The sequence below is a fragment of the Eschscholzia californica genome, unplaced genomic scaffold (genome assembly GCF_041429995.1).
Source record: "Eschscholzia californica isolate CP2 unplaced genomic scaffold, dmEscCali1.0.p SCAF_5, whole genome shotgun sequence".
Classification (NCBI taxonomy): Eukaryota; Viridiplantae; Streptophyta; class Magnoliopsida; order Ranunculales; family Papaveraceae; genus Eschscholzia; species Eschscholzia californica.
Window position 1 is genome coordinate 53,372,482 of NW_028238472.1, and position 119,912 is coordinate 53,492,393.

The 119,912-nt window shown below is 35.6% G+C and overlaps 7 protein-coding genes, 2 long non-coding RNA genes and 3 pseudogenes across 32 annotated transcripts; 3 read left to right on the top strand and 9 right to left on the bottom strand.

Moving 5' to 3' along the window:
• Nucleotides 1-28,588: 28,588 nt before the first annotated feature.
• On the bottom strand, nt 28,589-32,480 carry LOC147540641 (uncharacterized). The gene is made up of 2 exons (XM_086643480.1): nt 28,870-32,480; nt 28,589-28,781 (listed from the first exon to the last, which is right to left on the bottom strand). Exons 1-2 carry the CDS (start codon nt 29,699-29,701, stop codon nt 28,765-28,767), a joined length of 849 nt encoding a protein of 282 aa, XP_086499606.1. The 5' UTR covers nt 29,702-32,480; the 3' UTR covers nt 28,589-28,764.
• A 6,960-nt stretch (nt 32,481-39,440) lies between these two features.
• On the bottom strand, nt 39,441-40,996 carry LOC147540642 (uncharacterized). Its single transcript, XR_015225992.1, has 3 exons — nt 40,753-40,996; nt 40,559-40,676; nt 39,441-40,066 (listed from the first exon to the last, which is right to left on the bottom strand). It is a non-coding gene; the product is annotated as an uncharacterized LOC147540642 (long non-coding RNA).
• Nucleotides 40,997-44,992: 3,996 nt separating this feature from the next.
• LOC147540643 (K(+) efflux antiporter 4-like) lies at nt 44,993-52,966 on the top strand. 13 transcript variants are annotated; one of them, XR_015225994.1, is made up of 15 exons: nt 44,993-45,068; nt 45,595-45,638; nt 46,801-46,862; nt 47,533-47,576; nt 48,593-48,654; nt 48,820-48,898; nt 48,973-49,034; nt 49,130-49,211; nt 49,375-49,449; nt 50,288-50,359; nt 50,459-50,542; nt 51,189-51,257; nt 51,524-52,011; nt 52,106-52,496; nt 52,570-52,966. XR_015225994.1 is itself a non-coding variant. In XM_086643485.1 (12 exons), the coding sequence occupies exons 2-11, from the start codon at nt 46,841-46,843 to the stop codon at nt 51,210-51,212; spliced, it is 606 nt and encodes a 201-aa protein (XP_086499611.1). In that variant the 5' UTR covers nt 45,498-45,638; nt 46,801-46,840; the 3' UTR covers nt 51,213-51,257; nt 51,732-51,859. The 13 variants fall into 13 exon arrangements, 1 of the variants encoding a protein (XP_086499611.1); XR_015225995.1 differs by lacking the exon at nt 44,993-45,068 and adding an exon at nt 45,149-45,260; XR_015226000.1 differs by lacking the exon at nt 44,993-45,068 and adding an exon at nt 50,197-50,222 and having other exon boundaries at nt 45,498-45,638.
• A 422-nt stretch (nt 52,967-53,388) lies between these two features.
• On the bottom strand, nt 53,389-61,251 carry LOC147540644 (serine/threonine protein phosphatase 2A 55 kDa regulatory subunit B beta isoform-like). 2 transcript variants are annotated; one of them, XM_086643483.1, is made up of 14 exons: nt 60,831-61,251; nt 59,648-59,751; nt 59,441-59,536; nt 59,236-59,355; nt 57,674-57,880; nt 57,272-57,363; nt 56,751-56,869; nt 55,429-55,552; nt 55,198-55,321; nt 54,952-55,020; nt 54,745-54,836; nt 54,581-54,658; nt 54,407-54,465; nt 53,389-53,918 (listed from the first exon to the last, which is right to left on the bottom strand). In XM_086643483.1, the coding sequence occupies exons 1-14, from the start codon at nt 60,943-60,945 to the stop codon at nt 53,779-53,781; spliced, it is 1,539 nt and encodes a 512-aa protein (XP_086499609.1). In that variant the 5' UTR covers nt 60,946-61,251; the 3' UTR covers nt 53,389-53,778. The 2 variants fall into 2 exon arrangements, with proteins under 2 accessions (XP_086499609.1, XP_086499608.1); XM_086643482.1 differs by having other exon boundaries at nt 57,671-57,880.
• Nucleotides 61,252-63,018: 1,767 nt separating this feature from the next.
• On the bottom strand, nt 63,019-71,955 carry LOC147540645 (K(+) efflux antiporter 6-like). Its single transcript, XM_086643481.1, has 20 exons — nt 71,320-71,955; nt 70,611-70,654; nt 69,477-69,538; nt 69,231-69,309; nt 69,031-69,092; nt 68,863-68,938; nt 68,624-68,698; nt 67,962-68,033; nt 67,786-67,869; nt 67,212-67,280; nt 66,224-66,301; nt 65,954-66,042; nt 65,551-65,647; nt 65,344-65,397; nt 64,856-64,951; nt 64,538-64,726; nt 64,374-64,451; nt 64,127-64,171; nt 63,725-63,817; nt 63,019-63,477 (listed from the first exon to the last, which is right to left on the bottom strand). The coding sequence occupies exons 1-20, from the start codon at nt 71,582-71,584 to the stop codon at nt 63,394-63,396; spliced, it is 1,791 nt and encodes a 596-aa protein (XP_086499607.1). The 5' UTR covers nt 71,585-71,955; the 3' UTR covers nt 63,019-63,393.
• Nucleotides 71,956-79,392: 7,437 nt separating this feature from the next.
• LOC147540646 (uncharacterized) lies at nt 79,393-86,785 on the bottom strand (annotated as a pseudogene).
• Nucleotides 86,786-87,570: 785 nt separating this feature from the next.
• Nucleotides 87,571-91,052, top strand: LOC147540647 (putative F-box protein At1g32420). 3 transcript variants are annotated; one of them, XR_015226448.1, is made up of 2 exons: nt 87,571-87,746; nt 90,468-91,052. XR_015226448.1 is itself a non-coding variant. In XM_086644901.1 (2 exons), exons 1-2 carry the CDS (start codon nt 87,907-87,909, stop codon nt 89,714-89,716), a joined length of 1,302 nt encoding a protein of 433 aa, XP_086501027.1. In that variant the 5' UTR covers nt 87,585-87,906; the 3' UTR covers nt 89,717-89,770. The 3 variants fall into 3 exon arrangements, 2 of the variants coding, with proteins under 2 accessions (XP_086501027.1, XP_086501025.1); XM_086644901.1 differs by lacking the exon at nt 90,468-91,052 and adding an exon at nt 89,699-89,770 and having other exon boundaries at nt 87,585-89,190; XM_086644899.1 differs by lacking the exon at nt 90,468-91,052 and adding an exon at nt 88,129-90,062 and having other exon boundaries at nt 87,622-87,746.
• On the bottom strand, nt 87,585-91,118 carry LOC147540648 (uncharacterized). The gene is made up of 2 exons (XR_015226449.1): nt 90,283-91,118; nt 87,585-90,029 (listed from the first exon to the last, which is right to left on the bottom strand). It is a non-coding gene; the product is annotated as an uncharacterized LOC147540648 (long non-coding RNA).
• A 9-nt stretch (nt 91,119-91,127) lies between these two features.
• Nucleotides 91,128-98,174, bottom strand: LOC147540649 (uncharacterized; annotated as a pseudogene). Its single transcript, XR_015225910.1, has 14 exons — nt 98,137-98,174; nt 97,911-98,001; nt 97,632-97,817; nt 97,457-97,545; nt 95,696-95,840; nt 95,457-95,623; nt 95,171-95,375; nt 94,953-94,991; nt 94,781-94,831; nt 94,608-94,668; nt 94,190-94,278; nt 93,915-94,051; nt 91,714-91,920; nt 91,128-91,608 (listed from the first exon to the last, which is right to left on the bottom strand). The product of XR_015225910.1 is annotated as an uncharacterized LOC147540649 (transcript).
• A 153-nt stretch (nt 98,175-98,327) lies between these two features.
• On the bottom strand, nt 98,328-113,307 carry LOC147540650 (K(+) efflux antiporter 4-like). Of its 7 annotated transcripts, XM_086644904.1 has the most exons (11): nt 112,917-113,307; nt 112,393-112,436; nt 111,238-111,312; nt 110,547-110,614; nt 109,485-109,623; nt 109,271-109,359; nt 108,666-108,762; nt 108,324-108,377; nt 107,866-107,954; nt 106,924-106,976; nt 105,928-106,057 (listed from the first exon to the last, which is right to left on the bottom strand). In XM_086644904.1, exons 1-9 carry the CDS (start codon nt 113,185-113,187, stop codon nt 107,949-107,951), a joined length of 843 nt encoding a protein of 280 aa, XP_086501030.1. In that variant the 5' UTR covers nt 113,188-113,307; the 3' UTR covers nt 105,928-106,057; nt 106,924-106,976; nt 107,866-107,948. The 7 variants fall into 7 exon arrangements, with proteins under 7 accessions (XP_086501028.1, XP_086501030.1, XP_086501031.1 ...); XM_086644905.1 differs by lacking the exon at nt 106,924-106,976 and having other exon boundaries at nt 105,999-106,057; XM_086644903.1 differs by lacking the exons at nt 105,928-106,057; nt 106,924-106,976 and adding an exon at nt 107,372-107,738.
• LOC147540651 (F-box protein At1g30790-like) lies at nt 101,198-103,264 on the top strand. The gene has a single exon (XM_086644898.1). It carries the CDS (start codon nt 101,559-101,561, stop codon nt 103,140-103,142), a length of 1,584 nt encoding a protein of 527 aa, XP_086501024.1. The 5' UTR covers nt 101,198-101,558; the 3' UTR covers nt 103,143-103,264.
• LOC147540652 (lycopene epsilon cyclase, chloroplastic-like) lies at nt 103,893-105,986 on the bottom strand (annotated as a pseudogene). Its single transcript, XR_015225133.1, has 7 exons — nt 105,884-105,986; nt 105,428-105,571; nt 105,230-105,337; nt 105,032-105,141; nt 104,828-104,957; nt 104,585-104,717; nt 103,893-104,149 (listed from the first exon to the last, which is right to left on the bottom strand). The product of XR_015225133.1 is annotated as a lycopene epsilon cyclase, chloroplastic-like (transcript).
• Nucleotides 113,308-119,912: the final 6,605 nt, after the last annotated feature.

Below are 119,912 nucleotides of genomic sequence, written 5' to 3' on the forward strand. Positions count from 1 at the left end.
TGAGCGTTTTAGTTTATTAGAAGTGAGTGGACGTTTAGCTATGTTAGTTAGAACAAACAATTGTATGTTCAAGATGTATATATATGAAGATGATGACTACAAGTTGAAGAGGAGATCAATAGAACACCTACTGGTAGTAGTATTAGTTTTTAAGTAATAACGATGAAAGGTGGAGTTAGATGTGTAGTTTCACATTGCCTTTTAACTTACGCGGGATAATATTACCATAATCTGAAGAAGTACTGGATTGTGGTGTTAGGTTTTGTAGGTTTGTAGGATCAAATGATGAAATAATCTTAACATCATCCGAGGGGAAAAATGGTGGTAAAGAAGTGAGGAAGAAGAAATGTGTCTTTTTATTCTTACAATTGGAAGAAGTGTAGTTGGAGAGAGTTTGAAGTACGTGGAAACCCCTCATCCTTTCCACATTTATGCACAAAATCTTTTGTTGCCACTTTCCCGGAGAGCCTTCTGCCAGTTAACGACGACAAAGCTCTCTTCTAGCACATTGTAGCGGGTGGATCAAACTTCATTATGCCCTTATGAGAAAATATATGAGTAGTAGCGGATCTCATGGACTGATATTTTATTTTTGTCTCTTGTTTGTACTTTGTACTTCCTTTTCCTTTCCTCGAGTGGTGATGAAATTGAATGATAAAACTTTTGAAAGCTAGTCTGTTACCCATTCCGAAACAGCCGAGTGGTGTCCCATAGAAAAAGTAGTCCTGCTCGAAGCTCAAATGTTTATAGTCGGGTAATTTTTAGTGGGAGGACTTGTGACAAGATAAACACCAGCATACAACAGGTTACATTATACTTGTATAGATTATTCTTTTTCACTCTTGAGTGTACAAATCTGACTTATCTCTTATTCGAACCTAGTTCATTACATTTTGATAGTTCATGATAAAGTATCAATTTCGACATAGTCAACTGTTTAAGCTTTCAGGGTGTCAAAAATGGGCAAGAAACGGAGAAACCACCTTTACAGAGTTCCGCCACATTTCAAAATCCTTCCAATTGTTTATCTTCTTCTGAAGCTGGAGAACCTCATTGAGTAGAGCCATAGAGCCTCGGCTATTGGCAGCGACCAGGGACATATATGACGATGATGACTGGTACGATTCTGTCCCAACCAATAACTACATATTACGAGTAATGATAGTAGCCACCATCATTTGCACAGCTACCCATGGAGATGACCTATGGTGGCTCGGGCATTTGATTATAAAACCCTAAAATCAGTTCAAAATAGTGTCATAATGGTCTCTCTGAGTGATATTCTGTTGATATGCATGAAGAAAGAACCTAAATCTAGAAAAGGTTTATAACACTTAATTGAATGCTATGGTTTCCTGGTTAGTATTTATGTCGTATAGAACAATTTGTATCTCATACTAGGCATTCAGATAATCTTGCTTGATACTCAAATCATTTCAGTAGGTATAATGTTAGACTTTTTATATTCATATTGGCCACATAATTGTGTTTGATCATTTCAGTAGGTATAATATAAGTGTTTATATTCGTATGATCCATATATCCATCTATATTTCGTTATTACACTTTTCTACTCAATGTGGATACCTATAGTCATGGTGAAGCAAAGAGAAATGCAACAGTCGGGGCCGCTCCTTAGTTTTTTGTGGCCGAAGCGAATAAAAAGGATGCGACTCTTATATTTTATGCATATTATATGGTACGCGTGTATTTTACAGAAAAACTAAGGTACCTTACTGTTTTATTATTTACATATGTAAGAGAAACCTGCATTGGTAATTATAAAAAGTGGAATATTTTGCTTACTCTAAATGGGGCACTAGTCATACTGAAGACAGAGTATAATCATTCTAATAACTTTCAAATGACCAAGGAGGTGTTTGTTCTTTTCGATTTTCGAGAACAATATTGACCTAATTCAAAATATATTTGTTTATCTTGACTCTTGAGAATAGGTACTTGTTAATTTGACTTTGAAAAATTAGGTTATATTTTGTCTTAAAAGGGAACATAACTCTTTGAAAAATTTCTGAGAGATTTATTTTCTTTCAGTGGTTTTGAACGAATGCTAGTTACTAGGTAAATGTAGTTTTTATATTGACCTACAATTGAAGGACTTCAAAATTTTGGTCTCTGTCATAGTTTTAACCCCATGATTGAAGTATTTGTATATTGTAGTAAATAAAGTGGCAAATAAAATAAGAAACGTAAAACGCGCATTCTTAAACACCGATTATTAGTTTATATTGTACACTACCCTATCCATGATTAAATCCTGTATGGCCAATCACATACATATATGTTTGTATTTTCTACTTCTACAAGTCTCAAGATCTTATTCATGATACATAACTAAAGTTATCTAGAATCTATTCATGATACTACCCTATCCATGATTAAATCCTGTATGACCGACCAATCCTGAGACCCTGATCGGAAGAGGGGTCAGATTCAGACAATGAGAGAAACAAAATGAACACAACCATAGACATAAAATAATATGATTTCTGATCTGAATATAAATAACTGAAGATATAATATAATGTGATACCTTGTGAACTCCTTTGCCTCTATGAAATTCTCTGGCTTTGTTTTTTATAAATTGCCTGGATAGCTCCTGCCATTATTCTATTGTACCCATTCACTTCTACTAGGAAACAGGTGAGCTTCATCTGCTGGCGTAATTCAAATAGTTCACTCCAGTTCGGTATGTTGTTGTTTTTACTCCTCTCAATACAAAGATATATTGTAGATGTTCATCATTTGTCACACTTATATAATGAATTCATAATCTTCATGTTTTCGTATCTTCTGCTTTGGTTGTTGATTTCGTTTAGATTTGTTGTCGATGATGTTTGTATTTTATGCTACTTATTTCAGAACTGCGATAAAGTTATCTATACTAATAAAATCAAAACATTCTTTGCAGAACTGCACTAGGAATTCTTCAATGGGCGGAGGGTATTCACAGCAAGGTTATCGTCCTCCCCGGCCTCCAACAAATTGGGCCCCTCCTGGCCAGTCTAATATGCAGCAACCTGGGTACGGGTACATGCCACCTGGGTCTTATCCGGGGGCTCCTCCATATTCTCAATCACATTATTCCGGGTATCCACCTCAACAAGCCTCCGGATGGGACCAAAATTCTGGCCAACCGGGCCAGCAAGCCAGTCAAGGTGGAGGATACGACTATTACAATCAACCACCTCAACAATCATCTCATGGAGGTTCTTCAACTCCGGCAGATAACTCAGGTTATAACTATGGGCAGCCACAGGCTCTTACTTATGGTCAACAGCAGGTGTCTTAACTTATTATCATGCACATATAGGTCATATATTGGTAGAGCTCTTGGATAATAATCTATCAAGTCGACATAATCATTCAGAGAAGTTAACCTTTGGTTCGTAAAAAGAAAAAATGTGACTGAAATATGTTAGGAAGAGCCATTATCTCCAAAGGTTATCGTAATAATGTTGTCTTAACGGTAGACATGGTACAACTATGGTACAAGGGTGCGTTCATAGGCGCAACAACCACCATCCATAGTACTTAACAACACCATTTATATATACGACGGTCATTACAATCTTTTTCTATTTGGTGGTGAGGAAGAGGCGATACGCGAGATTGCCTTACATACCTAAACTTGATTGAAGTCCCCCTGTTAAAGTTCTTACACAGACGAATAACCATTTCGAATTTTCGATGATAAAGGCCAAGGAATCATATACGTCAAAACACCGCGTAGTTACTCTAGTGTTCTGATAATTCAATTAGGGATAATGTTTCAGGTAAGCTTTTACTCAACAATGATTTTCTTCAAAACACTATGGTACATTTTCTTTCGTTCAGATTGAGAATCGGCCTAAGCTGATCTCGACTGCCAACTGTTCAGATAGTGTCTGTTGTTTCTCCTTATTCAAATCCGTTTTGCTTGACTATAAATTGTCTGAACCAAATGGGTCTACAATCAACCCGAATCATCCATTTTGACGAGTCAGACAAAAAAAGAAGAAAACAATCTGAAGTCTGTCTTGAGTCAATTCAGACCTCAATACCTGAAGTTATGTTTATTTTTGTGGTTAGGTTGGGAATATTTTTTTTTTTGTTGAGAAGGTTAGGTTGGGAATATGATATTCAGTATTCTAGGGCAACCAATGTGTCTCCTTTACTACCATGACTTGATGAACCATAGAGCGAAAATCCACTAAACTACTAATCTACTGACAACAATTGAGAAAGTTTGGACAAGGTACAGTAATGGAGGTCAGGCTAAAACTTAGACATACTTGCTGTTCTCTTGAAGTTACGAATTTTTCATTGAAATCTTCATCATTTGTACTTCACTAAGGATTTCGCTATACTTCATGCTTAAATTTTGAATTGTTAAGAGTTGAATGTCGTTTTAACAGGTAAGATGGAAAATAAATGATGTATAATTTCTTTTTGTCAAAACAATGATGTGTAAATTAGTCGGAAAAAACGGTAATAACAATTAAAAAATGTTTGTGTCGAAATATTAAAAAATGCTTAAATTTCTCTCGTATCTTTTTCTATAAAAGTCATATATCATCTAATTTTTATTTTAAAACTGATGTCTTCATCTTTATGAACCAATAGGTCTGTTGAAACCATGAATGAACCGGTTTAATCATTAATAGATATGTTCATTTACAAAGCAGGTTTTGTTCATTTATAGATTGATTCTTTTCCAAAACATTTTTTTAAGTTTCGCTTGAACAATCTTTTGTAAAGGCCGCGGCTTTAAGGCATAAAAAATATTCTTCAGGACATAAGACATAAAGACTTAGTTAATCAAGATTGACTCACGTTTATTTTTTAGTCTAAAATTAGCATGATTTTTTCTTAGCCCTTTATCTTCACCTTACCCTCCACACCCAAATTCTCGCCACCACCATCCTCAGATCCTCTCCCTACTTTACTACTTGAATCCTTTCTCCTTTTTCTTCAATAAATTTCTAAACCAAAAATCTCACACACTAGATTCCTTCTCGTGAACTTGAAGTTCTTATGTAAGAACGGTAAGGTAGATGAAGGGGAAAGGATACGAAAGAAGGTTGACCCGAGAGGGTGGCTCGAAATTGTGGTGGTGGTGGTCGGAATTTGTAAATGAAGATGAAGACATCTGTACTCGCCCCAATTCCCCCCTTAATCAGTAGGGGTAAAAGAAGAATCTGAGTAGAAATAGGGGTAAAAAAGGAATGAAGTCAAAGATGAGTATGATTGAAATGTGATATAGCTCAGAAAGTCATCGAAGAGTTTAAATTTATGAGGATCTTATACGCAAATCTCAAGAGAGTTAACCCACAAACCAAAGATGTCGATTTTCGATTCTCTCCCAAGTCAGGCTTTGACTTTTGGTTGCCCTAACAATTTCACTTCAACAAATAGGTCGCTTTACAATTGTCACTAAATAGAGGAGCATTTTAAACTTTCGAAGCACGACAACAGTTGAGAGGCTCCCAAAATTGGTGCCCTAGAAAAAAGAGACTTTGCTCACTGTAGGTTATAGCCGAATCTGCTAACAGTTGGGTAAAAGGTTTTATGTTTGCTCTTCTGTCCCTAAAATAAAATAATTTATAACGAGTTGAAATTTCAGAGCCAAAGTAATATTATTTCTATCCTGAAAAAGTACAAAAAAAAAAATCATTCTTGTGATCTTGTCCTCGTTAAAAAAAAAGCTAGTTTAAAAAAAAGTAATAATTCAGAGGAATTTGTAAGACAAATCACATTTTTTTATTGAAAAGTAGATGGGCAACTAAAGGACCTTGGGTGAAAATTGGGGTCATTAGTAAATTTTGAAGGGGTGAAAGAGGAAGATAGTCATTAAATAGGGGGGCTAAAATGAATGATTCTAAAGATGAAAATGAATCTGAAGGAACCGTTGGGATTAGGGTAAAAAAGACACTCTCACTCTTGGACTCCTCATTTGCTCGATTACAAACCAGAAGGCGTCTCTCTCACTTTCTCTATCCTCATCTTCAACTTGGATCATTCGCATCCATTTTGAGGGAAAACTGAATTTATGTTAATAGTTTTATACTATAAAGTATGGTCAAAATCAATTTGCCAAAACTTTAGTGACTACTACTTTGTAAAGAACATTGCGTGATTCAATTTATCGACAATCAACCAAATGAGTTGATCTTATTCAGTATAAAATATTCAATATTTTAAAATGCAAGCTAAGTGGAGTAGTATTATTTTCGAAAAAAACTAATTTTGAAGTGAGAGCATATCTAGTACATCCATAATGGTTGTAAATAGGGGCTAACAACAATTATGCTTGGCGCTTTTAGCCGTTTCCATTTACTAGTCTCGTTTAGACTTCTTCCATTAATGTTTTTTAAATGAATTCGAACAATTATGCTTGGCGCTTTTAGCCGTTTCCATTTAGTAGTAGTACAAACCAGAAGGCCTCTCTCATTCCTCATTTCTTGAAAAGTTGTGGAAATTCCATCTTTTTTCTCCTCCTTCAAGTGATGATAATGATGTTGATTGGTTGATATTTGAGGTACTAACCAGACTCCCTGTCAAATCCCTTGTTCGTTTCAAGTGTGTTTGTAAAAAATGGTGTTCTTTAATTCAAAAAGATCAAAACTTCATCGATTCCCACCTTCTTCTTAATCGTTCTAAGACTAGTCTTCCTCGTCGTCTATTTATCGTCAATCCTGTACTAGAGTTTACGGGAAAAGAGTATTATGATGAACGTGATGAAATATTCTATATGAATTGTTGGCCTGTGAAAGAAATCTACATTGCAGCTGACCTAATCTTGTTTGGAGATGAGGACAAAGGAGGAGACACTAGTGTTGCTACAAATGTAGTAGTAGTAGTAGTGGTTGACACAGTTAGGGAGGTGGATTCGTCGAGTTACGATTACATTACAAGCCCTGTAAACGGTTTAGTATGTCAGATTGAGTCACATGACAAGTATGTTGTTCGTCTATGCAATATCAGTACCAGAGAATTGTCACCATGGTTTCAATCATCATTGTTATCTGAAGAAATAGATCGTAATGGCATCCCTTGCTATAGGATGAATAACTATCACAATGCAGAGCCCAACTATCAATTTGGTTTTGATCCTTCCACTAATGAACACAAATTGGTATGTGTGTGGAAAGTTTCTTCTAACGATCATAAACGCAATTGTTTGTTTTGTGAGGTATTGACAATAGGGCGTCAAGGTATGAATGGTGATAATAGGTAGAGGAGGATCGAAGAAGAGGTCCCATATATAGGCATCGCGAAGGAGTCCGTTCATGTGAATGGTGTTATTTATTGGAGCAGTCTTCACCTTCATAGGGGCTTCTGGGATAGTAGATATCGTCCTGTACGCATAGTGGCATTTGATGTAGGAAGGGAGAAGTTTAGGACAATCACAATCCCTGATTTCATCCTTGATCAACCTGGAGATGATTTAATCCTTGATCAGCTTGGAGATGATATCGAAAGAGAATTCAACCCCCCTCAACAGTGGTTCATATTTTACTGATTATAGTGAGCGTGTTAATTTATTAGAAGTGAATGAGCGTTTAGCTATCTTAGTTAGAATGACCGACTGTATGTTCAAGATGTATATTTATGAAGATGATAATTATAAGTTAGAAGAAGAGATCAACAAGACGTCTATTGGTAGCGGCGGTAGTTTTTCAAGTGATAACAATGGAAGATGGACTGAAGCGAGTAGTGTCACATTGCCTTTTAACTTAGGGGAGATTATATTACCATCATCTGAAGAAGAAGAAAAAGAGTATTGTGGTGTTAGGTTTTGTAAGTTTGTAGGATCAGATGATGAAATAGTCTTGACATCATCAGAGGGACAAAATTGTGGCAAAGAAGTGGGGAAGAAGGAATGTGTGTCTTTTTATTCCTACAATTGGAAGAAGGGTAGTTGGAGGGAGTTTGAAGTACGTGGAAACCCCTCGTCTTTTCCACATTTATGCACCAAATGTTTTGTTACTACTTTCTCGGAGAGCCTTCTGCCTGTTAACAATGACAAAGCTCGCTCCTAGCGCATCGTAGTGGATGGATCAAATTTCGTTCCGTTCTTATCAAAAGTACGTTGACTTCTTTTAATTAACATTCATATTACTTTGGGTTAAGTCTTCTCTTAAGATAAGGAGAAAATATTAGTAGGAGTGGATGCCATGAACCGATGTAGCTCTTAATCGTATTCCTACTGTCTTGTGTATATTTTAGAGAGATAAACAGGCGGCGAAGATGACATAGAGAGAGAGCCTCAACCTATAACATTCCTTGAGATTAACAGACAAAGCCATAGAGTTCTTCAACTAGAGAATTTATTTGTCATGAATAGGCTAAAAAGGACCAAATTTTGATGCTTCATTTATCTCTTCATCTAAATGGGCATGTATAGGAATTATAGCTTTTAATATTCATGGTGAATGTATTGCAGGCTCAACAAACTCGATCAAATATCGTTTAATAGACGAAGGAGAAGTCATGGCGGCTCACAAGGCTATATCTTTGGCACTTTTTGGTGGTGAGTCCATACACTCTTTGACATGTTGCAGGAGAAAGACACTACATTGCAGTGCACATCTTTTTGGATTCTAAATCAGATCAAGCGAATTCTCCAATCAACTTCTCTTGAAATATAATTTTGATGTAATGACTTCACTTGAAATATAATTTTTTTGGTTGGAAAAAAAAAAACTACAGAGTTCTAGTAATGGTAGTAGCCACCCTTTTTTGCTCAATGTTGATACCTGTAGTGAGGGCTGGGAAAACAGTATGCGAGCTCGACCGCCCAAACCACAATCTAAACCCTTGGTTTGTACGATTAAGATTGAAACACTTTGGATTATTAGCGTTTAATTCCTATTAATATGATGCTCTGTGCTTGTTTTTTCGTTTCAACCTTTTAAGTTAAAAGTTGTAACCTAGTCTTGGCATACGAAATTTTCCGTGTTGAAGGGTTCAACTATCAGGGCGGCCATTGCGAGTGATATTCACTTTCAAGAGTCATGAGCCTACGCCTATTTCAGTACTCTCGAAGAGCTCATCAGAGAGTTAAGGGTTAGTTATTAAACATATTCTTAGAGATGAAAGAGAAGGATACAATAAAATTGACATCTATAATAATACCAATAAGAAAACTAATGATTCAATTAAATGATAAATTTACCACTCTTTGTTGTAACGGTTTTACACCCCTCTTAAGCTCATGAGGTCTTGGGGGTCGAGTCTCGGTGGAAGCAGTAGCCATCAGGATTTATCCTATGTAATTCCCAAAAAAAACTTGATATGCTTTATAATCACAAGTTTCGAATAACCAGGCTGATCAATGTGGGCTATGGGCCATTCGACTTTGTTCATATTTTCAGGCTAGCCAGCCTAGGTTTCGATCCTAGCTCCGCCCTTGATACTGACTATACTATTATACTACAAATGATTTGAATTACATCGACCTATTCAATATCTTCTTTTATCCCCTCTATAGTAAAAAAAAAATACAACAACTTTCCATAGATCTCAGTATCCTCTGTCGATTAAGACAAAATGCAACTATGTTAAAAATCATCGATCAAATTTGGAAAATGGTAAAAACAACCAACACCTCGCCTACTGCTATAATAAGAAAGGGCCCCCCAAAATATGTTCGGTTAAGAAAGACGAAGGTCCCAAACAGAGGAGGGGAGACGTGAAAAGAGAAAAGTGAGGAGGAGATAGACAAAGGAGAACGACAAAGAGAGATAGAAATGGCCAGAGATAGTACCAAGTGTTGACAAACGATGATTTGGGGAGGTCGCGGTTAAAGAAAGAGAAGCCACAGACTACCCATAGTGGAGGTAAAAAGTCTAGTGTGTATTAAATTTTAGGGCAGAAAGAAACATTCTTGTACTACTTGTTAAGAAAAACAAGTACAAAGTAAGCGTAAAAATTTACATCCTATGTGGCTTGCTGTGATTCGTGTTTATGATTCTAATCTACTAAACAAGAATCACGGAAAACCACGTAGAATGTAACTACGTCTAGAGTCTGTCTAGGTTTTAAGACTGTGAAAATCCTTGTTCGTTTTAAGACTGTTTGCAAGAAATGGTGTTCCTTGATTCAGAAAGATCAAAATTTCATTGATTTACACCTTCTTAACCGTTCACAAAGGAGGAGGAGGAGACACTAGTGCTGCTACAAATGTTGTTGTGGTTGACACAGTAAGGGAGGTGGTTTCGACCTCTTACAATTACGTTTCGAGGTATTGACAGTAGGGCGTCAAGGTATTGACAGTAGGGCATCAAGGTATTAATGGAAATAATAGATGGAGGAGGATTGAAGAGGTCCCAGATCTCCCTTATGGCTTAGATGAGGATTCTGATTCCGTTCATGTGAATGGTGTTGTTTATTGGAGCAGTTTTCTCCTTCATAATGGTTTCTGGGATAGTACACATGGTCCTGTATGCATATTGGCATTTGATGTAGGAATCGAGAAGTTTAGAACAATCACAGTCTCTGATTTCATCCTTAATCAACCTAGAGATGATATCGAATATGAATACAACCCCCTCGACAGTCCATCATATTTTGCTGAGCTTGCAGAGCATGTTAATTTATTAGAACTGGGTGGACATTTAGTTATGTTAGTTAGAATTACCGATTGTATGTTCAAGATGTATATTTATGAAGATGATGATTACAAGTGGGAGGAGGAGCTCAATAGAACGTCTATTGGTAGCAGTGGTAGTAATCCTAGTAATAGCGTTGGAAGATGGAGCGAGGCGAGTAGTATCACATTGCCTTTTAATTTGGGAAAGGAATGTGGTGTTAGGTTTTGTAAGATTGTAGGATCAGATGACGAGATAATCTTAACATCATCTGAGGGACGGGATTGTGATAAAGAGGTGGGAAAGAAGAAATGTGTGTCTTTTTATTCTTACAATTGGATGAAGGGTAGTTGGAGTGAGTTTGAAGTATGTGGAAACCCTTTGTCGGTTACACATTTATGCACAAAATGTTTTGTTACGACTTTCTCTGAGGGCCTTCTGCCTGTTAACAATGACAAAGCTCTCTCCTAGCGCATTGTAGCGGATGGATCAGACTTCATTCCGTATTTCCGTCCTTATGAGAAGTGAGGTGGCTGTAATAGGATACGTTACATAAGGAGGATCGAAAATAGGAGATCCGGCGGTCAAGATAAGTTGCAGAAATAATATACGTGTGTAACACGTGTATGTACGTGACGGATCGAGAAGACGAGATCCGACGATCAAGAAGAATTCTTATTATCGTTATATTTTGATCATCCCAACTCCATCATCAAAGAAGCAATTCCTCTCCAACAAAGGTATGATTCTATATTTCTTTCCAATTTTTTCGGATTTTTTTTTCAATTTTTTTCGAATTTTTAGACCTAAAATAGGTCTGAAATTAAAAATAAAAGTTTCGGAACCAAAATCACGGATCTGGTTCACTTTAGACTAACCAGATTTTTCGTTCCGGAATAAAGAAAACCCGGGTTTTACTAACCCGCAACCAAACAGACCCTTATGGCCATGTTTGACTTCGCTGACTTAGTCAACAAACTTTGACCCGTGTTTTTTACACGTGCTGACGTCATCATTACGTCATCATTGATTCAGTCAATGTACTTTGACCCGAGTTATTTCATCATCTTCCCAAGAGAAACCCTAATAGCTTCCTCTTGCCGCCGGCAAAACCCTAGGGTTTTATTCATGCATTGTCCGGTGAGATTTCTATAACCAATCGATTGCTTCCATCGATTTGGATAATAACCAGCGATTTCCCTTTCGCTTGGGTCAAGAACCGATTGTTTTCTTCTCTGTTATAACCCACAACCGATCACTCTCTCTCTCTAAAATTTTCTGTCGGCTGCGGCGATTCAACCTTGATCGGCTTCACTCCTTTTTCAAAACACTTCTCGACGAACCCAAGACGGCTGGACCTATAGGTCTCTTACTCTCTTCGGCTACATCATCTATGATGATTTTCAAACCCGAAAATTCATAATTTTTTGGAGCTTTCTCTCTCTAAAGACTAAGCAATCTATTGAAGGTCGTTTTTGGCCGAATTGGATAGCTATGGTCTATATCAATCATCGATTGGGAGTTTCTTCCAATGATTTTATTGTGAACTTCTGATTTGGGAAATCTAAATTTTGAGAAATTTCTCAATTTTGATAAACCCTAATCTAAAAGTTCCTAAATTTCCCCAAATTACTTATTTGCGACAATTTCTCATACCCACTATTTTTGTGACAAACTCTTTTGCCACAGTTTCAACTGTCGGATTTTTTGTGACAGACATTTCTTTACTGTCACTTATATCCAACTATTCATAGTTGTGACACAATTTTTCACTGTCGCTTTTATTCATCTGTGACGCAATTCTTTTGTCACCTTTTTTGGTTCGATATGTGACACTAAAATAGATTAATTTCATCTATTTTGACTTTTCTTTCCGGATATATCCGTGACATTTCCAAAGTCATTTTTTATGACGATTTTATTTCTCTACCAAAAGTTTGGACTTTTCTTTCAACGGAGAAAGAATTCATATTTTAGATTTTAATTCCGGAATTCAACCGCGAACTTTTCATAATCATATATTTCTTATGATTATTTTCTTTATTTCCAATTCTTTTTTGGTCTTTTCTACCAAATAACATTTTGGAATATTTCTCCACCGAATAGAATATCTCTTCAATGAATAGAATATCTCTATTTTTTCGGAATTATATCGATCTTGCATATTTTTGGCAATGAATTTAATGTCGACCATCTTTTTGGTTGTTTCTTCTCCAATATTTTTTGGCAATTACGACAATGATTTCTTGTCGATTTTAAACAAAACAACATTATTTTGTTGTCACTACTAAAGTTCATACTTGACGTTTTTATACGACAAGAATTGATCATCACAACCTTTCAGTTGTTGACATTTCCTTCATACAATGACCAACTTTACGTACATGAGAAAAATACATGTAGTTTCGTTATCATTGATTTTCGCTCAATTTTTTGACCGCAACTACCAATCTTTTGGTTGTGACTTAATCATCATTCAATCATCTTCCAACGCATCCACAATCCAAGAGTTGCAAGAAGACGAATACGACGAATCAAGAAGTATTTCATTTTTCTCTCTCCAAGTCGGACACTTCAAAATTTACGTGCTCCAACTTGCGGGGGGGTAATAGGATACGTTACATAAGGAGGATCGAAAATAGGAGATCCGGCGGTCAAGATAAGTTGCAGAAATAATATACGTGTGTAACACGTGTATGTACGTGACGGATCGAGAAGACGAGATCCGACGATCAAGAAGAATTCAAAATATATTTGAAGATACGTGAAGATATTAGAAGATATGTAATATTAGTATAATATATTCAGAATATCTCTTGTAACTATCTAATGGTAATATTAGATAGATTTTGTATTATTTCCTAGTTTAGTAATTAGAAACTAGGAAACCCTAAACCCTAAGTCATCTATAAATAGGAGAGGGTTCTAGGATTCAAACTCATCGAGTTATGTCTGACCAATGTAACCGATCAAACCCACTTACAATTGTATGTGGTGAATTATAATAAAGAATTATTTCTCCGTGGATGTAGGTCTTGAGTATTCGACCGAACCACGTTAAATTATCGTGTCTTTTCATTCATGTTCATATCTCCGATTATTTATATAATCGTAAATTTAACAGTGGCCTGTTTTAAATGATATTTATATTACTTTGTGTCTTAGTTTTCTTATACAACAAGGATAAAATAGGAGTAGTAGTGGATGCCACTGACTGATACTTTATTTGTCACTCTTATTTGTACCTCCTGTTTCGTTCTTTGAGTGGCGATGAAATTGAATGATAAAACTAACATCACTTTCACCTTCTAATAAATGACTAAGTCCATTTCTGACTGTGTTGATATCTCAAAATTGATTTTGTAGGTACCATTGGTGATTTTTACTAACTACCGGCAAAATAAATTCAAAATACTATTGTACGTTCACAGTTCATCGAACCCTTTTCAAGAGTTTTCATATTCTATGTAATTGGGTTTGGCCTTCCACCCGAGTAACACGGGGGGTCGGGGTTGCTTGTGTCAACCCGAGATTGATCGTCCTAGTTGTTAGGTTTGAACTTCAAATAGTGACCATTTTTTACTTGGTTGAATTGAAACTTATGTGCATTGGAAAAAGGTGACCATTTTTTAAATGGGTAAATCAACACTTGAGTAAGTTGAAGAAGTTTGTGTCTTTTTATTCTTACAATTGGAAGAAGGGCAGTTGGAGAGAGTTTGAAGTACGTGGAAGCCCCTCGTCATTTCCACATTTATGCACCAATTAATTGTTTTGTTACTACTTTCTTTGAAAGCCTTCTGTCATATGACAAAGCTCTCTTCTAACACGTTGTAGCGGATGGATCAAAGTTCATTCTCTTCTTATTTGTAGTCACTGTTTATATTTATATTACTTTCCAATGCTAGTCTCTTGCCCATTCTGAAATGGCGAGTCCGATAGAAAAAATAATCCTCGCCGCAGCTGAGATGTTTATTGTCCGGTGTAACTTTTAGTGGGAGGACTTGGTGACAAGACAAACACCAGCATACCATAGGTGAAGTTATATACTTGTATAGAGTATTCTTTTTCGCTTTTGATTATACAAATCTGACTTGTCTCTTATTCCAACCCAGTTCATCACATTTTGCTAGTTCAAGATAAAATATCAATTTCGACAGAGTCAACTGTTTAAGCTTTCAGGGTTTCAAAATGGCAAGAAACGGAAAAACCACCTCGACCAGAGTTCCTCCACATTTCGAAGCCTTTCCTATGTTTATCTTGTTCTCAAGCTGGAGAACCCCATTGAATAGACTAAAGAGGCATAGAGCCTCGCCTGTTGGCAGCGACCCGGGAAAATATATGAGGACTGGTACGATTCTCTCCCAGCCAATAACTGCATAGTATGAGTAATGACAGTACCCCCATCGTTCAAAAATAGTGTCATAATGGTCTGTATGAGTGAAATTCTGTTGATATGAATTAAAAAAACCTAAATCTAGAAAAGGTGTTTAACAGTAGTTGTTGAATGCTTTGGCTGCCTGGTTAGTGTTTTTGTCGTATCGAACAATTTGTATCTCATATTAGGCATTCAGATAATCTTGCTCGATAATGGAATCATTTCAGTAGATAAAGTGAGCAAGTCAAATTTTGGGGTTAGGGTTCTCAATTTTTTGAGTCCCTGAACTTTGGGAGCCCCTGATTTTTTCAACTCTAACGTCGGGCTCTCCGATCCAAATTGTGAACGTGTGCGAATTTTTTATTTCAATTTTCGATTATAAATTATTAGTTCCAAATGCAGTATTGAAATTAGATATTATTCGAGAGATATAATTTCAAAAAGATAAACAAAAAAGAAAATGAATATAAGAAAAAGTAAAAAAAAAAAGTAATTCAAAACAATTAAACAAGATTAAATTTCTTTTTTAAATAAATAAATAAGTGTGGGTGTATCTCTTTTTTGTGGGATCCACCCATTTGTTACAGCTGGAGCCTGGAAGTTAGGATAATCCTACATTGGATGTAGAAGGGACATGGGGTGAACAATTGTGGGAAAATTTTTACATCTTGAGTTAGCTTTTGGGGTAAGAGAGGCTTGATACCACAATATGGAGCCCTTCAACCCGGACTCACAACCCCACCGAGAGCCCAATAATTAGCACCAGGACTCCCGAGTTAGAGCAATCCAAGGCTGGGCTAGGGCTCCTAGATCGACTAGAAAATTACAACAATTTGCTCATGGTAGATGAAAGTTGGGATTATTACTAAATGGGAACGACTAAAGGCGCTCAATATAATTGCCGTAGACTGTTCCGAAGAATTCTTTCATGAATGTTTTTTAGATGAATTTCGAACGGTTTGGGGTTAGAGTAAGTCCAAGGCTAACAGGTCTCGGGCTCTTAATTTCACTTTTTCATTCAAATGGGCGTCGGCTCAGACCCTCTCCCTCTTCAACTCCTCCACCTCCCCTGTTTATTTATTCATACTGTATATTACTACTAGTAGTAGTACAAACCAGAAGGCCTATCAATCTCTCTTTTGGCCGATTGATCTTTCTTCTAACTAGTGAAGGTAATATAAATGATTTCGACGCCAAGTGAAGATGCTCTTTCGAAGAAATTCAATCTTTTTCCTTCTCCTTCAAGTGATAATGATGAAAATTGGTCGATATATGAGGTACTAACCAGACTCCCTGTGAAAACCCTAATTCGTTTTAAGTCTGTTTCCAAGAAATGGTGCTCTTTAATTGAAAAAGATGAAAACTTTATTGATTCCCACCTTCTTCTTAATCGTTCTAAGACTAGTCTTCCTCGTCGTCTATTTATCGTAAACCCTGTGCCGCACATTACAGGAAATAATAATGAGTATGAGTCCCACATTACAGCTGACCTAATATTGTTTCAACAAGACGACGACAACAACAACAACAACAACAACAACAACAACAACAACAACAACAACAACAACAACAACAACAACAACAACAACAACAACAACAACAACAACAACAACAACAACAACAACAACAACAACAACAACAACAACAACAACAACAACAACAACAACAACAACAACAACAACAACAACAACAACAACAACAACAACAACAACAACAACAACAACAACAACAACAACAACAACAACAACAACAACAACAACAACAACAACAACAACAACAACAACAACAACAACAACAACAACAACAACAACAACAACAACAACAACAACAACAACAACAACAACAACAACAACAACAACAACAACAACAACAACAACAACAACAACAACAACAACAACAACAACAACAACAACAACAACAACAACAACAACAACAACAACAACAACAACAACAACAACAACAACAACAACAACAACAACAACAACAACAACAACAACAACAACAACAACAACAACAACAACAACAACAACAACAACAACAACAACAACAACAACAACAACAACAACAACAACAACAACAACAACAACAACAACAACAACAACAACAACAACAACAACAACAACAACAACAACAACAACAACAACAACAACAACAACAACAACAACAACAACAACAACAACAACAACAACAACAACAACAACAACAACAACAACAACAACAACAACAACAACAACAACAACAACAACAACAACAACAACAACAACAACAACAACAACAACAACAACAACAAAGGAGGATCAAGAGACACTACTACTACTACTTTTACAAATGTTGTTGTTGTAGTAGTTGACACAGTGAGAGAGGTGGATTCTACCTATTACAATATCATTTCGAACCCTGTAAACGGTTTGATATGTCTCATTCAGTTTGATTTAGAGTACGCTGTTAGTATATGCAATATCAGTACCAGACAAGTGTCACCATGGTTTAAATCATCATTGTTAAATAAAGAAAATGGATTTTTGGAGATTAAGGACTATCACACTAGCAGGGCCGGCCCAAGTTGTTTGGGGGCCTAAAGCGAAATAAAATTTGGGGCCCTTTCTACATTAACTATAATTTTTTTTTTACCAACAATCAAAATTAGTACGAAAAGAAGTATCTTTTAAGAACATCTTTGGATTTTCATCTCTTAAAACTCTAATAGGTCTGCTTTCGACTAAAAAGTCACATAATGGTTGATCAATTGTTTGCCAAATAGACGAACTACTAAAATCTTCATTGATAGTCGTTTTATTTATATCTTTCTCAATGTTCTCATTCACTAGTTCTTCACTAACATTTCTGTATCTATGTTCTTCAGTAATAGTTTTTTGTCATGTTCTTCGTTTATATATATATATATATATATATATATATATATATATCATGACACCCCACAGTCTTTATGAGCAATTTCTTCGACCGCACTAGATTCTTCCATCATATTTGTACGCAGGACCGGCCCAAGTAGTTGGGGGGCTTAAAGCGAAAAAAATTGGGGGCCTTTCTCACATTCTCTATAAAAAGTTAATTTTTTGTTGTATCGATAAGCTAATATGAAAAACATAACTAAAACCCATAAATGAACTATATAGTATATAAGATTATCCAATTTACATATATAAATGAAGTAAATATGTTCTGATAACATTTTTGTCTTTTGGGATGCAAAATTGTTAATTACGCGTTTATAGTTCAATCTTACGTCATATCTTGGTCAATTAGTAACATAGCTAAACTGTTAAATTCTCTCTTGTGACATGGTGGAGCGGAGTGGAGGTAAGACTCGATCAACTTGAGCAACTTCTCTCAGTAGAAGCTACTGTAACTGGTATAGTTAATAAAATCTTGTAAGAAATCCAAGTATTTGGAAATTTTAATTCTCTAGAACTAGAACTAATAAAATCGAGCACATCAATTGCTTTTCTTATACCACGGGATAGAATCACTTTAAAGAAAGAGAATCACTTTTAAAATTTTAAATTCTACAAACAGTTGAGCTCCATCAATATCAGATAGCATATCATGCTTCAAATAACCTTCGATTTTAAAGACAAAAATATTTTAGAATAATTCCTATAGGTTTGGATTTTAGACTATTTTACAACCCACCAGAGAGAATGAGAACAACAAAATGTATATAGAAAACAAATATGTAGTAAGCCCAATGTAGTATTTTCTTTCAAAAAAAAAAAGTGTAGTAATTTATATTTTATAGTGGAGTAATTTGGAAAGAGACAACGAATTCAGACCTTTAGAATTAATGTCAGACTTGGTTTCTAGGTTACACTAGGTTTTCATGGTTTTTGAATTTTTGTGGGCCCCACACTTAATTGGTTGTTCACTTGTGATTCGTGAATAAGCATGTTAGCTTGTAACAAAAAGAAAAGTACGGGAAGATGTTTGGGCTACGGTTAAACTGTGTTTGGGTTTTGAAATTTTATTTTTCTTCAATTTCTTGGAGGTGCTTCTAATGAACTCGTATTTTGGGGCCCTCCTATAAAATGAGGCCCAAAGCAGCCGCTTTGGCTGCTTTGGGCCTGGGCCGCCCCTGCACACTAGTGAAGAGCCCAACTACCAATTTGGTTTTGATCCTTCCACTAACCAACACAAATTGGTCTGTTTGTGGAAACTTTATTCTAAAGTTAAGCTAAAAAAATATATGATTAATTTGTGAGGTATTGACGATAGTGCGTCAAGGTGCAGAGAGTTTGAACTACGTGAAACCCCTTGTCATTTCCACATTTATGCACCGAATGTTTTGTTGCTACTTTCTCTGAGAGCCTTCTGCCAGTTAACAGTGACAAAACTCTCTTCTAGCACATTTACGTGGATGGACCAACGTCTTTATGAAAATTAAGGTGGCTTGTTTTAAGTTACATTTATATTACTTTGGGTTAACTTTTCTTATAAAATAACAAGAAAATATGTGAGTTCTGGATATGATGGACTAGTGATGAATTTGAAAGACAAAACTGACATAACTTTCACCTTCTAATAAGTCTATTTCTCACTGTATTGATATCGTAAAATTGATTGTGCAGGTACCATTAGTGATTCTTACTAACTACCTGCATAATAAATTTCAGAATGCTACGGTACGTTTTCTTTCCCGTGCAGTTGATCAAACCCTTTTCGAAAGTTTTCATATTCTATGTAATTCGGTTTGGCCTTACACCCGAGTAACTCGAGGCTCGGGGTTGCCTGTGTCAACCCCGAGATTGATCCTCCTAGTTGGTATGTTTGAACTTCAAATAGTTGGGCCTATAAATTGTAATCCTTCAACTCAGCCAGGTTACTCCACCCACAGATAGGCGGGAATCGGACTAAACTGATATCGTCCACCAACTGTTTAGATAGTGTCTGTTGCTTCTCATTATCTGTATCCGATTTGCTGGACTATAAATTGTCTGAATCAATGGGTCTAAAATCAACCCGAATTATCCATTCAGATGAAAATGTCGAGATCAACAGTTGGCCTTACAAGGAAATTTACATTACAGCTGACCTAATATTGTACGTCTTATTTGTTTTTCTGGTTTCTTTCCTTAGACTGGTGATTAAATTGAATGATAAATTTTTTTCATTGTTATGACTTCCCTACTGTCCTTGTGCATATTTCAGAGAGATTAACAGGAGACAATATGAATGTTGTTTTTTTTTTTTTTGCTTGGTTAGACATTTCTTAGGAGGTGCTAGACTGTGTAAGATTTGAGATCACGACGAAAGACTTCGATCGCCCATCGTCCTGCGATACTTAGACATCGGTTTTAGATTTGATAAAAAAACAGCACCATGAAATCAAAAGCCTGTTATAGTGACACACTTGACGGCTTCTAAACCCCATAAAACAAACATGACTGGATGCTAATGCTCGAGCCAATTCGAGGTAACTCGTAGTAGGAATGTACACTAGTTCCATCTTCTCCTGAAGCTGGAGAACCCATAGAGTAGAGCCTTGACTGTTGGGGGCAACCGCAGACATATATGTTGACTGGTACGAATTTGTCCCAACCAAGAACTACGGGGTACGAGTAATGACAGTAGCTACCATTTTTTGCATTTGATATAAACCCTGCGGGGATAACCTATCGTGCCTCGGGCTTTTGATATAAACCCTGAAATCAGCTCAAAATTGTGTCATAATAGTCTCTCTGAGTAAAATTTGGTTGATATGCATAAAAGAAAACGTAAATCTAGAAAAGTTTTTAACAGTTAAGTTGTTGAATGCTATGGTTTTCTGGTTAGTATTTATGTCGTGTTAGGAAGTAAAATAGCAGAATAGCTAGCATGAGTCTCCTTGTGAGTCTCTCACAATAGCACCAAAGCCACCTGATGATTCATCAAAGCAACAAGGATATCTTATTGTTAAGAAATTTAGCTCCTCCGGCAGCTGTCACTAGAGCACTAACAGCTTCTGGATCAAGGGTCCCTTGGGGAATATAGTTTTATTTTTAAACATAGTGTACCCGTTCCAATCATTAAGCGCCATCCTTTGCACTTGTTCAGAGGTGTCTCTTTTCCGAAAAAGAAACCCCTACCAGTGTGCATATTTTATACTAGTTTCAAATATAACAAGACTCATTATATTATTATACAACAAAGGATTTGAATTATGTCGACCTATTTAACATCTTCTTCCCTTTTGCCTTCTATAGACAACAATAGAACAATTTTTCATAAATCTCAATATCCTCTATATACTAAAACGAACTTTGGATCATATTCCCGAAAAACGGTAAAACAACAAACTTTTAATAGTCATGGTGGATGTATTGCAGGCTCAACAACCTCAATCAAATGCAGATCAATAGAAGAAGGAGGTGCCGCGGCGGCTCACTAGGTGATATCTTTGGCCATGGCAAATAAACTTTTTGAAGGCACTTTTTGTAGGAGACTCTGTACTCGTTGGTGGACATGTTGCAGGAGAAAAACGCTAAAATGCAGCGGACATCTTTTTGGATTGTAAATCAGATGTAATCAGATGTAAAAAACTCGTTATATTTGAAACTAAATGATATGCACACTGGTAGGGGTTGTTTAAAGAACGAAACTCGTTATTTCATTTTGTCTATGTAATCAGATGTAAAAACTCCATGGCTGACTCACTCTCTAGGTTGTCTAGGGTAACTACCCTTTTCTGCTCATGGTTGATACCTGTAGTTAAGGTCTGGGAAAACAGTCTGTGAGCTCTCGCCCGATCAACAAAACATTGGTATTGTCTTTGACCAAACTTGGTGTTGTCTTTGTACAAACTTGGTAAAGAAGAATTGTCCTAGTCAAGCTTCCAATAAAATCTGACTAGTTTTTTCTTTTTTTCCGGGAAGTAAATGTGAAACCAACGGTATTGGAGGGAAACTGGGCTATTTGTAGGAAAAAAAAAAAGCTGGCCAAAACTAGGTGGCAAAAAGGAATTAACCAAAAGATAAAATTGAGACGTTGGATGTGTGAAATTGGGAATTAGGGCAAAAGAAGACACCCTCCCTCTTCAAGTACTCACTCCCTCATACCAGTAGTTTTTCATCAACTATTGTTTCTTCCCAACACAAAATATAATATCATCGATCTTCTTTAATTAAGGGTTTAGTTTGTTTTGGTAAAATTTTCTCCATTTTTTCTTATCCGCTTTCATGGTTGATGATTTCTGTTTATTTCATGGTGGAGAATGATTTCTAGACAAATTGACGATGATGATTGGTTGGTATTTGAGATACTAACCAGAGTCCCTGTGAAAACCCTAATTCGTTTTAAGACTGTTTCTAAGAAATGGTCTTGTTTAATTCAAAAAGATCAACACTTTATTGATTCATACCGTCTTAACCGTTTGCGTGTTCGTGGTATATTTATCATCAACCCAGTAGCTAGGACGCCAGAGAGATGGAAGAAACTTAATGATTATTATGATGGAATGGACTATTGGGACAATGGGCATGATAATGAGTCCTACTTTACAGCTGACCTAATTTTGTATCAAGGCGATAAAGGGGACACTTCAAATGTTGTTGTGGTTGACACAGTAAGGGAGGTGGTTATGACCGACTACGATATCATTTTGGAACCCTGTAAACGGTTTGATATGTCTCATTGAGGAGCATCGCAAGTATGCTGTTTGTATATGCAATATTATTAGTACGAGAGAAGTATCGCCATGGATTGAATCATCATTGTTATCCGAAGAAAAAGAAGGTCGGAGGATGCAGGACTATGGGTATGTAGTGGCCATCTACCAACTTGGTTTTGATCCGTCCACTAATGAACACAAATTGGTCTGTGTGTGGGATGTTTATACTAAAGATAGGCGAGAAAGACATCTTGTAAGAGGCAGTTTCTAAAAATTGAAGAGGAGGTTTAAGAGGCAGCAATAGGCAGTTTCCAAATTGGGATGGTTTCCAATTTTTTGGCTCAATAGGCAGTTTCCAATTTTTTGGCTTATAATATATATAAATAGGGGTTGAGTGCTTTGTAATCAACACACCAACACAAGCAACAACAACTCTTCTTTAGAGAGCTAGAGAGAGAGCAAGAGTGAGAGAAATTTTTCATAGTTTTTTGAGCGGTGTTAAATTTCTCGGTCGTCGAAGATTTAGTATAGAAGGTTAATTCTATACGGTACCATCTTGGGACGAACTTGCGGGTTGTGTTAGTCGTCTTCATCTATCCTTCAATAAAGATTTCTTGTTCGCCCGAGGACGTAGGCTTTAAAGCCGAACCTCGTTAAATTTTGTTCGCATATTTGATTTTGACTTAGCTTTTCGATTAATCTTCATAATCGGATCAATTTCTAGGATAGGTTCGATAGCTTCCGCGACTTTTAGTTATAACAATTGGTACCAGAGCCTTGTTGAGATTGAACGAAGAGAAGATGGGATCGAGAAGTGGTACGGTCAAATCAGGGAAATATGAGATAGAGAAGTTCAATGGGAAAAACGATTTTTCTTATTGGCGGATGCAGATGAAGAATCTGTTAATCTCGCAGAAATTACACAAGACGTTGACGGGAAAGAAACCAGGAGATATGTCAGATGAGGATTGGGAGGAGTTAGATCTCGAAGCACGGGCTACCATTATGTTGTGTCTTGAGAGGGACGTGGCGTTCCTAGTAGACGGAGAAACAACGGCGGCGGGTGTGTGGTTAAAGCTAGAAAGCAGTTTCATGACGAAAACTTTAACGAATCGGGTCTACTTAAAATCTAAATTATTCACATGTAGAATGGAAGAGGGTTCTTCTATTCAGGAATATGTGAATAGGTTTGACAGGATTATCTCAGATTTGAAGGATATTGATGTTAAGATTGAGGATGAGGACCAAGCCCTCATATTGTTACTTTCATTGCCTAAATCCTATGAGAACCTTGTTCAAACTTTGATGCTTGTTGGTGATAGTCTAAGCATGGAAGAGACAAGAAATTCGCTATTAGCAGATGACCTTCGTAAGGTTGCTACTAGCAGTATGGCGTCGGGTGGAGTAGACAAAGAACAAGCACAAGGGTTGTTTGTAACGAGGGGGAGGAGTAATGAAAGGGGAAAGGGAAAGGGCGGGAAATCTAGATCCAAATCTAGAGGCTCTTTCAAGAAAACGTGCTTTAGTTGTGGTGAGCTTGGCCACTTTAAAGCGGCTTGTCCAAAGAGAAAGTTGAAGCAAAAGAACGAAGGCTACAAGGAGAAACAAGAGATGCAAGAGGCGGGATATGTGTCAGAAGAGGCGGACGAATGTTTCTCGGTGACAGAGGTGTCTGAGAAGATCTTCGATAAGTGGATGCTTGATTCAGGGGCGTCACACCATATGTGCCCAAATAGGGAGTTGTTTACTACCTATAGGAGTATAGATGGTGGTACAGTTATACTGGGTGATGATAGTGTATGTAAAACTGTGGGACTCGGAACAATACGGATCAAGATGCACGATGGAGTGGTGAGAACATTGACGGACGTAAGACACATACCCGATTTGCGGAAAAATCTAATTTCCCTTGGTGTGTTGGAGCGGAACGGCTGTAAGATAATTATAGAGAATGGCTCCATAAAAGTCGTTAAGGGTTCTTTGGTGGTAATGAGAGGTACTCGTTACGGTAATTTATACAAACTTTTGGGGACAACAATTACGGGAGATGTAGCAGTAGGAATCAGTGGAAGGGATCCAACGGCTAGTACGAGGCTTTGGCATATGCGCCTTGGGCATATGTCAGAAAAGGGTCTATCTCTGATGTGCGGGAAAGGCTTGTTGAAGGACATGAAGAAGCCTTGCATGGAGTTTTGTGAGCATTGTGTGTTCGGGAAGGCACACAGGGTGACGTTCTCTACAAGCAAGCACAGGAGCAAAGAGGTGTTAGACTACGTACACACCGATGTCTGGGGACCGGCAAAGTTACCTTCCAAGGGTGGTTCCAGGTATTTTGTTACATTCGTTGATGATCATTCGAGATTTGTCTGGCTTTATTTTCTGAAGCGGAAATATGACATCTAATGTCTACACTAGTATTCCCAGGATCACATGCAAAACTAGTAATTAATCTAATGGAGATAGTGGATTACCTTAATCGCTTTTCCCTCAAACTAGTTGAATTGATTGAAGAAGATCAAGAGCTTCAAGTGTAGCTCCTCTACTTGGGACACGAGCAATCAATTTGATCTCCCACCTTGTTGTATAGCTAGCACACCAATGGTGGTTGGATAATAAGAAGACCTTCTTCTTGCTTGACTAGATAGATAGTTAATGGGAATTAGCTCACTTTCTCCTCTCTACTTGATGTGGTAGAGTAAGAAAGCTTAGAGAGAAATTCCACACCTTATTCTCTGCCCTAAGAGTGTTTATATAGAACCCTAATAAGAATCCACCTCCTTTTAGGTTTCCCAAAACACCCTTTAGAATAAGATTTAGGGAAATAGTCGAAAATAGCAACTATTGGTATTTTCTCAATTCCCTAAGGAGATCACGTCCAAACCCAGCCAAAATTGGCAGATTTAATGTTCATAACATAAGGAAACGTCCCTCCAAAAATCAGCCCAATCCGAGCCCTAAAAGTGCCCGAATCGGCCTAGGCCCAAAAACCCTGCTTTTGGCCTTTTTGTACTATCTTTGCCTAATTCCTTTTTAGGCCTATGAGATATGTTTATGGGACACTCCCATGATTATATCTCACTCCCACTAGTCATATCCTAGATCAATTTGACACTCTTATGTGTAACCCGTTGTAGGATCCGATCGAAGTTAGCCGCGAATTACTTCGTAATTCGACGATCGTAGTTGGTCTCTAGCTACAACTCTACGATCCCTAAATCAATCGGACTTGATGATCTTCCACATCAATTATCCTATCCGACAAATTGTTCGCATTGTCACCTTGGTCGAAGGACATCTCCTTCAACTCCTTCAGACTCCCACTTGGACTTAGAACAAGTGCAATGCCTCGATTCCCGTGTCAATTTAGTATCCCATCTGATACGTCACGTCATTCAGACTTTCTTGATATCCGAGTACAACTGTAAAAGACAAACGATTAACTTTTAATCCGTTTGAGCGCGGCCACGCATTTTCAGTTGCTACTCATCAAGTGGCCTTGAGACACTTTGTACCTAATGTGATTAGGGTGACACAATCCATTCTTGCGCTCCCACTTAACTTCATGTCTATCCTGTCCTTCCCAGTGTCCGCCTTTATAACCTCCTTTTACGGCGCGGCGTTTAACGGAACCAAAGTCGGGCATTCCTTACATAAGATGAGTGGAGCACTCATGTTTTGAGGAATCTCTCCAATTGTCTTTATGAGAAGTATTGACGTTCATCACGAGTGATGTACTTCTCATTTGAGGGTTATCCAGTGTATAAACCTTTTACACACTCACGTAGTCGAATAGAATATACTATTCCTATAGCCCATGAAACTGCGCTATCCCATCGACTCCCGTGCTAGTCTTCGTGAGTCATTGTTGTCCATGCAATGACCTGGACCAGGGATTCGATAATAAATATTCCAAGTTCACTTAATAGGGTTTCATTCATCAGATCACGTATCTGACAAACCTATTCGGAATGTTTTATCATCAATGGACTGTCGTTTAAATACTAAACCAAATTTAGACGACTTGTGAAATAACTCTATTATTTCTGATAACGAGAGTTGTAAATCTGAGCCTCTTCCGTAAAACTCTTTTTACCCACTCAGTTTTACTCGTCGAGGTTTAAAATTATACCTCATGCCTTAGACTGTGTATGAATCTCATACTATGTCTTAGGTGACAGTTCAGTTTGACTACCGTGGTAGTCGGTTTTAAACTTTGCTAATTATCAATTAATTTGAAGACGGTTATCTTCAACCTTGATAATTTCTAATAACTTTTACTAGAGTTAAGGCTTTTAATTCTTTATGTAGTATTTGCAACAGTTCCCGGCTTAAACACTTTTAGCCTACTTTCCTTCCATGTCTGAAAGTTTGCTACGATGACATGTTCAATTTTGTACTACTTCATCCTTTAGCCTTCTAGGATGTACTAAGTAGTGTTTCGGTTTTCCAATCCGAATTCGGATGTTTAAATGCTAATCATGTCCAACATGATTGACTTTATGTTTTCGAACATAAATGTCTCTCTCATGCGTGCTAGCTCATCGGTGTCTTTTCAGACTCCGATTTTTGCAACGCCCTCTGTCATGAGTTTTTGGGTCGAAATTCTTTTAGACTTTCCGAGTCTTAGATTTTCTGTTTCGGATCTCAAGCATCTCAGCGTACTGAGTCTCTCTAATCCTATCATCCTTTTGATCTATGCTTATAGATCTTCAGATGCCCAAAATGGCATTTTATCCTTTTGTGTGTGGTCCTTTATTGAGTCAGTTCGTTACTGTTATACAACACCTTATGTCGTACTCAATCTTTTGTATGTACTCTGCATACGGACCCGGAAGGTTTGTTTACTCCCACTTACCTTCTTGAAATTTCGTGATTCAAGATTTTCTTCATTCCTCAGGAATCAAACTTCTTTGATTGCCTTTTGAATCGAAGATTCTAACTCTTGCGTGCTTTTAATCCGTCGATAGATTTCTTAAGCATGCTTGTGGACATAACTTGATTGGAAGAATCTTTATTCTTCTTGTCTCGTTTCGGGAAACATGAATGTTTCCATCCTTCTCAGTTTTCTATTTTGGAAAACCAATTTAGGTCTTCTGTTGACTTAAATTATCAAGCTTCATGTCTTGACGAGATATGGATTCCACGATGATTTTGGCTTCTAGCCAAAATCTAGAGTCAGTTTCCGTTTCTGCGCAGGTCTTTTATCTCTTCAGAAATAACCTTTATTTTCTGAGTCTTTAAGATTTTATTTTGACCTTTCAGGGCTTTTGAACAACAATTTGGAGTTATCTCAACTACTTTGAGATATTCTTTTAGAGACACTTTCACTCGCTTTGAGAGTTCTCCTGCGAATGACATTCGCTTTTGTGCGGTGGGTTTACAAGATCATATCTTTAACCTTTCCTTTTCCAAGGAGTCGCAGTTTGTTGCTCTTGGTCGAATTTAATCGTCTTGTACAAGTTTCATGATTGTTCTTCATGAAACTCCATGATTTTTCTCATGATCGAATTAAATCGACTTGTACTTTTCTCCCACTTATTCTTGTAATAATTAGTGTTTTTCTCCCAGATTACTAGGTGCGCTAATTATTAGAAGAATACTATCATGAGCAACAAACACTTTGTTCTCTTGATTGCTTGTGGAAAAAGCCCAAATTTCTTCTAAAGAAATTGCGTCAGACTTTAGCTAATTTTGTAATGCCTTTACAAGCTTAGACGGACTTTGGTAGTTTTGTGAGAAGCTATGTCTAGACTAATGGATTTTGGAGGATAGAGTTTGATTCGTGTTCTTCATCTTAATCCTTTTGGACACTCCAAATATGGATAGGTTAGAAGTACGTTTGAAGATCAATTTCTGTTTCTGACTCAAGACTTTCTTTCTTGTCAGTTTGATTCATGTTTTGGTTATAGTGGACCTGTTGTCCTCATCCCTTTCCGATGAACCTATCTTATAGGTTTTTGACCAAGTTTAGAATCTTTTGGTATAGTTTGTTAAATCTAGCACTTATTAACATCCCAATTTAGAAATAAAGTTCTTTATTGATTCTCCGTAATACTTAGTACAGAGATGATGTTAAAAAACTAGAAAAACTATTAATCTAGAATAGTGCCTAAAGTAGACTTCGATCCCTTTCAGCATCCTTAGCAGTCGAGGCTTCTGCTCCCTCTTGGATCTTGTCTTCTTTAGCCAAATACTCAGTTCCCAGCTGCGCCTGTACATTCACAATGATAGGGCAATTTTAGGTATCATATACCTAGGTTTGGGAATTTTACAGTATTTGATAAGTTAACTGTTTATACCTGAATTGGAAGCCACTGTTCCATTCCTTTTGTCCTCCAAGAACTTAGGGCAGTTTCTTTTCCAGTGGCCTTTGCCATCACAGTAGAAACATTTGGTGTCAGGAGGAGGACCTTTGTCTTTAGGTTTGGCAACTCGTTTGCCTTTTCCTTTTGACGCGGTTTTCTTCTTCTGTTTTCCACCTTTCTTGAACCCTTTGTCCTTTTGTACCATAAGAACGTCCTTCTTAGTCTCCACTATAGCGACGTCCTTTTCGGCTGTTAGAAGCATAGAATGAAGTTCCTCCAACGTTTTATCCCATCCATTCATGTTGTAGTTCATCTTAAACTGATTAAAACCACTATGGAGGGAGTGAAGGATAGTGTCGGTAGCCGTCTGTTGGCTATAAGGGAAACCTAGTTTAGCCAGCTTGCCCATGAGCCTGATCATTTGACGAACATGAGGCCCAACTGGTTTTCCCTTTTCAAGGCGCATGTCCATAATTGCTTTAGAGGTTTCAAACCTCTCCAATCTCGACTGTTTCTGGAACATTTCCCGAAGTTGTCGCATCATGGAGTAAGCATCCATGTCTATGAACTGCTCTTGCAGAGTCGGTTCCATGGTTGCTAGCATTAAGCAAGTTACAGGCTCTGCCTTTTTCCGCACACTCCTTTCTTCATCTATCTCTTCTTTAGTCGAATTATCATCCAATACAGGAATTGGAGTTTCTAGTACATGTTGCTTTCCTTCCATCCTGAGAACTATTCCCAGGTTCCTCTCCCAGTCAAGGAAGTTGTGCTCATTTAGCTTCTCCTTGTCGAGAAGTGAGCGGAAGTTGAAAATATCTTTTGTCATCTACATAAAAGAAATGGCAAAGTTTTAAACTCGTTATCATTTTTGAAAAACTTAGTTTTCCCACATTATTCAATAAAAATCGTCCCCGATTGAATAAGTGATTCCAAGACCCCAGTTCTTCGGAGTAAAGCGGACGAAGGCCCTACCCTTTGACTCCGTCGTTCCGGGTGAGTGAACTACTTCACTGATCATACCTTATGACTCTTGGTTGATAGATTTCATTAATGAATGACTAATCTATCCTTTTGCCTCGAGTATCCAAGACTCTCTTGCTGATCTCGTTGAGTAGAACCATTTAGACGTGTAGGCCTCTTCTATAGACCTACCCGCATTGTCCCAAGGTAGAGGAGGTACTCTGCGAAGGCCGACCCACCTTCCTCGAACAAGGGCGCAACGAGTGTCTTAATCTGGATAGGCGATTACTCAAGATTACTTTTGGGGACTTTTACGCTAGTCTGGCGTTTGTTATAGTGAACTATTTAGCCTAACTAACATCCACGACATAAAGCGTAAATAAGTAAGTAAATGCGCGCGAGAAAGTAAATCAAGCAGACATGGATCCTAGTATGGCCCCTAACCTAGAAGATCTAATCTCCTTTGGTTTTCTTCTTGTTTCGCCTTTTGGTTCGTCTAGATCTCCATCCTTGAACCTCCATTGATTTCTCCCACTCGCCTTTGGATTCCATCCTTGAGTTTTCTTCAATGGACTCATTGACCCTAAACTCTAATTACAAGACTCTAACGATTCGCAGATCGTATAAACTTGAAATTAAAATTAATTACAAAGCATGCACCCATCCGTGCTTAAAACAAGAATAAAGATATAAATCTATGGCCATACTAGTTTCCCGCATTCACATCACATGCAATCATATAATATATCAAGGCTAAGAATTATATATGCATGATTATCTTGGGAGATACTTTTGTTGACATCACATGTCACATTACGGACCTTAAGTCTAAATTCGAAGAATTCAACTAGTGGTGCGTTCCGGTTTTATCTTTTATGATTTCTAAAATCATCTTTAAGAAAAACTCCGTTTCGGGTTTTGAAAGCCCGGGTCAATTTCGGAAAAACATTGGTTCGATTCTTAATGATTTCATAAATCAATTTAAAGAGAAATCCGTTTTGGCCTTCTGGATGGCCCGGATTGATTTTGGAATTATTTGGTTGGAATCGGAAGAAATTTTGGCAAAAACTCCCACTCGAATGATGGTTCCTTTTTATGGTCCGAAAAGCCTCGAAAAAGCCCGGGACAAGTCCTAGACAAGTCCCGGCCCAAGCCCAGAAAAGGGCTCGGACAAGGTCCGGACATAGCACGGCCCATAGGCCGGCATGTCCTGGCCGAAGCCTATCAAGGCCTGGTCTCGTCCTGGCCGGAGCCAGGACGCTAGTCCATGTACCAGACGCGTCCTAGACGTGTCTGGTGCTGGACCGGACCAGCACTAGGTGTCTCGGACTAGTCCGAGACACCCAGAACCTCCCAGACGCGTCTCCAAGACGCGTCTGGTCGAGTGCTCTGGACGCGTCCTAGACGCGTCCAGGAAGCTCCCTCCGCAGCTGCTGGTCGCGTCTCCAAGACGCGTCCCAACAGCTGCTCTGGACGCGTCTTCAAGACGCGTCCAGAAGCTTCTGTCGCAGCTGCTGGTCGCGTCCTAGACGCGTCTCAGCAGCTGCTCTGGATGCGTCCAGAGGACGCATCCAGGAGCTCCCGGTCCGGCCAGGAAGCTTCCTGGCCGGACACTAGGGTTTTTCAAAACCCTAGTTTCCAAAAAATTTTTTTTTCTTTTGCAACTCTAAGTTGCTATTTTCCAAATTTAAAACTTTTCTTAAAATTTTGAAATCTTTTAGAACACTTCTAAAATTTTTACAAAACTTGTAGAAACTTTTAAAATTTCCAAATTTTGTTTTGAGAGTTTCCCAAAACTCAAAACACTTCTTTTTAGAACACTTCTAAAATTCCAAAAATCTTTGTTTTTCAAAAGTTTCCAAAACTTGAAAACAACTCTTAATCAAACCAATTTTGGATCAAAGTCTAGGTTTTTGAAAACTTTTTCAAAGAACAATTTTGAAATCTATTTGAAAAATTCTTGAATCCCATTCAAAATCAATCAATTTCTTATGTTTAAAACTCTTTTAAACATAACTATCAACTTAATCAAGCATGGATTAGTCCGAAATTCAATCTAATTGAGTTTTAAAACACTTTTAATCATCAATTTGATTCTTAATTTGAAATTCATTGAATCCCATTCAATATTATCAAATTGTGAGTTTAAATAGTTTTAAAACACTTTTAAAATATTTTTATAAACTCAATTTATCAAACTATCAATTATATCTAATATGAACTAGTTCGATTCTTAGCAAAAACTAGTTAATAGCAAGAGGCTCTGACGCCACTGTAGGGTTTTATACCCTTCTACTAGTGTTTATAGCGGAAATATGACATCTAATGTCTACACTAGTATTCCCAGGATCACATGCAAAACTAGTAATTAATCTAATGGAGATAGTGGATTACCTTAATCGCTTTTCCCTCAAACTAGTTGAATTGATTGAAGAAGATCAAGAGCTTCAAGTGTAGCTCCTCTACTTGGGACACGAGCAATCAATTTGATCTCCCACCTTGTTGTATAGCTAGCACACCAATGGTGGTTGGATAATAAGAAGACCTTCTTCTTGCTTGACTAGATAGATAGTTAATGGGAATTAGCTCACTTTCTCCTCTCTACTTGATGTGGTAGAGTAAGAAAGCTTAGAGAGAAATTCCACACCTTATTCTCTGCCCTAAGAGTGTTTATATAGAACCCTAATAAGAATCCACCTCCTTTTAGGTTTCCCAAAACACCCTTTAGAATAAGATTTAGGGAAATAGTCGAAAATAGCAACTATTGGTATTTTCTCAATTCCCTAAGGAGATCACGTCCAAACCCAGCCAAAATTGGCAGATTTAATGTTCATAACATAAGGAAACGTCCCTCCAAAAATCAGCCCAATCCGAGCCCTAAAAGTGCCCGAATCGGCCTAGGCCCAAAAACCCTGCTTTTGGCCTTTTTGTACTATCTTTGCCTAATTCCTTTTTAGGCCTATGAGATATGTTTATGGGACACTCCCATGATTATATCTCACTCCCACTAGTCATATCCTAGATCAATTTGACACTCTTATGTGTAACCCGTTGTAGGATCCGATCGAAGTTAGCCGCGAATTACTTCGTAATTCGACGATCGTAGTTGGTCTCTAGCTACAACTCTACGATCCCTAAATCAATCGGACTTGATGATCTTCCACATCAATTATCCTATCCGACAAATTGTTCGCATTGTCACCTTGGTCGAAGGACATCTCCTTCAACTCCTTCACGGGAAAGGCTTGTTGAAGGACATGAAGAAGCCTTGCATGGAGTTTTGTGAGCATTGTGTGTTCGGGAAGGCACACAGGGTGACGTTCTCTACAAGCAAGCACAGGAGCAAAGAGGTGTTAGACTACGTACACACCGATGTCTGGGGACCGGCAAAGTTACCTTCCAAGGGTGGTTCCAGGTATTTTGTTACATTCGTTGATGATCATTCGAGATTTGTCTGGCTTTATTTTCTGAAGCATAAGAATGAGGTATTCAACACATTCCTGGTGTGGAAAGCAATGGTTGAGAACAAAACTGGTCGAAAGCTGAAGACGTTAAGGTCGGATAATGGGACCGAGTACACGGATGGGGCATTCAAGGAGTTTTGTAATCAGGAAGGCATTGTGAGGCACTGGACAGTAGTAAACACACCTCAGCAGAATGGAGTCGCAGAGAGATTGAACCGTACACTACTTGAGAAGGCTAGATGTATGCGCTCCAATTCGGGATTAGGCGTAGAATGGTGGGCAGAATCTGTTGCTACAGCTTGTTATATTGTGAACAGGTCTCCACATTCTTCTTTAGATGGCGGCATACCTTACGAGGTGTGGTCAGGTGAACATGCAGATTACGGGAGACTTAGGATTTTCGGTTGTACGGCCTATTACCATGTTAAAGGTAACAAACTTGACAATAGAGCAAAGAAGGCAATTTTCTTAGGATATGCTACAGGAGTCAAGGGTTATCGGCTATGGTGTACGGAAGACAAGAAGTTTGTAATCAGCAGAGATGTGGTGTTTGATGAGTCATCTATGGTAGCTATGGGGAAAGCTACGGTGCCTAGTTGTGGTGATGTTGGGTCTACTAAAGCTCAAGTAGTGGAAGTAGAAGCCGAAGACCAACGGGTTTCTAGGAATCATGATCAGGTGGAGCATCAGGATAATACTCAGGATGAGGAAATTGATGAACCCGATCATGAGGAGGTTCAAGGGGAAGGTACACAAGTTTTACAACAACAACAGCAGGATGTTTCGGTACACACTAGGCCGAAACGGTTATATAAGCCGGTACAGAGGTTAGGGTCAGACAAACCTCTTAGGCATTACGGGCAGGCAAATCTGGTTGAATATGCACTCTCGGTGGGAGACGACGAGCCGGTCACCTTCAAACAAGCTATTACCGCGGCGGAAAGAGAGAGTTGGTTGGTTGCTATGCAAGAAGAGATGGAGTCTCTTCACAAGAACCAGACATGGGAGGTTGTCCCATTGCCTGAAGGTAAGTCTGTTATTGGTTGTAAATGGGTGTACAAGAAGAAAGAGGATTCTTCCGAGATCAAGGGTACAAGGTATAAGGCAAGACTAGTGGCCAAGGGTTATGCACAGAAAGAAGGGGTCGACTACAATGAGATTTTCTCACCAGTTGTGAAACATACTTCTATTCGGGTGCTATTGAGTATTGTTGCTCATAGTGATCTTGAGCTAGAACAACTCGATGTTAAAACCGCCTTCTTGCACGGAGATTTGGAAGAAGAAATTTATATGGCTCAACCTGAGGGATACAAGGTTGAGGGTAAAGAAAATCAAGTATGTCGTTTGAGGAAGTCTCTTTACGGATTGAAACAATCCCCTCGCCAATGGTACAAACGATTTGATTTTTTCATGCTAAAGCATGGTTTTCGCAGAAGTGACTATGATTGTTGTGTATACATCAAGAAGCTTCGCGAAGGTGACTTTATTTATCTCCTTTTGTATGTGGATGACATGCTTATTGCTTCTCGAAGCATGGTGGAGATAAATAAGTTGAAATCTCAACTCAGTCAAGAGTTTGAGATGAAAGACATGGGCGCTGCAAAGAAGATACTGGGAATGGAGATTAAGAGAGAGCGGTCAAGTAAGAAACTGTACTTGAATCAGAAAGGTTACATCGAACGAGTAGTTTCTCGGTTCGGGATGCAGAATGCGAAGGCGGTATCAACACCTTTTAATTGTAAGAGGCAGTTTCTAAAAATTGAAGAGGAGGTTTAAGAGGCAGCAATAGGCAGTTTCCAAATTGGGATGGTTTCCAATTTTTTGGCTCAATAGGCAGTTTCCAATTTTTTGGCTTATAATATATATAAATAGGGGTTGAGTGCTTTGTAATCAACACAACAACACAAGCAACAACAACTCTTCTTTAGAGAGCTAGAGAGAGAGCAAGAGTGAGAGAATTTTTTCATAGTTTTTTGAGCGGTGTTAAATTTCTCGGTCGTCGAAGATTTAGTATAGAAGGTTATTACTATACGGTACCATCTTGGGACGAACTTGCGGATTGTGTTAGTCGTCTTCATCTATCCTTCAATAAAGATTTCTTGTTCGCCCGAAGACGTAGGCTTTCAAGCCGAACCTCGTTAAATTCTGTTCGCATATTTGATTTTGACTTAGCTTTTCGATTAATCTTCATAATCGGATCAATTTCTAGGATAGGTTCGATAGCTTCCGCGATTTTTAGTTATAACAATTGGTATCAGAGCAAGGTTACATCGAACGAGTAGTTTCTCGGTTCGGGATGCAGAATGCGAAGGCGGTATCAACACCTTTGGCACCACACTTCAGGCTCTCGGGAAAACAATCTCCCACTACTACGGTGGAGAAGGATCATATGGATCGTGTACCGTATGCTAGTGCAGTTGGCAGTTTGATGTACGCTATGGTGTGCACTCGTCCAGATATTTCACATGCGGTCAGTGTGGTTAGTAGGTTTATGGCAAACCCGGGGAAGACACATTGGGAAGCTGTGAAGTGGGTCTTGAGGTACTTGAAGGGTACTGTTGATACGGGTTTGTGCTTTGGTGGAGACACATGTCAGGTAAGCGGTTATGTTGACTCGGATTATGCTGGCGATCTAGATAGAAGACGATCTACTACTGGTTATGTATTTAAGGTACATGGTGCTCCAGTTAGTTGGCGATCGATGTTACAATCTACAGTTGCGTTATCTACTACGGAGGCCGAGTATATGGCTATGGCCGAGGGTGTGAAGGAAGCATTGTGGTTGTGGGGTCTTCTGGATGATCTAGGGATTAAGCAAGAGTGCGTGGATGTATGGTGTGATAGTCAAAGTGCGATCCACTTGGCGAAGAATCAGGTTCATCATGCTCGCACTAAGCATATCGATGTCAGGTATCACTTTGTACGAGATGTCATAGAGGAAGGTGACGTTTCTCTCATGAAGGTACACACAGATGAGAATCCCGCAGACATGTTGACTAAAGTGGTGACATGTAGCAAGTTTCAGCATTGTCTGGAATTGCTACAAATCGGCTCGTGTTAAGTTGCCCGAAAGGGCGTAATGGCGACAAGGTAATCTTTATTTGAAGGGTTGGTAGAACTACGGTAGGCTTGATCCTGTAAAAGGGTACGTAGGCAGCCATGGTCATATGGCGCAGTCGGATGAAGTTACAAAAAGAAGATATATCTTACAAGGAGTATCCTGGTGTTCGTCCAAAATTTGAAGTATATCAAATTGTGTACGAGGTGGAGAATTGTAAGAGGCAGTTTCTAAAAATTGAAGAGGAGGTTTAAGAGGCAGCAATAGGCAGTTTCCAAATTGGGATGGTTTCCAATTTTTTGGCTCAATAGGCAGTTTCCAATTTTTTGGCTTATAATATATATAAATAGGGGTTGAGTGCTTTGTAATCAACACACCAACACAAGCAACAACAACTCTTCTTTAGAGAGCTAGAGAGAGAGCAAGAGTGAGAGAAATTTTTCATAGTTTTTTGAGCGGTGTTAAATTTCTCGGTCGTCGAAGATTTAGTATAGAAGGTTAATTCTATACGGTACCATCTTGGGACGAACTTGCGGGTTGTGTTAGTCGTCTTCATCTATCCTTCAATAAAGATTTCTTGTTCGCCCGAGGACGTAGGCTTTAAAGCCGAACCTCGTTAAATTTTGTTCGCATATTTGATTTTGACTTAGCTTTTCGATTAATCTTCATAATCGGATCAATTTCTAGGATAGGTTCGATAGCTTCCGCGACTTTTAGTTATAACACATCTAATTAGTGAGGTATTGACGATAGGGCGTCAAGGTATTAATGGTAACGATAGATGGAGGAGGATCGAAGAGGTCCCAGATGTCCCTTGTGGCGGTTCTGTTTATGCGAATGGTGTTATTTATTGGATGGGTACTTACAGTAATAATCGCTTTGGGGAGCCTGTATACATAATGGCATTTGACGTGAGAACGGAGAAGTTCAGGACAATCACTGTCCCTGATTTTTTCTTTGATAGCCACCACCGCGGAAATGATCTCGAAACAGAATGCAACCCCCTCGACGGTTCGTCATATTTCACTGATGATGCTGAGCATTTTAACTTATTAGAAGTTAGTGGACGTTTGGCTATGTTAGTTAGAGTAAACAATTGTCTGTTCAAGATTTATACATATGAACATGATGATTACAAGTTGGAAGAGATCAATAGCATACCTACTGGTACTGGTAGTAGTATTAGTTTTTCAAGTCATAACGGCGAAAGGTGGAGGGAGGTTAGTAGTTTCACATTGCTTTTTAATTTAGGGTTGATAAGATTACCATCATCTGAAGAAGTGTATTGTGGTGTTAGGTTTTGTAAGTTTGTAGGATCAGATGATGAAATAATCTTGACATCATCAGAGGGACAAAATTGTGGCAAAGAAGTGGGCAAGAAGGAATGCGTGTCTTTTTATTCTTACAATTGGAAGAAGGGTAGTTGGAGAGAGTTTGAAGTACGTGGAAACCCCTCGTCGATTCCACATTTATGCACCGAATGTTTTGTTGCTGCTTTCTCTGAGAGCCTTCTTCCAGTTAACAATGACAAAGCTCTCTTCTAGCACATTGTAGCGGGTTGATCAAACTTCATTCCGTTCTTATCAAAAGTAAGTTGACTTATTTTAATTCATATTTATATGATTTCGGGTTAAGTTTCCTTATATGATAAAGGAGAACACATGAGTGGTCGTGGATGCCATGAACCGATGTAATCGTATTCCTGTTGCTTTCAATGCTATAACTTCTCTACGGTCTTGTGTATACTTAAGAGAGATAAACAGGCGGCGAAAATGACATAGAGAGAGAACCTCAACCTATAACATTTCTTGAGATTAACAGACAAAGCCACCGAGTTCTTCCACGAGAAAATTTGTTTGTCAATGAAGCGGCTAAAAAGGCTGATTGCTCGTTCGGGTTACTACACTTTCTTTGATGCATCATTTATCTCTTCATCTCAATAGGCAGGTATATGAATTATAGCATTTAATAGTCATGGCGAATGTATTACAGGCTCAACAAACTCAATCAAAATGCAGATCAATAGATGAAGGAGAAGCCGTGGCGGCTCACAAGGTGATGTCTTTGGCCATGGCAAACTAATTTTCGATTGCAGGAGGAAAATACTCCATACTAGTTAGTGGGCATGTTGCAGGAAGAAAATACTACATTGCAGTGGACATCTTTTTGGATTGTAAATCAGATCAACCGATTGTCCATACAACGAAACTCTTTTCATTCATTTTGTCTATGTAAACAGGTCTGAAAACTCCATGTCTGACTCACTCTCTAAGATAGCTAGGGTAACAAACCTAAACTTCTCTGTGCCAGGGGGTTGTCCCCTTTCTTTAACCAACTCTTTTGATGTAATGACTTTGCTTGATATATAATTTTGTTGGTTGGAAAAAAAATACGGTGTCCGACTATTGATAGTGTACCCTCGATGTTGATATCTGTAGTTGGGGCTGCGAAAACAGTCCAGCGAGCTCACCACCCGAATGAGACCTACCGAACTATGAAAGTTTTGTGCTGGGAAAACAGTCCAGCGAGCTTGCCACCCGAATGAGACCGCCTGAACCATGAAAGATTTGTAGACACATTGTGCCCAAGCTTATTTACCTGGTCCGTAGGGTCAGGTTTTAATGGTCCGGACTTAGAGCATCTCCAATGCAACGAAGTGTGATTTTAGTTTTCCTTTCCTAGGTGTCACTATTGAGATACTCAATTTAAAAAGTTTTTGTGGAGGGGGATAATGACGTGCTTGTGGTTAGTGGCCTATTTAAAGAACGTCAGACATCCTTTGAGAAGATATTTCAGCTCCCTCAGAAATACAAAGACAAGACTGGTACCACCAGAGAGGTTTCGGGTGGCTAATTTCATCAAAAAAAAAATTAAACTAGTTTGCTAGTTAAAGGTACTGTTTATCAATAAATGATTGAGTAATATTTATAATGTCATACAACTTTTGTCGGTGACACCGTAATCCACCCTTATCTTGTATTGTGATTATAATATCACTTGGCAGATAATTAAGGTCATTAGCAACTAAACTGCGGCTAAAATGATTACCATATGCATTTAGTTAGAAAAAACATTTGAAAGTGCAGTAAAAGAAAGATCAAATATATGAAATGTAACAATTAACAACCGTATGGAAAATGATTTGGACTGAAAACTAAACCGACTGTCATAATGCCCACCAATTCCAAATTACCAAGCACAAACAGTACGGATCCAAATTTCAAAAGGACTAAAATAGAAATAACATGAACCAAATTACTGTATTAATGGATAACCTCAAGTCTAATGGCTTGGGCTTCTTTGAGCCGGATTAACTTCTTCTCAGCAGTAGCTTCCACACCAAATTACTCAGCAGCAGATGATGAGTTTGGTGACTGACAATGCATAAATTTTGGCTCATGAGATTTTGTTCATTCTTATTTCACTTCTGTATTGGTCGCGACAGGACTTCTCTAGTCTTATTTCACGTCTGTATTGGTCGAGACAAGACTTCTCTTGTCTGTCCTAGAGTTTCTTTCACACATTCTAGGTAAATCTGCTAAATATCTTATTTGTTCGTTAAGTGTAATTGTTTCTTTTTTCTAGTTTTAACAGAAGTGAAATCTACTTACAGTTATCAGTTCCTCCTTCACCTATCGGCTCTCTTTCTCTTGGACTTGGCATGCTTTCCCGAAGCAATTTCTCTTGCTAGTCTAGCATTGACCTCCTCCTGAATCATATTTTTTAACTAATAATATTTAAAAAACATTATTTTTAAAGTATTTTAAAAACATTATCTTTAAAGTATTTTAAAATATTATCTTTAAAGTATTTTAAAAATATTACTTTTAAAATATTTTAAAAATATTACTTTTAAAGTATCTATTAAAATACTTTAATAGATACTCAAGTCTAATGGCTTGGATGATGTTACAGAAATTTCATAATAGTCTTTGACATTATCAAGACTCCAGCTAGTCTGAATCAATGCAGCCGAGACAACTTAAAAACAAATAAATGACAAGTTAAATCTAAGCTAGTCTGAATTATTAAGACTCCAGCTAGTCTAAATCATTGCATCACCCTAGACTTGGATTAGATGAAGTTAATGGAGATAGTTAACCGTTAGTTTGCTCAACATATAGTTTTCATAGTTTTCAGTTCTAAAATCTCAGTCTAGAATTGGTATCTACTACGAACAATAAAAAGTTAAACTACTTACAATGATCAAATCTGTTGAGCGATAACCGCATCAACATTCCTCCTTGTTTTTGATATATCTTCATCAAACTCAATAGAAGTAGAAACCCGTCCATCGTCACCAATAGTCACACTCCAAACTACAAACACAAATCAGAAGTTAAGTGTCATTCACAATCACAAGCAAAATGAAAAAGCTCTAAAATAGACAACTACCTCGAATTTCGTTCTTCCTCAAACTTCCCCTGTTAGCTGCGAGTATAGATTTCCGGAGGTCGAATTTCGTTCTTCCTCAAGCTTCTTTGAGCCGGATTAACTTCTTCTTAGCAGTAGCTTCCTCACCAAATTGCTCAACAGTAGCTTCTTCCATGGAACCTAACAATTTAAGAAGAAAATAAAATATACAATAAGGATAAGGTCGATTAAAAATAAAAACAGACAGACTTCTCTTGTCTGTCCTAGAGTTTCTTTCAATTATAATAGATACTTTATAATTCAAAGTATCTTAATAGATATACCCTAGTCTATATAATAAAGGATGTTTGTCTAGAAACCCTAGTCTATATAATAAAGGATGTTTGTCTAGAAACATTATCTTCAAAGTATTTTAAAATATTATCTTTAAAGTATTTTAAAAATATTACTTTTAAAGTATTTTAAAAATATTACTTTTAAAGTATTTTAAAAATGTTACTTTTAAAGTATCTATTAAAATACTTTAATAGATACTCAAGTCTAATGGCTTGGGCTTCTTTGAGCCGGATTAACTTCTTCTTAGCAGTAGCTTCCACACCAAATTGCTCAGCAGTAGCTTCTTCCATGGAACCTAACAATTTAAGAAGAAAATAAAATATACAATAAGGATAAGGTCGATTAAAAATAAAAACAGACAGGACTTCTCTTGTCTGTCCTAGAGTTTCTTTCAATTATAATAGATACTTTATAATTGAAAGTATTTTAATAGATATACCCTAGTCTATATAATAAAGGATGTTTGTCTAGAAACCCTTTTCAAAATTTAAAATATAGTCTAGAAATATAGTTACCTATTTAAAAAAACAATAATTGTTTCCTTCTTAGAAATAAAATAACTAATTTAATAAAAAAAGAAAAAAAAATATATTTCAAGAGTTAAAAAAAGAAATTAAAATCTCGCTCTTTCAATAAAATAATAGTTTAAAAGAAAAGAAATAAAAAAATAATAACTAATAAAAATCTCTCTCTCAATAAAATATAACAATAAATTTCGTAACATTTAATTGATACAAGTGTCTGTTCCCTACGGGATATACCTAGTATATATATATATATATATATATATATATATATATATATATATATATATATATATAAAGCCAAGACTCCAATCAAAAGAAAGTGAACTAGTCTTGTTAAAAGTCGAAAGACCAGCAACAATAGAAGTTCAGTATTCTACTTGTATTCTCAATGCACTTTTTTGTCTTTAACCTTGTCGAAATATAAGGAAACAAAGTCGTGTATATGATGCCATATATTGAACAACAAAGGCATTTCTTCATCCTGTAAGTGCCTCCACTCTCTCTAGATTTAGATAGAGAGAAGAAAAAAAATTTTACCTTTTCTTTAGAGATAGGAGAGAGGAATTTTTTTTTTATGTTTGAAGGTCGCCGGCTGGTCCGGTGAAGACGATGAGGTGGCGAATACATGAGGTAGCAGAGAGAGGTGAGGTAGAGGGAGAGAGGTGAGGTGGAGGGAGAGTGAGGTGAGGTAGCACAGAGAGGTGAGGTAGAGAGAGAGAGGTGAGGTGGAGGGAGAGTGAGGTGAGGTGGAGGTTTTTTATTTCCCTATAACAACTTACAAAATAAAATTGTCAAACAAAATTGACCAATTTTTGACAAAGTTTTCATACCCCAAAAACTATTTTGCTTCCCCAAAATGCTGGACTTATTTTAACCCCCAGTAGTTATTACACTTAAACCTGTATGAAACTACCACCTCATTTTAACCCAAGCCTAGGGGTGGGAATCGGTCCGGACGGGCGGGAAACGGACACTAACTCAACCGGTCTGGGCGGAACGGACACGAGTCCTAAGTGTCCACTCGGACATCCGGACAAAACGGGCGGACATTTCGGTTTTTCTCCAACAAAGTGCCCGTCCGTGACCGTTTTGATCGTCGGGCAAATCGGGTATCGGTCGGGCGGACACCGGTCACTAATGAACAAATAAAGAAACTTTTATTCGAAATTTAAAATGTTTAGTCGCTAAATACAACTTTCTAAAACTCCCACTTTACAATTCTAAAAAGTAAATGAATCCAAAATCGCAAGATAAGCATTGAGATTTCTCATGGATTATGATCAGTTTCTATGCTTCTTCTCATGGATTACGACCGGTTTATTGTGAATTCTCGGGTTATTGATGAGATACTGAGATTTTGGAGGAGATAAAGACTAGAGAAGTAGAACGACGAAGACAAAATTAAGAAAAGTGATTTCTAGGGATATTTATTTTTACTCTTGAAATCTAATGGTTGTAGCTAACTCTACAAATCTAAAGGCTTAAAATCAATCATATAGGCGGGCGGGTATAACGGGTAGGATAAACAGACGGGTGTGGACGGGTTCGGTCGGGCGGACGATATAAGCGGGCGGACTCGGTCGGACCACCGGGTAAAGACCTATGCCCGCGTCCGTCCGCTTAAGATCTTTCGGTCGGGCGGGTACGGACCAATTCGGGCAACAGACGGTCACGGACTCTTCGGACTCGGACGGTCGTGGGCGGGTTCCGGGCCAAAATCCCACCCCTACCCAAGCCTACCTAATTAATTTTTTTTTTTTTTTTACTCCAGTAGTTACTACCACCTACTTATTCTTTTACTAGTAGTTACTACTTCATTTAACCCCCCCACTTTGAAAAAAGTAACTGTTAAGAAAAACCCACTAGTTAATCCTCTTTTAGTTGACATAAAAACCCCAACAAAAGTTGAAGGTAACTCACCCATATCTTTAAAAAAAATACATGTCAAAATCCTTTGACGGTTTACAGGGTCCAAGTTCTGATGATTATAATTTGATAAGTATCCATGTTATTTTAATGACTTTCTAAGTCACTTCCAAAAAAAAAAAGTGGCCGTTCCAGCATATATAGCCACCATTAATTCCTCCTCTCACTTCTCAAGGTTGTATTTCTGTTTTTCAAAGGATATCTTATGAATTCGTCTTCATAATAAAAATTTGAGTTACACAAATCTTATATTTCTAAATTTTACTCCCTAAAACCTCTCTCAATCCTTAAAATAACTCTATAATTCCCTCTATAAAACGATTACATCTCCCTCTCTAAAAAACCTCGCTGAAATCATAGGAAGCTTAGACTAATTTTTTTTTCCTGATTTCATTATGTTCCACCCGTTTACTTCATCGTTTTCCTTCATTTGCTTCATTTTTGTTTAATTACAGGACACGCTTCGACAGTTTGGGAGTTCAAGCTCATCGAAGGTGTCTTCAAATCTCTAGATTTCATATCTCAAGTTACTCTTGGGCTGCCTGGGCTCTTGGCGCCCCTTTGGTAGTCTAAAGGCACTTAGATTGGGCCTAATCCGTTTAGATTTGGACATCAGGGACTAAGCACAGTCTGAGGCCCACCCATTTATCTAGAGATGCGTCTTCAAATCTCTAATTTCAAAGCTCAAGTCACTCTTGGCCCGCCTTTGCTTTTGGCGTCCACCCAGATTGGACAGTCCGAGAGCACTCAGACAGGTCCTAATCCGTTTAGATTTGAACATCACAGACTAGGCACCATCCCTGCCCCATACGTTTTTCTAGAGATGTGTCTTTAAATCTCTAGATTTCAAAGCTCAAGTTACTCTTGGGCCCTCTTTGCTCTTGGCGTCCCCATAGATTGGGCAGCCCGAGGGCGCTCAGACAGGTCCTAATCCGTTTAGGTTTGAAAGCATCACAGACTAGGTACAATCCAAAGCCCATTCATTCTTTTAGACACGTGACTTCAAATCTCTATATTTCAAAGTTCAAGTTACTCTTGCCCAGACTCTACTCTTTGCACCTCTACGGATTGAGAGAATCCGAGAAAACACAGACTAGGCATAATACGTCCGGGTTTGAACATCACATACTTGGCACAGTCCAAGGACCACAGAGAGTGTCCCAAGAGGGGGGCCAAGACCAAAAGAGTTGGAGGCCTGTAGAGGCACCATTAACATATAACCATATATAGGTTTGTCTAGGGTTGGGAAAACCCCGAGACCCGGTCCTGACGATCCGATCCGCCAAAATTTGGAGTCTAGAAAAAACCCGAGGCGGGCTCACCTGACCCATTTAGATGGGCTCTAGCGGTCGGGACACGGGCAGAGCCCTTTGCCCGACGCCCGACTAGATAAGCCTGCCCGAGAGGCTGCGACTTTAGACCGCCCGAGAACCGTCAGATTTAGGGTATGATAATCCAACGGATGAGGCTCCTCGAAAGAGGATAGTTTCGCTGATATGATCGATCGTGCTTTAGCAAAGAAATTCACTGAAAATGAACAAATTGGAGGTTTCTACATCTGATTCGTTATTATTTTTATTTTAATTCAGTTTCATCTTCAGTTTCAGTTAGATTCTGTTCTTTTTATGTATAATTTCACTCTAGGTTAAATGAAGTAGAACTTATGTATAGAAATCAAAGCTTGAATTTATGAGCATTTTGTACTGTTTGATTGTTGATTTCTGGATCAATTTATATTTGGTACTACAAATTTCACGTCTATAGCTTTTGTAATAACTTTCTATCTTAGAATTTGATCTTAAAATGGTAAAAATGAGTTAGGATTTGATCTTAAAATGTTTAAATGAGTTAGGTTTTGATAAAATTTGCTCCAGAACGAAGTTAATTTTTCGAAATGGCAGTGTTTTGTAGTATTACTTGTCTGTTTTCTTGACATTATGGAATAAAAAGTATGAGAACTGCATCAATATACAGTTTGTTCAAGATAGTGCGTTCGAGAACAGCATGTAATTAGAAGAGGTAGAGGTGCTAATGATTCTCTGGTTCATTAAGTGGTCTCTCATTGTTCTTGCAGAAACTGATGCGGGAAGCTTCAACAACAGTGTTGCTGAACAACAGGTGAGTGAATATGCATTTTATCGTTATTCGTTTGTTTGTAGATCATTACTAGTTCTGTTTGTGTACATGGGTTAAGAATTAACATCGTTAGGTGACCTGAGTAGATGATTATTAGTTCTGTTTATGTACGCGGATTAAGAATTAACATCGTTAAATGAGTTATACTGCTAATCTAGATGTCAAATAGAGGAAAATATTGGACGTATACGACTTTTGGTCAAAATTGTTAGAGACTGTCATTTCCTTTTATATATCAATGATCCTGAGGTTATAGAGATTTTTTTGGTCTAGAGGTATATTAATACTAGCCATGATACATCTTATGTAAGCGATTTAGCAAGTCAGCGCAAGTGGCTCCGAATTTGGGCATATTGACGCTTTTTTAATAATTATTTACCTCATTGTTTGACATTGTCCAACTTATTTATGTTAACGATATGTATCCTGCGAGAGGTTTGCAGTTCTCGCAGAAAGAACATAATCCAACTATTTGGATTTGCCAATTAGTTCCGGGCATCCTACTCATTACAGTTCATTAGTAATAATATTAAGTAATCAATCACATTAAACAACAAGCAAAAGGTGATTTTATTGTCGCTGCAAGTGTATTGCTTTCTTCGTTTCTCTATATTCATAAATTTATGTAGTACGCATTTTACCTTCAAAATTCAAATTGATGTCACTGCTCTAGGTCCTACATTCATTTGTTAAGAAGTGAACTGATCTACTAACTGGCATTTATCGCTGTTACCTCTATAAATTTTGTCTAGCTGTCGTAGGTCAAACTTACCTTTTTAAGAAAAGTCATTCTAATATACTCCTACGGTAGTAAGGGTATTTTGATCCTAAAATCCCCTTACTACCGTAGGTGAATTTTTATCTGAGTTGGTTAACATCATTTCTCAAGATTTCTTCTTGAGTCGATCTAATAATTGAAGTCCCCGGGGTTCATATGTTTTATTCTTGCATTCGAATTTGTTAGTGACCCATAAATTGTAATTTTGTATGACAGTGCTCTGTAATATCTAAGAATTATAAAGTTGTATGTAGCAAAACCATATTCAATTGTGAACTTGGCGTTCTCTGCTTTATGCTTGTTTACTTTATTGACTTTTAACTTCCATTGATAAATGCATTTACTTTTATTTTCTTTGTTCACCAGGCAGTTTTGGAAACAGTAGCTAGAGTGAAGCCCAAGAAAAATGAGACCAAAGACAAGGAAAAGTATATGCTCTATCATGTGAACAATTACTTAATATAAATTTATTTTTGTGAAACTGATTACTCTTTCCTACATTAGTAAATAAGATTTTTTTACTAGAAAAAGAGAAGCGAGTAGAAAAGAAGACAGCTCGAAATTTGATACTTGAATTTTTCTCTTACTTTAGGGCGTTTCATATTCACGATGTTTTCAATTTGGATGACCAGAATCGAGCAGATGAAACTCCAACACTAATTGACTCAAAGGTTTGGTTCTCGTGGTGTTGAACACTTTAACCTGCCTATGTCTTTACTTTTGATTTGCTTGAGTGGTGGTACTGTATTTCATAAGGACTACCTTCAGTGATCAGATGTTATAGTGGAAATTGTATTTTCAGGACAATGTCTTCATTATTTTGGAAATTCTGTCTAAGTGATTCAATCCGAGCATTCTCAAAAGATTTGCTTTCAGTTTAAAATTGAGTTAGTATTTGATCTTTAAATGGTAAAATGAATTAGGTTTTGATAAAATTTGCTCGAGAACGAAATTACTTTTTCGAAATGGCAGTGTTTTGTTAGTATTACTTGACTGTTTTCTCGATATTATAGAATGAAAAGTATGAGAACTGCATCGTTAAGTGGTAGAGGTGCTAATGTTTTTCTGGTTCATTAAGTGGTCGCATTATTCTTGCAGAAACTGATGCGGGGAGCTTCAACAACAGTGTTGCTGAACAACAGGTAAGTGAATATGCAATTTATCTGTTATATATATATGTTTGCAGATCACTACATTAGCAGCACAAAGTGTTAGATAACCTGAGTAGATGATTACGATTTTTGTTATACTGCTAATCTAGATGTCTTGGAAAATATTGGATGTGTACGACTTTTGGTCAAAATTTTTAGAGACTGTTATTTCCTTTTATAAATCAACGATCCTGAGGTTATTAGAGATTCTTTTTGTATAGGGGTATATTGTTATTAGCCACGATACATCTTATGTAAGCGATTCAGCAAGTCAGCGCAAGTGGCGCCGAATTTGGGCATATTGACACCATTTTTAAAGTTATTTACCTCATTGTTTGCCATGTTCCAACTTATTTATGTTGATGATATGTAACATGCGGGAGTTCCCGCAGAAAGGACATGATCCAACTATTTGGATGTGCCAATTAGTTCCAGGCTTCCTATTCATTATCGTTTATCAGTAATAAATATTAAGTACTCAATCACATTAAACCACAAGCACAAGGTAACTTTATTGCCGCAGCAAGTGTATTACTTTGTTCGTTTCCCCATGTTAATAAATCTATGTAGTATGCATTTTACCTTCATATTAATGTCACTGCTTTAGGCCCCACTTTCATTTGTTAAGAAGTGAAAAGAAGTGTTAACTCTATTTCTTTCGTCTAACTGTCCTAGGTCAAGCTTACCTTTTAAGAAAAATCGTTCAAATATTCGAGTTTGTTAACATCATTCAAATATTCGAGTTTGTTAACATCATTCGTGAAGGAATTTGTTTTGAGTTGATCTAATAATTGAAGTCCCCAGGGTTCATATGTTTTATTCTTACATATTTGTTAGTGACCCATAAATTGTATATTTTATGACGCTGATCTGTAATAGCTATTAATTTCAAGTTGTATGTAGCAAAACCATATGCAATTATGAACATGTCTTCTTCTGCCTATATACTTCACTCACGTTTAACTGCCCTTGATAAATGAATTACTTCTATTTTCTTTGTTCACCAGGCAGTTTTGGAAACAGTAGCTAGAGTTAAGCCCAAGAAAAATGAGACCAAGGACAAGGAGAAGTATATGCTCTATCATGTGAACAATTACTTAATATAGATTTATTCTTTTGAAACTGATTATTCTTTCATGCATTAGTAAATAAGATATTTTTACTGAAAAAGAGAGAAGCGAGTAATAGAGAAGACAGCTTGAAATTTGATACTTGAATTTTTCTCATACTTTAGGTCGTTTCATATTCACGATGTTTTCAATTTGGATAACGAGAATCGAGCAGACGAAACTCCAGCACTAATAGACTCAAAGGTTTGGCTCTTGTGGTGTTGAACGCTTTCATAAAGACTACTCAGTGATCAGATGTTGATTTATTGTATTTTCAGGACAATGTCTTCATCTTATCTAGTACAAAATCAAAATATCCTGTACTGCAATTGGACTTGAGGTAAACTTACTGTGTGAAGTTGTAACTAAAGTTATAACTGGCTTTAACGTTTCTGTTTAAGTGATTTACCAACACTCTATTTACCCTCTTTTCAGATTGATATCAGATTTGGTGGTTGTCATTGTATCTGCAATCTGTGATGGCATTGCATTTGCTTGTGGTGGAGGTGGACAGCCGGTCTGAACACTACTTCTGTCTTAGCTTATTCATGATGCTTGCAACTAATGATCATTTGTTGTTTTGATAGCCAACAAACTCTGGGGATTTAACTTTACTCTTCAATGCCTTCAGACTGGGTATTATCGAGCCATCCCTTATGTTTTTGTATTATTTATTGCAGGTCTTCACTGGATATCTGCTAGCAGGATCACTTATTGGACCAGGCGGTTTTAGTTTTGTTAGTGAAATGGTGCAAGTATGTTTCTTCTTCATTATTTTGGAAATTTTCTGTCTAAGTTTCGAGCATTCTCGAAAGATTTGCTTTCAATTTTTTTTTATTGGGGCTCTATTTAACATAGGATCATGCATTCATGCTAAAATCTGTTGTAATGCCCTGACTGTATTAGAGATAAATCCCTTATAGGGATCACTTTGAATAGGAGGTAGTTCGAAATTTGTATCAATAGCGAGCCGGATGACTTAACTTGTAAATGGCCTGTTTAATTAACTGAATGTTGGCAAAAAACAACCTGACAAGCTGTTATATATATTATGTACAACAGTACATGATGAAATTGGCAATAATGTGTTTGGTTAGATTGCAGATATAAGGTAATCAACCTTAATACTGGGGACAACCTCTGTTAATATTTTACGATTGTGTACATTTTTATTGCTAGTACCCTTCTTGTTGTGATTGTTGATTGATAAAATTTAGTCTGAACAATATAATTAACACAGTAATTCCTCTGATTTATGCAATTTTCATACGGAGGACTTGGGTAATCGGCATTAAGTAGTCAAGGCTAACATTAACGGCATAGGATAAAACTTTCTGTCTATTACATAGAGTTCCAATTATATAAAATTTTGCATAGGTGATGGAACATAAGAATGTTTTTGTGATTTAGGAAGTAGGAGAAAAGAAAGATTATTTTATACTTTATGCTTCTAGTTCTATTGATGATGCATAGGAGTTGGTTTATTCCTATTATTATTGCAGCCCTTCAAAAGCTGTCTCCAATTCAGGTATTTCAACATGATTCACAAACAAGCATTAGTTTTAATTTTATTATTAACAGTGTGGCTTTTAGGGCGAAACAGTTGCTCAATTTGGTGTTATTTTTCTTCTTTTTGCACTGGGTCTGGAATTCTCTGCAGCAAAGGTTGGTTTATGTTCTCATCCATGTGCTTTCTTCCAATTTCAAATGTTTAATGTCTATTTGAATTTTGGAATAATAGATGTCATACCTTAACATTTGCAGCTTAGAGTCGTTCGAGCTGTTGCTGTGCTAGGAGGCTTACTCCAAATTTTCCTATTTATATGCTTATGTGGTTTTACAGCTTCGGTATGTCTGATAATCTTGTTTTCATTTTCAATTATGACAGTTTTCTGCCTCTTGTTAAGTTTTAATAAGTGCTCCATCTCTCTCCACTTTCCTTAGGTGAAGAAATTTTTTTTGTGGTTTTAGAATGTTATATCTTCTTATCATTCATATGTTCTAAACTTGGAAGTTCAAGTTGATAAATGGCCTTAAAATTGAGAAAGTGGTACTTTTAGCTCATGTTTATTAAGTACAAATATGAAGCAATTGAGAAAGTGGAACTTTTAGCTCATGTTTATTAAGTACAAATATGAAGGGATTGAGAAAGTGGTACTTTTAGCTCATTTTTATTAAGTACAAATATGAAGAGTTGAGAAAGTGGTACTTTTAGCTCATGTTTATTAAGTCTTTTTTTGGTGCATACAGCATACTGTTTATCCTGTGCGGTTGTGCCCCCATTCTGTTTGCCACCATTATCTAGATTAGGTTCTCTTGCTATGATTTGAATGTCAGTTTTACAAATTTTTTAGGTTTTTCTTGATTATCAAGACCATAGCTTTGAGACTCTATGCCCCTAAAGAAATTAATATAGAGATTTTTTTTAGACTTTCAGCCAAATATGTTATTTTATATCTTTCCCTTGTCTTTACCTTATCTTTTGTGTCTGCAGCTATGTGGTGATAAACCTTCATAAGGGATTTTTGTTGGTGTTCTATTATCAATGTCTTCAACAGCTGTGGTAAATATCTGATGCTTCTTTAGAGGAGTCAATTTATATGCTAATTGTCAAAGCCCAATAAGTGACCAGTGCATGATTGACAGATATTTCTCCCCCAAAATTAACGAAGAAATTTAGAGCCCGTTTAGGTAGCTATCCAAAACTTGTTTTGCAGGACTAATTTACTGCTAAAGTAATCAAACATCTTATGTCAGCCCCAAAAGTGATATCTTAGTTAATAGTATTCTACAATGATTGGTCGAAACATGACAATTTTTTGTTTTCAGATTTCGACGACTTGTTTTCCTTGATTACCTTCCGCGAGGAATCTACTCGAGCATGTCTATGAGGAGTTTATTGCATGATCGAAATCTACTTTATAGTTTTCGAGCGTGCTGCCTCTTGCCTTCTTTTCTCTCTTTTCTTTTGTTGATTTAAGTTATGTCAGTCCACATTGCAGTTTAAGTTGAGTCTCCTTGTCCATTGTGTTATCAGGTTCTACTAGACTACTTTGATCTAACATGGTTCTTTATAAGCCCCATCATCATCACACCATAAAGCGCAGATATTCTTTCATATTCCACTGAATCTTTGTACATTAGTTTTGTGGTTGTTCTAAAGGAGTCCTGTGAAATATCAGTTCCCAAATTTTCAACCTGACATGGAATATATCGACAAGATAAGAGTACTCTCTCAAGAACCTGATTATGTAGCTTGTATGATTTCCGGTGGTAAAGTTGCTTGTGAGCGAGCGGTGGATGCAGCTAAGGAGAAGGTAAGATTTTCATTTCATCATATATTTACTTTGTTGATTTAAAATAAATTAATATACTTGGAATAATTGATTTATAGTTTTTTTTTCTCTTAAGAATGCTAATCGGAGTACTCGGCTCTCTGTGCCGGAGTTTGTAGTGGCTATGTGTGATGAATGGAAACGTAAGGCTCCAAAAAAACCTTCAGACGGTGAAAAAGCAGCAGTTTCTACTGTTGTGGTTGCTGGATACGAAAACAATGCTCCCACGGTTTGGTACGCTGAGGTCACTCACGGTTCGAAACCGATTTATCGTTGTGTGACCGGAACAACTTTCTTTTCTGGAAGTGGTAAGACCATTTCGGCCAATGTATTTCGAGGTTATCATGAGAACATGGAATGGCCCCAGATCAGGAACTTGGTCAGGCTAGCCATGATCGAGTCGAGCGTACCCTACCCACCTAATCATCATAATGTCAAGCTAGTAAAATGTGGCGGTAATATACAAGGTAAGGCTCTTTTGTTATGTATAATTAAAATTATAATTCATTGTTTTATCACTAATTTTTGTTTGTTTTATAGTTCACTTAATCCACCCGAACAATACTCGTGAGGTCAAGTTAAACACGCCCCTAGACGGTCTCAAACGAGAAGCTTGAAGCAGAAGAGGCAGTGAACTAAAGAAAGAGGAGGAGGATAAGCTTGCTGGTTATGGATCAGTCGATGTTTAGTTTTCTGAGGGTGATTATTAGTTTATGTCTAGTTGTTAATCAATGCTTGCTAGTGTTTAGGTCTTCATCAATGTCCAATGGTGGTGTTTCTTAGTGTGATGATGATGACCAGTCAGTCGATCTTCATTTGTAGTTCAGATATTAGTTTTAAATATGAATTGTGTGATTTAGGGTTTCTATGTTTTGAAATTACTTTTTGACCTATTTCAGATCTTGATTAATCGCAATCACAGTAAATCAGTAAGAAACAGGTTGTTCTTTGTTTCTAAATCACAAGAAAACTAAAATCACACCATCTTAAACCTAATCCCACCAAAAAAATAAAAGAAAATAATAACTACTACATTTTTTATACTTAAAAGAAGAAAAAAAATAATAATTTGAAAATAATTTGTCCGCCTTGTCTGAGATCTGAACATAAGTTAACTTTGTCATTGTGGATTTCTCTGCGAGTGGCACTAGTTCATATTCGATATGAGAAACATGTTGTACTTGTTTGCAGCTCTGTTTTAGATCTTCACAAAGCTCTGTTTGCAGCTCTGTTTTAGGGTTTTGATGTTTTGAAATTACTTGTTTTTGACTTGTTATATGTGAGATCCTCATTGAAGGTCCATGGTGGTTTCTTATGGTGATTGATTTGGGAACTTATTGTGTCTCTAAATTAGACTCATTTGTAGACCCTCTGTTAATCTCGAATACAATAGACCATCAGTAAGAAACAATTTCTTTGTTCTAAATCACAAGAAAACTAAAATCACACCATCTCAAAACCTAATTTCACCACAAAAATAAAAGATATTAACTACATTTTTTATACTTATAAGAGGGAAAAAATAATAATTTTGAAAATAATTTGACAGCCCCTTGTCTGAGAACTGAACATAAGTTAACTTCGTCATCGTGGATTTCTCTGCAAGAGGCACTACTGGTTCATATCTGATATGAGAAACGTGTTGTAGTTGCAATGATCGGGCAGCAGAAAATTTGGGAGAACGTTTGACGTCAAAAAGAGCTAGCCCGGGAACAAGAATTTTCTTCGAAGATGAGAAGAACCTCTTTCTTACGCATAATACATGTACAAGCTGTTTGCTGCAGCACAAGCAAGTGAGTTTTCAGTTGGATGCCAAGCTAGGTGAAGCAACTTTGTTGTGAAATCGAAAGAATTCCCATTTGCATCAACACCTTGATTAGCGGCTCCTCCTGTTATAAATCGAAAGTAAAATTGTGAATTGGCAATAAGTTGCAGAGAGTAACTTGATATACCCCGGTTGCAGAAGCTTCAATGGAGGTTTACTTTAATTATAACATTTACATTTCTAATCACTACAATTTGTGATAGAACGGAGATTATGAACAACACAACTTCATGTACTTGCGACCTCACCCACATCCCTAGTCATAAGCCCGCATAGGTACATTTGGCTGGAGGAAGGAGGATCATATGTGGCCTTCTCTTTATTTGCCACGACAACTTCATGTAGTTATGCTCCTACCCACCCACATCACTGTCTGTAAGCCCATAAAGCTATAAGCCGGTAAGAAATTGCTAATTATGTAAGGACCTTTGGCGGGTGGGCGGTAACCATGGGCTTAAACGTGGCCTTATCTTAATTTGCGCCAAAACCACTAGTAAACGAAAAATCTGCAACTTATAGGTTCATTTGGTTTTTAAAGTAGAAAACACTAACCTCGTCGGACGACACGAGTAAGACTACCCAAGGATCTTGAAGGAGTCTGAACTTGTCTCCTGAAGTAAATTGACAAGGCAGAGAGACACAGATGTATTAGAGTAGATAGGTAAGCACTGAACTTAAATGATCGATGTAATACTTGCTATTATTATTTGGTTGATGGATATGTACCTCATTGGGTCCTTACTGGCTTCAAGAGTTGTTGCTTCAGTGCTACCAGCAGCATAACCAAACACACGAAACAATTTGCTGGGAGTTCACATATTTGTTAGTATCATATTTGTATACGTTGTTATGTGGGGATTGAGTAAATTACAACATTTAGAAATGCATACCTGTAAGAACCAGTTGCAACTCGTGAGCCATCTCCGCTCAGACAACATTCAAATTTGTCAAAAATCGAATCATTTTCATATAAATCACAAAGCTGCACGAGGTTAAAGTTATAATTGTGATCAAGGAATTGGACAATGATAAAGCTCATAATACACCTTGTAAATTCTGATTGCTTGAAGTAAGAGGTTTTAAAGGAGAAAAGTCACCTTCGGCCTCAAGTGTTCATGAACCTGGAAGGTTGCAACTGGACCCGAATCCATATTGATGTCCCAGAGCTGAACTTAATATCGTGTAAACTTGAATTAGTGAAAAATGAAATATTTTAGAAATAAATGTTACCCACAGCAAAACAAGATAGAGAATACTTTCCATTTGTTTTATAATACGCAACTGTGATGTGGTTGCTAAAAGGTTATCAATTATATATACAGAAGAGGATATCAGATTCGAACCTTAAGAGTCATATAATCACGACTAAGTATATGCCTTCCATCTCTGCCAAACTTAATATCAGAAATTGATGCAATAATCTCCGTGAAGAAAGATCTTGAGCCAGGTGCCTCCTGCTCTTCGAATCTGAACGAAAAATAATGATTTTACTGACTAATGGGGGAGTTTTTTAGCAACGAACAGGAAACTATTAAACAACTAACTACTGTATCTTAAGAAAAGATAACACTAACACTTTGCTGTGAGTATCACATAAAGCAGATTGCCGCAAATCAATAAGCCGAATTGAACCCTTCGAGCTACTATATGCTAATGTATTACAATGAGTAGGGTGAAATTCAGCTGCTGTTATAACCTCTGAAAGGGGAAAAGTATACAAGTTAAGCTTCCAATAGCAACATTCAACCTAGTAAGCTCATGCCGGGATAACATATATTCATCCCATGAATAGAACGAGATAATTGTACAAGATGAGAGTGAAAGAAAGTACTAACGTAAAAGAATAAGATAATTCTTTCTACCTTCTCTTCATCAAAAAAAAAGATAATTCTTTCTACCAGTGTACTATAAAAGATAATAGATGGTCTCAGTATCTACCAACAATTAACTGAACACCATGTAAACAACATATTGCACAGTCCGTTTTGAAGAATAGAAGAAAAAAAAAGCTGACTTGATTTTACCCGTAGATTCTAGATTTGTATTTAAAAGGCTACAACGAGAATTCCATTTTCATATATAAACAATGGTAAGAAATTGAAAATGACTAGTTATGATAGTGATTAGTGACTGATTAAAATCCCTAACGGATCTAAAATTGTTGAGTCATGAGTGACGGACATCTCTTTCATCAAAAGTTCTAAAGATTCGTTCAGTGGCTTCAATCATCCTAGCAGTAGATATAGTAAAAAAGAAAAAGTAAATAAAAAACTTATATTTCAATCAGAGTGTATTATGCATATATCACACCACACTTAACTTCGTATTTCCCAACATTTTTAACATCACTACAGTTGGATATTTGATTCAGGATTCCAATATAAGTGGGTATATTATGGGTATCGTGATACAGGCCAAGTTCCTATTTCCTGAAAACTTTAAGCATCATTGTCACTTGGTAAGCCAACAAGTTATTACACCCCGGTAAGAGGAATCTATAGAAAATTAGAAATTTTAACATGAAGGCATAAACTTTTGAGCCAAAGTTTATAGAATTTATTAACATTTAGTGGTACTTCTTGGATTTCTAATGCTCAAACATGATTTTCTTCCTGACATTTACTCCCAAAAAGCATAGTTAACAAACAAATCTGTCAAAACTACTATTATTATGCACTAAATCTACAATTTTATATTAATTTTGTTCTATGTTATAATGGTGGAATAAAGAATTATTTGCAGTTGTTAGGCTATGAAATGCCAAAAATATGAGACTAAGAACATGAACTTTGAAGCAAACCAGCAAATGATAGATCGATGCGTACTTATTATAATAAAACCTTATTCTGAATAGAAATATAATGCGTGTTACATTTGCATATTTGACAATGCATACCCGTTAGATCCTCCATATTTGCAGGCTTCACATCGACGATGTTGAAACTTTGGTTACTTATTTCCAAATTCCAAAGATTAATGCGCAGATCGTCAGCAGATATAAAAGTCTCGCCATCACTGTCAACAGAACAGTAGAAATATAAATACTTCATGAAACATAATCACTAGAACACTAAAGAGAACATACCATAGCTGCAATAATCAATTTGTGTATATATATATATATATATATATATATATATATATATATAGGTGAAAAGTTACCCAAAGAGTTCCAAAGTATAGTGTATCAACAAATTGTTTAGGTCTAGAACATGAGTTGTGAGGCAAAATCCTCAGTGGGAGAACAATCCAGATGAAAATTACAGTATAATAAGCACTCGACAGATCAACCAAGCATCAAAACTAGAGTCTGCATAATATGCTAAACTTAAAATAAACCATTATAAACTTGAAAAAAAATGCTACCAACTAACTGATGTTAATTATAAATGTGTCGACAAAATATAAAGTTATAACCTGTTATTTGAAATTGAATTGATGTGGTAGTCATGAGCATGAGCATATACTCTACGACACCTCGTCACAAAGCTTGTCTCTTGGCTAGCAACCTACATAAATGTTACATGAGCTCTGAAGTCAGTAATGCAAACAGGAAGACATAAAAGCTACAGATAGCTCAGAGAAGTTCAGTCCAGTTTCACATAGTCAAGTAAGTCATTACTTCATTACCCTCTGAAGATATTCTAATAGCCTCGAAGTGTAGATTAGAAGTATCGAGATACAACTACTTGTAATGCATTCCGGTGTACTAACTCAGTTTAAATTGTATAACTAATAAGACTATTTCAACTCGGAGCAATTGATAATTACAAATATTTCACTTATTTCAAAAACCAGGGTTAGGTTAGGTACAACTACCACGGGCAAATGAAGCGACGGAATGCCTCCTGGGGGAAATGAGATGTCGTTGCTCAAATTACTGTATGTCTTCTCTGAACATCCACCGTTCGCAAAATATGGCTTTGAGCTAGTAGGTATACTTGGACCAGTTGTACTACCGTTACCCATGGTCTTTGAGGGATCAACATTCATCTCACTGATTTTCTTCACCTTCTTTTCTTGAACCTGTACAAGGATGGATGTACAAACAGATCAAGTAAACTCGGAAAGTATATCAACGAAAAAACAATCACATTATTATATATAGAGATTCACTCGGGAAGCCTGCTATGCCACGAAGTGATACCACGTAGTAGTACATATGGTGATTTATAAGCCCGCCTATAACCCATTAGTGGCCCGTTTGTAAGCCATGAATCCTGCATTGGATAAGCACGCGTATTCGGGATTTCAATTACGATGTGCACATGTTACCTTACCATATAATATATGATCAGAAGTTTACAGAAAGGTGACATCTAGAGTATGTGACGTATGACATATGCGACTTAACATCTCCAAATATAAGCACCTACAGTTAAATGACCGGACAGCCATGTCTGGATCATAAGCCACTCCCCGCTTATTCATAATCCGCACAAATACCCTTACATTTATAAACTATATCATAATACTTACCAGATGATTAATTCGGCTGGCGTTATCACTTATACAAATTAGATGATTCATTATCATCTATCATATTTCGTTCAATTTCAAATACTTCTTGAGGTCTGATGTACCAGCTAGTCAAAAACTCTAAATGAAATATTTGTATTAAGTTGTTAACAAACATGTTACATACTTTCATCTTGTTTTGAGCACTGATCTATTGTCATGTATTTCTGTTCAATAGAATTTTTCATGTGTCATGGTCTGTCTAGTTCGTAGAGATCCTTGGGATTGCCAAATACCTTTTCGAGGTTTGACGCAACAACTCCTCATAATGATTTCTTTCTTTGTTGAATTGTTTGCAGATGTGTTGCTTACTTCACCTTGTTGAGCACTGACATGCAGTCTCATATCTTGGTTCCATAACTTTTTCATGTCTCTGATCCTCCAAATGCCTTTTCGAGGTTTATTTAGGAACTCCTCGTACTGATTGTTTTTCTTGTTAAATTGATTCTGAATGTGCTGCATATTCATCTTGTGTTGACTGTTCAACACTGACATTTAGTCCCATGTCTTGGTTAGATAAATTCATGTACTTTATAGTCAGTATAACGGCAAAATAAATGCATAGGCACACTCGGTGAAAAACAAAAGATGTGACCATATGAAACATTTATTCATTCTTATTTTAAATTCACGAGTTTTGACAATTCAGTTTATTAACTTAGCGCAAAAAAATGAAAAAGACCACATAGTTGCTAAGTACCGCATAACCAAATTCACTATCTACTTATCAAGTACACATAATTTAGAGAGGCAGTTCACAATATGATAATGAAACATCTACACATGTAATCTCAGAGTTGTTAATCTGTAATAGATAAAAGTCAGACGGATTAAGCGAATGTAACGATAAAAAAAATGACTACCTTCCAATACTTAATAGTTTTGTCATTGGTTGAGAGAATAAATAATGCGGCGTTAGCTGTCTGGCACCATCTTATCTTGTTGATTTTCTCTTCTATTTCCAAACTCTTGAGGTAGTCAAACTGAATTGCACAAGAGAAGTAGTTTGTCAGAAAAATGGTTTCATTAACAAAGTCAAAGCAAGGTAAAAATAGAAAATGTACTTACCTCAGGTTCATGACTTTGAAACTCTGTCTTATAGCGAAACTCAGGATGTCTACTGATTTGGTAATCCATGCTTTCTAGATCTCTTCGACTTCCATGCTACATGTTACATAATAAATCGTAAGGAAGATAGCACAAAACAAAAGCTATGGTGTACTGAGAATGGAAACCAACAACGCTAACTAAGAAACAAGTGCTCAACATACATACATCTCTTGTATCCGTCCTTTCAAATAGGACAACCCGGCCCCCTCTATCACCAGTAGCAAGATGATCCCCAGTTTTATCAAACTCAATAGCTGAGATAATATCCACTGCAAAAGTATAAAGAAAATTCAGCATAAAAATTAAGCTAGTTCAAAAATCCCACCACAGTAGTTGAGCATGGATCAGGATCATTGTGAAGCAACAGAACTACATTAAGGAGATAGAGGATAATATCCAACAATGGCGAGCTTAGCATCTACATCTCCGTCAACATGCCAAGCTCTCTGATAGAATTACATATATATCCTAACATAAACACATACATATATAAGAAACTCCACATATTCCTGACTAACAACAGTTTTTAGCGCACAAGGCCTCTACCTATATTACTCATGAAACATCTAAACACAGAGTCCCCACCAAAGACAAACCTGAACTACATTACCCAAAAAGTTTAGACGCACGTCCAACCCCAACTCTTCATAAACCGCCATTCGGAACCTATGCAAACCGGCTAACCGCTTCACTGCTCACTAAGCCTAAATTATCTACTCATTCATATCTAGCAAACCCCCCGTGACTTCTCCCTCCCTCTTTAATCTTCGACTAGCAAACATCTTTTCATTTTCAATTTCCGAATACTTCTCCCAATCAATTTCAGATACTCACATCATTAACTTTCGGAAATGAACGTAAAAAAAAATTCAATTATCAAATTTAATTACTAGTAAGCAAGGAACAAAACCAATAATTGGTATAATAACTCTTTGGAGAAGACAACAATAATTTTTCGGAAATGGTATATAGCTTTAATTCTAGTAAAGCTAAATACCATTTCGATTTGGATTCGTCGATCTACTATTAATAAATAAACCAATATGATTGTGAACTTTAAACCCTAAAACTTCTAAATTTTCATTGAGTTCACCTCAAAACTACAGAATTCTTCTACTAAAACAACAAAATCAGTTCTAATTACTATCTCCAACACTCTATTTCAAGTTTTCAACTAGTTTACGAATTAAGATGAAGTTTTCATATTTGATTATTTTCCCCCAAATCCAAATTATACACAAATTAACAGATCTAAAACCTAATTAGGTCAAGTTGGAAACAAAACTAAGCCAAATTTCAATCAACAAAAACAAAATCAAGTACTAGTTTGGATCGAAAAGTCTCATACCTTCCTGAACTTCTTCACCAGAAGTTCGTTCACCAAATACTTGAGAAAATTTCCAATCAAGTGGTTCTGGAGGTGGTGGAGTAACTTGATCGGAAACTTCATCGTTTCCGTTCATTATCTCCGGTTGATATGACCACCGGAAAACGATAGGAGGAAGAATCTGGGAGTTTTAAATGATGATATATAATCGTTAAAAGGAGATTAGTAATGATTAGAGGGAGATCGTTGATTATATGAATTTGTATAGAGGAAGGATTTCATGAAAATGCTGGTTTTGTGGTCCGATCTCTTCTTCTTCATTGACATGGAAATAATAATATTATTATTATTATTATTATTATGATGATGATGATGATGACCCTCTCATCTCTCTCTCGCTAATTTTTATTTTCTTTCCTCTTTCTCTATTTTTCTTTTAATTATTTTTTATTACTGTTTTCTTAATTTGTTTTTATGTAAAAACATTACTCCATATAATACGGTATGTTGTAGGATGATGCGGATTAGTCTACTGAGCTGCTAATTACGTGGACCAGTCTACTGAGCACCAAATTTCGTCTCTCACCATCGCGCATATGTTTGTCAACCGACTCCAAAGTGCTAGTTGTAGCGCGCTAGTGCCCCTATAGAGTAAGGCTCTTTTGTAGAGTTACACTCCACGAGTCTTGTCTTCCCTTCAACGACTAGCTCTCGTATTTTGTTCTGGTTCGACAACGAGGATAATGTCCTACGCCTTCTCTTGTGTTGTGGTGTAGTCCAACCCATGGCACGGAGTCACCCTCAGATCCCACGCCTCAATGCTCCCAGCTACTTTGCTTGGCTCTTTACTTGTCCTTGGTACGAGATTGTATTTTACAGTCTTATAAATTAGATATATCGTAAATACGAATAGCCTAATAAAGTACTTAATTGATTTAAACCTATAAATTAGGTGAAATAATTCTACGGTTGGCGTATTATAATTTTGTTTGTCTTTGCCCAAATCCTATAATGACTGAACCATTTTTGAACTGAGTTAATTAGGTAAATGAGTAAAGAACTTAGGTAAATGAGTGAAGAACTCGTGACCCCTCCCTTGGTTTCTCTCCCCACATATTGGGAAAGGAAAAAGATTCCCACCAACAAGATTTTCCTTTGCTAGATAAATGGACATATGAATGAACCTCCCCAGTTAGAGCTTTATTTTTGTTTTTGGCGTGGAGATCCCTAGCGGAGAGAGAGAAGAAGATGAAGATAAAGAAAGAAAGTGCTTTCAACCAAAAAACTGCTATTTCATATATAAGTTAAACAATTATGTTTCACTCGTCCAAATTGCATTCATTTTCATTTTCTTATATCATGTTTCAATGTTTTAAATCTATGGTTCACAAGATGACACCCTAAATTCTCGCTTAATAAGTCTAGAGAGAGAGAGAGAGGAAGGAATTGACGAAGGAAGAGAGATAAGAAAATGATCGGGAACAAAGTTAACGGAGAAAATGAACTTTCTTTGACAAAAACGATTATCTCACATAGCGAAAATAAGTTTTTGACAATTGGAAAAGCTAAAATGGTAATTTGGAAACATTTAGGGATCTATTTAGGAATAACCAAAACTCATTCTTAACTAGAGATGAGGATAATATATCCCAATAACATTTAAACCACTTGTCATATAACCAAGGCCAAAAGTTACTATAGCAAAATTTTCTCTATTTCTTTCCAAAAATCGTCATCAAATACAACCTTTGAGAAAGAAAATGGGGATATATATATATAATCATTGAATCCAGAAGTTTTTCTTGAACCAACAAGAAAGAAAGACATTGACAAAGTAGGGGAGGGCTCGGCCCATGGGCACCTCTAGTCCGGGCTATAGCGTTTCGAGTAGCTTACATCAATGACCAACTGATTTAACATGCAGGTTGGGACCGGCTAAAACTAAAAAAAATTTGTACAAAGCCCGTCATGGGTATTATGGGATTTGGGTGGGCTGGGTCTTGTGCCATTCATAAAAAATGTGAAAAATAAAATCAAAATCAAAATATAGAGATACGACCACAAGATAGTTGTATGATTGTATCAGTTTAAAGACTTATTATACAACCACGAGAAAGTTGTAAACCATATGAACATTTTCGCCATAAGATCACATTCGGTAAGTCAGAGTTTTTCAAAATGAAAAACTAAATGAATTAAAATAAGAAGATAAAAAAGAAGATTGAATTACATTACAATGAAGAAACTATTTTACACAAAATTTGACATACATCAAGGTGTAAGAAAAAAAAATAATGAGTTGAATTCAAACCTCCTATTCTATCGAAAAGTTTTTCTCTCTTGTGTTATAAGCTAAACCAGTCCTCCGCCTATTTTCCTTTTCTCTTTTCGCAGGTTTAAAGCTTCTTCTGTTAGTTGTTTCCACTTTCATGGAGGAATATGCAACAGAGATATATGAAAGAGTAATTACCTCAAGTTGCAAAAAAAAGTTAGGAACTCCGATGTAAATCCTCGTCGCACTATTGGGCTTTCGTGAGTACTTAAAGAAGTCCATTATATACCGAGGTTGGTTTGTGCTTTATATTCATGAGTCGTGAACATCATGAACCATTAGAGCAATTCGTTTGCCACTGTCGTTTCGAAGCACATCGCCTTTATTATATACAATCTGGATGGCAAAAGAGAAAGGAGAATTTCAAGAATCGTATAATGTGGTCAAATTAGGGGTAGGAGTCAGTCCAGGCAGGGTACCAGCAGGTACTTCTCTTGGACGGAAGTACGGAACACATGTCCAGTCGTGAAAATTTTCCGGCTTGGGTACTTAACGGACTTATGGGCTTTCTCCAAGCCCTATATCAAACGGGATAGGTAAATGATAACATGCAGTTTGATTTGAAAAATAATGAAAGATTTACCTCATTTTGATTGGTGTCGGGAGAGAACCATCGCAATAGAACTCCAAGATGTATAACAGCAGGAATCAATTTGAATAGCAATGGAGTAGTTACCTGCAAAATGGTTCTACTTCTTTCAATTGATCTATATGTTTCAAATAAAAAGGCGAAAAAGAAAAGTTTATCACTATATTATGTAGTCACTTGTTATAAGCTTAAACTTGCAAACGTGAAAATCAGTTGTTCTAATGTGTTTTGGTGAAATAAGTAACATGTTTGCAGATTAATGGAGAACATGAACAACTAAAATAAAAATGGTAAAATGGTGAATTTTAACATTCGCTAATAATATTGATCGGATATCTTGAACTGTTGAAACCTTGGTATGAGAATGGCATATTTTTTGTATGAAAGGTCACTTACCAGACTAAGAGCTGTTGTGCCCAAAAGCAGAAGGTATAGTTTACCCTGGAAAAATAACAGATTCTGAGTTAAGTTAGAAGTTAGAACCGTATACATTAGCAGACAAGGAAACCAGGATCTCTCTCGTCTGTTTTAACAGTAAAAGTTATACATGCTTGCTCTGAAGAAACCGTCTTTCCACAGAAACTCGGCAGTTCTACCCGAGTACTTTTTAGTGTCCAGGTGATGGGAAATATTGGGTACAAACCTCAACAAGATGGAGATTTGAAGCACGGCTGAGGAGAACAAAAGCAAATTCCCCAATTTGTGCTAGAGACATACCCACCTACAAACATTAGGGTGTTTCAGTAAATAGTAGGACAGGAAGCTCATGAACTCAAAAAATGAGAAGGAATGGAGGAATTAGCTTACAAGGAGTGATGTCTTGTTGTTATAACCAAATCCTTTGACAACAAGAGTAGTTACAACAGTTTTTATAAGGATCACTAATATAACTGATGCCAGTAAAATATCGACATGATTCCATAGGAAATGGACATTGATAAGCATTCCTATGCTTGCAAGGAAAAGAGCAGCAAAAAAGTTGCGAATTGGTTCAACCTACAGTATAATAACTCATCATTAAGTATATTTTTTCGACGAAAGTGAACATGAGTAGGGCATAAACAAATCATTGTAGTATAGAACAACTCAAAAATTTCAGAGTGAAACTAAACAAAATAATGATACCTGTACAAGTGTATGTTGTGCAAGATCAGTTGTTGATATCATAACTCCGGCAGCGAACGAACCCAGTTCAAGACTTAGCCCTAACTTATCGCTACACTGAAATCACCAGAGAACTACAGATTAGATATCTAACAGTTATATCACACAAACTAATGACCAGGACCTGAACTAAAATATAACCCAGACAGCTACATGTTCAATTCTATTCAGATTCAAAACGGTTTTCCAGAATCCGTAGGGGAAGAGAGCTTAACCTTTCTTAATTGAATTCTCTGATAACACTATAACGACATAAAAGATCTTTCCTTCATTAAAATGGAACATCCGTTCTATATAATATATGGAAACAAAAACCAACTCTTACGTTGATTGATAATCGTTCAACTAAGTGATATTATTGACTTAGAATGTCGAAAGTCCATTGGATGTATGTTTTACTGAATGTAGGCAAGGAAATAAGTAAATAGAAGCTAAATAGAGAAACCAACCCAAGCAACAAGCAAACAAAATGCAACTGCTGCCAGTTGATAAAGCTCGTTTGTCTGCACAAATGGATTGATGTTAAAGGAGCATCCAACAATATAACATCCAACTTTTAATGAGTAAGAGTAAGCATAACCTCTAATAGAAGAGAATATTGCATCTAAAAATCCCAACTTTTAATTTTTATAATTCAAACATAGAAAGATGTATACCTGTACCGATAGGCTTATCATCAGCTTAAGAAACCAAGGTACACATGTGCGAGATAATATTGACAAAACGGCCAGAAATGCAAGCAAAAGAACCAACCTGGATCAAGAAGAAAAATCATTAAGCACTGAGAATTTATTTACTTAGTTTAATGCCAAAACTAAAATTGTCCCAGTGAGCTAGTTCTTCTACGCCTAAGAGCAGCGGCAAGGCATTTCAGCATTTGGAAGTAATAGCCCAACTCCCAACCCCCACAATAAGTAGGGGTTGCTTTCCACAAGTACAAATATGACCTGGATTAAGGGCTCCCCATCGTCCACTTTCTATGACAACAAATTTTTTATATCCACAGTTCTTTTACGTAATTAAATTAGATAAGGGAAATGGTAGAAGGGTTTTACTTACGATTTAGTCATGGATATTACTCCTTGAAGGATCCCCGAAGTACCACCCAGAATTGGAAGCAATGCAAACAGCAAACCTACTGCACAATCCTGCAAGATAATGAAAGTTCGGCAACGGAAATGTGAAAAAGTGGTTATATTCCTAAAGTACCTTGTTAGTCTTATTAAGAAAATAGTTTGGTGAAATTGTAATGCTATCAAAAAGTTATTAGGTACATCCTTCTCATAATTGAGTTCATCATGGAGAAATATGTTAGAAGGATTTCAATACCTGGAGAATAAGGGTTCCAACTGTAACTTGACCATGTAGGGCACTAATATTGTTTCTTTCCATCAGAAACTTCAAAACCTATGGACGAAGCAAGATGAGTCAAATGCGCCTCCACAGCAAACTTTAAAAAACTGAATGAAAATCACTGGGTCAACTAACAAGGTGAACTTATGTTACTCGGCAAAAATATGGCGAGACAGCACAAGTTGTCAAGACAAAAAAAGTGGTTCAATAAAGAGAGAAACACTAGTTATCGTCATGTTTTGCTTGTACCTTCTAATTCTCAGCTCACACCACAGATAATTCTGTGATGAACATTTTATTATTGGAAATAAGTGCTACGGTATCCTAAAGCAGGTCCAAAATTTGGGAGCTGACATTTCACAGGACTGCTTTAGAACAACCACAAAACTAATGTATAAAGATTCAGTGGCAAATGAAAGAATATCTGCGCTTTACGGTAATGATGATGGGGCTTATAAAGTATTATGTTAGATCAAAGTAGTCTAGTAGAACCTGATAACACAATGCACAAGGAGAGTCAACTTAAACTGCAATGTTGACTGACATAACTTAAATCAACAAAAGAAAAGAGAGAAAAGAAGGCAAGAGGCAGCACGCTCGAAAACTATAAAGTAGATTTAGATCGTGCAATAAACTCCTCATAGACATGCTCGAGTAGATTCCTTGCGGAAGGTAATCAAGGAAAACAAGTCGTCGCAATCTGAAAACAAAAATTTTTCATGTTTCGACCAATCATTGTAGAATACTATTAACTAAGATATCACTTTTGGGGCTGACATAAGATGTTTGATTACTTTAGCAGTAAATTAGTTCTGTAAACAAGTTTTGGATAGCTACCTAAACGGGCTCTAAATTTCTTCGTTAATTTTGGGGGAGAAATATCTGTCAATCAAGCACTGGTCACTTATTGGGCTAGATAATTAGCAAATAAATTGACTTCTCTAAAGAAGCATCAGATATTTACCACAGCTGTTGAAGACATTGATAACAGAACACCAACAAAAATCCCTTCGGAAGGTTTACCACCACATAGCTGCAGACACAAAAGTTAAGGTAAAGACAAGGGAAAGATATAAAATAACATATTTGGCTGAAGTCTCAAAAAATTCTTAAGCTCAAAGTATGGTGCGTTAATTTCTTTAAGGGCATAGATTCTTAAAGCTATGGTCCTGATAATCAAGAAAAACCTAACAAATTTGTAAAACTGACATTCAAATCATAGCAAGAGAACAGGATCTAGATAATGGTGGCAAACAGAGTGGGGGTACAGGACAAACAGTATGCACCAAAAAAGACTTAATAAACATGAGCTAAAAGTACCACTATCTCAATTTTAAGGTCATTTATCAACTTGAACTTCCAAGTTTAAATTAATCAACCCACATATGAATGATAAGAGGATATAATATTCTAAAACCAAAAAAAAAAGTTTTCTTCACCTAAAGAGGAAAGCAGAGAGAGATGGAGCACTTCTTAAAACTTGACAAGAGGCAGAAAACTGTCATAATTGAAAATGAACACAAGATTATCAGACATACCGAAGCAGTAAAACCACATAAGCATATAAATAGAAAAATTTGGAGTAAGCCTCCTAGCACAGCAACAGCTCGAACGACTCTAAGCTGCAAATGTTAAGATATGACATCTATTATTCCAAATAGACATTAAACATTTGAAGTTGGAAGAAAGCACATGGACGAGAACATAAACCAACCTTTGCTGCAGAGAATTCCAGACCCAGTGCGAAAAGAAGGAAAATAACACCAAATTGAGCAACTGTTTCGACCTAAAAGCCAAAATGATAATAAGAATATTAACACTAATGCTTGTTTGTGAATCATGTTGAAATACCTGAATTGGAGACAGTTTTTGAAGGACTGCAATTATAATAGGAATAAACCAACTCCTATGAATCATTAATAGAAGCATAAAGTATAAAATAATCTTTCTTTTCTCCTACTTCTAAATCACAAAAACATTCTTATGTTCCATCACCTATGCTAAGTTTTATATCTGCAATCCAACCAAAGTTACCAAACACATTATCGTCAATTTCATCACGTACTGTAGTACATCATATATATAAAACAGCTATCTTGTAGCTTTTTGCCAACATTCAGATAATTAACAGGCCACTGACAAGTTGTGTCAGCCGGCTTGCCATTGACACAAAATTTCAAGCAACTAACTCTTCTTCAAATTGACCCTGATAAGGGATTTATCACAAATGAAGTCAGGACATTAACCACAGATTTTAGCATGATCCTCTGTTAAATAGAGCCTCATTAAGAAGAAAAACTGAAAGAAAATCTTTTGAGAATGCTCGGGTTGAATCACTTAGACAGAAAGTTTCCAAATAATGAAGAAGAAACATACTTGCACCATTTCACTAACAAAACTAAAACCGCCTGGTCCGATAAGTGATCCTGCTAGCAGATATCCAGTGAAGACCTGCAATAAATAATACAAAAAATATAAGGGATGGCACGATAATACCTAGTCTGAAGGCATTGAAGAGTTAGGTTAAATCCTCAGAATTTGTTGGCTATCAAAACAACAAATTATCATTAGTTGCAAGCATCATGAATAAGCTAAGACAGAAGTAGTGTTCAGACCGGCTGTCCAGCACAAGCAAATGCAATGCCACCACAAGTTGCAGATACAATGACAACCACCAAATCTGATATCAATCTGAATAGAGAGTAAGAAGAGTGTTAGTAAAGCACTTGAACAGAAATGCCAAAGCCGATAACTTTAGTTACAATTTCACACAGTAAGTTTACCTCAAGTCCAATTGTAGTACAGGATATTTTGATTTTGTACTAGATATAATGAAGACATTGTCCTGAAAATACAATTTCCGGGTATCTAAATCAACATCTGATCACTGAATCTAGTTCTTATAAAATACAGTAGAACCACCCAAACAAATCAAAAGTAAAGACATAGGCAGGTCAAAGTGTCCAACACCGCAAGAACCAACCTTTGAGTCAATTAATGTTGGAGTTTCATCTGCTCGATTCTCGTTATCCAAATTGAAAACATCATGAATGTGAAACGACCTAAAGTATGAGAAAAAAAACAAGTATTAAATTTTAAGCTAAGTCTTCTTTTCAACTCGCTTCTCTCTTTTCTAGTAAAAAATCTCATTCACTAATGTATGAAAGAACAATGAGTTTCAGAAGAATAAATTTATATTAAGTAATTGTTCACATGATAGAGCATATACTTCTCCTTGTCCTTAGTCTCATTTTTCTTGGGCTTAACTCTTGCTACTGTTTCCAAAACTGCCTGGTGAACAAAAAAAAAAAAAAGTAAATGCATTTATCAAAGGAAGCTATGTCAGTGAAGTATACAAGCAGAAAGCAGAGAAAGACATGTTCATAATTGCATATGGTTTAGCGACATACAATTTGAAATTCATAGCTATTATCATAAAAGTACAATTTATGGGCCACTTAGAAATTCCAGTGCACGAATAAAACATATAAACCCTGGGGACTTCAATTATTAGATCAACTCAAAAAAAATTCCTTCAGAAATGATGTTATCAAAACTCAGATATTTGAGAGGCTTTTCTTAAAAAGTAAGTTCGAACTAGAACAGTTAGACGAAATGAATAGAGTTAACAGTGATAAATGCCAGTCAGTAGATCGGTTCACTTCTTGACGAATGAGAGTGGGACCTAAACCAGTGACATCAATATGAAGGTAAAATGCATACTTCATAGATTTATGAACACGGAGAATCGAAGAAAGTAATACACTTTTGCAGCGACAATAAAAATTACCTTGTCTTTGTGGTTTGATGTGATTGATTACTTAATATTTATTACTAATGAACTATAATGAATAGGAAGCCTGGAACTTATTGGCACATGCACATCCATATAGTTGGATCATATTCCTTATGCGAGAAATGCAAACCTCTTGCAGAATTCGTATCATTTAACATAAAGAAGTTGGAAAATGTCAAACAATTAGGTAAATAACTTCAAAAAAAGTGTCAATGTGGCCAAATTCAGAGCCACTTGCGCTGCCTTGCTGAACCGCTTACATAAGATGTATCATGCCCAGTATTAATGTACCCCTATACCAAAAAAAATCTCTAATAACCTCGGGATCATTGATTACGACAATCTCTAACAATTTATAACCAAAAGTTATATCCATGCAATATTTTCCTCTAATGGACATCTAGATTTCATTTTAGCAGTATAACTCAAATCTCTGAGTTTGGTAATTCTCAATCCATGTACGTAAACAAAAATCGTAATCATCTACTCAGGTTACCTAACACTATTTGCTGCTAATGTAATGATCCGCAAACATATATATAACGGATAAAATGCATATTCACTTACCTGTTGTTCAGCAACACTGTTGTTGAAGCTCCCCACATCAGTTTCTGCAAGAACAATGCAACCACTTAATGAACCAGAAAACCATTAGCACCTCTACCACTTCAAATTACATTATATTCTCTAAAGTAATATAACGATGCAGTTCTCATACTTTTCATTCTATAATGTCAAGAAAACAGTCAATTAATACTACCAAAACACTGCCATTTCAAAAAATTATCGAGCAAATTTTATCAAAACCTAACTCATTTTACCATTTTAAGGTCACATTCTAACTCAATTTTACCATTTTAAGATCAAATCCTAACTCAATTTTACCATTTTAAGATCAAATCCTAACTCAATTTGACCATTTTAAGATCAAATCCTAACTTATTTGACCATTTTAAGATCAAATCCTAACTCAATTTTACCATTTTAAGGTCACATCCTAATATAGAAAGTTATTAACAAGCTATAGACGTGAAATTTGTAGTACCAAATATAAATTGATCCAAAAATCAACAATCAAACAGTACAAAATGCTCATAAATTCAAGCTTTGATTTCTATATATATATATATATATATATATGTTCTACTTTAATTATAGACTGAAATTATACACAAAAATCAACCAGAAATGCACAAAAAGAACAAAATCTAACTAAAACAGAAAGATGAAACTGAATCAAAATCACAATAAAAAATAAAGAATGAGATCTAGAAACCTCCAATTTGTTCATTTTCGGTGAATTCCTTTTCTAAAGCACGATCGATCATATCAGCGAAACTATCTTCTTTCGATCTCAAAACTGAAGATGAAGAATTAACAAACTCACTAACATTATTACTCTTGTTATCTTCTAAATGATCTAACAACTCAGTTTCTTCCGGTAGAGAGAGTGAGATACAAGTAAAGCATAAGCATAGAAGAGAGATTAATAACAACAACAACAATAACAATGGATGAGATTTTGAGGAAGAATCTCTCATCGCTGATGATTCTGAGAAGGTAAGGGAGAGAGAGTGCGTACGATACGCAGGAGTTGGTGTAGGTTAAGAAGAAGAGTGTTAATGAATTCTAGAGAGAGAAACGGTTTGTTTTGTATGTGAACTGCTTTTAGAGAGCTAGAGAGGGGTGTAAAAAGGGTGTAATCATGGGAGATGTAATAATACTTGAGGCTAGTGGTCGGAAAAAGATCCGTAAGACCGCTACCCGATTCGTTCGACCGAGAGAAAAAGTGTCTATGGGCACTCGATGGTCATAACGGTCAATGTCCGACCGGCTCGAAAGAATTGGCAGATGGTCACAGTCAAAATTCTATGTCAGCTAATTTTGAGATGTTGAGAAAGAATGTCTCATTGCTGATGATTCTGAGAAGATAATAGATAAAGAGAGTGCGTACGATTTTAGAGAGAGAGGCAGATAGGGTGTAAAAAAGGTGTAATCATGGGAGAAGCAATAATACTTGAGCCACAGATGAAATTGTAAGGGCAATGTGGTGGTCAGTGAGTCTACTTCAACACGGAGGGTTCTAGGTTCAATCCCGTGAAAACACAAATCCAAGAATACGTATAAACAAAGTAGTTTCGTAGGCTTTAGACCAAAATTTTCAACTTTTTTGATATGTTGTTTCCAAATCTGAGAGACATTTTTATACATGACATCAATTTTTGAAACAACAACACATTTATGAAAAAAATATTTGTGTCTCCATAAGAAAGTATAATTCTTATATTCATCTTCATCTCTTCTTACATGGTTTTTTTTTATGAAGGTTCTTACATGGTTGCTTCTTGTTCAAAGTATAATTCCTTCTCCAAAACTATGTCTTTTTAACTTTCTTATATTATCTTCATGTGTATTGAAATAGTTATGTCTCTAATTTGGTTTTCAGATTAATGCATCCAGAGAAAGAAGAACACTTGCATTGGCGTTAACATATACAGAAACTACAGTTAGAAATTATACAGTGAATTTTGTTGTTGGGATCATTATTCTTGTTGGTATCAAATCATAGTTTAACCGTTTAAGTTTGTAACTTATGTATGTTGAAAAACGGTCATGGACGGGCTTTCTCTCCAAGTTAATTTTGTTTGATCCGACAGTTTAATCTGATGGTCCGAGCTATCATTGATGGCATGTGTCTGTTCCGCCCGGACCGGGAGGGTGGTTGTCCACGGACTGTCCGTCCGACCCGATTCCCACACCCCAGGCCCACGAGATTCAGTTTCCCCCGCGATTTCAAGGTCTATATAAGTTCAAGTTCGTTTGTATTTCTTTTCTATTTCCTTTTCTCTCGCTCTCTCTCTCGCTCTCTCTCTCTTGAACTTACTTCGAAATCGTTAATGGCGGGGTTTAGCGGTGTTAATGTCTGAGTTGTTCATACCAGTGACAAAATCTTGATAATCCACGATGGATTACTAAGTAATAGTGATCGGACCAGAACGTGCCCACCAGAAGTCGCAAGAGGAATAATTCACAGAGGAATTTTAGTTGTTAACTCAGGAGGATCGATGTTCCAAAGCCGAGCTCGAGATCGTGTCGAAAAAAAAGTAAGCTTTATTTTCTTCGCTAATTTCGATCTGTTATGTTGATTCGTCAGTTTAATTTTACCTACTTAGATCTTCTTCACTGATTTCGACTTGTAAGCATTATGTTTTCAATTGATCTTATCTGATTCGAACTATGTCTCTCTTATTCTTAGGTTATTGTTAGCATTAGGTTTTATATCTAGTGATATGTTTTTAAATTCACTGTTAGGTTCTCAAACATCGCTATTTGAGTTCTTATGTGTAATTTCTTATCTGATTAGTGGTATATTCGATTTGTAACCATTAGGTTTTCAATTGATTTTATCTCATTCGAACTATATCTTTTTAGGGGGGGGGGGAGATTAAACTTTTTATTGAAAATATATGATATCTATTAAACTTTTTATTAAAATTATGAGATTAAACTTTTTATTAAGAACATATAGATAATAATATTAATTTATGATAATAGTATAAGATTAAAATTTTATTTTTAATAAAAGTTAATTTAAAAGTTTTTAATTGAAAGTTTAATTAAAAATCTTATAGATTTAACAAAGAAATAGTGATCGGACAAGAACGTGCCCACCTGAAGTCGCAAAACAAATAATTCACAGAGGAATTTTAATTGTTAACTCAGGAGGATCGATGTTTCAGTTAAGCCGAGCTTGAGATCGAGTCGAAAAAAAGTAAGCTTATTTTCTTCGCTGATTTCGATCTTTATGTTGATGCGTCAGTTTAATTTTACCTGCTTAGGTTTTCTTCACTGATTTCGATTTGTAAACATTAGGTTTTCAATTGATCTTATCTGATTCGAACTATATCTCTCTAATTCTTAGGTTATTGTTAACATAAGTTTTATATCTAGTGATATGTTTTTAAATTCATTGTTAGGTTCTTAAACATTGCTATTTGAGTTCTTATGTGTAATTTCTTATCTTATTAATTAAGTTTTAAATTTACTATTTACATTTATAATTCAGTTTATTCTTTTATTTGATAGGTTGAGCGACAAGAACATTTGAATGAAATATATGATATCTATTAAACTTTTTATTGAAAATATATAACATCTATTAAACTTTTTATTAAAAATATAAGATTAAACTTTTTATTTTTAACATATAGATAATAATATTAATTTATGATAATAGTATAAGATTAAAGTTATATTTTTGATAAAAGTTAATTTAAAAGTTTTTAATTGAAAGTTTAATTAAAAGTCTTATATATTTAACAAGAAAAAATTTATTTAAAAGTTTTAATTATAAATAAAAGTTGTTTTTGGTTGATAATATTCTTATTATTTAGGTATGCTTACTAAGCACGCGAATTTTGTTCACCTCCGACCAGCCGGCCGGAAATCATGGCCGAAACATAGTAGGGCTGCTTACTAAGCACGCGAATTTTGTTCACCTCCGACCAGCCTCCTACATCGTCGCCTGCAAGACCATCTGCACCTAAATAGATACCACGATGATTTTTCAAAACTATTAAAGTTGTACCAGTCGACCCCCAATCTTCATCCGACATACTCTCACAAGAAGAAAAGAGACTTGAAAAAACTAAGTGTGATCTAGTAGTGTTTACAAGACTTGAAGAAATATGTGCGATCTAGTAGTGTCTTAAATAGAACTTTGATTCGAAAATCAGGAACCAAAAATGGCTACATTTCAAATTTCAAAGTGGTTATGTAACAGATCCTAAACAGGTAATTTTTTTCAAATTTCAAATTAATGAAGTTGCAGGAAGAAATAATGATGGAACTCTGCAAGTTTATGGATTGAACAGAAAAAACCAGAAGAAAAAAACAACTTTACCTCAAATTCGACTTGTAAAGAATAAATCTCCTTTCATGTTGAGCAAAGCTATACTTGCAGCTAACAGGGGTAAAACTTATCGAAGAACCGAATTAGAGGTTGTATATATTTGAGTTTTATTATTTTCCCTTATGATTTGGGTGGTAACGGGGAAGTGAGGCAGTAATTAATATCTATTAAACTTTTAATTAAAATTATAAATTTAAATTTTTATCAATTACATATAGATAATAATCTTAATTTATGATAATAGTATAAGATTAAAATTATATTTCTAATAAAAGTTAATTTAAAAGTTTTTAATTGAAAGTTTAACTAAAAATCTTATATATTTAACAAAAAAAAAATTTATTTAAAAGTTTTTATTATAAAATAAAAGTTGTTTTAGTTGATAATATTCTTATTATTTAGGTATGACTTTCTTTACATTTTTAATATTTAAGATAAAATTGTATTAGATTTCGATTACATTTTTATTATCTAGATATAATTTTGTTTTAGTTAATTACACTATTGGAGGAATGCTTAAAAGGAAGTTGCCGAGAATTCACAACTAGAATGAGGCAGTAAGTAATATCTATTAAACTTTTAATTAAAATTATAAGATTAATATTTTCATTAGTAACATATAATATTAGAAATTTATGATAATAGTAGTATAAGATTACATTATATTTTTAATAAAAGTTAATTTAAAAGTTTTTAATTGAAAGTTTTAAAAATCTATATATTTAACAAAGAGTTTTTTTATTTAAAAGTTTTTATTATAAAATAAAATTTCTTTTAGTTGATAATATTCTTATTATTTAGGTATGACTTTGTTTACATTTTAAGTATTTAAGATAAAATTTTATTAGACTTGGATTACATTTTTATTATTTAGGTATTAGTTTTATTTTAGTTAATTATACTTTTTTTTTCTGTATCTCTCTGAATTTCTCTTTAATGGCGAATTATTTCACAGGGGGTGAGTTTGTGATTTCCATTCCCAAGAATGATTTGATTTAATCTTTCTGGACAAAATAATCTTTTATAAATATTAAAATGACTAATGTTAAAATCGCCATTCTCATGATATTTTAATTAAAAAAATTATAAACCTAGGGTTTCAACCACCACCATAGCAACACACACTCTCTCTCTCACTCAAACATAACTCTCCCTCTCTCTCTCCATATCTCTAGGTTTTTCCATCTCTCTCGTTCTTTGTTCATTTAAAATCGATTTCATAATGTTTAAAAATATATAACAAAGTTGACCTATAATTTATTTAGTTTAAGTAAAATGATATAACATGACTTTTTTAAAAGTTTACATTTATATTCGTATACAAACCAAACACCAAATTAGGGATCTATTAGGAATGAAATTCCTATTAGGAATCTATTAGGAATGAAATTACTATTGCATTTCTATTCCCTCGTCGAAACGTAAAATTTGGGGCCTAACAGAATTTACCGATTAATAATTAATGCATAAAATGAAATTAGTTAAAAAGAGTCAAAAAATCAAAACCCACAAATTATTACTTTAACAGTTTAACAATAAATTAAAACATAAGCAAACCAAGAAGCCGATCTAATTCATATCCGGTTCACTTAGCTATTCAATTGTTATAGATAGAACAATCTGAATGGTAAAATTGACCCGAGATCGATTTTTATCGAAATTAAGACAAAAACAAACATCCTGATATCCAATCAGAAACAATTCTGATGTCATGACATACAAAAACAAACCCTACCTTTAAGTGACATTTTCATATGAATTTGTTGGAGACCTATTAGAGGGAAGTTGTTCTAAATCTTCACCTTGGCCTTCGCCTTCGCCTTCTCCTTCTTTAAGAATAGATCTTCATTTTTTCTCAATCCAGCATGAACCAGAACCAGAACCATTCCAATCGAAATCGAAACAAGAATATTAACTGTCACATGAGTTAACAATAGGGATAAAGTCGTAAAAACAAATAACATAATTAAAATTATTCGATCGTCAATTTTGTAATTGAAGCTTAATAAAGGATCATTTTCGTGATCTCGTAAGAAATAGAAGAAAACCCATAACAACATCATCAAAATGAAAATGATTAGTGAAATTGGATGATAAAGTAAACTAAGAAAAACAATTAGTAAGATTACGATCGAGTAATTTGTACGAAAGTAAGCGAGATTAAGTTTAATTCTTAAAATTGATTCGTCCAAGTTTGTAATATTGAAGGCATGAAAATTGATCATTTCTCTCCATGAACTTTGAGTTTTAAGCTCATATCCTAGCCGTTCTTTTGATTCTTGTGATGACGATGAAATTGGGATTGATCCGTAGGTAAGCCATGGATACTCTGAAACTCAAAACTCTAGAAGAGGAGAAGTGAGCTGTTTTTAGGGGTATTTAGTGTATAGACCCCAGTTATTTACCTATATTAGGGATCCACCCCCAAAACGATAATGCTTTAGAGGTTAATCCCCATTCTTTATTTTTCCGTCAAAAGCCCGTTAAGTTGCGAGCGTGTCAGTCACGTGAGTTTCCTTTGACAAATTTGCCCTCTCCATCAGCTTTATTGTTGGGGGTCCTTCCCTAAATAGTTGTTTCACAGTGGGGGTCCTTCACCATTTTAATATTACTTCCTATCTTTTCATAAGAAAGTTGTGATTTTAGTGAAAACAAAGTTCAACTCTCTTCCAAGTGAGTAACTAGGTCGAGGTTTAACTTGGGTTTTGGAGCTCAGCTATAATGGAGTTTTAGAAAAGAAGGTTTCAGATAAATACGAGCTAAAATTGGAGAAAATTATTAGGTTTGAGCCTTTATGCTCAATTTTAATATTTTCTCCGTAAATTTGTGTTCTTCAATGTAGTACTTGATCTTGAATTTGAAGCAATTAAGCAAAAGTTTTTTGCTTTTGAAATAAATTCAAAAGTTTTTCAATCTTTTTCTCAAGATCAGACTGTTATTCATGTAATGTAATTGGTATTTCTATCTTTTTTCTCTTGATCTTGATCTTGAACAGATTTAAATACCAACTACATTCCATGAATAACAGTCTGATCTTGAGAAAAAAAGAAAAAGATTGAAAAACTTTTGAATTTTGGCTGGCATTTATCCGAAACTTTCTTTTCTAGAACTCCATTATAGCTGAACTCCAAAACTCAGGTTAAACCTCGACCTAGTTACTCACTTGGAAGAGAGTTGAACTTTGTTTTCACTAAAATCACAACTTTCTTATGAAAAAATAGGAAGTAGTAATAAAATGGTTAAGGACCCCACTGTAAAACAACTATTTAGGGAAGGACCCCCAACAGTAAAGCTGATGGAGAGGACAAATTTGTCAAAGGAAACTCACGTGACTGACACGCTCGCAACTTAACGGACTTTTGACGGAAAAATAAAGAATGGGGGTAAACCCCTAAAGCATTATCGTTTTGGGGGTGGATCCCTAATATAGGTAAATAATTGGGGTCTATACACTAAATAACCCCTGTTTTTGTAGTTAGGAAGAATAGTGTGATATGGTGTATCAGTGTTGTTAGTTAATGTAGTACCCTTGAAACTGTTAGAAGACATCTGGCAGTCAGATTTTGATAGAGGTTATTGACGGTGTTATCGCATGCCACCCTAGAGTCCTAGACCCGTATATGAGTATCTTATTGGTGCCTTCGGACTGCTCTATTTCGTGGGGTGCTATGAGTTAAGGTGGGCCAAGAGTAAAAGGTAAAGGCGCCTATAAACGTTCCATTTAGCTCTGAAGTCCAGAGATTTGGAAACACGTCTCTAGAAAAATGGATGGTGAGAAGGTAAAATATATGATCCCAAATCAGAGTACATTATATACACCCAAATAGTAAGTGGCTAAACTATATATAGTCCATATGTTTGGTGAAATCTTTTAGGGTAAAACTTTGTAGCAAGATTGCAAGTATCATCCCATCTAAATGATATAAAATCATCAGTACGATCGAACGAGCAAATTAAGAGGTGTTTCATTGCTTGCAAGAGGAATTCACATCTATTGCATAATTAAACAAGTCACTATTGAAGTGACCCATTAATGTAATATGGTCATATTGTTGACAAGATCGACTTGTACCCACTCTTAACGAGCACCACAACATAATACATAGTTTGAGGCTCTGAATGAATATATCCGAACCATCTTCTCTTACTTGTATCGAAAAAATTGTAGGTGTTACTAGATTGAGGATCATACGGTTATACCATTGGGAGGTGTGAAATAGGTAATATGTAAAGAAAATGGGACCCTGCAAGGACTCAATCCAGGCTGAATCTCGATCGAACTATGTGGCCTAACAGAATTTAGATAGAGACAATCTCGCTTCAATCTCGACCTGGGTATGTGGCCAGACAGACTCACTTGGTATATGAGTGTCTAAAGAGAAAGAAAGATTCTCTGAATGTACAAGGTTTCCCACTAGAGTTCAAGATTTACAACAATTGTGAACTACCAAAAACATGATGTGAGTTCTTTTACATACAGGAGAGAGAAACAATCTTTAGTTCCAGATATTGATGGTTTAAGCTGTTGATACTTTTCTAGAATAAACAATGTACATCGGATCTGATCGCCCTGGATTTGGAGATATATCGATAGCCTGCATACAAATTCATGGGCCAAATGCATTAGTTTTGGGCCTTGATTCAACTCATTTGCTATATCAAAAGAGAGTCCAACGACAAGTAACGGGGAAAAAATCTCAGCCAGTGTAAAAAGTAGTAGTATAATAGTCGATGGTTGTTATTGTTATAACAGAAACGATATCGGTTGTTATATTATTTTCCACTGAAACATGATAAGAAAGTTAGCAAAATGGAAAAATGACATTATACTCGTTTCCTTTTTCACAATAAAACAGTATTTGGCTAAAAAATGGTCACTATAACAGTCGGTATGTTTAAAAAAAAAAAAACAGTCAGTACGGCAAAAAACATTACGAAAATATAAATAGTAAAAGAAGAACGTTATACCGGTTTCTCTCATGATGATACACATTTGATATCTAAAAATGAACCACAATACAAAATTCTATAGCGGGAAAAAATATATTGGAGTACCTGAGGAGGTTCAAAACCGCCGGCATAATGAAAATAAGACGCAACAATGAGAGCATGATCAGCATCACCAGTTGATGTCCATATACATATCGCTTTTGTGAAAAAACAACGATTCGAGAAGCTGATTTCCCAATCATATCAAATAAAACTAAGCATATATTTTACGAAACAATAAAAGGATTTTGGCTGATGAAATTCACAAATATAACTTTCAGGAAGTAAGCTATGTGATTTAAAATCATTTGAACCATAGCAACCGTAAAATTCGAAGTGGAACTTTCAAAAAGTAAACAGTTAGTATTACCTCATTATAGCTAAACCTCCTGGCTTAAGAACTCCGGACATATCTTTGAAGACGTCGATAGGTTTTGTTAAGTAATCAACACTTACCCGTTTGATATAGTAAGAGGCAGGATAAGCCCAAAAGTAGTAGTAAACTAAGGAACAAGATCGAGGAGAAAGAGATTGGTAACTAGTAATCCAAGACGAGAGGTTTTGAGGAAAAAAAAAATCAAGTTAAAGGTAAAAACTAGTATCTACTTGTAGAACTGTAATGTGAAACCAATTTCGAGAAAAAAAATATATATGGAAACTAGAATAGGAGAAAGAGGTCGAAATTAAGGAAAAACTTACCACATTAGTTATGACATCAAAAGAGTTATCCTCGAATGGAAGTTTAGGGTTTAAATTCAAATCTTGTACAATATATTCTGTCAGTACCTGAAACATAAATGATTTGATTTACTGATATAGTGAGTATATTATAACGGTTAATTTTCCTTCAACTTAACACCTCAAGGCTTCGAGTTTGCAACTAGAGATTCGTAATAGGGTGTGCCTGCTTCGAAATGGCAAGGCCTGGCACAGCCTGTCTACGATGCCAGCCTGCCACGGTCTCGAGGGCGGTGGCATTAGGGGACATCATATCGTCAAGCTCTGCCATGGTAAGGCCAAAAGTAGACACGACCAACCACATAACCCGGCACCTCATGTGACCGCCCATGAGATGCAACCTGTTTAAACTTTAGAGTAGCTGAGCAAGTACAAGGATTCTGCCATGGAGTTCGGGCGCCAGACCTTGCCCACCACGAATAGACCCGTTGCAGATATGTTGATGCCCTTTGGAATGAGTATTGTGAATATTTTCGACAAACAGTGAATCTCTACGTGGAACTATCACTGAAAGCTCAACATTGTTCTTAGAACTTCCAAAACTTCTAAACATCTTATGCACCATTAAACATACCGGGTTTCGCTTCAGCTCTTCTTCGTTCATACCCATGCCTACTACTCTATCTTGCTTGTATATGCTGGAAAATGGCTCACCTTCATTCACATAAAATATTTTCACTAATAAGATCGAAGCAACAAACAATATATAGCAAGTTCAGTTTGAAAGAAGTGAAGACGAAGATAACATAAATTTCTTACCCAACTGCTGCATAAATCTCGTAAGCTTATTCCAGGAGTGTTACTAGGAGGGAAAACCTCTGAGTAGTACTTGGTAAGTGCAGCAATGGCAGGATCATTAATATGTGTCACAAAGCGTGGAGACTCGTAGAATACAGAATCCGATGACCTAAACAAGCCATCTGTTCTATTTTAGAAACCTACATATGTTTATCGAGAAAATGGGAGATCCCCAAGGTGGTAACATGAGTGTGTCCCAACTGGTAGACCATGGTTCGGAACTTATTGTTTCAAAAAAGGACATCTCCCTAAATTCAGAGTAGGAGAATTTAAAGCTCATCTCCTATTTTTTGTGAAACAGCACAGTGGTTTAATAGCGAGGAACCAAGGACCATAAACCTTCACGACCAAGAATCAAACTCTGCTCTCGGCAATGGAGAAACATACATGTCACCACCCATGTCCTAGCAATTGTCTTGTAAATTTTGCTTTGAGGGAGGCGCTAATAACAGTTTCGAGGAGCGCTTTTAAAGTTACTCAATTTGTGTACACTTTCAACCTCGTATTTTTTGTTTTCTTTTGAGAAATCGACTAGATTAACGTTAGTTGTTACAAGGCATTGATACATCGTGTGGATGTGATAAGCACGATAACCGCCTAAGTTAAACTAATAATAAAAGAGCCCTAAAACACAATAACATGAAAAGGTCTAAAGTCCGACAAACTTTTTTTTTGAATAAAAAGTCCGACAAATTTATTACATTATTTATACTTTTAATAACTCAAGTTCAATAAACCATGGATTCCACTTCCTCCAAGAATCGAACTTGGAATCTCCAGGGTTTGGAGTTTATGTCAACACTTTCAACCATCTGGACAACCAAGTGTTGCCACTTTGAACCTCGTATTTGTACGACATTTCAAGTTTCCCTAAGACCATATTTTCGTAATTAAATTTCTTCTTTTTTTTACCCTTATTTAAAAGTATTTTCATTTACTCGCCGAAAGAGACACTATAAAATAAGTAATTATCTTTTCTTTTTAATATGGACTACGATCTCCGATAGTCATTAAATGACATTGATACATCATCAAGATGTGATACACAATAACTGCCTAAGTTAAACTAGGAATGAAAGAGGCCTAAAACCCAACACTAGGAAATAAGTAATTATCTTTGATATTAGAAACAAAATTAGAGACTAGAAAAAATATAGTTTTCTTACCCGATTCGAACTCTTTCTAATCCACGACAAATTAGTGACGAATGGCAATCAAACTAAATAATGCAGACCTAAAATCTGCGGTAGAAGAATTGTCGAAAGAGTTTTTGCTGTAAATTACGAACCGGTGTTTGCATTCCTTTCAACTTATGTTCGCATTTTGCTCTTAGTATAACTTAGTACTTAATTTGCCTTTTTTTTACTTGCATCCTTTTCCACGTAACTTAGTACTTAATTTACCCCACAAATTATTATTTTAACAATAAACTAACAGATAAGCAAACCGAGAAGGCCATCCAATTCATATCCGGTTCACTTGGCTATTCAAGAACAATGTGAATGGTAAAATTGACGGGTATCAAAATTAAGACAAAAACAAATATCCTCGCATTCAATCAGAAACAATTCATGTTGTGACATTGGAAAACAAAACCCTACTTTAAGTGACATTTTCAGATGCATTTGTTGGAGATTGGTCAGAAGAAAACCCATAACAACATCATCAAAATGAAAATGATTAGTGAAATTGGATGATAAAGTAAACTAAATAAAACAATTAGTAAGGTTACAATCCAATAATTTATACGAAAGTAAGTGAGATGAAGTTTAATTCTTGAAATTTATTTGTCTAAGTTTATAATGTTGAAGGTATGAAAATTAATCATTTCTCTCAATGATCTTTGAGTTTTAAGCTCATATCCTAGCCGTTTTTTTGTTGAAAGGCCCTTGGCACTTTAGGTTGACTGTAATTACGTTTTTTTTTTAACCATGACGTCATCACTGGTGTCAGTCATATATGGTTTTAAATCACAGACGTTAAAACAGCAGAGTTTAGATTCCGAAAGTATAAACTTTTTTTTTTTTTTGATGAAAAAGGAAAGTATAAACTTGGTTCTTATAAAAAAAAAAAGGTATAAACTTGGCTGATAAAAACCCCATAAATCAAACCAGTTCAGAAAACCTAGTAAGAAAAAACAGCATACGGAAAAGGAGAGAGACGGAATTAACGAGGATCAACATCAATCGATCAATCAGCTTCTTCCTTCTTCCATGTCGGTGGTGTAAAAACCTCTTTCTCTCTCTCTCTCTCCGGCGGTTGGTTCTCTCTCTCCGGTTGGTTGGTTCCATTATTTCAGTGACTGAATGATGATGGTATTTTATTGTGTTCAATAAATCAAGGGTATATTATATTGATTTCTAGAAGACTAGTAGTATTAGGTATTATGAATAAGATGATGAAAGCTGGAGGTGCTTTTAATTTCCCAATCTTCAAAAGAAAGAAGAATAAGAACAAGGTTAGTAGTATTAGCCCAAATAATATTACAACTTCCGAAGGTAATAATAACATAGGTGGTGGAGGAAAAGGTATAGGTATTACTACTACTACTAGTGATAGTAATAGTAATAATTATTATAGTAAGGATGATGATTGGTTTGTATTTGAGGTACTGACTAGACTTCCAGTTAAGTCACTCTTCCGTTTCAAATCTGTTTCCAAGAGTTGATCTTCCTTGATTCAAAAAGATCAACTACTTATGGATCTACACTTCACCCGTTCTAAAACGCGTCTTCCTCCTCGTATATTTATTCTAATTCCTCTACCACCCACAGACGAAGAAGAAGGACATCTAAGGACATTATGTGGTCCCTTTTCCTACTCTCGGAATAAGAAATTGCACATTACAGCTGATCTCGTGTTTGAAGAAGAAAAAGAAGAACATGTAGTATACAACAACAATGGTGGTGGTGGTGATCTCCCCTCCAGTGTCCCCTCCGCCACAAAACTGAAACTAGTGGTGTGAGGGAGATAAACAAACCTTCTTATCATACAATTTTAAAACCTGTAAACGGTTTAGTCTGTCTCATTAATAACTATACAAAACCTGTTGCTCGTATATGTAATATCTGCACTGGAGAACTATCACCTCGGTTTCCATTGAAATATGATGTACACACGTCCTACTATGTATTTGGTTTTGATCCTTCCACTCACGAATACAAGCTGGTATGTGTGTGCTGCAGTGATATAATTTGTGAGGTTTTGACCATTGGGCGCCTAGGTATTAATAACACATGGAGAAAGATCAAAGAGGAACCAGATTATTTACCAACAAATCATTATGTCTATGTTAATGGTGTTATCTATTGGTATCCTCCTAATTGGTTTGTGGAAGGTGATTCCGGTCCTGTAATCATTCTGGCATTTGATCTAAGAAGTGAGAAATTTAGAACAATTACAATCTCTCATTTCATTCTTCGTCACGTTTGGAATCCTAACGACTATTTCAAAGACGATAATATCGGTAAATTATTTGAAGTGAATGGGAGTTTAGCTATGGTAGTTCGACAGAACAATCAAACGTTCAAGATGTATTTATATAGAGATGATGGTAACAAGTACAAAGAGGAGGAAAATATCAATAAGATGTCTACTAATAGTTCTTCTCGTAGGAAGAATGGAAGATGGGGAGAGAAGAAGAGAAGATGGATAGAAATCAACGGAAGATGGAGTGAAGTAAGTACAATCACATTGCCTTTCCAAATGGGAAAAAATCATCTTGTTAAATTTCATACTTTTGTAGGGTCTGACCACAAGATTTTCATAACATCATCTATATTACGTACGGAGGAGAAGAAATGTGTTTCTATTTATTGTTACAATTGGAAGAAGTTTAGTTTGACAAAAATGGATGTAAGTGGAATCCCGCCGTCGATTCCACAATTGTGCCCTCAAAGTTCTTTTACTACTTTCTCTGAAAGTCTTTTGTCCATAGACTTACAATGCTCTCCGGCACGGCCGTAACACAGAGATCAACTTCACTTAATCTAGAAACTTATTTGTCTTTTTTTTTAACTTATGTTTGCATTATTTCTGCTTCACGTAGCTGTTTTGGTAGTTTTAAGAGAAGAAATTGGGTATGTTTTTTTTGGTAAGTAGTTATTCGTTATCAATTTCGTTACTCAATAAAATTGTTATCCAAAGCGTCTGTGAGACCACCATCTGTAATTCCATGTAATACTAGTTCCAGCCTCATGGAAATATCTTGTATAATAGATGCTAAAACTAACTCAAACTAAGATCAAACAATGAGAATATAGATAAATAGATGGAAGGACATACAAATTTGGGTTTGAGCATTCACTTAAAATAAGAAATTTAACTGTGACATCAAACTCCAAAAGTTTTTCAAAACGTTTTATACATCTCTCAAATAAAGAATGTGTTTCGAACGGCTCAGTCGACACATCAAAAACCACAGCCAAACACCATTGTTATTGCTTATTCAACCAAGTATACCAACTCAAGAGTGCTCGTTCACAGAAGAATTCAACGATATAGTAAGGGCCTATAAAAAACTATATCGAGATCTCATTACAAGGCAACTTCCGACATATATAGACTATTAATTTCTATGAGACATTTGATTAAACACTTTGTCATCTGATTTATGATAATTTATGAACTATATATAGTCCATGTTTGGTAAAATCTTTTAGGGCAAAAACTTTGTATCATCACTTCTAAATGATATAAAATCATCACTATGATCGACCAAGCTAAGTAAGAGGTTTTTCATTGCTCGCAAATAAGTTATATAACTCCATCAACTTCACACCAATATTCTTTCATCAAAAAAAAAGAAAACTTCACACCAATATTGAAGTGACCCACAACTAATATGGTCATATTGTTGACAAGATCGACTTGTATCCACCGATAACGACCATCGACTTGAATCTGCAGCACAGGCAAGTGAATTTTCAGTTGGATGCCAAGCTTGGTGATGCAACTTTGTTGTGAAATCGAAAGAATTCCCATTTGCATCAACACCCTGACTATCCGCTCCTCCTAGTACAAATCTAAAGTAAAATTGTGAATAGGGCGAATAAGTTGCAGAGAGAAACTTGATATAACATTTACAATTATAATCACTACAACTTGTGATAGAACGGTGATTATGACCACAACTACTTCATGTACTTGCGATCTCAACTACATCAACTTCACATAGTTGTGCTCCCACCCACATCACTGTCTGTAAGCCCATAAAGCTATAAGCCCGTAAGGAATTGCTAATTATATAGGGACTTTCGGCGAGGGGACTGTAGCCACAATTAGCAATGACTACAGTAGTTCTCATTCTTTTTTTTTGAAACTTTGAATGAATATATTGAGAAACTATAAAAAAAAAACTATTTACAATGGTCTGGATAGGTATTGTAATATCTCACGATATCCAAGCCTCCCAGTTCACTACTACATCTAGGAAGGTTTTACATCTTTATACTTATCTATCTTCCTAACCCATGAGAATAGCGTTCCTTTAACATCTTCAATGTCAACATTGGTTGATAGGTTATTTTTCTTTGAATATTTGTTGTTCCCATCTCCCCATATGTTCCATAATATAGCCGCTGGCACCAGTGGCCACACTTCTTTTCTCTTGGTCCTTTTATGAAGACCATCCGACTGAGTTATCATCTTGTTTGCTGTGTTGGGGCAACACCATTGGGTTGAGATGGATCTAGTGAAGAAGCTCCAAATACTTGAAGCCACTTTACAATGTGTGTAGGAACAAGTGGTTTGCAGTTTCCTCCACTTTATAAAAACTGTTGGGACTTTCCTAAGTAACATAGACCATACGAACAATCCAACTCTTGAGGGGAGAGCCTTTGGTCAAAATATTTTTATTGTTCTTCCCCCCAACCCCCCACACCCCACACCAAAAAAAAAAAGAAAGATAAAAATTGTGTAAACTCTGAAATTTAGTAATTTCCTGAAGAGGATGTTTTTTCTCTTTATAATGACGTCATCCCTGATGTCAGTCGTATCTAGTTTTAAATCATAGCCGTTAAAAAAAAAACAGAGTATATTAGATTCGAAAGTAGGCTGTAATAAAACCCCCAAATCAAACAGTTTTTTTTTTTTTTTTTGTTGAAAAAATCAAACAGAGTTCAGAAAACCTAGTAAGTAGCACAGGGGAAAAGGAGAGAGAGGCGGAATCAACATCAATCGATTAATCTCATACTCCGGCGGTTGGTTCTCTTACTCCGGTGGGTTAATTCTCATACTCCGGTTGGTTGGTTGGTTCTATTACTCCGGTGAGTGAATGATGATGGTATTTTGTTTTATGAGTTCTCTCCTAATTAATTAAATCAAGGGTTTTATTGTGTTTAGTAAATCTATCTTCTCCTAATTATAATTATATCAGGCTGTTTTAGTGGTTTGATAATATTGACTTCTAGAAGACTAGTATTAGGTATGAATAAGAACAAGGTTAGTAGTATTAACCCAAAGAAGATTACTACTACTACTACTAGTACTACTACTATGTCATCATCATCACATTCTTTTGGTATTGTAACATGTACTACTACTAGTACTAGTAGTAATAATTATAGTAGTGATGATGATTGGTTTGTATTTGAGATACTGACTAGACTTCCTGTTAAGTCACTTTTTCGTTTCATATCGGTTTCCCAGAATTGGTGTTCATTGATTCAAAAAGATCGACTATTTATGGATTTACACTTCACCCGTTCTAAAACGCGCCTTCCTCCTCGTATTTTTATTGTCCTTCCTCTACCACCCACGAAGGAAGAAGAAGAAAGAAATCCAAGGAATTTCTATGGTCGTCTCTTATACTCGCGGAATAAGAAGAAATTGCACATTACAGCTGATCTTGTGGTTGAACAAGAAAAACAAGAACATTTAGTAGTATACAACAACCACAATGGTTGTGGTGATCTCCCCTCCACTGTCCCCGCCGCCAATAAACTAAAACTAGTGGTTGACACCGTAAGGGAGATAAACAAGCCTTCTTATCATACCATTTCAAAACCTATAAACGGTTTAATCTGTCTCATTAATAGGTATGAAAAACCTGTTGCTCGTATATATAATATCTGCACCGGAGAACTATCACCTTCGTTTCGATTATTGAACTATGATGTGGATGAAACATTCTATGGATTTGGTTTTGATCCTTCCACTGGTGAATACAAATTGGTATGTGTGTGTTGGGACAACGAGGTCCCCGGCTACGATGGCATATTTTGTGAGGTTTTGACCATTGGGCGCTTAGGTATTAAGAATAATAACACATGGAGAAGGATCAAGGAAGGCCCAAGATTTCTACCAATAGATGATTATGTTTATGTTAATGGTGTTATTTATTGGTATCCTCCTGCTTGGGAAATGCAAGGTGGTTTTCGTCCCGTAACCTTTGGGGCATTTGATCTAGGAAGTGAGAAGTTCAAAACAATTGCAATCCCTCATTTCGTTCTTCGTGAGGTTCAGATTCCTAACGACAATTTCGAATGCGATAATATCGGTAAATTATTTGAAGTGAATGGGAGTTTAGCTATGGTAGTTTGCCTGAACAATCAGACGCTCAAGATGTATTTATACAGAGATGATGGTAACACGTACAAAGAGGAGGAAAAGATCAATAAAATGTCTACTGCTAGTTCTTCTCGTACGAAGAGTGGAATAAGGAGAGAGAAGAAGAGAAGATCCAGAGAGAACAACAAAAGATGGAGTGAAGTAAGTACAATCACATTGCCTTTCCAAATGGGAAACGATCATCGTGTTAAATTTCATACTTTCGTAGGATCAAATGACAAGATTTTCATAACATCATCTATTTTGGGTGCGGAGAAGAAGAAATGTGTGTCTATTTATTGTTACAATTGGAGGAAGTTTAGTTTGACAGAAGTGGATGTAAGTGGAATCCCGCCTTCGATTCCACAATTGTGCCCTCAAATTCTTTTTACTACTTTCTCTGAAAGTGTTTTGTCCATTGACTCACAATGCTCTCCGCAACGGCCGTAGCAGAGAGATCAATAATCTACAAACTTCATTTGCCATTTTTTTCACTTATGTTTGCATTATTTCTTCTTCAAGTAGCTCTTTTGGTAGTTTAAAGAGAAGAAATTGGATCTGTTTTTCTAGTTAGTAGTTATTCGTTATCGATTTCATTACTCAATAAAATGGTTATCCTTAATTCAATGTAATACCAGTTCCAGCGTCATGGAAATTTGTTGTATAATAGATGAAAAACTCGTTGTGATCAACCATGAACTACAGAGTACGAGTAATGATAGTAGACGCCATCGTTTGCGTAGCTACCCATGGAGATGACATATGGTGGGCCGGGCATTTGATTATAAACCCGAAAATCAGTTCAAAATAATGGCATAATGGTATCTCTGAGTGAAATTTTGTTGATATGCACAAAAAGGGAAGGTAAATCTAGAGAAGGTTTACAACACTTGAGTGATTGCTATGTGGCTTCTTGGTTAGTATCTTTTTCGTATGGAACAATTTGTATCTCATACTATTCATTTGGATAGTCTTGCTTGATAATCGAATCATTTCAGTATCTATAATGTGAGACTTTATATTCGTATTGGCCACATAATGGTGTTGGATCATTTCAGTAGGTATAATGTGAGTGTTATTTTCGTATTGTTCACATAAACATGTTTAGGAATCATAAAATAGCACAATTGCTACATTTCTTATGAGATATATATATATGTATGTATTTCATTGCTACTGGTCTTTTCCTTAGTTTTTTATGTTGTCAAAACGAATAAAAAGAATGTAAGATACCTTCTCAAATAAAATTTAAACATAAATCCCCCCCTCCCCGTTGCTGCTTTCAACAACCCCCTTTAGGAGTAGGGCCAAAACCCCCTTTCTTCAACTCCATTCTTTTCATTATATACAAACTAGAAAGCCTCTTTCTCTCTCAAACTTGAAATTGTTCAATTTTCTTTATGTTTTGTTCCAACCAGGGAATTTTGTTTATTGGACAGGGAAGGTTCTAAACCATGAAGGTTTCATGGAGACAAATTAAAGATGTTCGTTTGAAGATTATTAGTCTTGTTGGTAATGAATTGTTCTCTTTTGGTGTTGAGCCTACACCTCTTGGTCCAGGCTGTTTTGTCAATCAAAAGACAGTAAGGAAGCTATAGCATCAAAAGCTGTAGAAGTAAATCAATGAAATTTTGATCTTTTTGAATTAGTGTATGATGTTCTATGAAAATTTGAGACTAAACTCGTCATCGTCAATATTCCACCTAGATCATCATCTTCTACCATCAAAAACCTGCACCTTGCGAAGAAAACTTGTAGATACCGTGGTGGATTATATCAACCCGAAATTGTTTGCAATCCAAAAACAAAAGACAACAATAACAAGCCTGGAAGGAGTCTACATACTGGAAGCACAATGGGGTTTCAAAAACAATTCAAGAAGCAGGTTGATGTTAAGTTTTGTTTCTTTTGAGTGGTGATGAATTTGAATGATGAAACTTTTTCAATGTTATAGCTTCCTTACTGTGTTGTATTTTAGTTTCTACTTGTCTCAATGAATGACAAATTTTGTTACTAGTTGACAATTGTATATGTACTTTAGTTCGATTCATATTTCAGGCGAGAAAGGGCCCAAGAATGTAAATCAGTAAGTAAGAAACTTAGCACTCCAAAGAGAATCGGTAAATTTAGTGAGACAAAACGATACATTTGTAGTATAACCCGCTTGAATTATCTCGATAGAGAAACTATGTCCAAAAGAACCTATAAACTAGATTTTGCAAAACAGCCTGGACCAAGAGGTTTAGTTCAATATCTTAGCAGAGCTTGTAAAAAGAAAAAGTTGCTTGAACGATTGCATCTGGAGCTGTTTTTACTGCCTTTCGAGGAGCTTCAACTGCCTTGCTAGGCAGCTCTATGCGCGGACACAAATACTTCACACTGCATCGACCTAGAAACCTTTTTGAACGAGATAAAGCTGTTGTCGACAATACTCGTAATCGTTCAATAAGAACAGTTAAGCTTCAAGCCAACAACAATTTCAGCGGATAACTGATCCATATGATATTGCACCCCTCTTATCCTATTGTCCATGAAGTAAGCCATACCGTAACATGTCCACGCCAGCATGTTAAAAGTCAACTGAAAAATCTAAGGTCAAATTTTACAAAAAGAGTCAAAAAAATCTGAGCTGACGTTCAGCCGATATCCAAGATTGAAGGTCTGATAGATACAGTCAGATTTTACCTGTATTTATGATTATTAAATCTAACGGTCCATCTTAGATTTCAGATAACATCCAAATCTTCTATCATTGTTGGCAAACATATTAGGAGCATGCACTGGATCAACTTTTGGTCTGACCTCAAGTATGATACCTCGGAACCCGGCCCACCCGAAGCCCGTGACGCTGATCATGAGCTTATATCCATCACGGGCCCTGTGCAAGAGAATCTTATTTGAGGTAATTTCTAAAAAGGTCAAAATAATATTGAAAATGAGTAGAAAAGCACAAAACATTTGAAAATTATTATTCAGGTCAAAAAGTGTGCAAATACTAAAATACCCCTTTTGTCATTTTGTGTAACTAATTTCTTTTATTTTTCATTAAACTTTAAATCGATATAACTTTTGTTTGAGATGTCGGATTTCTATAAAAATTATATATTTAGAAATGATTTTTCATTAGCTTTCTAACAAGATCCACTTTCAATATTTTTTTTCAAAAAAAAAAACCCCAGAAAAAACGGCGTTTTTTTCCTTTACGTTTTTCTGCAAACGTGTTTGCAACAATCTGTTATGCAAACGTGTTTGCAACAATCTGTTAAGCAAACGTGTTTGCAACAATCTGTTATGCAAACGTGTTTGCAACAATCTGTTATGCAAACGTGTTTGCAACAATCTGTTTTGCAAACAAGTTATGCAAACACTTGTTTGCAACTATCTGTTCTGCAAACATGTGATTGCATAATGTAAACTGTAAATACGTGTTTGCATAATATGGATTGAAATTGAAAAATCACATAATTTAAAGAGAAAATAACTATTTAAAGTGTAGAATACTATCAAATGAAACAAAGATGGTAATATAAACCCTAATACAACACAAAAACTACTACCCACCAATGACAAGAAATCAACAAAATTAGATACTAATAAAGCTACCAAACTCACACACAGAACCCTAATCCATCTCAACCACAAATAGTATCTTCCATCACAAAACATTCTTTCACAAACTTCATAAACTGGGTTTTTTATAATCACATAGTCATCATGGAAGGCAAAGCCTCTTAATAGCCACAAGAGTATTGAACACCCATGCTTGCTTACTGTAATCATAGACTTTCAACAAGTTTTTGTCTTGGTGATTGAGATAAGATTGGAACAAGCTCTAAGTAGCTGAAATTATCGGCTTTAGATATTCCTACAGGCCTCTGCTCGAAGTATAGATCAGAAAAAGGGGTATGAATTTCTCTTAGTAATTTCATCAAACATCTCATATGTAGCGTGACTAAGTAGTTGAAATTATCGGCTTTAGATATTCCTACAGGCCTTTGCTCGAAGTATAGATCAGAAAAAGGGGTATGAATCTCTCTTAGTAATTTCATCAAACATCTCATATGTAGCTCTTCTGATTAATCACCTCAGTTACCAAGAACATCTCTTATCCGACAAACACATAATCATGTTGTCTGAATTCCTTAATAACAAATAATCCCTTTTCATTTTTAGTATTCTTCAATCTTTAAACAAAGCTAATTCTAGCAATAAAGATTCAGACTGATATTATAATTGAGAGTGACAATTCAAAGTACCTGTACTCTTTGTTACCAACTCCATAAGGGGCAACTTCCATCTGCAACATAGATTGGTTGTTACTTCCAGAACAAAGAACTTGATGATTACCCATTAATGGGTTCTGAAAGTTCTCATTTCCTCCACCTCCTCCTCCACCACCACTACCACCACCAACAGTGACTGCAGCAAACCATGACTGTGAAATTCTTTACTCCTCCGTCAGACAGAGAGCACGAGAGATGAAATAAGAATAAATCTTACTGTTGCTTTGATCGGGAAGATGTTGGTGGAGAAGAAACCATGGCAGCTTGGTCGTATGTGGATGAATTTCGTGATCCGAGGTATCATCAATCGAGATTGGAGTTTAGTTGAAGATGAATCGTGAAGAAGATGAATCGGGAAGAAGATGAAGAATGAAAAAAAACCTAAAATCTTATGAGAGTTTTTAGAGAGAATATGAGTTTAGTTGTTGGTAAGGGTATTTCAGGAAGATTTTAAAAAAAAAATAACCTGATTGATAATTTTGTATATTATTTTCAACCTTTTACATCATTATCCAAAATATTTTGGTAATCTTTAGTTAATAAGAAAAGTTACATGCTTTTTTGGTTATTACTAATAATATTCTGACCTAAATAATCATTTACTAATCTTATTTTTGCCCTGACCTAGCCCGCCCACCAAATCCATTGGTATTTATAAGGTGACTATTCCGAATGCCCGGACCCGGATTAGAGGTACCTACCCATGGGAGCCTGACCCCGACCTGTTTCCCACCCCTACTCTGAACTTAAATACAAAAATCTATGGCTGTTAACTCGCTTAAAACGAAATACAAGAGAGAAGAAACTGTAATTCTCCAAATCGATGATCAAATACGGGGAAGTAGGTTCATGTCGAATACGAGGGAGTAGATTCATACCGGGGGATTCGCCAAATCGATCAACCCTTTTCTTGAAAGGTTAGTTATAGAATCTGCTATAACTCTAGCACTTGATTTCATATAATCACCTGAAACATCAATATTTTTAGGTAAGTATCTTGGATTAGTATATGAGATAAGCAAAGAAGGCACTAAAGGAAGAAGTGATGGCAGAAAAGGAAACAAAAATATCAGCCGGAAGTGTCGCCTTTTAGGAAGAAGTCAGTTTACATTCCAGGCGAGGCATTGTGGAAGACTTATCAAAGTAGTCGAGAGGTAGAATCCACGCCATCGATCTTTCGTCATGATCGGTTACTAGCCATTATAAGTAGTACTATAGGGAATCTTAGACCGCATTAACAGACATCATTGGCACACAATCTAGCATAAATAGGTGTTGGACAGTGGACTAACTCACAATGAGATCACCATCGAGGATATCACACAACCAATTCAGGGTCAAATCTACTTCCAGCAACCTATAACTCACAATGAGAAGGTGGATGAGTCACCAAGAGTATAAGTCAAGTAATAGAAGTTAGGAACACCGTATGGTGTTGAAGATGATAGAGAAACTGAAAATATTCATACCTTGAGTTCTTTATCTAATTGTTCCAAATAGGCTTCTGTTGTGATACCGCTCTGTGAAAATCAAAGAGAAGAAAATATTATGTCGATAAATGGAGCAATAAAATCACATGTTATCACTACTGCAATGGGAAGAAATCCATTATAAGAGCGATAAATAGTTGATTAATGGTACTTCAACCTTTTGATCAATAAACTTTCTTGCCTCAAAATCCTGAAAATGTTTTATATATTAAGCCATTGAAGAATAAATGAATATAATTGCGAACGTAATCGAGACAAAATGATAAACCAGTTAGGAAATGCATATCACGGAAGGAAACTTAGCAGCCGAAAATATTAGTATATTTTGCCACGGAAATCGGAAATGATTCTGTTAGATGAATATCTTACAAAGGGATATATCTCGGGATTGTAGTACATGTCCAGAATATAAGGGAACTCTTCCTGTGGGTATCACGGTATCGGTACCATTAGACAATTCATAAAGAGGGCAAATTACTGCCGTAAAAGGAAGCTAAGAGAAATCGTACTATCATTAGAAAAGTCCATTTCATGCCCATTCCCCTGATGTGCATCGAGATCAATAATTGTCACCCTGCACATAATTACATAATGAATAGGAATCACTACAGAACGACTTCTACCCACAGATTATATGCCGAATTTGAGTATCTACCTTGAGATATTCAACCGAATAAATGTGAAGGTGATACAGAGAGAAATGTCTGCATATACACAGAATTCCCCTCCTTTATGTGCACAACAGTGATGAAATCCTCCACCGACGTTAATGGCCCATCCCCGCTCTCTTGCAAGCTTTGCGGCGAGAATGGTCCCTCCAACCTACCATTAGCATAGAATGAAAATCTTTGGACAGAGAAAACTGTAAGTAGCTGCTAGAAGAAAAAAGTCCACCTGCTTGCGAAATGGATGGAGGACTTTCATCTGCACAAGAGGATTGGGTAGTAATGCGACAGGCGGTACCCTACGGCTGGGGGGCTCCCTGCCCCCACATATGACCGTTGGGCTGTCCCAACGGCCACATTTGGGATCCACCCCACTTCATTTTATTTTATTTTTAATTTTTATTTAAACTGATTTTTTTAAAACTTTTTTATTATTTTAAATACTTCTATTTTAAATACTTTTCTCTAATTTTTGTTTATCATTTTAAAATTCTTTCTAAACGGGATAAGATCAAATTTTATATTTGGATTTGGGAGCCCGACGTTGGAATTGAGAAAAGTCTCGGGGCTCCCAAAATAGTTCTCTAATTTTTGTTTATCATTTCTAAACGGAATAGTTCAAAATTGAAATTAAAATCTCACTCACAAACACCATACATTTACAAAATTCGGATTTGGAAGCCCGACGTTGGAATTGAGAAAAGCCTCGGGGCTCCCAAAATTCAGGGGCCCCCAAAATTGGGAGCCCGTGCCCCACGTTGGTTTTGCTCTTATAAATATGTCAACAAACTGGAAGAAAGATTTTGCGAGCTTCTCAAACAAGAAACTTATATGATCAGGAGAGTTCAATAATTCCTCCGTTTGTTGAAATTTTCCACACCTCAATGGGTATTTAAATTTTCACACTTCCAATACAGCGGCATTCGTCATTCAATTTCATCTAAAAACAGTTTTTAGGGCACAAGGTCTAGCAACCCCCCATGACTTCTCCCTCCCTCTTCAAATCTTCAACTAGCAAACATCTTTTCATTTTCAAATTCCTAATACTTCTCCCAATCAATTTCAGATACTCACATCATTAACTTTCGGAAATGAACATAAAAAAGTTCAAGATCACAAATGAAAAGTTCGGTCTGGTTTTCAATCACTCTAAAGGTTCTATAAAACCCAACTCATAAGAATTGAAAACCATACCTGAATCTAAACTTAGTCTTCTTCTTTGTTAGTTTTCTTCTTGAAATTTTCTTCTAATTTCTTCAACAAAATTCTTCATCTTTCTTCACTGAATTGAAACTTAGTCTTCTTCAAGAAATTTGTTGCCTAATTTTTAGAGAAAATTAGGGAGTGATTAGAACTAATAGGGAGTGATTTTATTTTAATGTTGAGCAGGTACATCAAGATTTCTGTGTTTATTTTTGTAAGTTTTCATTATTGCATATTAGCCCCCTAAATTTACAGTCGGGTTTGATTTTAGCCCCTGAACTAACTGACTATATTGCATATTACCCCTCTCGTTGACATTTTATTGCAGTTAAACTCTAATTGACATTTCTCTTTTAATCAACTATTGGTCGAGTAAAGATTACATCTTTTTATGCTTAATTATGGTTAAAGAGACTTGTTATGCACAATCGCATTATATTTCTATCATTTCCGCAAAATTGTAAACTTTCCACACAGACCGAAACGTTTCCAAGAAACGTTTCCACTTTTGGGCTGACTAAAATTTCTACCGAAACCGAAATTTCATTCTTTGCTTTTAACTGTAAAAGTTTTACATGCTTGCTCTGAAGTAACAGTCTTTGCACAGAAACTCGGCAATTCTATCCGAGTACTTTTTAGTGTCCAAGTAATGCGAAATATTGGTATCGATTTTGCCGAACACACAAACTATGAGAATAGTATCATGAATATAAATGGAAATATCATGACGAAGAATTTAATATCTAGGGGTCGGTGACGATTGACTGTGACTTGGATGCCTGCAAACTTTATACAAACCTCGACAAGATGGAGATTTGAAGCACGACTGAGGAGAACAAAAGCAAATTCCCCAATTTGTGCTATAGACATACCGACCTACAAACATAAGGGCATTTCAATAAATGGTAAGGCAGCAAGCTCATGAACTCAAACAATGAGAAGGAATGGAGGAATTAGCTTACAAGTGATGTCTTGTTGTTATAACCAAATCCTCTGACAACAAGGGTAGTCACAATAGTTTTTATAAGGATCACCAACATAACTGATGCCAGTAAAATATCGACATGATTCCATAGGAAATGGACATTGATAAGCATTCCTATGCTTGCAAGGAACAGAGCGGCAAAAAAGTTGCGAATTGGTTCAACCTACAATATAATTACTCATTAAGTATAAACATATCATTGTAGTTATGGAACAACTCACAAATTTCAGAGTGAAAATAAACAAAATAAATGTACCTGTATAAGTTTATGTTGTGCAAGATCAGTTGTTGATAGCATAAGTCCGCCAGCGAATGAATCCAGTTCAAGACTTAGTCCTAACTTATCACTACACCGAAACCAACAGAGAACTTCAGATTAGTAATCTAGCAGTTTTAAGTTGTATCACTCGAGTTAATGACCAGGACCTGAACTAACATCTAACCGAGAAAGCTACATGTTTAATTCTATTCAGATTGAAAACGGTTTTCCAGAACCCGTAAGGGAAGAGAGCTTAACCATTCTTAACTGAATTCTCTGGTAACACTATAACCACATAAAAGATCTTTCATTCATTAAAATGGAACATTCCTTCTATGTAATATATGGAAACAAAAACCAGCTCATAAGTTGATTGATAACCGAAAGTCCATTGGATATAGGATTGACTGAAGGTAGGCAAGGAAAGAAGTAAATGGAGCTAAAGAGAGAAACAAACCCAAGCAACAAGCAAACAAAATGCAACTGCTGCCAGTTGATAAAGCTCGTTTGTCTGCACAAATGGACTGATGTTAAGGAGCATTCAACAATGTAATATCCAACTTCTAATGAGTGAGGCATTACCTCTAATACCAGAGAACATTGCATCTGAAAACCCTAATTTTAAATTCTATAATTCAAACTTATAAAGATGTATACCTGTACTGATAAGCTTATCATCAGCTTAAGAAAGCAATGTACACATGTACGAGATAATATTGACAAAATGGCCAGAAATGTGAGCAAAAGAACCAACCTGGGTCAAGAAGAAAAATCATTAATCACTGAGGATTTATTTAGTTAGTCTAGAAATGAAGCCATATTCTCTGATAAAAAAACTTCGAGCGAGCATATCTTTTCCTCTTCTAAATGTCTCAGTTATCATTGGAGCAGAAAATATCTTGAGCTCGACATATGTCATTCACTATGTAGTGGATAATTAGGACTCTTATATTTTTCTTGTAATCTCTGTTTTTCTTTCTTTTTGGCTCCTAGGTGGTTTCTAACTTCTAATCTTTTCTTTTCAATCCAATTATTCAAAAGAAAATTTCTCAGTGAACTAGTTCTTCTACGCCTAAGAGCAGCAGCAATGCATTTGGAAGTAATAGCCCAACCACCCACAATGAGTAGGGGGTTGCTTTTGACAGGAAAAAATGTGACCTGGACCAAGGGCTCCCCCATCGTCCACTTTCAATGATAACAAATTTTTATATCTGCAGTTCTTTTACATAATTAAATTAGAGAAACGGTAGAAGGATTTTACTTACGATTTAGTCGTGGATATTACTCCTTGAAGAACCCCAGAAGTACCACCCAGAATTGGAAGCAATGCAAACAGCAAACCTACTACACAATCCTGCAGGAGAAAGAAACTTCGGCAACGGAAATGTGAAAAAATTGATTGGTGAAATTGTAATGCTTCAGCTCTAAACTGCTTCGTAAGTATGTCCGCGAGTTGATCGGAAGTTGATGTGTATTGAGGGAGAATAAAATTTGATTTGATTTTCTCACGAACTAAGTGGCAGTCAATCTCGATATGCTTGGTAAGTTCGTGAAATACCGAATTATCGGCAATATGTAAAGCTACCTTATTGTCACAATGCACAGGCATTGGATCAGGATGTGAAATCCGCAAATCATGGAGAAGAGACTTGAGCCATTGAAACTCACAAGTCAAAGTGGCCAAAGCCCTATACTCAGACCTCAGCGGAAAAGCGAGCCATATGTTGCTTCTTGGATAAGGGGCTAGATGCCTAGATCCTAAGAGCATCCCCAACGGCCCTCCATAACGCCATTATTTGGCGTTATGGAGGGAGTTGGGTACCCAACGGTCCTGGAAAACACATTGTTTTCCAGGGTTGTGAACAGTGACCAACCAAATATCTATTTAATTTCATATTTGGTCATCTAATTTTCAAATCGTTTTCAAATTTAGTCCTTATATTAATTAGAGAAATATTAATATTTTATTAATACACATATAAACCAATCAAATCATTTAAATTAGATTAATTTTTGTTTTATGTAATTTTATATTTTATTTCAAAATAAGAAATGAAAATGATAAAAATAAATTTTGGTCGGATAAATAGTGATTTGGTGAGAGTTTTAGAATTTATCTTTAGGTTCAAACATTTGAAAACACCAAGTAATTTGATGAATATTCCTTTTTGGTGATTTTTTTAGTGTCAACCATTGGGATGCTATAACTAGTTCAAATGTTCAATACATGAAGTTAAGAGGATGTTTTTTTTTTTTTTTTTTTTTATCATGACGTCATCACTGGTGTTTGTAATATCTAGTTTTAAATCACAGCCGTTAAAAGAGAGAGTTTAGATTCGGAAAGTACAAACTTGGCTAATAAAAACCCAACGCGTCTAGACAGCCCGCATGTGTAGACCGTCTGTTGGACCGTCTTGTCCAGGCGGACAAGACGCCAACAGACTTTCCATCTGGGCTATCATCTTTTTGAAAGCAACAAGTGAGTGGAGAGAGAAAGGGGCTGTGGTGGAAATTAGCTCAGCATTTATGAGTGACGGGACAAGATAACCTAGTTTAATTAATAATTAAACATAATCTAAAATTTATCTTTCAACTCTTTTTCTGAAACCTTTACATATGAACATGAAACTACATTCATGGCTGAACAATATCTTGGAAAGATGAGTCACTTAGAAAAATTTGTAACATGGTTGAACAAATTTAAACTCTCCAAATTCATGACATCTTCAACTTGATTGGCTTTTGGAAGCATTCAAAGGATGAAAATTGGGGCAAAATCTTAACCTATCCAAAATTAGGGTATTTTCCTCTTTCACAACATGTGTCTAAAATTAGGTTTTCTTTTCAGTCTCTAAAATCAAACCATGTGCAGTCATAACTTGACCAATTTTTGTTCAAAACTAGGGGTTTTTTCCTAATATGTAGATCAATCATCTATTAATAAGTGGATTTGTAAGATCCAACAAGAAAAAGATATTTCAAAAGATAACTTATGTAAAAACATGTCTTTGAAATTTTTTAACATCTCTGTTTGGGATCTTTAGGTTGAAGAAGGTGGATTGTCTTCATCTAAAACCCTAGTGTGAGAGACTAGGTAGAGAGAGAAAGGAGCTAGCAGCTTTCTCAGTCCCTCTTTCAAATTGGTTTCAAAAGAGTGACCCACCTACGTGGAATGTCTGTTGGCGTCTTGTCCCACGTGGACAGGACGGTCCAACAGACGGTTCTCAAAAAACGGGCTGTCTAGACGCGTTGTAATAAAAACCCCAAAAATCAATCAATCAGTCCAGTTCAGAAAACTTAGTAAGAAATAGCATACGGGAAAACCTAGTAAGAAACAGCATAGGGGAAAGGAGAGAGGCGGAATTAACAAGGATAAACATCGATCAAACAATCAGCTTCTCTCTCTCTCTCTCTCTCTCTCTCTATATATATATATATATATATATATATCTCTGATGGGCTGGTTCTCTTACTCCGGTGGGTTGGTTGACTTGGTTATCTTACTCCGGTTAGTGAATGATGATACTAGTATTTTGTTTTATGTGTTCTCTCTCCTAATTAATTAAATCAAGGGTATTTTATTGTGTTTAATAAATTAAGGGCTTTATTGTGTTTGTGATTTTTTGAAGACTAGTAGTATTAGGTATGAATAAGATGATGAAAGCTGGAGTTGCTTTTAATTCCCCCATCTTCAAAAGAAAGAAGAAGAAGAATAAGGTTAGTAGTATTAGAAAGAAGATTTATACTTCCAAAGGTAATAATATAGGTGGTGGAGGAACAGGTATTATTACTACTGCTACTATGTCATCATTATCACATTATAGTTCTTTTGGTATTGGTAGATGCACTACTACTATTAGTAATAATTATTATAGTACCAATGATGATGATTGGTTTGTATTTGAGATACTGACTAGACTTCCTGTTAAGTCGCTCTTTCGTTTCAAATCTGTTTCCAAGAATTGGTCTTCCTTGATTCAAAAAGATCAACTACTCATGGATTTACACTTCACCCGTTCTAAAACGCGCCTTCCTCCTCGCATACTTATTGTCCTTCCTCTACCACCCACAACCACAGAGGAAGAAGACATGCTAAGGACATTTGATCACTTTTTATACTCGCCCGAAAAGAAATTGCACATTACAGCTGACCTCGTGTCTGAAGAAGAAGAAGAAGAAGAAGAACAAGTATACAACAACAACAATAGTGGTGGTCGCCCCACTGGCCGTGCCACAAAGCTGAAACTAGTGGTTGACAGTGTAAGGGAGATAAACAAGCCTTCTTATCATACTATTTCAAAACCTATAAACGGTTTAATCTGTCTCATTAATAACTATAAAAAACCTGTTGCTCGTATTTGCAATATCAGCACCGGAGAACTATCACCTTCGTTTCCATTGAACTATGATGTGGATAAATCCTTCTATGGATTAGGTTTTGATCCTTCCACTCATGAATACAAATTGGTATGTGTGTGTTGGGACGACAAGATCCCCGACTACGATGATAAATTTTGTGAGGTTTTGACCATTGGACGCTTAGGTACTAAGAATAATAACACATGGAGAAGGATCAAAGAAAGCCCGAAAATTTACCCAACAGATGATTATGTTTATGTTAATGGTGTTATTTATTGGTATCCTCCTGATTGGGAAGGGCAAGGTGGTTATCGTCCGGTAATCTTTGAGGCATTTGATGTAGGAAGTGAGAAGTTTAGAATGGTCAGAATCCCTCATTTCATTATTCGTCACGTTCAGATTCCTAACGACAATTTCAAAGACGACGATATCGGTAAATTATTTGAAATTAATGGGAATTTAGCTATTGTAGTTCGACAGAACAATCAGACGTTCAAGATGTATATATATATAGATTATGGTAGCGAGTACAAAATGGAGAAGAAGGGAAGATGGATGGAGAAGAAGGGAAGATGGAGTGAAGTAAGTACAATCACATTGCCTTTCCAAATGGGAAAAAACCATCGTGTTAAATTTCATACTTGCGTAGGGTCCGATGACAAGATTTTCATAACATCATCTATATTACGTACGGAGGAGAAGAAATGTGTTTCTGTTTATTGTTTCAACTGGAAGAAGTTTAGTTTGACAGAAGTTGAAGTAAGTGGAATCCCGCCTTCGATTTCCCAATTGTGCCCTAAAAGTTTTTTTACTACTTTCTCTGAAAGTCTTTTGTCCATTGACTCACAATGTTCTCCGGCACGGCCGTAACGGAGATACCAACTTCACTTAATCTAGAAACTTTATTTGCCTTCTCTTTTTAACTTATGTATGCATTATTTCTGCTCCATGTTTTGCTATTTCGTTAATTTTAAGAAAAGAGAATTGCAGTATAGACATATTTTCCTATTATCGTAACGCTTAATTAAGCTGCCTCTTAATTTTCGTTACCACATAGATAGAACATCTCCAATATGATACTTAATCTCTAACAGTTCAGTAAGTACTACTTTCAGAGCTGTAGGGAGATCAAATGAGGAATGTAGATAGGGGGGTTGGAACAAGAAAATATTTTGAGCCCATTATTCTTGGGGTTCCATATGTTACAGCCCACGGGTAAGAGGAATCCAGGGCACTTTGACTACCCAACCCATGGGACGGTCTACGGCCATTTATAAAATACATGAAAATCAAAACCAAAATATAGATATACAACGGCAAGAAAGTTGTAAACCATATAGACGTTTTGCCCTAAGAATTTGTTTACCTAAACCACAGATCAGATTCAGTGGGTCTGAATTTTGAAAAATGAAAAACAAAACGAACGAAAACAAGAAGATGAAAAAGATCGGATTACATTACAATGAGGAAACTAATTTACACAAAGTTGCATACATAGATACAATTCAAATTCAATGCCCAACCTCTAATCATATTACCAAGTCAAAATGGGAGGAAACCTTCCCATAATCTAGTTACTTTTTTTAAAAGATGTATTGGCCAGAATTCCACCTGGTGGCCGTGGAGACCTGTACTCGAAACCTAGCAGCCAAACATGTTTCACAAAGAGTAAGAAGAGAGGGAATATGAAAATGTGAAAAGTGTGAATGAACTACTAAGTAAGATATGTTCTTACCATATCACCTCTGGTAGGATCGGAAAGAAGATGTTTTACAAGGCCCATACGGAGACTGTTTGGTGCTAATACAAACATGTAAACAGCAAAAAGAAGGAGATCCGTCGATGATAGTTGTGATCCAAGAAATCCCTTCCACATCCTGCAATAAAAAAGAAAAAGTACTCGTCAAACTTATCCTTGTCTTAGTCTCCAAAATACAAATCGTAAAGAAACAAAGAAATATATAATGTGGGTGTTGTCCTTGTGTTTCGAATATATCCTTGTCTCAGTCAGCACAGTTAGATCAAAACCCTGTTTTCTGCAAAAACTCATACTATTGCCGAAATATATCAGTTATACTTTTTCGGCTTTTCTAGTTTATATTTGATATTTCTAAACTGCAGTCATTCGCTTTTGTCTTGCTATTTCTTGGCTCTCAGGAAGAAAAGCTATATCCATGTTTCCGACATAAACCCCACATACATACATCTTCGACTAAATGAACTAAATTTTTTTTTTAAGATCACAGAGAACAGTTTAAAAGTGTAAATGAAGTATGTTGGAAGATTCAGTGGAAATGGAAGATCAATCTCACCAATCAGGTAAGCTGAAAAGGTCTGGAAGAATGTTCTTATGTCTTTGATATCTAGTTGCAAAATCAGCTCTAGTCTAAAGAGAAAGAATTGCTCTTTGCCGTTTTCTCTCTTATGGCCAAAGGGTGTTCCATGCTGTTACACAAAGTAACATACGAAAAGTTTGTAAACATCCCTTCAAATATGCCTAGTATAATACCGACCATAGAGAGGAAATTGTGACAATATGCCCTGGATATGCGTACCTTGGATTCCGATATTAATGGTACTACTTTGATGAGTAACCAAGGGTTTCGAATGAATATCTTGCTTCAAAATGTTTGCAAGAAGAGAAGCATATTTTGGAGCCTCAGATAAAGAGCTCACAACAGAATCCTATTTCAGAAAGAAGGAAAAGAAAAGGATATATTTTTAGACGAACAAAATGAAAGAAGTAAGGCAGGACTCACTGGTTTCTCACCAGTAGCAGGATGTACCATGCTGGCTGCTGCACCAAGATCAAGGTTTTTTTGCTTAGTGTTTGGTAACGTGACCTACCAAGAGGTATATAAGACCATTCCTGTAAAGAATGTGGCTAACAATATTAAAACCAGCTACACATGTTTAATTCAATCTCCATCTTAACAAAAGTTAATTAAAAAAGATACCTCTTCATAAACTTTTGTAACACGGATGCCCATCGTCTTCAATCTTGGCATTAGTTTCTTCTTCAATAGATTAAACGAGATGGCATTTCTTGAAGCCAAACAAGTTTCCTGCAACCATAATGTCAATGTATTGAGACCGGAATCCGAAGAAGAATATGCATATGAAGTTTTTCAAAGGTTAAAGGAGATATATTAAACCTCAAAGAGAACTCTTGTTGGCGACATGGGCATTGCGTGGAGAAATGATGGGTATTCTTCTTCCATGCATTGAACTTTTTGTTCCACGTAGTCTCTGTAGTCCATGAAGACCATTAGACCAGGGTCATACGGATTGTTTTCCACCTGAAACAATTATTTGAACAGAATGGGTTTTAGGTCTGAACTATCATTAGTCTTCTTTAAGATAGAATTTTAAATAGGACAATAGTTTGAAGGATGAAAAGAACAGAGTTGAATGTCAAGGTATGTGTGTAAGTTGAGGTTTCAGAAGAAAGACTTAAATTGATATACATAGTTAAGTAGCATGGTCTAGCCTGTGCACACAAAGCACTAGTCTGTTACTGTATCAAAGTGTAAGCGTCACTAATGAAGGCAAAAGATGCAAAAGAAGTATCACGCTCAATAGAAACTAATAGTATTTTCGTTGCAACTTACCTCAACCTCCAAATCATAAGCAGTCTGTAGAGAAACGAGAACCTCCCTTTTCATACTGTAAGAGTTTCCCTGAAGCTTCCCCAGATGCAACAGTAGCAAGCCTTTAACAACAATGGAGATGTCAGAACCAAGGACCTTTCACTCCAGGGTGAAATTCAGCTGTTGTTATAACCTCTGCAAGGAGAAAAATATTATAATTTAAGCTTCCAATAGAAACAATCAAGCTCGTAAGCTCATGTCGGGAGAATATTATAATGTAAGCTTCTAATATAAGTGGGTTTATTATGAGTATCGTGACACACACCAAGTTCCTATTTCCTGAAAACTTTAAGCATCGTTATCAGTTGGTAACTCAAAAACTTATTACACTCTGGTGGCAGGAATCTATACAAAATTAGAAATGGTTAACATGAAGGCCCAAACTTCTGAGCCTAAGTTCATAAAATTTAGTAACATTTAGTGGTACTTCCTGGATTTGTAATGCTTAATACGCTGAACTTAAAATAAACCGTTAGAAAATTGAAAAATAAATGCTAGCAACTAACTGGTTGTTAATTATAGATATGTCAACAAACTGGGGGAAAGATTTTGCGAGCTTCTCAAATAAGAAACTTATATGATCAGGAGAATTCAATAATTCCTCTGTTTGTTGAAACAGCTGAAATTTTCCACACCTGAATGGTATTTAAATTTTCACACTTCCAATACAGTGGCACTCGTCATTCAATTTCATCTAAAAACAGTTTTTAGCGCACAACGCCTCTACCTATATTACTTATGGAAACCAGCTAATGGCTTTCACTGCTCAAATCTAGCAATCCCCCATGACTTCTCCCTCCCTCTTCAAATCTTCAACTAGCAAACATCTTTTCAGTTTCAATTTCCTAATACTTCTCCCAATCAATTTCAGATACTCACATCATTAACTTTCGGAAATGAACATAAAAAAATTCAAGATCACAAATGAAAAAAATTTGGTATGGATTTCAATCATTCTAAAGATTCTATAAAACCCAACTCATAAGAATTGAAAATCATACCTGAATCGAAACTTAGTCTTCTTCTTCGTTAGGTTTCTTCTTGAAATTTTCTTCTAATTTGTAGAGAAAATTAGGGAGTGATTAGAACTAATAGGGAGTGATTTTATTTTAATGTTGAGCACGTACATCAAGATTTCTGTGTTTATTTTTGTAAGTTTTCATTATTGCATATTAGCCCCCTGACTTTACAGTCTGGTTTGATTTTATCCCCTGAACTAACTGACTTTATTGCATATTAACCCTCTAGTTGACATTTTATTGTAGTTAAACTCTCTAATTCACATTTCTCTTTTAATCAACTATTGTTCGAGTAAAGACTACATCTTTTTATGCTTAATTATGGCTAAAGAGACTTGTTATGCACAATTGCATTATATTTCTATCATTTCCGCAAAATGGTAAAACTTCCACACAGACCGAAACGTTTCCACTTTTGGACCGACCAAAATTTCCACCGAAACCAAAATTTCATTCTTTGCTTTCAACAGTAAAAGTTTTACATGCTTGCAAATTCCCCAATTTGTGCTATGGTCATACCGACTTACAATTTACAAACAATAGGGCATTTCAATAAATGGTAGGGCAGCAAGCTCATGAACTCAAACAATAAGGACTGGAGGAATTAGCTTACAAGTGATGTCTTGTTGTTATAACCAAATCCTCTGACAACAAGGGTAGTCACAATAGTTTTATAAGGATCACCAATATAACTGATGCCAGTAAAATATCGACATGATTCCATAGGAAATGAACATTGATAAGCATTCCTATGCTTGCAAGGAAAAGAGCGGCAAAAAGTTACGAATTGGTTCGACCTACAATATAAGTATTCATTAAGTATAGTTTTTCTACGAAAATGAGCATGGGTAGGGCATAAACAAATCATTGTAGTTATAGAACAACTCAAAATTTTCAGAGTGAAAATAAACAGAATAAATGTACCTGTATAAGTGTATGTTGTGCAAGATCAGTTGTTGATATCATAACTCCGCCAGCGAATGAACCCAGTTCAAGACAGTCCTAATTTATCGCTACACCGAAACCAACAGAGAACTTCAGATTAGTAATCTAGCAGTTGTAAGTTGTATCACTCGAGTTAATGACCAGGACCTGAACTAACATCTAACCGAGAAAGCTACATGTTTAATTCTATTCAGATTGCAAACGGTTTTCCAGAACCCGTAAGGGAAGAGAGCTTAACCATTCTTAACTGAATTCTCTGGTAACACTATAACCACATAAAAGATCTTTCATTCATTAAAATGGAACATTCCTTCTATGTAATATATAGAAACAAAAACCAGCTCTTAAGTTGATTGATAACCGAAAGTCCATTGGATATAGGATTGCCTGAATGTAGGCAAGGAAAGAAGTAAATGAAGCTAAAGAGAGAAACAAACCCAAGCAACAAGCAAACAAAATGCAACTGCTGCCAGTTGATAAAGCTCGTTTGTCTGCACAAATGGACTGATGTTAAGGAGCATTCAACAATGTAATATCCAACTTCTAATGAGTGAGGCATTACTTCTAATACCAGAGAATATTGCATCTGAAACCCCTAATGAGTAAGCATCACACAGCAGCCTAACCTAAGAAATGGCAGGCAGTTCTTTCACTTCCTATTGCAGAGGAAGGAGAAAGGGCAAGCGAAGCGGCATACTCTACCTACTTTGTGGCTCGCCCTTCCGGTTTTAAGTAAAGGCGATTTTAAATTCTATAATTCAACTTATAAAGATGTATACCTGTACTGATAAGCTTATCATCAGCTTAAGAAAGCAATGTACACATGTACGAAATAATATTGACAAAATGGCCAGAAATGTGAGCAAAAGAACCAACCTGGGTCAAGAAGAAAATCATTAATCACTGAGGGTTTATTTAGTTAGTCTAGAAATGAAGCCATATTCTCTGATAAAAAAGCTTCGAGCGAGAATATCTTCTCCTCTTCTAAATGTCTCAGTTATCATTGGAGCAGAAAATATCTTGAGCTCGACATATGTCATTCACTACGTAGTGGATAATTGGGACTCTTATATTTTTCTTGTAATCTCTGTTTTTCTTTCTTTTTGGCTCCTAGGTGGTTTCTAACTTCTAATCTTTTCCTTTCAATCCAATTATTCAAAAGAAAATTTCTCAGTTAACTAGTTCTTCTACGCCTAAGAGCAGCAGCAATGCATTTGGAAGTAATAGCCCAACCGCCCACAATGAGTAGGGGTTGCTTTTGACAGGAAAAATGTGACCTGGACCAAGGGCTCCCACATCGTCCACTTTCAATGATAACAAAAAAATTTATCTGCAGTTCTTTTACGTAATTAAATTAGAGAAACGGTAGAAGGATTTTACTTACAATTTAGTCGTGGATATTACTCCTTGAAGAACCCCAGAAGTACCACCCAGAATTGGAAGCAATGCAAACAGCAAACCTACTACACAATCCTGCAGGAGAAAGAAACTTCGGCAACGGAAATGTGAAAAAATTGATTGGTGAAATTGTAATGCTAACATCAGAAAGTCATTAATAGATGAGTTCATGGAGAAATATCTTAGAAGGATTTCAATACCTGGAGAATAAGGGTTCCAACTGTAACTTGACCATGTAGGGCACTGATATTGACATATTCTTTCTTTCCATCAAAAACTTCAAAACCTGTGAACGAAGCTAGATGACTCAAATGCGCCTCCACAACATACTTTAAAAAACTGAAAGAAAATCACTGGGTCAACTAACAAGGTGAACTTAGGTTATTCGGCAAAAATATGGCGAGAGAGCACAAATTATTGAGACAAAAAAGGTGCTTCAATAGATAGACAGAAACACTAGTTATCTTCATGTTTTGCTTGTTCATTCTAATTCTCAGCTCACACCAAGGATATTTCTATGACGAACATTTTATTATTTGAAACAAGTGCTACGGTATCCTAAAGCAGGTCGTCAATTTGAGAGCTGACATTTCACAGGAATCCTTTAGAACACCCACAAAACTAATGTATAAAGATTCAGTGGCAAATAAAAGGAGTATCTGCGCTTTATGGTGGTGATGGTGGGGCTTATAAAGTATCATATGTTAGATCGAAGTAGTCTAGTAGAACCTGCTAGCACAACGCACAAGCAGAGTCAAGTTAAATTGCCATGTTTACTGACAGTCTGACATAACTTAAATAAACAAAAGAAAAGAGAGAAAAGAAGACAAGAGGCAGCACGGAATGACAACAAAGTAGACTGAGCTCTTCTGTTTTCTGGTCTAAAAACTCTCAAAACCTAAAAAGTAGATTTAGATCATGCAATAAACTCCTCAAATACATGCTCAAGTAGATTCCTTTCAGAAGGAAATCAAGGAAAACAAGTCGTCGAAATCCGGAAACAAATCATTTTCAGGTTTTGACCAATCATGGTAGAATTCTATTAACTAAGATAACAGTTTTGGGGGTGACAGAAGATGATGATCACTTTAGCAGTAAATTAGTTCTGTAACCAAGTTTTGAATATCTACCCTACCTAAACGAGCTCAAAATTTCTTCATTAATTTTGGGGGAGAAATATCTGTCAATCAAGCACTGGTCACTTACTGGGCTTGATAATTAGCATATAAATTCACTCCTCTAAAGAAGCATTAGATATTTACCACAGCTGTTGAAGACTTGATAATAGAACACCAACAAAAATCCCTTCTGAAGGTTTACCACCACATAGCTGCAGAGACACGAAAGAAAGTAAAGACAAGGGAGAGATATTTGGTTGAATAACATATTTGGTTTAAGTGTCCAAAATTCTTAAGCTCAAGGTATGGACCGTATGGTGCATTAATTTTTTTAAGGGCATAGATTCTTACAGCTATGGTCTTCATAAGCAGGAAAAACCTAACAAATTTGTAAAACTGACATTCAAATAATCTTTCTTTTCTCCTACTTCCTAGATCACAAAAACATTCTTACGTTCCATCACCTATGCTAAATTTTATATCTGCAATCCAACCAAACACATTATCGTCAATTTCATCATGTACTGTAGTACATCATATATATAAAACAACTATTGTCTAGCTATTTGCCAACATTCAGATAATTAACAGGCCACTGACAAGTTGTGTCAGCCGGCTTGCCATTGACACAGTTTCAAGCAACTAACTCTTCTTCAAACTGACCCGGATAAGGGATTTATCACAAATGAAGTCAAGACATTAACAACAGATTTTAGCATGATCCTCTGTTAAATAGAGCCTCATTAAGAACAAAAACTGAAAGAAAATCTTTTGAGAATGCTCAGATTGAATCACTTAGACAGAAAATTTCCAAAATAATGAAGAACGAACATACTTGCACCATTTCACTAACAAAACTAAAATCGCCTGGTCCGATAAGTGATCCTGCTAGCAGATATCCAGTGAAGACCTGCAATAAATAATACAAAAAATATAAGGGATGGCACGATAATACCCAGTCTGAAGGCATTGAAGAGTTAAGTTAAATCCTCAGAATTTGTTGGCTATCAGAACAACAAATTATCATTAGTCGCAAGCATCATGAAAGTACAATTTATGGGCCACTAAGAAATTCCAGTGCAAGAATAAAACATATGAAATTTTCAAAAAAATAAATAAAACATATGAACCCTGGGGACTTCAATTATTAGATCAACTCAAAACAAATTCCTTCACGAATGATGGGAACAAACTCGAATATTTGAATGATTTTTCTTAAAAGGTAAATTTGACCTAGGACAGTTAGACGAAATAAATAGAGTTACAGTGATAAATGCCAGTCAGTAGATCTTTTCACTTCTTAACAAATGACAGTGGGAGCTAAAGCAGTGACATCAATATGAAGGTAAAATGCATACCACTTAGATTTATTAACATGGGGAAACGAAGAAAGTAATACACTTGCAGCAGGAATGAAGTTACCCTGTGTTTGTGGTTTAATGTGGTTGGTTTCTTAATGTTTATTACTAATAAACTATAATGAATAGGAAGCCTGGAACTAATTGCCACATCCAAATTGTTGGATTATGTTCTTTCTGCGAGAACTGCAAACCTCCCGCAGATTACATTTCACCAACATAAATAAGTTGGAACATGTCAAACAATGAGGTAAATAACTTTAAAAATGGTGTCAATATGCCCAAATTCGGCGCCACTTGCGCTGACTTGCTGAATCGCTTAAATAAGATGTATCGTGGCTAATAACAATATACCCCTATACAAAAAGAATCTCTAATAACCTCAGGATCGTTGATTTATAAAAGGAAATGACAGTCTCTAACAATTTTGACCAAAAGTCGTACACATCCAATATTTTCCTCTACTTGACATCTAGATTAGCCGTATAACTCATTTAACTATGTTAATTCTCAATCCATGTACATAAACAGAAACCGTAATCATCGACTCAGGTTACCTAACGCTATGTGCTGCTAATGTAATGATCCGCAAACATATATATATATAACGGATAAGATGCATATTCACTCACCTGTTGTTCAGCAACACTGTTGTTGAAGCTCCCTGCATCAGTTTCTGCAAGAACAATGCCACCACTTGATGAACCACAAAAACATTAGCAACTCTACCACTTAACGATGCAGTTCCCATACTTTTCATTCTATAATATCGAGGAAACAGTCAAGTAATACTAACAAAACACTGCCATTTCCAAAAAGTAGCTTCGTTCTCGAGCAAATTTTATCAAAACCTAATTCATTTTACCATTTTAAGATCAAATACTAACTCAATTTTACCATTTTAAGATCAAAATCTAACTCATTTTACCATTTTAAGATCAAATCCTAACTCAATTTTACAACTTTAAGATCAAATCCTAACTCAAGCAGTGATTTCTATATAGTATAAGTTTTACTTCAATTTATAGAGTGAAATTATACATAAAATCGGTCACAAAATGCACAAAAAGAATAGAAAAGCTAACTGAAACAGAAAGATGAAACTGAATCAAAATCAAAATCAAAATAATAATAGAGCATCAGATCTACTAGAAACCTCCTCCAATTTGTTCATTTTCGGTGAATTCCTTTTCTAAAGCACGATCGATCATATCAGCGAAACTATCTTCTTTCGATCTCAAAACTGAAGATGAAGAATTAACAAACTCACTAACATTATTATTATTAGTCTTGTTATCTTCTAACAACTCAGTTCCTTCTTCCGGTAGAGAGAGTGAGATACAAGAAGTAAAGCATAAGCAGCATAGAAGAGAGATTGTTAACAACAACAACAACAATGGATGAGATTTTGATGAAGAATCCCTCATCGCTGATGATTCTGAGAAGGTGCGTACGATACGCAGGAGTTGGTGTAGGTTAAGAAGAAAGAGTGTTAATTAATTCTAGAGAGAGAAACGGTTTGTTTTGTATGTGAACTACTTTTAGAGAGCTAGAGAAGGGTGTAAAAAAGGTGTAATCATGGGAGATGTAATAATACTTGAAGCTAGTGGTGGGAAAAAGATCGGTAAGATTGATATCCGATTCGTTCGACAGAGAGAAAAAATGTCTATGGCCACTCGATGGTCAAAACGGTCAGTGTCCGACCGACCCGAAAAAATTAGCAGATGGTCACAATGATTTTGAGATGTTGAGGAAGAATATCTCATTGCTGGTAATTTTGAGAAAATAACAATTTATTAATTATTTAAAATAAAACCTCTATTTTAGAGATAGGTCCTTCCTCTCCATCTAAAATGCTGAAAAAAAAAAATATCAAACCGACCGAAAATATTGAAAAAATAAATATCAGATCGACCGAAAATATTGAAAAATTAAACATCAGATCGACCGAAAATGTTGAAAAATTAAACATCAAATTGACCGAAAATGTTGAAAAATTAAACATCAAAATGGTCGAAACGTTAAGAAAAAAATTAAACATCAAAAATCAAGTTTCTTCACACAAAATTTCGTCACCGAAATTATTTGGTAAAAACGTCACCGAAATTTGTTGGTAAAAACGTCACCGAAAATGTTCATCGTTCTAAGCATTATTCACCGAAAATTTGGGCCATTCACTTACAATGTTGACCTAGAAATCTGAGTTCTTTTTTAGAATAATCACCACAAATTAGCTTATCTTACCTCTAAAGTTATGTCTTCACTTAAAATGTTGTTATATAAGTGCAATGAAGAGTTATAGTTGATTTCTTCAATATCAAACTTTTTTATTAATGAAGCCTCTTGACCACCAAACTCCTCCATTAATGTACCTTCCTCATTGTTAGGTTTTTCCATTACTAATGTTTCTAGTAGGTGATTATGAGTTGATTGTTAATAGTTGTGGTGGTGGAAGGTGTTGGTGGTGGGGGGTAGGAATGAAGGAAATAAAATATCTTATACTCTATAACCAATATTCTTTTTTTCAATTTGATCCTTATCAAAATTTGATTTTAGTCCCTATGTGCTCTGTAAATAGCAAAACCTTATTTACAGAGAAAGTGAAAAGATTCCAACTTTTGGGCTTTGTAAATATCCAAAGTAGCTCTGTAAATAGTTTTGCCCTATCTCATTGCTGGTGATTTTGAGAAGATAATAGAGAGAGAGAGTGCGTACGATTTTACAGAGGGAAGGTGAAAAAAGTAGTCATGGGAAAAGCAATAATACTTGAGGCACAAATGAAATTTTAAGGGCAATGTGGTGGTAAGTGAGTCTACTTCAACACAGAGGTTGGAGGTTCAACTTTACTTTTAATTAAATTATAAGATTAAACTTTTTATTAATAACATATATTAATTTATGAAAATAGTATAACATTAAAATTATATTTTTAATAAAAGTTAATTTAAAAGTTTTTAATTAAAAGTTTAAAAATCTTATATATTTAACAAAAAGTTTTTTTATTTAAAAGTTTTATTTCTATTTTTTCTTTTTAGTTAGGTTGTTGTTGTCTGCTGGTGGTTATGAGGAAGTGTCAGCTTTAATTATTGTTGACGAAGATATTAAAACAACTCGGAAGGAAGAGGATGCCGTAGTAGTTGGAGATGGAATACTAACGCACTGTTTTTATTTTTTGTCTTGTTAACTTACAAGTACATTCGTGTAACTGTTGGAGATGTCAACTGCCATCTATCTGTAAGGAACTTTCTATAAGTAGATTTCACTAAGAATATGAGTGTGTTTACGATTGTTGAGATGTCTCTTTTTAATAAAAAGTTAAAATTATATAGATAATATTAATAATATATAGATAATATTAAAAATTTGTGATAATAGTAGTATAAGATTAAAATTATATTTTTAATAAAAGTTAATTTAAAAGTTTTTAATTGAAAGTTAATTAAAAATCTTATATATTTAACAAAAAGTTTTTTATTTAAAAGTTTTTATTATAAAATAAAAGTTGTTTTAGATAATATTAGAAATTTGTGATAATAGTAGTACTACTAGTTGGTATATACTAATATAGTAGTAGTAAATAAATACGAGATTATTTTATAATAAAAACTTTTAAATAAAAAACTTTTTGTTAAATATATAAGATTTTTAATTAACTTTCAATTAAAAACTTTTAAATTAACTTTTATTAAAAATACAATTTTAATCTTATACTACTATTATCATAAATTACTATTATTATCTAATAACATAAATTATAAGATTAAGCTTTTTATTAATAACATATAGATAATATTAGAAATTTATGATATATAGTAGTATAGATTAAAATTATATTTGTAATAAAAGTTAATTTAAAAGTTTTTATTTGAAAGTTTAATTGAAAATCTATATATTTAACAAAGAGTTTTTTTTATTCAAAAGTTTTTATTATAAAATATAAGTTCTTTTAGTTGATAATATTCTTTAGGTATGACTTTGTTTTAGTTAATTATATTTTTTCTCTCTCTCTCTCTGAATTTCTCTTTAATGGCGAATTATTTTACAGGGAGTGAGTTTGTGATTTCAGTTTTCGGGAATGATTTGATTTAATCTTTCTGGACAAAATAATCATTTATAAAATATTAAAATGCCTAATATTAAAATCGTCATTCTCATAATATTTTAATTAAAAAAATTATAAACCTAGGGTTTCAACCACCACCATAGCAACACACTCTGTCTCCCGCTCAAACATAACTCTCCCCCTCTCTCCATATCTCTAGGTTTTTCCATCTCTCTCGTTCTTTGTTCATTTAAAATCAATTTCATTATGTTTAAAAATATATAACAAAGTTGATCTATAATTTATCAAAAAACTTTGACGGGCATCATCTCCGGTATTATCAAAAAACTGGTTTAATTTGTCAACCAGCTTTCCCTTGATAACCGTCAGTGAAGGAGGATGACCTTTCCTTTTGATATGACTTTCAACCTACAATCAAAATAAAACAGGATATAAATAAAGAAAGGAGAAAAACAAAGAGAAATGAACATAATAGATAATTAAAGATACTACATACATTTAAAGCCTAAAATACAAATCAATTAAAACCTATCTTAGGTTAGTAAAACACCAGATTACTTCATAGATTATCAATTAAAACCTAACTAGGTTAGTAAAACACCAGATTACTTCCTAGATCATCAATTAAAACCTAACCTGGATAGTAACCTAACCTGGATAGTAAAACACCAGATTACTTCATAGATCATCAATTAAAACCTAACTAAGTTAGTAATACACCAGATTACTTCATAGATCATCAATTAAAACCTAACCAGGATAGTAAAACACCAGATTACTTCATAGATCATCAATTAAAACCTAACTAGGTTAGTAAAACACCAGATTACTTCATAGAACATCAATTAAAACCTAACTAGGTTAGTAAAACACCAGATTACTTCATAGATCATCAATTAAAACCTAACTAGGTTAGTAAAACACCAGATTACTTTATAGAACATCAATTAAAACCTAACTAGGTTAGTAAAACACCAGATTACTTCATAGATCATCAATTAAAACTTCAATTGTGAAATCTACATACTGTTGCGATTACATAAAACGAAAATACTATACTCACTGATCTACGAAAAGAAGAAAATACTTGGATAAGTACTTGGATAAGTACAGAATGGGAGCATGATGGGTAACCGTTGGATTAAAATAAATATTTAATCAAGAAAACTGGGTAACCGTTGGATTAAAATAAATATTCAATCAAGGAAATGTAATAAGCTAAGTACTATTGTGCTTTTAGTAGGGCAAATTTGAAAATTAAAAATCTCTTAGATTGACGTGCAAATCTTAAAACGGTTGTTGGATTTTAAAAAAAATAATCTCGTATTTATTTACTACTACTATATTAGTATATACCAACTAGTAGTACTACTATTATCACAAATTTCTAATATTATCTAAAACAACTTTTATTTTATAATAAAAACTTTTAAATAAAAAACTTTTTGTTAAATATATAAGATTTTTAATTAACTTTCAATTAAAAACTTTTAAATTAACTTTTATTAAAAATATAATTTTAATCTTATACTACTATTATCATAAATTACTATTATTATCTAATAACATAAATTATAAGATTAAGCTTTTTATTAATAACATATAGATAATATTAGAAATTTATGATAAATAGTAGTATAGATTAAAATTATATTTTTAATAAAAGTTAATTTAAAAGTTTTTATTTGAAAGTTTAATTGAAAATCTATATATTTAACAAAGAGTTTTTTTATTCAAAAGTTTTTATTATAAAATATAAGTTCTTTTAGTTGATAATATTCTTATTATTTAGGTATGACTTTGTTTTAGTTAATTATATTTTTTCTCTCTCTCTCCCTGAATTTCTCTTTAATGGCGAATTATTTTACAGGGAGTGAGTTTGTGATTTCAGTTTTCGGGAATGATTTGATTTAATCTTTCTGGACAAAATAATCATTTATAAAATATCAAAATGCCTAATATTAAAATCGTCATTCTCATAATATTTTAATTAAAAAAATTATAAACCTAGGGTTTCAACCACCACCATAGCAACACACTCTGTCTCCCGCTCAAACATAACTCTCTCCCTGTCTCCATATCTCTAGGTTTTTCCATCTCTCTCGTTCTTTGTTCATTTAAAATCAATTTCATTATGTTTAAAAATATATAACAAAGTTGATCTATAATTTATGTAGTTTACGTAGAAAGATATAACAGGACTTTTGTAAAAGTTTACAATTCTATCTATATAACAATTCAGCTAGGTTTTGGTGCCAAGTCATAAACAATTTTTATAAATCCTGTTTGTTCAATCTTTGTTGGTAAATCCTTTGTTGGTAAATCCTAACCTTTGTTGGTAAATCCTAACCGTCGTCTTAGGAGTCTCCAATTAATCTCACCATTATAAATACATATGACTTTTTGGAGTTTTTGATAAAAAATCATCTCCAATGGAACACTCTAAAATGAGAGTGTCTACTTGAGACTCTCTAAGAGCATCTCCAATGGGACACTCAATCTCTAACACTTAGAGTGCCACATAGACTTTTTGGAGTTTTTGTTAAAAAATCATCTCCAATGGAACACTTTATTAGACACTCTAATATGAGGTGGAAACATTTATTATAGAGTGTCTAGAGAGAGAAACTCTAAAATGAGAGTGTCTACTTGAGACTCTCTAAGTGTTACTTTTAAATTTCAACCAATAGAATATCTTGCTTTTCAACTACTTTTTATCTATTGAATTGAAGAAGGACTTGTGTATTAAGTATAGACACTTTAGAGATCTCCATTGGAGACCAACAAAAATTAGAGTGTCTCTATATTGACATTTAGGAAAGAGAATCTCTATTGGTCATTGACATTAGGACTTTTAGAGTATTTGTTAGAGTGTCCCATTGGAGATGCTCTAAGTGTTATTTTACAATTCCAACCAATAGAAAACCTTACTTTTCAACTACTTTTTATCTATTGGATTGAAGAGGGACATGTGTATTAAGTGTAGAGACTTTAGAGGTCTCCATTGGAAACCAACAAAAATTAAAGTGTCTCTATATTGACATATAGGAAAGAGAATCTCTATTGACACTTGACAATTAGGATATATAGAGTGTTTTTTTAGAGTGTGAGATACTCTAAAAAGAATACTAACCACCTCCACTTTTTTAGCTTTACTACACTACTGTAACTTATCAAAAGTACACTTTTATTTATACACTCACTTTTATTCCCAAATAACATCTATTGTTATCTTCTTAAAGTTTAGTTACGGGATATTAAGGTCATTTACGATCCCACCTACAATATTGGAGAGAAGTGGGAGAGAGAAAATGGCGAGGGATTCCTTTATTCCCTATTGTCACGTCGAGATATTTGGTAACCACTCCTAAAACACTCCCATTCAAATGATATAATCATATATAACTACTTCATTTTCTCTTACCGTTATTTTGTTTCTATATTAATTCCTAATAATTCTCCCACGATTTTTTTTATTTTTAACTACCTCTGGTGTCATGTGTTAAAAACCCATGAAATTAGTTACTGTGTTTTCTATTGCCTCAAAAATACCACCACTCCATCTCTGGTTTTGGATATGGTAAGAATGAATTCTCCCTTTATTTTAAGGGGTAAATTTATGTTTTTGATCAACTGCCCTTATTCAATTTTTTTTCTCTTCCTTTTTCTATGAGTCCTGGTCATGGGTCAGTGAAGATCCTTAATCAATTGTTTTCTCTCTTTCTTGCAATCCTAAATCAACTACTCCCTCAGTCCCAAAATGAATGACCCATTTTGAAAACTCAACTTTTTAAGGGAACATCACTAATTAAGTTTGACTTTCAATAATAACATGGTTTTTTCAATTGTATCCTCATTAACTTTTTTAATTTACATTGAAGAAGTTGAACTTACTTTTAAATAAAGTCGTCATTGCATTTATAGTAATGGGTATTATTGGAAAGAGCGAAAAGTTCTTTTTATTATTTTTAGAAATAGGACAATAAAATGAGACAACCCAAAATAAAAATTAGGTCATTCAATTTGGGACGGAGGGAGTACTAATTTTTGTGGAGGATGAGTACATTTGTGTTTGTAGATGCCACGGTA

Excerpts from the sequence above, each read along its gene's own strand:
- LOC147540641 (XM_086643480.1), bottom strand. The coding sequence starts at position 29,701 with ATGACAAAAGATATTTTCAACTTCCGCTCACTTCTCGACAAGGAGAAG.
- LOC147540643 (XM_086643485.1), top strand. The coding sequence starts at position 46,841 with ATGAGACCAAAGACAAGGAAAA. Across the intron at positions 46,863-47,532 it reads GAGACCAAAGACAAGGAAAA|AAACTGATGCGGGGAGCTTC; the intron begins GTATATGCTCTA and ends TTATTCTTGCAG. Across the intron at positions 50,543-51,188 it reads TATGTGGTTTTACAGCTTCG|CTATGTGGTGATAAACCTTC; the intron begins GTATGTCTGATA and ends TTGTGTCTGCAG.
- LOC147540644 (XM_086643482.1), bottom strand. The coding sequence starts at position 60,945 with ATGAACGGAAACGATGAAGTTTCCGATCAAGTTACTCCACCACCTCCA. Across the intron at positions 57,881-59,235 it reads AAACTATTAAGTATTGGAAG|GTTCAAGAAAAGAAGGTGAA; the intron begins GTAGTCATTTTT and ends ATCCTTGTACAG. Across the intron at positions 55,322-55,428 it reads TGTGATACTCACAGCAAAGT|ATTCGAAGAGCAGGAGGCAC; the intron begins GTTAGTGTTATC and ends TTTTTCGTTCAG.
- LOC147540645 (XM_086643481.1), bottom strand. The coding sequence starts at position 71,584 with ATGAGAGATTCTTCCTCAAAATCTCATCCATTGTTATTGTTGTTGTTG. Across the intron at positions 68,939-69,030 it reads GTACTACAATTGGACTTGAG|ATTGATATCAGATTTGGTGG; the intron begins GTAAACTTACTG and ends CTCTCTATTCAG. Across the intron at positions 67,281-67,785 it reads TATGTGGTTTTACTGCTTCG|CTATGTGGTGGTAAACCTTC; the intron begins GTATGTCTGATA and ends TTGTGTCTGCAG.
- LOC147540647 (XM_086644899.1), top strand. The coding sequence starts at position 88,165 with ATGGATTTACACTTCACCCGTTCTAAAACGCGCCTTCCTCCTCGTATT.
- LOC147540651 (XM_086644898.1), top strand. The coding sequence starts at position 101,559 with ATGAATAAGATGATGAAAGCTGGAGTTGCTTTTAATTCCCCCATCTTC.
- LOC147540650 (XM_086644902.1), bottom strand. The coding sequence starts at position 113,187 with ATGAGGGATTCTTCATCAAAATCTCATCCATTGTTGTTGTTGTTGTTA. Across the intron at positions 110,615-111,237 it reads TTGTTAGTGAAATGGTGCAA|CTATGTGGTGGTAAACCTTC; the intron begins GTATGTTCGTTC and ends GTGTCTCTGCAG. Across the intron at positions 98,668-99,178 it reads GTAATATCCACGACTAAATC|GTTGGTTCTTTTGCTCACAT; the intron begins GTAAGTAAAATC and ends TTCTTGACCCAG.